The following is a 119432-nucleotide window of genomic DNA, read 5'->3' on the forward strand; positions in this document are numbered from 1 at the left end:
CCCCACAAAATCGCATCTAAAATAATAAATTATTATGATAACTGACAAAAAATTAAAAAGATATCAAAAAAATTAAAAGTATAAATTGATTATTTTCGTTCTTCTTCTTTTTCTTCTTCTCCCATTTCTCCACCTATAGGCCCAAGGTCACCATCATGATTTGTCAATTTTTTTACGATTACCAACTAATAATTGATTAACACAAATTATTTATTTTGTAATCAGTCCGAGTTCCGCTCGATCATATTGGTGCAGATTGTTTTGATTCTATTTACCAGTCTATTCCATTGAACCCATTTTTTTTTAATATTATAATTTAACTAGGTATTAGGTAATTAAGCTATTTATAGTTATTAATTACAAATATAAAAATATTAAACATATTTTATACGAGCGGTTGTAAACAGATTTTTTACAAATAAAAATTATAGATATTTTGTAATCTTTGTTAAATTTATAAGGGCCATGATCTTCTCATATCTAATTATGAATTACCTAATTTCATTTTACATTTCTCACGTGTGGACTCGATCACTGATCAGTATAATAATATTCGTTGAATATTTAAAACGATAAAAATTCTTCAAATGTTTCAATTATTTAGTAGGTACGCAGCGGTTCTAATAAAAGATTAATTTAATTTTACGAACATTTTATTAGGTAAAGGTCTTTTTTATTTTGTTATTATATTAAATAATAAATGGTTACAAATTGTCACTGTCTTAATATAATTATAATAAATAATCTGATACAATTACTACGAATAAACTTTAGCTATGGAATATTTTTAAATTATAAAAGGTGCAACGCATGAAATTATAATTGAAATATAAATGTAAAAATTGTTAATTTATCAATATGATTTACATATTAGGTATATATAATAAAATTATTGTATTATTATAATTTCATAAAATGTAAAATGAAGAACGTTTATATTTAAAAATAATTTTAAAAAACTTACAAAAAAAGAATGGTATGTGGATATGAGTATCCCACAGTACGAGATATTGTAGATTGAATAATTTTCTGAGGATACACATTTTTCAAGTCCGGCTATCCCAGTCCTTTAATTTATTTTCAATTTCAATACCGCTTAAATGCGTGGTTGGTGATTTCGAATACTTTTATTTCGTCATTAATTATATCTTATAAATGTATAAGTATTCGTAGTAGCGGTGTTACATGTTTATCATCAAGGACCCGCGATTTTTCTCCGGTATGGACGTATGGTAATAATTCGCGAATACCTATATCTAATAATTTTTACTATCGTAGAAATGGTAAATAAATAACATAATAAAGTCAATATTTGTTCACCTTATATAACTTTTATTACTGGTTTATGAGTCGTAAAATTATTTCTCTTACTCACTTGATTTACTTTTTAAATAACATTTTACATACATGACGTATGCGTGTGTGTATTTCGCCAAGCATTAATCATCCCTCTTTATTTATTATAACATATTTTTATTAAAATTCAGAGTAAATGTTTGTTAAAGACCATATTTACGAATATTGATACTTAGATCTTATTACTATAATTAAGTAGGGATGAAAACTATATTTTTTCAAAGGAGTACCTTCTGGCTTCTACCTTTTTTGTAATTTGAATGATTAGTTTTTGATTTAGGTATATTAAACTTTGTGTTTTAATATGAATAACTGTCCACAATTACGTGTTTCAAAAATATAGAAGCTATAATAACTACAGCGATGATTTAAAATTTTATTAAATAATATCAATACTACTGATTAAAATTTTATAATTTCTCAAAATTGTCCGAGTGTAATAAATATATACGTATTAGACTAATGCCAGGTTATAAAAAACAATCGATCAATTTAATGGTTCACTATAATTTAATGGACCAATAATAATTCATGGCCACTAAATCATATTTAGAGACATTATTAGCTCACTATTATAGCTTATTGACTCATTAAATATTTAATGATTGTTCGTACAATCTATCATAAATATTATATCTATTTTATATTTTATTTTAAACCAATAAGGACTATTTCTTGTTCAAGTTTCGATTTAGATATATCATGTTTTTCAAAAAAAAAAACGAGTTGTCAGGGGTAGATAAAGCTATTTTATGTTACTGAGAATTAAATTTAAGAGCCCAACATTTTTTTGCTCGCACACTGCATTTATAAAACAAGTGTATAATAGGAGTATATTCTTACTCTTATATTATTTTATTTTTTATGTATACAGTATTATAACGAATTAAATTATCACATAATTTTATAATATTATCATATAATTTAATTTATTTATTACATGTTTTATTTTTGTTGATTTTATTTCAAATTTAATATATTTAAATTAAATTTGACGAACTATAGTATAATATACTATAAAATAAATTATCATTATCATATTTTTAATGTGAATAAATTAAAATTATTTATTTGAATCACTCGTAGGTAGTTGTCAGTGTTGTCACTAAAAAACTAGCATACCATAATATTTTGTTTGAGATTGATGGTTGGATTTATACCTCCCTCCAAGTTATATTGGGCTTAATAATTTCTATTTCAAGAATTGATGACATTAGATACATAATATATTATGTACTTATTGTAAATAGATATCGAATATCATACTTATATCCTATTTATATAGTGTATATGTACCTATAAATATACATATAATATCCTTGAGGAAATGTCAATTGAAGTCGGATGTACAACTAAAATAAATATTATGTTTAGGTCTATATAATTTTAAATTTAATGTATAAATATAATTTTTCCTACTATTTTAACGACCTTTTAATATATATTATTTGTGAGTACCTACTTTATAACGCACAATTATTGCGTAATTAATTTGGTCAATGTGTTTATAATTTACTAATTAGTAATTACTACCGAGTTGGCAAGGTGATCATAGTCAATGAAGAAATTTTCCTGTATTTGTTTACCGAAAAAAAATAATTTTAAGCTAAATACGTACTAATTCGCGAAAATAAAATTGTTTATATTATAATCATAATTAAATCCCATATTTAGTCGATTCATCGACGACCTCCGTGAAGGCTAGAAATAGAATATATGTTCGTTGTTCACATGGTATCATATGTATATGTGTGTGTGTGTGTTTAAGTCGACACATAATTGTTGTATGTACAGATTATACATTTTGCCATTAAAGCAATATTTATGTAAAAAAAAAAATTAAACTAATAAAGGTCGATAAATAAATTATAATATTTTTTATTCGATATTTTACGAGGACGACTTAGTATAAATACTTCGTTTATAAAACATTTGTTCTCATAATAATATAGCGTACATGGCTGTTCGACAATACAATTAAATTTAAGAGTAGGTACGCATAAAATATAATACTTTTAATACTAATCAGCGGCTACCTAACCCAAGGACGGAAAAGTAAAATAACCTAATTAATAGCCTTTATTTAATAAGTACTTGTAAATACATTTGTTAAGTACGAGAATATTTAAGATTATAGTTGATAAATCATTGCTTTTTTTATTATTATTTTTATCGTACATTTGGTGTATAATTTATTTGATTCGTTGAGAATAAAACTTAAACAGTAATGTCAGTAATATGCAATAGTACCTAGCTATACAATTATAAATAATTATTATATAAAAAATTATAACATTGACATTTTGTGGGAGATTCTATATAGAGTTCGGATCAAAGTGATATATTTTTTGGTTTATCTCTTATATAACTATTTTTGTACAAATTATAAAATTTATAATACTTACAATAGTATTCACTTCTATACTACTTATAGGTACTCTAGTGAAATCTCTAGATATCAGATACTCTTAATGACTAAAATTTTTTCCCATTAATAGGAGGTGACCACTATTTAAATAATTCATTTTATAGAAAGTTTGTAGTTTGTTCCCAAAAAACGTTAACTAGTTGGAGGTGTCCGCGAGGAAATATTTCATTGTACCTATATATTATATTAATAGAAAATTGTTAAATAGTGAAATTTGAATATTGTAATGGCAGATAAAAGCACCTATAATAGTTGATTATATATTATTAATTATAATATGGTAGTTTTAAACACTTGAAAATCTTGATTACCTAGCATAATGATTAAATTGATGAAAGTTATTCAACGAAAAGTAAGGAATTATAATATAATAAAATAAATCAAATTCATTATTATCAAGAAAAAAGAGGCATTTAACAATTGTAAATATGGTGTAGCTGTTTGAGACACGAGAAGATTAGGTTTCAAAAAACAATTTAGAATTACATAATATTTGATAAATTAAGAGTATTAAATGTAACTTAAAACAACGAAAATTTCGGGCGAATGTGTTGCACTATAGATTACTAGAAGGTTGTTTGATGGTTAATTTTCATATGTAAATTGCATTATATTTCTACGCTATAATGATTTTATTTAATTGATGATAAAAAATCTAATACAGTAATTATCTATAGTTAATTATGTCCTTGAATTATACTTACTTAATCAGAAGATATATTATAATGATTCATGGACCTACAAGTTTGAACAAAAAAAAAAATCGTCAACAGACCAGTAAAACATTTGCAAGTTTTCGTATAACCTAGTCTTGAACAAAATGATAAGGTACCGTTGTTTGTAATTACACCCATTACATTATTATATTTTGTTAGAGGATCCTTGTATTGTCTGTAGCCATATAATGTTTAAATAATTATGTATTGTATAATTTAAAGAATAATAAAATATAGTTATTAGAATTTTAAAACTTAATTTTATGGTAATAGATTTTCTTAAATATAACTGTAGATAATAAAGCCTTTCAAAACGATAAAAAACTAAACAAGTTGAAGTGTCAAAATCTGTAACCGAAATCGATACCGAAAAAACATAAACCATATCATGGTCTGTGAGCAGCTTCTATTTAATATGAGTTTATTGTCGGTTTTTGAATAGGAATGTACCGAAAAATATTATTAAATAATATTGTTTACATTTTTATAGAAATATTTTTGCAGTTAAGTCAAATTACATAAAACCATAATACTACGAACTTTAATTTAGCACACTTCAATTCCATAAGTTAAGACCAATCGTATTTAATATTTAATGTAGTGTTGTTCGTCGTACCATTTGGTTCGATGGAATTATTTTTTAAAACTTACCCAAATTGGTCGGTACTCAGTAGCTTTTATGATCCCAATAATTAGGCGCGTATATAAGTATATTATCTATACCAGTGAATTGAGTCTGAAAAATATTAACGTGTTAGATAAACGGAGATCGATTATAATATAATTTAATTGTTTGAAAAATAATTACCTATTTTCTATAACTATCCCTCTATATAATTAATGCACGTTTATTATACAGGACTTATGACTTTAAAACTACCTACTACTGAATTATAGTTAGCACCACAATTCACACAAAAATTTCTTGAGACGCTGGTAGTGTTTTTTTCTTTTTAGCCCCTTTTGATTGCTAAGAGTGGTTCACAGATAAATTTAATTTTGGTTCACGAATACTTAGATTTTTGCATTAGGTAGAGTATACTAGAGTATCTTTATACCAACTTCTTTTTCCTGTAAATTGTAAATTAAATGATTTTTTTAAAACTTTTATATATCTAAATCGGAAATCGAATGAGTAGATTTTTAGTTGATTAATTAATTTATGTGCTAAGGATAATATAGATCCACTCTAATAGGATTGAAAGCTATAAGCAATTATAATATTAATCAATTAACATTTTTATAATTTGTAACAGTTGTCCAAGATTATTATAATTAAAATTAAATCCAATTAAATATAATTTTTTTAATATTATTGCAAAACCATTTTTTAAGACTAATGTAGTATTGTCTTTTGAAAATACATTTGAATAAAACAAAAACTACATCTCCAAATTTTTATGTATACATTGATATTTTCAAAAAATTATCTAATAAGCAAATAATACCTATTAAAAAATGCAGTTCTTATTTAATTCTAATTTTTTAACACCACTTAAGTTGCATAAACATGCTCTTACTACTTGTAATCAAGCATATTTAAAAATTCCAAAAAATCTCGGTGGATCACATTGTATTATACAAGTATCATAGTAGTGTTATTAAAAATAACTGGTTTTTTACGTATGTATTATATTATATCGTATATATATTTATATAGTAATTGACTATTACTTGTAACTCGTGTAGTCACTTATCCAATTTAAAGTTTCTACCCACTTCTGCGCCACGCAAGACCTATTCCAGTCCAGATGTCACACCACTCTATGGCCACAGTTACAATCACTATCTATATAGGATGTTTTGACAGTAATTTTATATTATGCGCGTTTTTATAACACAGCTACGGCAGCTCTTTGACTGCGTTTTCACTTAAGTTAGTATTTTGTTTTATTTTCTAATTTACTCGTCACAAAGTCTGTTATATCATTACTTCATGTAATTTTGTCATTAATTACTATTTGGCATAAAATAAATAAACAAAAATATTAGGTATCTAATCTTAATAGATATTGTACCAACTTAAGACAAATAATATAAGTAAGCACTTTTCCGATATAACTGTAGGCTATAGGTAATGGCATAGATATTTTATAATTTTTAAAAATTTTAAGTACACTGCAGTAATTTTGGGTATAAGTATTGTATAATTTACTAGTCTAAAAACCTATTTCTGGACAACTGGACCGATCAAGACCAATAAAACGAAGGCTGCCCTTGTTATTAACATCTGGTTACACCAGTACTCGTCAACTAGGGTCATTTCTTTAAGTCGTTTTTGATAATTTTTTGCCGAGCCGTCATAATGCCAAATAATTTACAACGTGAATTATATAAAACCAAAGAATTTAATGAAAAAAAAAATCAAACGAAAACTAAACCTGAAAACCTCAAAAAAATGCATTGTACAAAAAAAAATCTCGTCATCATACTTATTGGCGGTAAGTTGGTGACCCCAACACCAGTGTTAATAGATATTTTATTTACCTATAAATTATAATACTAATTTAATTACATTTAATGGTATATTTGTATTCGATTCAGTATGTGATTAGTGCGTATACTTCGACTCGTTATGTTAATAGGCATACAAAAAATGATAATAACTAATAATTGTTCACATACAATACAATAACATGTGGCATTACGTAAAAGTATAAATAGTTGATTGTTATATATTATATTATATACAAATATAAAATATTAATACATGTTTATAATTATTTGAATCACAGACGAATTTTAGCTGATTTGGTAAACGAAATAAAGTGGCAATGTGGATAGTGGATACCTATAATATACTATTATCGTGTATCGTTACGGTTAACGCCCATACACTATTATAATAGTTTTACCTTACTATACTAAATATTATAAAAAATATTATGAAGCTATCGTGTACCTAGCGTCGTATCAGAGATATTCTGTCATTCTGACGGTATATTATAGTATGTTATTATTATTATTGAGAATTCGCTTAAAACTATTTATATGTACAATAGTAGGTAATAATAGTGTCGCACTCTAATAGGGATTTTATAAGACTTAGATTTAAATGCAATTTGAAATTTTTCCTGAATGTCCTAAATTATTGCTTTTCAAAGCACTGAACTCGATTCATACATCAAATAAATTACAAATGAATCATTTTGTGTTTTTTTAAATATTGATTATATTTAAAAAACCGTAAACTATCCCACTAAAAAAAATTAAATCTGTGAGATTTATTTTGTTTTGTCATAATTTGTACCAGGCAATAGCGGCGGAAGCTGCACAATGACAAACTAAATACTTGTTACATGCAGACGAATATATTATATTATTATATACTAGATACGAGTATAAAATAACTAATAAGTTAGGCTGTTTTTTGTAAGACTTACATAAATCACGATAATGTTAAAATAACTAATAAGTAACTATGTAAATTTAAATAATAATAAAAAATTAGATTTTTATATGTTATTTAATAGCGAGTTATCCTAAGATAACTAGTTAAATCAGCAATAACAAAAATTATAAAGAATAATATTTTTAGAGGTTTAACATATCAATTTGTTTAAATATTGTTTCAAAACAATTTAATATTAATTTAAATATTTAAATTCAATATATTTTAACATTGAGTATATAATTTTAAATTTTATCGTAAATAATAAGTATTATTTTTTTATTACCTAAAACAAAAAATGTTTAAAATACTTTTATAATATTTTAAATATTCAAAATAGTACTTTTTATAATTAAGTATTCGATTTCTTATTACAAATACTTTTAAAAGGTATTATAATCAAGTATGACTGTTTTAAACTAGGTATTACCTGCAATCGATTATAAAAGAAGAAAACGGTTATAGTTTATAATTTATAATATTATATTAGCTTAACGTGTACCAGGTACAATACTATTTTAGAAAACATAGAAGTGTATGAGCTTAAATTTCTGCTTATTAATGACAAAAATTAGTAATTTAATTTATGGGATTAATCCGTAAATAAGAGAAACGCACAATATTTTATCACTTTTTAAATAATATTATATATTATAACCTCTTTATAATCGTTCCAAATGATATTTTCAACTTCACATATTGAAGTGATTAAAGAACGGTAGTCAGTAGGTATATAAGTACTCCATAAAAAAATGACTCGTTAAGAAAAGTACTTAATTCAATTATAATTATTTATCTTTAAGGAATCATTACTTGATTTTTAAATTAATTACATACTCAATTAATAATACAATAATCAAATTATTTATGAAAATTAATTAATAATAAAAATCAGTTTCCAGATATTACCAATAATACTGTATTAAACGTTTAAACGTGATAATAAAATAGAGATATGGCATGTTTTAGTAAAACTTAGTCTCATATTTTCTTGGCCAGCATAATAAAATAAACCATAGACAATATAATATCAATTAATAACGACATTATTTTATAGTAGGTATACTATCTACATAATAAAAGTAATTACATATGATTAACTGCAATATTGTAATTTTAATACTATAGCCTTATTATAGTATTACACTGCAGTATTTATCAACCATGACCCATTAATATAAGTTAGTATTTTTTATATTTATTTATTAATATCAATCGACATAATATTATATACATATATATATGTATATATTATTAGGTACATACGATTGTAGTAATATCGATTACATGGAATAAAATCTCAGTCAACAATAATAATTATTATGTTTTGTGTAAATAATTCTGCATTGTTGACAATAACAAACATGAAAATGTTTTATCCATCGCCTCTCTTTCTTTTTATCCTTAAATTCTAAAATTTTGGAATTTCTGAATAAACGGAATAATATAAGGACTACTTTTTAAATAATCACAATGCCTTTTTACTTTAAATTGTTGAGCATACGATTCTTTTTTAATGGTTTTAAATCGAAATTCTAACGAATGATTTCTGAGTTGTTAAAATGTTTATACTACTAAGTAATAACTAATAAGGAAATATTTAGTCCTAACTAATTTTTTTAAATATTTAATAATAAATTCATAAAATATATAAATTATAATATTTATTTTTTTTTTTTTTTTGTATAAAACTTTAAGCATAATTATTAAAAATTATAAAAATGCTATAGATTAATTATTTATAAATCCCAACAATTTTTAAATAATCGTTACTAAATTATCATTGTCGTAATGCATGATTCATTTTTATAATTTTATACAATATGTGTACTCGTTAAAATTTTGATTTAGATAGATCGAAAATTTCAAAAAATCTTCAAGTGGTTTAATGAAATATTTAAACCTCCATAAACTAGTAATAGGAATAATATTTTTTAAGGAAATTAAATGATGTAATAACATATTAACTTTATATTTAAGAATTCATGATACTACATTTAAAAGTTTTTAAAGGATTTTAAGGAACTTACTCTATTTACTATATGATTGAATATGAATTGTGATAGCTAGTATACTCGTATTTTTCTTACACTCGGCAGCTGCACAAAATGTTCATTCTATAATATGTAATTTTTTTCAAATATTAAGTTACAGTCAAATAAGCAAAAAATTGCATTTTATAATTGGCAAATTTAATCTCAATAATATTTTTGTAAAGATTATTTATAAGAATCAAAAAATATGCAGTGACACACAAATCCATGCTCTAATTATGATGTTATCGAAAACTGTATTTTAACAATAACCATTAGGAGGTAAGTTATAGTTGTATATATTATAGACATGATGACATTGCCGTATAATGATATAACCAACAATAAATTGTGACATGGCAAAACATGTAAGGGTCGAGTAGCAATAACTGCAGTATTTTTATTAAAATAAATCCTTTTAATGTAATAATATCTATATTATGCTTGTGCAATACTCGATTGTCGACGTTCTGCAAAGATATAAAATATTTACGTCCAAATCGTTAAATCCTTGAGAGTCATCGACCATCGTAAAACATAACATTATTGAAGATCTAAATTGTTGTGACTTACAAGTTTTAATATGTTCCGATACGTAAATGAATGGCTTTTTGGGTATTAATTAATCTTCTTACTGCATTTTAATACCCACGGTTCCTTATTATCAGTTAATAATTTTATAAATATATTGATAGCATAATTGCGCGTCTAATCCCGTTCGCATTTTTCACGACTGAGCTATAATCAAATCGACTGTTAGGAGAGGTCGTTACGAAAAGGAATGTCTTCCGAGTAAAATATTTCATCTAATATTGAGCTGAATTTATTAATAGATTCTAAAATAATAATGATAATAATAATTGTGTATACAAATAATAAATAACTTACATTAATTTATATATATAGGTACATACCTATATGTATTTAGATCAATATTAAAAAAAAAAAAACAACAAAATAATAAATAAAAATATAATGCTGGGCGAGTTAGATTTTATACAAATAAAAAAATAATAATAATAATAATACAATGTAGGTATTATCGAGTTTAACATTTGTGCACATACTGAAATATTGAACCTTTAACATAGTAAAATTTTAATGTTTTAAATTTAAATTTAATAAAAAATAAAAAGAATCATTTGATTGGTTAAAAAAAATGAAGTAAAATACCCGCCAGAGTAGTCTAGGCACACGTAAGGCGTGCGAATTCAGGATTTAAAAATGGTTGTTTAATATCCTAACATACCCCTTGTCTACTCGATCACTAATTGGCTGCATATTACACCGTACGGTAATTTATTCAATAAATAAAATATTTTAAATAGTTATTTCAATTTATTTTATACACACATCGTGTAAATAGGTGTATTTTCGAATGCGGTTCGTTGGTAGTTATTGTAATGCAATAATAATTACAATAATATTATGATTTGTGCACACCTCGTGTACAGAGAAACAATAAAACAATATAATTCTAAACATTCACAATCACAAAAATAATTGAACAAGTATTGACAATACATTATTGTATACTTACATATTACATTAGGGGTTTATATAAGAATGGGGCTCAGTCGTTTTATAAAAATTTACGAGAAGTTTCCGAATAGTTTGTGTGTTGTATAATATTATAATATATAGTCAACGTTTTGACGAGGAATCAACGGAAAACACTCATTCGAGGGCTATATTATAGTTATACATACTAAAATGGCAAAGTTGATGGCTTTTATTGGTCATCATTTACATATAACACTGTACTATACTATATTTAAGGTAATATATCACATTACTTTTTTTCCATTATTCAATCTGTACAAACATAACACATAATATTATTTTAACTTAAATGTACAGTTTTGTGTATGCCTACACCGAACGTATGACAACCATTCGACTTGTTCGGTAAGCACCGTTTTTTTCTGTTCATCAGTCATCATGAACTTTTTACAATGTAACAATGATAATAATAATAATAATAATAATACTAAAATATATCCATCGACTACCGCTATGATGCGGTTTTTACCCAAGTAGCTGGCACCCATTGAGGTTCTCTTTCTAGACTATTTATTTCATTTAATAGTTGGTGATACGCTCTTTCGGTGTCATTATTGATGATGATCATATCGAAGTAATGGCCAAATTTGTCTTCCATTTCTCTTGCCTTCTCTATGATTTCTTTAAGCTCTTCCTCCTATAAATTAATATTGTTTATAACATAATCAACAAACAAATCTAACATAGTTTATTAAATATTATACTACAGCAATACATACTTTGTAAGGTTCGCCGTTCTTTAGCCTCTTTTGACGAAGTTTTTCTAAAGAAGGTGGAGCCACAAACACAACAAAGGGCTTCAAATCAGAACTCCGGAGAATTTTCAATGACTGAGGGTGTAGGTTTAAGACGCATATCTTACTATAGTTAACCACCGACCGGATGGCATCAAGTGATGTACCTGTAAATTTATGATTTTTTTTATTATTAGTATGTATCTTATAAGAATTAGTCTTTTTTTATTTATAATTACCATAATAAGCCTTCTCGTATTCACCGTGTTCAACAAACTTTCTAGACAAAATATCTGATTCAAACTGAACTCTGGTGATAAAATGATAATCTTGACCATCAATTTCACCATCTTTTTTTGCTCGGCTGGTATCTAAAAACATGATATGAAAAATTAAAAAACAATATTTCTATGAAGGAAAACTCTATATAAAACCTATAAAAAATTAATTAGATTATCGTGTGTGTATTTAATAATAAAACTATGATTATATTAACACTTACGAGGAATAGCAGCTGCAAACCTATCTCGGTCTTCCATTAATCTTTGTCTAAGCTCATGTCGACCAATGTTAGGTGGACCAATCAACACAATTGGCCTTTTATGATTTGCCCGTGGATAATACAAAGCTACTTCTTCATAAGTCAGTATCTCTTCGGCTTCATATTCTAAAAGGATAATAATTATGAAGTGTTATAAAAATTTATTTGAATAAACAAGATGTAAATATTCAAAAATATTTTATTATTATTTTTTAAATTTACCATCAGAGTTTGATGAATAAATAGGATAACCTCCATCTTGATACAGTGACTTCTTTTTCCTTTTTTTCAAGTTCTTTTTACCACAAAGAAGCGTATTTTGTTTTTTGGGTTTATCTTTACCATGTTTGTCACCGGTTATAGTTTGTTTTAATGCTTCACGCTGATGTTGAAAAGATTTACTTGGTATAAGACCAGCCAATGTTTGATCTTCTTCGCCCTCTCTGAACGCTTGCCACCAATTAGCGTCTTCTTGAGATATAACATGTAAAATTTCGCCCTTTTGGAAACTGATGCCCAGCTCTCTGCATGGAATGTAACCGTCATCTTCGGGATCATAATCGAAATGAGCTTTCATATGCATCTATAGTGAAATATATGAAGTATTAATAACAATTGATGAATACGTTAAAAAATGTTAACATTATTCGTATTAATATAAAGTACATATTATACCTATTTGTTTTTAATTTATTCAATAATATGATCATTTTTCTATGTCAATAAATGATTTATAATTTATATTATTTTATTAAAACAAAATAATTTTTAATTTATGCATTATAGGTAAAAATTAACAGCATAATATTTAATATATTGTTATATGTATAATTAGCATACCTATATAATAGGTTCTTATGTAACAAGATTAGATAAAATATGTTTTATATATAAATAGTTATAAGGTTAAAATTGATAATTTTATGAAATAGAACTAGAGTTAAAACTTAAAATTAGCTACCCATTTCAAGTGCTAATCAAGATATTTAAATAGTTAATAGATAAAAAAAAACAAAAACTTACAATGAAATTTTCTCTGTTCCCGTTTGTGTTCTGATACGTAACCCGATTAGCACTAGGTACAATCATGAACGTTAGAGGTCCAGTCATCACGGACAGAATATCACAGACATCATTTATGGACTTGCCACGCATTTCTACACCGTTCACCTCCAACACTTCATCACCTTCATGGAGTAGTCCACTTTTTTCGGCAGCGCCACCTCTAACTATTCGGCCGATGATCACCGCATCACCGTCATTTCGAACAGTGGCACCCTGCACAGAATAGTAGTTTTATAAGTTATCATTTGAATGAAAAATAAAAAAAGCTAAAATAACGTACCAATGGTTCGTTGGTTTTTTCGATATTGATAATTGTGATGTTGGGTGGATGTTGGTCCGTGTTGTACATCGATGACTCGGTTGCTGGTAGCGTGACTGTTACCTCCGTAGTAGCCTCGTCGTCTTGTGGCAACACGTCCTGAGCTATAGTATCATGAGCCCAGAGCACGCCTTCGATTTCGTACTGGGACAATAGTTTAGCGAGTTCCGATGCTTCAGGCAGATCGCTATTCTGAATGCTCTCTAAACACTGTTTTATCAATAATAATAATAAAAAAAAAATTAAAAATGACACTCGTTAACACGAAATCGAAATAAAAACAATAACATAGCAATAAAGACTTACGTCTCGGACTAAATTTTGTGCTTCCGGAGTCACCGGCCTCTTGGTCGTGGTGGGAGGCCACAACTGCTGCACCTTGTTGTGCACGGACAGCACGCGGACGAATTCCGGGTTTAACAACAGGCATTGGATCACAGAAACGTCCGGATCTGATTTGTTACCAAGATAGATCCCGTTCTTTTTCAGCTGCAAGTGTATCCTCTGGAGTGCGGCTATCAGTTCGCCATACCCTGTAAAACAACAACGACGACGATGATTAAAACGCAACGAAACGTCTAACGACCGACAAAGCGTGCGACGCGACTGACGTAAAGTTTAAATCTATTATGGTGTTTGTATACACATCGTACACGTATGTGTATGGTGCATATGCCACGCCACCGCACACACACTGTATAGTAACAATAATAATAATAATAATATTGTCGTCACGAGTGTTGGTGACAGGTTGTTATGCACAGGGCGTGCTCGTGGTGGCCGACTGCAAGTACCTATGTAGTGGAATACTATAGAACGACGTGACCTGAATGCCTGACGACATCATAACATCATATAGCATTCCATTACGGTGTTTCCGACCGGAACACAATGAGGATACCTCTCGTAGACCGTAGTTTTCCCCTTCCCGCCAAGGCATAGAAACCTACCTCGTTTTTTTTACTGATGGTATACGACGTATACGAGAATCGCGTCTCGTGCTAAAATGGAGATTATAAGTTCGTCCAGTGACACATCTTGAGAAGATAAAAAGATCTGTGCGAAACAGGATTTTTATAAATATAACTAGTCAACATAGTATTTGGCGCCAGAGCCGTATAAGATGGACGACAAAAAGAGCACTTTTCCGGGGTAGTTTAGTTTTTGTATAAATATAAAAAAAAGTGCATGACAGTGATTTTAAATACAATGGCCTTTGGTCTTTACTTGATAATGGTTGAATATATATACATATTATACGTAAAATTACAGTAATTATATGCAGATGTAGTCTATTTATGATAAGCTGTAAGCACTTAGGTTGTACGCGAATGCATAATACGAGTATACAACTGTAAATGTTTAATAATTAATATTTTCAATACAACGTTCATGTTTATTGGATTAATGTTATGTATAATCGTAATAATGTTATTATTATATAAATATTACATTTATATGTTAAAAATGCTCGAAGTGCTTTTACATATCAATTGCAGTTGCAATTGTCATTTTTTTTATATTATATAGGTAGATAATAGGTATATTACAGTTTAGTTGGTATAATATTATGTTATATCGAAAACTGGTTCAAAATCGCACTAATAAATATTTATTACCTAATAATCGCAGGTACATTTAATTTTCAAGTCGTATTTATTATTTATACTTGAAGTTTTTATCTAAAAGAGTCAGCATCTCTATTGACAGGTGAGGAAAGAGGGGATGAACTAATCTTTTCCCGCGGGTGGCGCCAATACGTAGGTACACTCATCTGTTATTCGCTGTATCTATTCGTCTTATGTAGACACCAGACACACAACAGTTACAAGCTTACAGCTCTATTGAATAAATATTGTTCTACAATCACGTAGAATACGACTTTGCCTCTATAGGTAATTATGTATAGGTACTTTGTACAAAAAACTTTGCGGGATCCTAACCTTTTCGGGTCACAAAACAATTTGGAAGCAAAAACAAAAAATCAAAATCATATCACTCACCCACAACCCTGAATATCGGCTCGTACGGATCCTGTGATTCTTCATCAAAATAATCCACAGCACTGATGGTGGTACGATTGTTATCTTCGTCCTGTTCTGACGAAAACCCGTCATTGACGATTCCCGTTTCCGGTGGTTCGTGTTCAAGCTCTCGAAGTTTTTGTGAACTTCTCAACGACCCATTGAGAAATGCATTTTGTTGAGCGACCCTGTCTTCTTCTTCTTTTCTCTTCCGCAACGCATCCTATGCACATGCAAAACAATCACATCGTTATTACAATGTATTATTATATACTACGTACTATATTATTATTATTATTGATTTTAGTATATTTTCAAAAATATCGGGCTTATTATGGTATACGCGCATAAGTAGATAAGTAGTAGTTACCGAATCCAAAACCATCGCCCTTCGGTGAAGTTGCATCACCGGGGTACGTGAAATCATCAAAGTATAGACCGTCATTTGAATTAAATTTCGAATTACATAATATTATACAGCATCATATTAAATTAGCCACCCGCGTGTCACTCGGACGTGCGTACTAGGTAGTCTGAAGTACGTCAAAAATGTATACATAAATCCTGACGTTATATTATTATTATTATTAGGTATTATTGTTATTATGTTTACGGTCCGGAGGACGACCGGATAAAGCTGCCTGCCGCGCGCGTATTCCACGGCACATCCGATTGGGAGGAGTAATGCACGAGCGCTGCGGCATATACCTCGATAACGATATATTTTAATACTGTGGGTACCTACATGGTTTTTTTTCGTTTGTTTTTGTTTTCTACAATTATTATCGGATGACCACAAAACATATTACATTCGGTACGGAACAACGACAAAATGATTATATTACACGATATCGGCTATAGCCTGTAGTATATAGAAACTTTAGGTCATAATGACTCGAGAAATTATACATAAGTACGAGAGAGGTCATCGTCGTCAAGCAAAAGATATCTGCACGAATTTTCTACGAAAAATAAAAATCCGTTTTCTTATCATCATTACATTAAGCTGGTTTATGCATTATGAGAATATAATAATAATAATAATAATAATATATAGTGTCCGTAACAATTCGTAAGCATTTTATGTGTTTGCATTGCGTTGCACGTATTTTACAATAATACTACACCTTGCACAGAGACAGCCACTCATCGTGTTCTCGGCTTAGAGGTTTATTGATAAATATTATCTTAGTGTATATATTACATTATTATTATTCATGTTTCATATGCTCATAAGTCTTACACCCAGACTCAGTGTTGAGATACAACGATAATATATTCGAGATAAGACGAGATACCTACCTATTTATTTTATTATTATGATATCAAATCGACACTTGAGCGTACGGTATAGGTTGAACCTAAATATTATAATTTCTGCGGTGCTTTATGTTTAAGATTAAATTGGAGAGTGTGTTAGACAAAAATCTCAAAATTTGATTATTATTGAATAAAGCTGCAAATAACTATTTAAAGCTATTATTATTATTACACAATGTATACATTTTCTCAGTTTGTTACCTCACAAAATACGTCACTGCTGTAGATAAGATTAAAATTAATGAAGTATTCTCTTGTTCTGTCGACATTATTATAACTTATAAGCACGAAACAATATGATTCAATCAGGTCGACTCCGAATAGAATAGAAATCATTGTTCTACCGCACACCTACATGGCAATATGTATGAAAAGATTCTACCATTTCTTAAATAGGTATAAGAATATGCTTTAGTATAATATTATGTATACTGTGTTTATAATTTAATACATGCTAACAGTTCGTCCAATTGACTCATAAAATTTGAATCGATTTTGTCGACATAAAAAGTAAATCAAAAAATTTAACAAATCAGATTCGTTATTTTTGAGGTATATACATGATAAATTGTACTTTTCTAAACAAAAAACATAACAGCGAATAAACCAATAAACTATACAGGTTATGAACAAGATATTATATTATACATATATATTTATAGTTTTTTTTTATACACAGGTAAAATTTTAATACAAGATGTTGGTTATTTCTACTCAATGTTAAAATTGAATATATTAGTTTCTATACTCAACTAGACAAATTTTTTAAGTTTCAAAACTGACAACTGACAACTTGTGGTTTTCGCAGGTGAGGTTAATATTTGTTTTCTTTTATATTTTACTACATAGTTCATTATATCTATGTAAAAAATTGTAAATAAAACCATTATGATTATATTAATATTATCAAACAATTTAGATGTAGTCAATCTGGGAAAGAAATTTATTTAATTTTATGTAGGGACAACTATCATTTACCAATTATAGTAATAGCATTGCGAAAACAAATTATACTTCGCATGTATTGTAATAATAATTATTATTATTATCGTATATTTATTGTTCTATATTCAAATTGAATCTCACAGTACCTTCTACATAATTAAATTCGTTACAACTTGCAATAGTGTGTTATGAATCAAGTACCAGTAAAAAGTATAATTGTTTTTCCATACTCTTAGCGCAAAATTTTTAAATACTAATAAATAATATGTTTTTATAATTTCAACAATTATTAAGATAATCTAAGATTCGAGATCGAAGCGAAAAATTTTTTTAAAATCGGAGAATAGTTATTAAAAAAAATGATTTTTTGAGTTGAAAATCGCAGTATTACATGTTTATATACTAACAACAGCTTGTACACAAAATCAATTATTCAGTTTAGGTTTTATCTTTTATGTAGGTAAGCATACAAGATTCGAAAACGTTAAATTAATATCGGGTACGTTAATATAAGTATTAAGTATCCTACTTAATTGATTCAGTTGAATTTATAAGAAAGAAAATGATTAAGTAATGCGTTTTTAACTCGTAAAATGTTTATAATGATATCTATCTGTGAAATAGTGCTGTAAGTATACCTACGTGGCTACGTATTGCTAATTCAAGAGCCAGCCAGATGCCAATTATGATATAGAAATATACGATTAATGAAAATTTGACCACGGGAATGTGAAACTATATATTTTCTTAAAAACATTAATTTTAAATGAAAAATGAAAAATAAAACCATAATTACCAGTCCAATACGAGCCATCGCAGCTAAAGGTAGGCGTAAGCTCTGCGGTGCACGATCGTTTGGACGTACGACAAAACCCGTAATGAGCGAAAGCCCATTAAAATACTAATTTTTTTTTTTATCTCTTCAACAACGCACGTAATCTCGAGTACTAGTGAAATGATATGTGTACGAAAACTACAGTGCGCGTAAACCACATATACGGGCCAATGTTTTGTACACACGTATCATGTTTTTTGTTCTGTATATATAATATTTACTACTATATAAGTATTACTACAGAGATGGGCAATAACATTTAATACACATCAGTTTTAAAAAACATACCACTGCTGACTGTTCCAACAGTAATCACAGTAAAGTGCTATAAAAGAGTTGTGCGTCTATACTACAACACTGCACATTATTCGATTCACTGCAGAAACCATATACTTTGAAAATATAATATTATTTTGCATTTTATAAATGTTTTTTTTTCACTGTCCGGAGTTATGCAATGATGAAACAATATGCGAGACGAGACACCTGTTATGTAACATACCATGATGGACACCTGTAAATGTATCGAAAATTCTCGTGTGAAAAAATATCGGTACGCTTACCTACATATAAGTACAATACATAATAACTGCACCTGTTTGTCAGACATAAGACCCTGTACCTATATAATAACATTTTTTCATTTTATAATAATAAACAATATATACAGAATGATTCATCAAACATGCTCACTGCTCACCCCTCAGTTATAAAGATCCTACGCATTTGTTCCTTTTTTTACTGCAAACCGAGTTATTAAAATGTGTATTGTACTGGAGATAAGTATCCCTTAATAACGGGGAAGTTAAGATTTAAAATTTAAAATAAATATACAGTATACTTATTGTGTTAGATATATTTTAAAATACTATCTAAGATATTTATAAAAAAAAAATTAAAAATTTCGAATCATCATATACTCTCATATCTCATATCTTCCAGGTTCCAACCCTATAATCCTTACTTAGTAACATCTTCAAAATCACAAATTAAAATCTTAATTCAGATACATCAACCTTAAAAAAAAATCACACAACTTCTAATAATAGCATACAATAGAAAAGAGGATCTCATAAGAGAAAAAGAAGTTAGCATATATCACCACTACACGACATTATCCAAATGGTGTGAAAATCTATACATTTTAAAATATATTTCTTAGGCAGGTATGTATAATTAAAAACGCAATTAATCAGAATTTGAATAAATTCATTATTAAGAAAAAAACTAGGTTGACGATGCTTCATGAATCACTCTGTAACATATATTACCGCCCCGCATGTTGTCCCTGCAGCATTTTATTCAACACTCTAAATCGTTTGTGTGATATTATTGCGTATGATTAATGTGTATATAATTAATATTTTATACAGTTCTAAAGAGTGACGTGTATGGTGTATGAGTAAAACGAAAAAAATACATATTATCATTTTCTAAATCGTATTTTTTGCATCACACGAGCACGACGAGAAAAATGTGCGTATGATGCAGTACCACGAATCGACATGGTGAATGAGAGAGAGAAAAAATGTATTTTTTCTCGTAATACTTCGTTTGGAAAGCATCTAATGTTTCACCTGGAATGTTTATTTCTGTGTGAATCGTAAAATACGGCGAGAAAAAAAATATTGAGAATACAGACAAAAACGACAAATAACAAACTAAATATTAAGTAATGTAATGTTTTTCCTACGAAGAAATCTGATCAGTCAAATACTATTATATGTAATACGATGTAAAATATTATATTATACGGAATGATCCATTTGACTACATACTCTTATTGTCGAAGTTAATATTTCAAAATTTTGAAAAAAATTATTTAACACATTAATCTGAAGTAGTTATAGCAAGATTTATTTTTTTTTAATCAATAATATAGCTTACAATAAAAACCACTACGATGATAAAAATTAGTATGTTTTGTAAAAATGTAGTGTTACAATAACACAACAATCGAGTGAGAAAATTAAATTATAACCATAACCATGGTGTAAATGGATCACCCTGTACACGAGTTTACTTGCTATCGTCGTTGAGATCGATTCGATGACGAAGAAGGTTTCCCGAATAGTTTGTGCCATACGAACATTGATACAGACCTGTACCTAAGTAAGTATAGTTCGTTTGCCCGTAAAACGCCATCACAACACAACGTTTCAATGACTCTGCAGCGGCGGGTAAAGAATATTCTGGAACGCCGACCATTATTATTACCGGGGAGCAACCAACCAATATTATACAGTTTATATATACTAGTGCAGATCGCCATCTATTTTCCCACGTTCGAGAAATTCGTGAGACCCGTTTGTCATTGATGTATATATATATATATATATATAGTATTTTCATATAGTTAACTACGTTAAGCATTTTTTTTCGAACTTAAAAGATGATTTTCATTGATCACTACTTCAACCACCGCCGTTATTACGGGAAAACTGAATAATATTAAGTCAGTAAAATAAAATATCACCGCCTCATCGTCATCGGTGATTCGACATCAACCATCTACCGTGTAGATAACTAAAATCGTGGTGTCAGAATGTTTATGAAATAAAAAATTGATAAGTTATATTATAAAACCTGTATTATTACTAAGCATATTATAGAAATATCAAATGATATACTAATAAAGTATTGTATCATCATACTACATATTATAATAATATGAGAAATACAAATATTTTTTATTTTTTTAAACAGTTGCAGCAGCAATCGTAATATTTTCTTCTTCTCAATATTATTTTATGAGTCGCGCATTGTCAAATCGTGTAAGTATTTTTTATTCTAGACTCATAAATACGGTGTTTTATTCAAAACACAATAAATTGTAAGTTTTTTTTAAAAAAAAAAATGAATGTACCCGTATATATTATATTTCTCATGCCTAATCCAGTATTCACGAAGGAATAAACGTTGTATAATAATATAATAACAACAGGTATAGCTTCGCGTTTTTGCCCTTGAATACAATATTTTTTGCACGAAATTTCAACGATTTTCAATGGTATAAAATTCGTCAACATGTGAAATACGGTGATTATTATCATAACGAAAGGACAAAATACTAATATAGTATATATTATAATTATTATAATGTGATTGTTTACGGCGAAGACAAAATATTATTTTAGTGTCATTAGACACATTATTATTCGATGACAAAAAAATAAAAAATATCCATAAATCTTCAGAAAAATTTATAATTGTATATCATTCATATGAGTAATTCGCTATTATGTTTATTTATAAATATATGGATATATAGGTGTTAAAGAATGTTTGCGTCGAATGTGTATAAATATAAAGTATATGTACGCGATCATCAGTGTAGTAGGTATATACACATTACACACACACAATATATATATTATATATATATGTGTGTATATGTGCGTATAGGTATCGTTTATTATATAGCCCCCTACTCACCCCCACCGTTAACGGTTCGGTGTAGATATACGGTGGAATGCGAAGGTCATACGAGAGATACCTGCAGTATACACCGTCGTGCAGGTACTATAATATACACGCTGCACAATGCCAGTAGTTGTATGTAGGTACTGTACCTACGGTGTTCCCGAAAAAAAAACAGTATATTCTAATATTATAATCAATCTGTCCGTGTCATTTGTATCGTTCCGGAACAATTAACCGGCGCGAATTTTACAGGATCACGAGGCATCCCGAGGAGAGGATAATACACTGCGTACGTGAGCTATAATAATGCATAATAATATCATCGTCGTCGGGGTAACTCGAAAAGCCGTATAAAAAACAACAAATAAAATGATGTATGAATTACAAATTTAATAATATTGACAATGGATGGTCGGAAGTAATAACACAAAGCTACAACATACATAATATATGAAACTACGATCTATAAACATAGGAAAATAGAAATCTTAATTCTGATCAAAAATTAATATTTAAATAAATGTAACAGACCATACCAGTATATACCACTCAATTAGACACATTTTCAAATTCAGAAATATTTTTAAATTTTATACAAAAAATTGCACATGTTAGATTTATTTTTTTTTTAATTTTGAATTTCGTCTTAAAAATTTGGGAAGTTTAAAATTATACTCGCAAAAATTTAACTATACGCGATCTATTTTGTTTAACAAGTATCAAAATTTAATTTTTTTTATGCGTGTGTGGGGGGGGGGGGTGAGCCGGAGAGGGTGCATTTTACACTGTTTATTTTTTTAAATCTGTGCTCCATTCTTTGAAAAATTACATGGTAGGCCGTCAAACGCTGGTTTATTATTGTTATATGTTTTTCAATTCATATACCTAACATCCATTTATTTGGTGATATAAAGTATGCCCTATAATTCGCTTTTCTTGATGATAACAACTATCGATAAACGTATTATATACATAATTTTAAACTATGGTTTCATTATTTACTTAACGTTAATACCTTTGTTAGTCATCGCATATTTAAGCTTTATTATAAGTAGTATTGATTTTTCTACATTTTACTTTTTTACACACGAGTATATTAATAGGTAGTTATTAATTTTTAGCTGTTTGTTTGACCTAAATATTAAATTGATTTAAATTGTTATCGAGAATTTAAAATAATAAAGACACTTTTTTGATTTTTAACTATTGGTTAAATACAGAAAATGTATACAGCAGATCCAGATCTAGATGTTATAATAATATTAATACAAAAAATAATATATATGAACAAAACACTATTAGGTATGTAATTTCAATTTAGTGTGAAAAATGTGATGCTAGACATAGAATAATCGGTAAGAAAACAATATTTAGGGCTAGTAGAAACTTTGCCTTCGTCGAGCAGAACTTGAGTTATGATTAATTACTCGTATTATTTAATTATTAATTGATATTAATTTAATACAATTATATTATATACTTGTATTGTATTTTAATAATAATTTGTCCATAATCAAAATATGATCGTTTCACATAGGATCGATACTGTGATCGTGAGAGGGGTAGCCGTGGGAGAGGGTGTCATTCATAGACATAGGGCGTGTGTCTCCGTTAATATATGTCATCGCCTCATGTACGATATATTGTATATTCAAGTGGATCATATTAAAACCCAAGTGGTTATCTCATAAAGTCATAACATTTACCTGGTATTTCTTGATGCTCTCCAACTGTTCTTTAGTGGGCTCAGTGGACGATATGGTAACGATCGTGTTATTGTTGATGCTGGCGTGTTGAAGCTGCTGTTTGATTACGTCGGATCGGGGCGGAGGAGGTGGCGGAACCGGGTGTCTCTCCGGTACCACAGAACCGTTCTAAAAAAATATGTGTGCAATATATTATAATAAGTTTTACGTAAATTAAATTTGATTAAATGTGTATAAGTCATAGTATGATAATATAAAAGAAAAAAATATTATCTATCAAATAAAATTCCAGAAAATAAAATGAAAACACAGAGTCGAGAAAGTGAATTCAGTTGAATACTAATATATATTATATTATAAGCTAATGGTCATTTTAACCTATGGGGTTCAACCTGTAGGAATTGATCTAGAGAAAGGCACGACTTACGAGATACTTTATCGCATCGTTGGCACAACAAACCATAATACAACGTCTTGCATCAAACCTATTACACGGTTACATAATTAATTATTATAATTATTGTTATAAGCAAATAACAAATTCGAAAATCAAAAAAAAATGTTCTCTTGGCGACATTATTAGGTGATACAATTCGAAATACGATATTAGGACTATTAAACCAACGTATTAATCATACCATTTACAAGAACTAACACATGATATTATTACAACTTTTATACACCCTAATATCGTGGTATTATTATGTTACTGAATTAATTTGATGTAACTTTATAATATTAATGTTCATTACGTGATATTCAAGTGAAATAAAATTAACGAAAATTTTATTGTGCTGAGTTTCTTGTTCTTATACAAATAAAATCAATATATAAATACATCAAATGTATACTAATTTTATATGAGAATAAACTATATACTACTAAATCATTAGTGTAATATCTTCAAATAATGTAGCAAGTAAAAAACAGACACAATTTAAACAGATAGGTATCTACAAACTAAACACTAAAATAAAAATACCATCAAGATAGAAATATTTTATGTCCATGACCATAACTTAAGTATCTTATGATGTATTTTTTTTCAGTTCCCAAATACTTGTCTTAAATTTCAAAAAATAATAATATATAAAAGTTAAATCTTCTGTGTTTATGAATTATGTATAGTGCATTACTGTATACCTACATATAAAATGACAGAATATAATCTCAATTTAGTACATTTCAGATTTATTTGTTGTAGTTATGTGTAATGTACAATGTACATACTATGCTACACACTATATTGTATTACACTATCACTGACATAGTTATAGTTATAATAATCTAAAACCATTTAATACTACAATTTATATTAATTATTAATGAATAATAACAAAATTTGATTTAAATAGTGGTAAAAAAAAAAATTATGCACTTATGTATAATGTAAACATATAAATATATTATTATGTTTTCGAATTGATTGAATTTATTAAATATTTAAAACTTTCAGTACCTAGCTCTTTCAACAAAAATTATTGTTCCGGAACGTGATTAAAATACTATAATGAACTATAACAACTTGAAATCACATACTTTGAATTTTTTTAATTACAAAAATATTGCCTAACGAATGAAAAGAAATATTACGTATTATAGTAACCAATAAAGTAATAAGAATATTAATTAAATATTATTATTATTTTTTTTCTTATGAGTACTCCGAAAAAGTCAATTTACACAAAGCTAATTTAAAACATAAAATAATTATGTACATACACTCGAATTTAATAATCAAAATGAACATCAGTTATTAAATTAGACAAATAATTGAAATAACTATAGTACTTCATATGATTATACTACATTCAGTATAGGTGAACTAAAAAATATAAAGAAATTTCTTAATTTACAACTACTATAAATAAAGAGAATAAAGCAAAACACTATTTAAATTATTGTTTAGTATAAGCTCCTAGTATATTGTTTGAATGTCTTAAGTATGAAAAATAAAGTATGAATTAAAGACAATGATTAATAAGCACATTATTTCTTCATAATAATGAAATATTATAGTAAAGAGTAGGGGTTTCTTCAATGATATTGGCCTGTGTTATTTGGAAATTTAAATTATTTTAAATAATAAAAGGTAATAATTTGATATTTAAAATAAAAATAACAATTACATAATACAATATCAAATTTAAACTCATATTATACAATAGGTAGTATAAATTAGGTACTTATTTTATCGAATGTAAAAGACAGTTTTTAGATTTACATTCATTTTCCATGAAAATACGTCATAGTTACTTGTTAATATGTGCACTGTCTGCGTGTGTAAGTTAAATAGAATATTATACCTAAATGCGTTTATTATTAAAAATACTGCGAACTGACAAAAAAAAAAAAGAGAATAGCTTCTAAGAAAAATACAACTGTATTATACAGATGAGAACTAAATGAACTAAATTCCCTTCATTGGCATCATAATTTTAAATAACAATAACTACAATATTATGATTTAAGCAAAAATGTTTGAAAACAATTATTTATCGTTCAAATATTATGTATCATAGATAATAATACTCGTCAAACATGAAACTTTTTTGGGAACTATTTGAGCGATTAAATTCCCTCCTAACCAATCACTGCTTATAGGGTTGATGATTTTCGTATTAGTCCGAGACGTATGAACAGCAGTAAAAATGTGATGTTTTTTTGTTAGGATGCCTTGGCCAACCATTAAATATCAATTTACTGTGACTGCGACGAACGGATAATAAAAATAACTACGAATGATAATACTATACATTAAAAGGAATATATATAGTCGTGAGTAGGAAATATACCTAGTATGTATGTAATTAACAGTGTCTGGTACAAAATGCATTTGCATATTTTATTCGGAAGATAGGAGAAATCCAATCGTAAATTGGTTTCGGAATTAAAATTTGAAAATGTTTAACTTATTTCGACGTACATATTTTACAAGTAATGGCCATTGTAAATTTAACTGTAGGTTTTTATTGAATATTTTAAAACATTAATTATTTTTTAATATCTAAATAGTTCACTAAAAAGATCAAATTTTTTAATAAAAATATGAACAAATATTTTTATTTAATCTTGACGCTATATAACTTAACATAATAAAGCATTCAATTTTTTGGAAATTTTGTTTAAAAATTATCTATTTATAAGTAACAATACATACATTAATGTCTTTATGTTTAAAACTTTACTTTTTCCTGTTTTGTACACTGTTAACGAAAAAAGTTTAAATCACTTTTTTCAGCCCGTATTATTATTGCATATTTCACATTGCAGTAGCTATATTAAACATCATAGTCGATGGCGTGCATATTGCAATTGAATAAAAAAATTATTTTAATTTGGTACTCTAATTTATTATGTTCACTCTATTAATCGCATACTTAAACATTTTAAACGCGTAGATTTCAACGATTTTTGAGCTCAGAATTTATAGTAAATTACAATAATACAATAAGTTAATGTGGTCAGTGTAATGGATACAGGATTAGTCGTGGGCGTCTATTATATAATGTCTCATATAATACCTGTGTTCCAATGTTGCGGTTCGTCCTGGACGGCGGCGGGTACCTCGGCGGTGTCTTGTTGCGGCCGATAAACGAATCCGGAACGTCTACGGCCCTCTCGCTGTGAGGCCCATTGTCCAGCGAACTCATTATGACCGTCATACTATCCTGTAGTTCGCCTGTTAGGTCTTCGACAGCTCTCTTTTTTTCCAGCGTACCGACTTCGCTACCCACGCGAACCAATCCCCCGCCACTTCTACGACGAGACCTGTGAATCAAACACGTATGTTTTAGCTTATAGTATAATACACAAATATGTGCAAGTTAATGAGAACGATTTATTTAAATTCAAAACTAAGTTACAACAGTACATTTCACTCTAAAAATTTAAGGTAAATAGCGAGAAAAGCATAAACTGAATTCAATGGAGTTGGGATTTAAAAAAGTTAATAAATTGTTTTTAATCATAACCGGAGTTACACTTTTAACACACTGGGTAGTAAACTTTCATTTTTTTTTTATCATAACAAAATATTTTCTAAAAAATACATTTTATTTATTCCGTTATAAAATAAAGGAAGTATTATACTATAATGAAATAGACCTAAATTAAGAATATTTATAATTAAAATTTAAAGTCATTATGGATAAGTGATTCAACAAAAAAATTACAATTATATGGACTTATTATATTTATAATCATTTATACTATAAATTGTGTGCGTATGTACATAATATATATATATAATATACGTATACAAACACTCACAAACTTACAAACTTTTCCTCTTTATAATATTAATATAGAAAAATAGTAAAATAACTATTATTATTCTTATATTAAGTTTTTAATAATACATCGTATTATATTATGGCGTAAGAGACGCGTTGCATGATATAATTGTAACATTGAAAAGTGTGATTATAAGATACATTTTTAAAACTACTTTTTTCTTTTGTTTGATATTATTATGCCCAAATTGTACTCAGATACGACACTGCGGCATTGCGTGAAGACCATTAAAATGTCAACGTGGTTAAAACGATAACTGCAGTCAAACTACGTCAATATGCGAACTACATTATAGAAAACCAATGAGAAAATGTTATTGGAATTCGAATGAATTCGATAAAAAATAAATAAGTTGTCGAGAAAATAATAAAACCCTAATTACGAATACGATGACAAGGTTGGAGATAATTCACCGTCTGCTGACATCTACCACAGTTAAGTGCTTACCGATGGGGGCCTCGAACGTTTGCGGTTGTGGACTTATAAAATATAATTTTCTCTTAATAGTAGATATCTACAATATATTATTATAGTTTGAGAAATTTTCGGTTTACTGTACTTCATTGTTTTTTTTTTTTATGTATAATAAATTTTACACTTTATAAAATAAAAGTAATATATGTTTGTTTGTTGTAACGATCCCTTGTTTAACACTAGAAGATATCAGAGGTGATCATGTACAGAAAAAGTGTACGTAAAATGTAACCTTCATAAACAAATTTTTTTAATTGTACGGAATTTTCGTACGTTCTTTATAAAACAGTAGTGGTATAATATGAAGTTGCACTTATAATTAGTAAAATAAAACATTATTAAACTTAATTATTGTTCTGCGGTGTATACACAGTTACTAACGGAAACGTTATATTATGATATTATAAGACATCTATTTAAAATGTGAAAATTGTGGGAAAATCAAAAATAAAGTAAACAGCCTCGGGAATAAAACGGTAAGCGGTAAGAGTTTTTGTTTAAAATATATTAAAACATTAGAAATACAATGTAAGACTTATAACATATTTGGTCATAATATTGTGTTACAGTAAAATACACGTTATTGACATGACGTAAGTATCTTTGTAAGTCACTTGTAATTTTGGTTGCCTATTCACTCGCTGTTCTGGGCGCATGACAAACCAATTATTATTTTAGACAAGGTACCTAATCTTGAAAAAAAAAATACATTTTTCCTTGAACTCGGTAAAAAAAATAATTGGGCGTGTCGGTAAATTTGAAAAAAAATAATAATAATAAACAACAACAGTATACAAGCACAACATGACCAATACTACAGCGACTACGTTATATTTAGGTACGAAAACTCTAGATTTTATCGTTTTAGTTACGCTTATGCATGTGTTTATAATATGCAACGGTAATATATATAATAATAATAACGATGATATATAGGTGGTTTGGCAACGGAGCAAAATGGCTAATGCGCCGCTTAAATCCCTTGTGCAGAAACCATACATGAAATCGAAGGTAATGTATCAATCAATCACTGTATATAAACCAATAACAGGTTACCCAGCTAGTATAGGCTATACCTCGAATATGTACAATACCGTTCGGATTACAATAATGTATCGTATTAACGGTATAATAATAGTAATAATAATAATAATGACAATTATATTAATAATAAAATGTTTTCAATAAGTATGTTACATAAAGTCATAAAGATGAGTTTAATATTGTAATACCGTAGTATTTAATGTCATTCGTTATCGTTATAATATGCCCATTGGATATTTGATCATAGTATAGACAATACGAGTAGGTAGACGATCAACTACATGCCTATATAGATACTTAGCTTTGGGGAAGAAGCAAAATATTCAAAAGTCAAAAGCTCGTACTTCAAATTTCTATGATAAAATTATGTGTTTGAAAAATATTTCTGAGCTCAGTTTTTTCTAAAACTTAATACAATAATAATAAATATTTTCTATATTATAGTTACAACTGTAATTTAGCATTAATAAAATAGGTTAGCTATTATTTACATTGAAAAAAATCGATACTGAAAAGTGATTAAAAACAGCTTAGTAAAGGCTAAATGGATAATTAAATCACTAGGTAAGGTAGAGCATTCATTGAATTCTTACACGAGTTTAGTTTTTTTTTTTGTTTACAGATACATAATAGTATATTATTATACTTTTACTGTGTAGCGTTATAGGGAAAACGAATTCGGCCAGCATAATAAATTAATATAAATGAAAATGTATTAGTTGTTTACGTATGGAATATGAGCATAATGATTAATTTTGGTGTTGTTGTTTCAGACACTAAACTGAAATATTTCTAATAATAAACACGATTTGCATAGAAATGTATGCAATTTCTCAATGATTTTAAATTTAACATAATATGTGTACAAAATATTTATTAATGTATGCTAAATATGTAATAATAAAAATAACTACACAATAAAATATAGGTATTGTTTGTTGTGATGTATATTTATTACACGGACATCGAAATTAATTTTGAATTAAAATTAAAATGTAACCATACAAATGTATTATAAATTATATTTGTAATACCTAATTTTCTGTTACTTCGCTCTCTGTGAATAAGTACATATCGATATGTAGGTAGTATAACATAGTTATGGTACAACCAGTGTCATTACGTGATTAGATCATTACGATTTACGAGTAGGTACTATGAAGTATGAACACAACATTGTTCCTCAACATAATATAGAAACTAAAAGTCATAATTAGGAAGCCACATAACCTCAAGTATTATTAAAGTGTAATCGTAATCGGACGTAAGGGACTTTACTTCTTAATATTGACATTTTACATTAAAAAAACGGGTCAAAAAGTATAAACTATGACTCTACGACAATACGCATGTATGACTTTAGTGACAAATTAGATTATTTTCGTAATAGTGATTAAACTCGATAACCTTATAGGTATTGTTTGGTCACACAATAGTTACGTAATATAGGTACTCATATACATATAAATATACAATATAAGATTAAGAATTTAACGAAAACTTATCAATACTTGACTCATAATATTTAGGGTGGACATTTAATATTATTTAATATTCATAATTTGTTTGATTAAAATATGATATACTTTCCGATAAAAAGATATTTGATACCTGCTTATGTAATATCTACAAATCATCCAAATTCTTGTCAACATATTTGTATTTTGAAAATAATAAACGTACCTACTTATCATAAACTATATTATATTATTGGATTTGAAATAAATTCAAAAAAATTATGTTCCTATAATACATGACGTCAAATGTATTGCTTTAAATATACATTTTCCGGTACTTTGACCCCTTCTTTGTAATTTGCAAGACAATATATGACCGATTTTTGTTGTTGAAGAAGCGAAACAAATTACAGCTTCTACATGCAAAAATGTTCTTTTGTCTGTTTGCGCATGTGATTAGATTAGATATACCTATACGGCTATAACCATTGAGGAGGCTTATAATAAAAATACGAACATGTTAGACTACGTTAACGTTGTATTTATAAGATGCTGTGGTAGGTATCGAAAAATAATCGTCAAAAACGTATAGGTAATATACAACAATAAAATACCGTATTACTAATAATCGTTTAGTTATATCGAACAATTTTTTTTTTTTAAACGTTATTTCGTGTTTGAACAGAAACGAATACCTCTACATATAAGCAGTGCCTAGAATAAAATAGTCCAAAATTATTACAAAATAATTTAACTGCCTACGCCATAATACTAATATAACGACGACGATAATAATATTATACATTAAAACGGTCATGGTTGTGCATCGTATTTATATATCGATTAATAATGAACACATTAGTATTATTATTTAGAGTAATACCATTCGAAACGTTCCGTTCAGCACTGTGCAAAATTATTATTAGCAAATACAGAAGGTCTAAACCTAGATACCGATTGTTAGTAAAGTATGCAGTATACAGTAATGGTATACCTACTATACTATAAAGGTACCGATGTTAAAATACCGACAGCATGACAATACAGTCGGAAACGTTTTTATAGTAATGATAATATTATTTTTTCGCAAACGTCGTACGTCCGTAAAATATAATATCGCGCGAGTACGATTTTCCTCGGGCACACTATACCGAAGACGTAACGACCGGCGCGCGAAGAAATAATACAATAGCTACCGGTAGCTACCTAGGTACAGCGATAAGGACAATATTAAAATAATAATATCATGTTGTCTCGAGTCGAAACCGACAACCGGCGTTATTCATACGACAATATTATTGTAAGATAATTATTGTTTTTATTTATAATATTGGAGATCCACTCACCACGTGTGCCAGTAGTACGGTAATAGCTTCATCGCGGCGAACTACGAATATTGTTTATTAAATATAAAAATTATTTTAAAACCGCGTCTACGATAATATTATCGTTATAGGCCTGGAATCCGACAGGTGGGTGCCGTGCGACGGCGGCAAACGAATCTCGCGAACACTCACTTTTACGACTGGAGACGGGCGCACAGACTGCAACGAGCATAGCGCAGACCGAACGCAAGCGACGCGAACACCGAACTGGCGCGCGCGTCAATTGTTCGTAGGTAATAATAACAGTGTATAATGTATATATATATATGTGTGTGTGTGTGCGTCGGGGAACGCGCACCGCACCGGGAGAGAAACCGGACCGATAGCGGGCGGGGAGACAGAGAAGGGTGGTGGCGGGGGGAGATCGGTACGTCCATTATAATATTATTATTACTATTATTCTTAATTCTACTTCTTACAATATTATTGTGCGTACCTGTGCGGCTCGGTGTTTTCTTCCACCGAACTGCGCCGCCGGGGGGGATAACTGACGTACAGTCCGTGTCTCCGTCCGGTGTACGAGCCGCGCGGTCCGGGTGCGTTTGTTTGTGTTTGTGGGTGGGTGAGTGCGTGTGTGTGTGTGTGTGTGTGTGTGTGTGCGTGTACGCGCGCGTTTTGTTGTACCCAACCCTCCTCGGCACACAATGGGACGTTGGCTCGGTATAATAAATATATAATGGTGGGGCCGAGGTAGGTACCTGCTGCACCGGCTGTACCTGCTGGCTGCAGCACACTGCACATACGACGTAGTGTGCCTACCATGGTTACCTGCCGTGGAATTTTTGACCCTCGGTAGTGACAAGTCACACGCACGAATATAATATTATATATATAATATGGTGGTGGTATATACCATTATACTGCCCGTCGTCGTCTGCACGCCCGAATAAAATCTTATATATTATTATTATTGCTCTCTCTTGTAAGTCGTATAGGTATAGTTGTTGTGTGTGTGCGTGTGTGTGTGTAGAGCTGCTGTGCGTCCCTACCACAACGTTTTACTAATGGCAGTGGTTACATCGCTCGTCGGACAAACTACGCATCGCTTTTCCACCCTTACGTAGTTATTCGTTGTATACGACGACGGTATTATAATAATACACCTTCACTTTCGTAAACGACAACAATAATATTCCTTCCTTTTTGGATTTCATTTATCCGCGTACCTATTGTATAAGTGCATACAGCTGGTAATAATTACCGAACTCGAGATGTATATAATATGTTATATAATACTGCGTTTTAATACTTATACATTTCACAGTCAAAACGATTTGGTATCTTTATAGATTCCTACTATTTTGTGTGTTCAAAAGTATATACGGAAAGCGATTCTGGTCAGCCTCTATTTCATTTAAAATGCGTTAATATTACGTTATACCTATTATTCTATTTTTCTATTAACAATAGTTACGTTAGGTTGAAATAATATTCACCAACATCAAAATACTGAATTTATAGTATACCTACTCATTTGGACTTAACTTAAAATTATGTGAATAGATGGGAGATATGAAAAATAAAAATAATCAAAAATTAGTCAAAATAATTTACAAATCTCATAATATTGATATACTACGTAATGATGACAATTTTCAAGACAGGTGGAAATCCAAAATGATGATCCTTACCTAACCATTTATTCTCAATGTTCATTACACAAGTGTTAACCTCGTACTTTTTTATTATCAAAGTTTTACCATTCAGTGTTCATGTCAATAATTTAGAACTCCAATGACATTACTGTTAGCCACATATTAATATATTATGCAATTAATCTTTATTTTTTTGTATCAATAATATAATAACTAGCTTAATAAAAAAATCATGGTCATATTCAATTGTTGAATTGTTAAAAAAAATGGGAAAGTGTATTTATGCGTCCGTGTTTATCCACGACATCGCCTAGCCAATGTCCTCCCATTGAATCCGTCCCTGGGTTAACCTGGGGTCATATATGTATTTTACTGAGTTACTTTTTATTTTATGGCGGGTTTTTAAACGTTATAAAGCAAGTTGAAAATATCATAATAAGAGGATAATATTACATTTATTGTTTTTATTAATTTAACAGCAAGAATAATCAGATAATTTTAAAGGCTTCTTAAAATCAATCATATAAAGCATCATATGTTTAGTAAAGAATACCATATAATATTATATAATTTATATATAAAAGCACCGAGTAATGAATATTGGAATATTAAGGATTGAACGGGTTTCCTGATATAAAATATTAAATAGTATATTTGTACACGTATAATAAAGTATCAAATAGATTCATAACAACCTACTTATAGGTAACCTAAAGTTTGTTAGAAAAATGAATTTATAAAATTTTTTTCAAAAAACAAGAATATGGTTAGTCAACCAATGAGATTTCTAAATTTATTGATAAAAAAATCTACTAATAGTATACATTACACCAAAGAAACATTTATATTATATTAAACTATATAATGCAAATAATAAATTCTAAACTGTTTATAATACAGTAAAATAAACTTAATGTTTATCAAAGCCTCAGATCGACAACTGAAATCTGTTCGAGGAAAATTAAAAATAAAAATTATACATAGTAATATGGTATATATTATTATTCATTACGTCGTGAAAAGAAATTTAAATACTATACCTACTCGATTTATTATTATTGTATTAAGTTTATATAGTATATATATATATTATATTTAAATAATATTATACATTAAATAAATAATATCTCTAGGGTAAAAATATCAAAACATTTTTTTTACAATATTATGTGTTCTTATAACTATTAAGAACACGTATATTATTATTATGTACCCATCTTCCTACTTATTTTTAGCCACTTCGATCATTAGTATGTATACACAATAAATTTGTTTTATCCAACGCGCGGTTTAGAGAGACATAACATAATATAAGCTAGTATGAAAATATGTAGTCGTTTATATTTTAGTTATCCATGTATACTGTATATACAAACACAAACGCGTACGTATTAATATAATATGTATATGATATAGTTCTGGTTCTATAATCAATAACTGGTTATGTCACGTGTGAGTATGTGTGCGCAGGACAATAATGGAAGGGATAAGGGAAGAGGTGGGTTTATTAATAATTTTCCTCTCCGTTTAGTATGACCGAGTAAAAATTTTCACTAAAAAACTGTCACGGTGTTCATATAATTTATCAACCATGGCGTTTGACTGTACACGAAATATATACTTAGTATTGCAGAACAGATCACTGTCCGGTTTTTGCAGTTAAATCTGTCAAAGTATAAAAACTAAAATGTAATACGACAGTAAATATTCACAAAAAAAAAAAAATCAAATAAATGCAACCTCTGCTACAAATAAATCATGCAGACGTACAGTACATAGCGGAAAGATTTTAAAACGATTATAATGCGAATAATATGTGTAATTACAGCAATTTTAATATAATTTTTTAACAATACGATATTGAAACCAACCAAAAAACATAATTATATTAACATCAACAATAATGCGATATTTGAACCAACTGAAGAACATAACTATACTAACATCTAACAAAACGTAAATTTTGGATGATGGAAAATCCGTAAATCATGCGAATAGATTATGTACAATAGAACTTTGATTAAGTATACCTACTGTTAACTTACAAGGAGTATCAAAGATTTATTTTAATTAACCACAGGACATCATATATTATACGGTGTCGACTCACAGGTTCAAGGTATACACAAAAATCAAAACGTAGTTGGTTAAAAAAACTCCCTTTGTATTGTGCACGTTACCGTGGTAAATTAAAGACAGGTGGACCGTAAAAAAATATAAACAGCCCCCTTCGAAATCCCGTCATTTTGGAAGGGGAAAACCTTAAAGAACTCGTGGTCTCGCATAACTCTTCATTATAATCATTGTCTACGTTACCAGTAAATAGTTGTTTTTCAAACTATAGTGGGCGGAATCATGCACTGCAGTTTTCTCTGTTTATACGAACTATATAATATTCTACGTGTGTGTGATTATTGTATATTTAAAAATAAGGAAACTATAAAATATTAACTACTTGCCTGCTACAGCAAATAATATAGTAGTATGTTTTAAAATAATTACAATAATTAGTCTTCAATCATTTCAACACCACAATACATTGAAACATTAGCAACAATAATTATTAATTTGTTCGTAAAAATTAAATAATTTCAGGATTTCCGATAAAATATATAGCAAGAGTAAGATTTAACAAATATTTTTTTCAAAAATAAAAATCAGTATTGTTCAAAAACGAAGAATTACACTTAACTACATTTTTTCTTATGTATATATATAATTTCGATTCATTTGAAATAACACTATAGCTAGTAATAAATGGCATCGCATCAACCCTATATAGGATGCAATAAAAATATTGTCGAGTAGGTAGCGTATTATATACCGCGTTCAAATTGCGATAAAAAATTATAAGTGGTTTTTTCTTTAAGAGATTGTCACGTTTCACATTTTTTTTTTTTAACGTTTATAGATTAAATATATTGATATATTTGAAATTAATATACTACGTTTGTAATTTATTATTTTAAAAGTACTGACGGCAAAATTAACGATAGTTTCAGATGATTTACACAATAAAATCAATTGTAAGAACGAAAACTGTGTAAAGAAACGATAAAAATGAAATATATTTAGTTACCTTCACTGGAGTCTAGTGTTTTTTTCATTTTTATCAAAGCCAGACAAATGCTTAAAATTTAGATATTATTTAGCTATTACGGCAAACAGTTTTAGTAAAATAATCTACTCGTAATAATTCCACAATAACACTTATTCTCGTTTAATGTGGGTACCTACAACCTACTTCCTACATAATTAGCTCAAACTTGACATTTAATATTTTTTTAATACAGATTTTTTGTTAAATTATGTCGTACATAGTAATACGCTATGGTTTATTAATATTATATTATAGTTGTAGGACGTAGGTATACTCGTATGATCTCAAAATGAATTTCATATCTATAATATGAAGTACATTTGTTATGAATTTCCGATTACTGTACTATACAAATTTTAGAAAGCAATTATTAATTATGCCCAACACTACAAACACACTTTAACACATAATTATTAAAAATACTAACCAGCATAATAATATTTAGCTTTCTATAGTATTCTCGATAAATATAGTATGTCATGGATAGCAATATCTAATATCTATAATACATAAATACATGTTTTTTTATAACACATTTTATATTTTAAGAACTGGACATATGACATATCATGATAAATTTAAGATTTTAAAGGAAAGACGAACGACTAATTGTAGGACGTAAAATGTTAGGAAACATCACTGGGACCAGTAGGACCTAACTTAATAGACTTTTTTTTAACCTTATACAGTTGAATAGATGTATTCAAAATAAAAAAAATGTACCAATAGAATATATTTAATTTAAATGCAAATTATTTATAGTTGAAATCCTCTATACAAAATTAGCAAACGTCTGTAAAAAAAAAATATGACCAATAAGGCGATAAATACTAAATTATCTACACAATACACCATTAATTCAAAATTAAATATTTAAATGCATGTCAAAAAACGTGCATAATAAATACGCTATAAAAAATTAAACAATAAAATGTAGGAATAATTAAATAAATATATAATATCCGTGAAATGGTTACAAATGAAAATTATTTTTCTTGTTAAAATAAGTGCCAAGTATGATAATCATAATGTTGTTATCGGCTTTGATAAATATATTACATATAGTCTACAATTAACAACTAAAATACCAACGTAGTACATACGAGTAGGTACCTATATACATTTTAAAAACGCTGCAGATTTACGATATTAGTATTTTTTTTTAAATATTCAATCAATTATATTTTTAATTGTTATCATATATTACAGCTTACCTTTTTTCAGTTTCGTTGGTCTCGTCGACAGCTTTCAGTCTATTATTACTATCGTTAACATCTTTGCAGATAAGGACCTCAGTAAGACCATTATTGAATGGTGAACTAGGTCTCCTAAATAGTTTGGGATCGGATTGTTCGGCTAATTTATTTCCGTTGTCGGGCAGGCACGAAGAACCGACTCGGCTACTATGTTCTTTATTGTCTAAATAATCGTTGAGTACGGCGGTTGGGTGCAATTGACGCATCAACTAAATAAAAATTAAATTAAATTAAATTATATAAATTGTTTTTCAATAAAATGTAAAGAATTAATAAAATTTTTAAAAAGTCATCCTAAACTCTACAATAATAAATAAAAATAGCTAGTATACAATTATACAAAATAAATAATGACAGCATTTACAATTATTCTAAAAATGAACCTACATAATATAGTGTTATAAAATATAAATTATTAAATTGTGACGCCGAAATAGCTTAGTTCTTTTTAATATATTTATGAATTTATAGCTAATTGTACATAATTATGTTATTCATTTAGAATATATTTTTGTGAATAATAATGAATAATAATGTACTATTTATATTTGCATTTCGCATAATTAAAATCCAATGACGAGTAATGAATATTATTGAAAATTAAAAAAAAGAAATTTTCACTTAAATTCATGTAATTTATAGGTAGGTAAAACTGTCTACGCCCAATCTAAATATCTATTAATGTGTATTCAATATACGTTATACGGTATCAAAACAATTCGTAGTGATTAAACATATATTAAAAACGTTTTAAACACAAGTTATAGAACACCGTACACCAGACATAGCCATGAGATTTTTAAATAATCAAAGGGAACATTTCGGCGCCATATAGTTGAACCTTTTTACAGGTCGGAAACAGAAACGTGTCTAATTAACTGGCTCATAAATCTTGACGGCAGAAAATGGCCCAAATTTGTTTTCATCCAGACCGCATGGTGTGGTATCCGATTTCAAATTGAAGTTTTTGACCTACGCTCATATTTCAATGTCGGAAATTATTTCACATTAAACTAAACCACCCGAATGACCAAATAATACAAATTGAAATAGTGCAGATTCACTTATTCTAAAAATTTAGTTTCTATATACCTACTTTATGCAGTAGGTACCTATAGTCCTACTTAAAATATGAACAGAAAGTAAAACATATTATAATCTCGTCTTGATTCTTTACATTACTGAAGCAATTTTTATCTACCATGTGATTTAGGTATTATTGTTTATTATAAAATACAAATTATTATAATAACGAATAACGAATAAAATGTATATTTAGTTAACGATTTTAAACAACAGAAATATGCTTTGTGTATACTGCATAACTTATTTTTCTTATTTATATTCAAAATGTGTATTATATTATGTTATTTTTGATTGATATTGTTTAGTATACTATAAAAAAATAGACATATTACATTTTATTTAACATCATATATAAAAAATAAAAAAATAAAAATGTCCTTTTGTTCGGTTGACAAAAAAAAAAAAAAATTATTTATCATTTATTTTTAAAAACAGTTACTATAAAGTACTAAAATACTTTATATTAGATTTTACATAATATTTTAAATACATACAAAAAAACAATAAGCTATTAGGTAGTTGGTCTCATGAAAAATCTAACATAAACGTAATATTTAGGTATAGTATTTGCTAACCTTATACAGAAATTTCAGAAAAATAAACTACTATCTATAACCATTATGCATTATTAATTTACGAAAAAGTTATATATTTTTAACAATAGGTAGGATATATATTGGTTTTTTGTTAAAACATTGTTGTAAGAACAATAAACCTTGTATTTGTTAAAATAACTTGAGTTAAGTATTAAATTGGTATTTTAAGTAAATTATGCAGTGAACCGTATAATATTAAATAAGTTTACAGTAAGTATTTATAAGTTTAAACCATGTACATTACAGTATTTTTATAATTTCCTACTTATTTTTCAATTATTTTTATTAAAAAAATTTAAAATAAAATAACGAGTTTAGTTTAATATAAATTTAAAAAAATTCAGATCTAAATCGATTCTTAAATATGTTAATTGTATTAGTCCGCATTATTGGAGACTGAAAGCGTAGCACTTTTCATGAATATATAATAATAATATTTATGCTTTAATTCTTCTAAATTAAGTGAAACAACTTTTTTATTTTTATCTTATTAATGGAAAGTTCTGAAATATTCCGCAACAATTATATATAATACATAATATTATGGTAGAATAATAATTTCTGTGCTCTGTTTATTATTAAAGTTTTCTTAATATTGAAATAATTAATTGTTAATAATATTTTAAGTACGATTTGAACACATTCAAATTTATTACAACACCATATTATTTTCAAATCTACATAGTTTGACGTAATTTAATTAATTATTTTAAGTAAAAGTATAAATTTATGCTCAAGTTTTTTTATTCTTTTACTTTAACTTATGCTACAACGTAGGTATAATGTATAAAATATGAATGTTATATTACAGATTTAATGTAAAAAATCGGGTTTTTCATTTTTATATTAAAATAATTAATTTTTTTTTGTTTTTGAAAGGTACTTAAAAATTGTATGAACTATATTATAATTATTATATTAATTTATGAAAAAAATGATTTCAGTCTTTTTAGTCATTCTGGTCTCTAATTTATTTATTCGGTTTTAAAATGTGGAATAAGACATTTTTTCCATATCTAAATTGTACATATGTACTCAAATAGTAATGATAAGTTTTTTGAATGTAATTAATCTTAATATATAAATACGAAATAATATAATTTAATCACATACTTTTTCAAAATTTACATCATAAGAATTTATTATGAATTTATGAATACAATGTTATACTAAATAAATCATATTTTTGGTGTGTACAACACTAGGAATTATGTTGAGTATAGCACCACATAACATTCATTCATGTACTAAAAATTGCATATACAACCAGGCGTTTAACATTCTAAAGTAAAATAAATAAATATGCAACCATAAAAACTAAAAGGTCTGAAATCATTTTTTTCATAAGTTAATATAATAGTTATATAGTTCATCAAATCATTTAATACCTTTCAAAAAAATATGTTAATATAAAAGTGAAAAACACGCTATTTTACATTAAACCTGTCTCATAACATCTTTATTTTGTACATTACACCTAGTACCTACGTCAATGCATAAGTTAAAGTCAAAGAATGAAACACTCAAGCAGAAATGTATACTTTATAAAATGTATTTCATCGATGTATCTTTAAATAAATATTTTAAAAATATTATAATTTAACTTCAAATAATTTGTAAAATTAATTATATATTGTACCATATAATTTTAATTATAACGTACTGTTATAAAATATACATAAACGTATGTAATATGCATGATTTAAATTTATAAATAACATAAAATATTGTATAATTATAAATGTTGAAATAATAAACATTATAAAATATACCTACGGGCTAAAATAAATAGATATTTATACCATCAACCAAAAATTAAAAAAAAATTAAGATTATTGTATATTATTATTGCACACGTGCAGCACTAATTTTATTTCATTGAAAAATAGTAAGCAACTACCTAAATAAATTTGTATTCATATTTAAACAGAAGTAATTTTATTTATTTTCCTGTCAATTTAAATAGAATACATTATAAATTATTATGTTTTCAAAATTCCTGACTCATCGTAAACACTGGTAAAACACTTTACGTAATAAAAATAAAGTGACTCATAATTATGCAAGAATTTATCTGAATTTAATGGAGAAGATTTCAATATTTAAGTTTTGAGGTTTTGCATTTATGTATTGATATAGCATTAAAAGTACCTAGGTACTTAGGAGATTATTGAATCAATTCGTTTTTGAACAAAATTAATTAATTAAGTCGTTAAAAACTTCGATGTATTATGGTTAAAATAAAGAAAAATATACCTGGTGAGCCAATTTAGTAATGTCAACTGGTGTGATACGTTTACTAGCCGCCAGCCGTTCCAACCGTTCTTTGGCTTCATCTTCAATTCCGATGAAGAAGGCATCATGAACTTGACCTAGATCGGAACCTGCCGAGTCTATGCTGGTGTTAACGACTAAATGATAACAAACAAATAAAAATGATAAAATTTACATTTTTTGTACTCAGCTGTTATATACATTTTAATTAGATTTGATTATTTATTAGTTATTAGTTGGTATTAACTATTATTACTAATTTAAATTTGACTTCCAAACCCCTCTATTTTTATAACTTTACAAGTAAACCGGTTTCTGGTATCAATATCATCGAGAAGAAATTGATACCGGTCATCGTCCCGGAGAAACTTGAGGTTTCCTTGTGACCTACTCTCTAACACATCCTATTTCTTTATGATGATTGTTATTAATAAACAAAAACAAGCATTGCAAAATACCACTCAATTATTGGTCAAAGATCATGACAAGAATTCAAAAATTGATTCTACTTTTAGTGTTTGAACTGGGTATAATATTATAATAATCTAAATACTTAATAAATCTAAAAAATATATATTTATCATTTTAAAATTCAAAAAAAAAAATTGCATAGGTAGCCTATTTTACCAAAATAGTAAATACACAAATACCACTAATAATTTGTAAGACAATAATTATTGTAATTTTTATTATTAGTTAAAATTCATAAGTCAAATAATAATTTATTTCTATTAAAACTTTCTGAATTTTACAGAAATTATGACATTCCAATTTAAAATCAAATATGTAATTTTCATTCAACTTCAACGCATAATAGTTATTACGTTGTTCGTTATGTTAATAGTTATAATTATTATTATTATTAAAAATTATTGACACGTATTACTTTTTACTTCATACATAGTTGTCTTTTTTGAGTTTTAAATTAACTCTAATTTTAAAATTTTAAATGGATAAAAAAAATATTGTATAAATTGTATAATTTTAATCTTATTAATTATATATATAAATTGTAGTAGACGTTAAAAATTGTACAGTAGTATATATTGTTAAATATATTCTATGAAACAGACTTGTAAAAATACTTCCGGTGTTTTTTCAATGTTAATTGTATTGCACAATTGAGGCGTGTGTTAATTTCACAATAGTTAACCATCATACTAAATTGCAATAAGTGAGTAATAATATTACAAAAATCATGAAATATCTACAAAAAAAGAAGATTCTCAAGGGCATGATAAACCTAGTGGCTAGTTTGTTAAATACAGTTCAAATAATAATTTTTTTTCTCATTGTTATACTAATTATACTCCAAAATATATACACTAAATTATGAAGTCCATAGCGTCAGATCTTCCCAGACTAAAACATAATGCTATATTCTGATAATTTATTAATGACAAAGAAAGAATTTATAGTAATCATGAAATACGAATATATCATCATATATTATTTTAAAATACCTCTAATCGTGCGGATCGCACACAGAAATTATACAGATAATAAGAAGTAAATATCTACAAATTTAATATTAACGTGTTATTTTGTTCACGATTTACGGATATTAAACAAGTTAAAAATAATTATTGCGTTCGAATAAAATTGTACTTGCATTATTTTTCAATCATACAACTTTTTGCATACAATCAAAAACCTTACAAATAGCGTGATTTTGTCTAAACACTCTAAATTAAAACTTAGCTTTAATTTTAACCAAAATAGAAATATAATTTAAATTAGAATCTATAGTATATTAGTTTTAAGTTTCAACAATGAAATTATAAGTATAAATTAGATAAAGAAATATAAAAGTAATATAATTTTTTAAAGATTATGATTTATAATCATTAAAATTAAAATAACAATGGTAAAAAGATTTAAACTGTGAGCATTGTATTTAACAATCGTAACAAAATATGCTGAACGTTTATAATATAATTATCTACACGTGATGATATTATATACTTAATATTAGCAAAGTCATATAAACTACTCAATTTTGTTCACTTTCCAATAATAAAAAAACGTGTGTGGAGTAAAAATTAAGGTTAATCGATTTAACAATGCAACTTTTAATTTTTAATTACAATAATTTAATGAATAGTATATTTTAGGTAGTGATTAATTTTAAACAGTGAAGATGTAAGTATAAAATATGTTCATATATTATTTATATCTAAACTTCACATAATAACATGCATAATTAAATAAGTGCATAATATACATTAAAATATGACATCTGGTGCAGATTATAATATTATAATTGCAAATAAAAACATATGAAAGAACGTAATAATAGATTTTAGTACCTACAGGCTTCAATCCACTTATTCGATATAGGTATACCTATATAGTAACGGTTACCAGGTAACCCATTATGTTATCTAATATTATACTTTAAATTTCAAGTGTTAATGCCGAGTTGCCTAAAAATCATTTAGTGTTTAACAAAAAAACAATCAATAATAGAGAGTGAATGATTCTTAAATATATGATTTAATGACGTATAATCGATTCATTAAATTGAATTGAATCATTAAATTAGCAATTTTTTCATTAAATATTATATTTATTATATGTACCATTTTATTTTTTTTTTTTGTATAAAAAATACTTTATAATATCCTCATTGCTCACATTGGTTTTCCTATATAATTATTAATTATACGCATAAAATAATAGATCTTATATATTATTTATAATATGCATTTAATGGATTCTGTTATGTTTAATTATGGTAGATAAAATTTATTTTTCAAAAAATCATAATTTATAAAATTAAATATTTTAAGGCTTTAACCTAATTTATTTAATGTCTACCAAATCCCAAAGAATAGTAAATATGAATTACTTTCAGTTACTAGTTAAGGATTTTTTTTTACGAAAGCTTTTTATCACATAACCTGAATATTGGCGAGTGGATCATAGGCGCAAATAGGGTGGGGCTTGGGGGGGGGGTTAAGCCCTCCTCAATATTTACTCTTATATTGAAATTGAATGTACTTATTAATAATCAAATTGTTTCAAAATATGTTGTTTTCGACTGCTCCCTATGGCTGAAAAAGTGTTCAATATGGTCAATATACTTTTCTTTTTTTTTACATTTTAATTATAGAGTTAATATTTTTATTTGATTTGGAGAGGGTGTGGGGAATTTTTGTTGAATATATTAAAGGGCTTGAGCCCTCGCCAATGTTATTCCCTATTTGCGCCTATGGAGTGGATATGTACATTATTGGGATTATTATACGTAGTATAAGAACTATAAATTATGAAATTGTATAAGGAGATAGAAAAATCATCTAACAGAATAGACAATTTAAACGTAATTATACAATAAATCAAATCTTTAAATTATATGCAATAATTCACTGTTTAAAGTATACACTATTATTATCATTAAACGTTATTATACAGTTGAATTGTTCACAAATAGCCTTGAAACAGAAAATAAACCTTTTGAAAGCTGTGTAGGTGTAATTCCTAAAGCTTATTATAGGTCAATTGACAATTGTAATTTTTCAATGCTCAGTTAGTATATTGGCCTGCGTATATTGATCTAGCTTGAGAATAATCAAATTCAATCGAAATAACTTTTTCTTTAAAGACTAAATTAGGTACAAAAAATGTATATTAAATAACTCAAAAATATTCTGATAAAGGTAAAATAATAAGTATACAGTGTATATTTGTTATAGGTATTTGTATTATAGGTAGCTAGTGATAGATGGACAATAAAATAGAAAAAATTAAGTTATACATTTATACCTAATCTATCAGTAGGTATATAAAATTGCATAGTAAAATGTATAAATTATCAACATTATCGAATAATTTTTTTAGTAAATCAATGAGAATATAGATAAATATTATAAAAAAGTTTTTAATTTAAATTAATGGAAATTAGAAATATAATCTAAAATGTTTATACGTGTTTATTCATTTTAATAAAACTAATCTGAATTATATAGCAAAAAACGTCATCATTCCATATGAATGTGTTAGGTATAATTGTTTTTCGAAGATGTTAAATAAAAATTATTATAAATATTACTACAATAGTTAAAAAATAAAATTGGTGCTAGAGATCATCGCTTAGATGTATTAAAAAAATGAATATATCTACTAATACAATTAATTATTAAATAAATTTGTTAACAATTTATGTATATATGGGTATAGTATAGTACCTACTATAGAGTGAAATTCATAAAATAAACTCAATATGACTGATTTTATAAATAATGGTTATTTCTAGGTATCAAAGTTATTAAAAAAAAAAAAAACAATTTAGGCTTAACTACTACATTAAATATCAATACACAGCTAGGATTTATATTTAAAAAAAATTGCGATATTGAAGAAAACCCATAATTCTTGCTAAACTTTATAAAAAAATCATCTATTATTATTATTATTATTATTATTATTATACATAATATTATAATGTACTAAGAAAAAACTAGTGAATTTTATGTTAAAAAAAAATTGAAAATAACTACAGAGGGTTTTTGTGATTTAAAATGACACGTGTGTGACTGAAAATAGAACTATACGATTTAAAAAAAAAATCGAATACACTACACTGATCTATTTTATTTTTATTGGACGTGTATGGTCATTAAAGTTCTTTGCGCATACCTACTTACGTTTCAAACCATGTTCTTCATACAGGTATGATTTTTACACTCATCTAAACTGCAATCTCACAGAATATTTCTCTCGTATACGCATTCACAATCGTCTCTCACATCGACCACGAGAATTATTGTTTTCGACGACATAAACACACGTCATATTCAACATTTTTAAACGATGCCGGAATCTGTGTATAGAATTTTTTTTTTTATTGTTGATGTAATAAAAACGAACGAATTTATTTAGAGTTTTCAATGTATAATTTGATAAATATATACATATTAATGTATTATATATACAAAATTATTGGTAAACGCGAACTACAAGTCAAGTCAAAGTCGATTTATAAAAATTGTTTCTGTCAAATGAAATGTGTTAAGAAAAAATAAAATCCACACCTAAGATTATTATATATGAGTATATGGCATACGTCACATAACAAAGTTTGTTACACCCACGTTATTAGTACATAATAGTATACTCCATAATAATAATACACGCCTTAATCGGTATATTAAAAGTATACATATAGATGTAAACCACGGGTTGGAGTAGGGTGACCGCCTCCCTCTTTGTAAACATTAAATAGAACTTTCCCTTAGAAATTTTATAAAGTTATCGAAACGTTATAAATACTATACAAAAATAATTTTTAGTTGTTCAATTTTATTCAGAAAAATATAACGTTAAAACAACTTGGTAGTAAACAATCAAGTTAAATGTATAATTTTCGCGCGACCCCCATCCATAAGAATCAAGACAAGTATGATGTCATGTGTAATTAAAAGTTGTCTGTGTACTGTTAGTTATTAATTAACTTAGTTTGATTTTTTTAATTGTATATAATAGTATGTTGCAGGGTGGATTATCTCGAGTATTTAGGAATGTGTTATCTATAAATGTATGAGAATTGTTATCCTATATCAGCTAAACTATAATTATTTGAAAACATTTAGAAAAACTTTTGATTTCGCTTATTTTGAGTATACGCATATTTATAAGAAATGTTCAACAAATTTTAAGAGTACCTCAATGTAATAATTCTTCAAGTATCAAATATCTCACAAATATCTAGATGGCTATAATACAATATATTTGGTAAGTAAGTATCTCGTATCGTATATACCAAGATACTTTTTATATAGACGGTATCTTGTCCAACCCTGCTGGTATATCTACCTATATTGCTGGTATCGAATACACGACGAGGACATATAATAACACAGCTACGACAGCCGTACCAATAGTTGTATACAACTCGTACAGATTGTCTTAGTCGGATAGCGCGGGCTGAATATCGTCGCGACTCGGACGGAGGAGGAAGACGCGTCATGATGGACCGAAAAAACGCGCTTTGCTCGATGTCAAGGGCAACCGGTCGCGCGCGCATACATAATAATATAATATGGCAACATCGCATTACGTGAGCTCTGCCGCCGCGCAGGACTCTGACAATAATAATATATTATATTGTTCCTTGATTCATAATACACACACATACATACACACGGTAGTATATATTGTTCTTTCGTGATTTTGATTTCCAACGCGCAGCATCATCATCATCATCATATATAATATATATGTACAGCTAATACATAAGACTCGTGAATTTTCAAGGTCTCAAAGGGAAGTTTATCCGAAGAAAATGTGAATGGCGTTGATGAGAGGGGTTGGAGGAAGGGGAACCGCTGCTGGCCGACGTCCAAAATAATGGTCGTCTTACAGCAGTATAAGTCGAGAGTTTTTATACGTATCGCGACGGTGCTTCTATAAAGCACCGACACCAATGCCAGTAAAGCTATAATATAATACGACGTCATCACTGTTCGTTAAAATTATAAGTACCTGCTACAACCAAAACTTTTTTTATCTAAATTTTCCGGGGTATAATGTATATTGTAAATAATATGTATGTATCGGTCATGTATATATATATCACATACCCATTGATCTGCTAGATGATGTAGTACGATTGTGTTTTTGAAAATCTTTTACAGATACGAATGTAGCATGGTGTTAAAATTACATTAAATTGCGCCAAAACGACTGTTCAATGTAAACGTACATCACTACAATGTATAAAATACTCATAATGACATGTACCTATTGTATTTATTATACACCTATAAAGGAACACCGGAAATATTAAGTCACAGCAGGGTATGCCTAATCGAAAAAACACCTATATCGTTACAAGCATAATATTATAATATATGACTTTATAATAATATTAGATATAACCATAACAATAATTTCCGCAATATAATATAATACCTATAGCTACATATTATCGTAGGTACACGCAATATTTTATATATATAAAAAAAAAAAACGTTATTTTTAAGAATATTACTTTTGGCATAAATATTACAATTTTTTATACAACAAATATTATAATAACGTTTGCGTAATAACTATTTGATTGGTTTACACTACCTCTTTCTAAAAAAAACGTATATAACAATAATGACAATTCAGAAAAATGTATTATACATAACTACGCATTACTTAACAACACAATTGGAAATATTTCAAAAATTAAAATTAATAACGAGATTTCGAGGAAAACTAAATGTGTTTTATACTCAATACCAAATCAATAACTATTTATGGAAGAACAATTTAAGGAATACAATAATTTAATTTAAAAATAAATATTAATAGAAAGTATTGCAAAATTTAATAATTTATATTATAAAAAATTTCTAAAAATTAATATTTATTAAAACTATATTTATTCAAAAAAACAATTATTTAAACGTTTTCGATTAAATGCTAAACTAATAACATTTATAAATCTAAATTTTTAGAGCTTACATAAAATAAATGTTTAAAATTGAGATCGCAATAAGTATTATACATATTACTCTATACATAATACATACGTATTGCATATTATATAAGTGATGTGGTTGATCTCCCTTAAAAATTGCCCGTATTAACCTATAATATTGATCGAGCATGACTTAATTTTAGTATCAAAATACTCAAGTGAATTTTAATAATCATTTTCATTTAAAGATATATTTAAATTAAAAACAAAGATATAATTAGTACTAATTATAATTAAATTAATATTATAATAATTATTAATAAAAATAATTAATTTAAATAATAAAAACATTTTTTAACTCAAATATCCTCAATAATAATAATAATAAAATAATCGAATTCCTTTCCAAAGGAGAACAGTACAAGAAAAAATAATACACTAACGGATAATTGAGCCTACCGATTTGCTTCAGTCGAAACCATGGAATTTTGTCTTACGTCTATATACAGTTACTGACAACAGTTTATGATAGTCTAGCGTTTCTTTCGAGATAAACAAAATATTAGTTGACAACATGGTACGAATTCACACAATTTTAAAATGTATCCCTCTATTACGCGTTTAATATTACATTTAAATACCGCCACTATAGGCGTCTAATTACTTGCCTTCTAATTATTTAAATAATGCGTGTTCATACATAATAATACATTTTTTTAATCATTTGTTTGCTGAATTAATATGAAAACAATTTAATTTTCTAATAAAATGCATAGGTACAAAATATTTATAGTTCAATGTGCACAATACAATTTATTATATTCAACTATTTATCACTGAACAAGATAAATGCGTTTTGTGTTTACTAAGAAAACGATATCTATCGTTAATAAATACATATCTATAGTTACATTAGTGTTGATATATTGTATCATGAATATTAATTTATGATAGAGCAATAGATAATGTACCCCAATATAAATGTAAACAAAATCTATAAGTCGTATTGAAACTTTTAAAGGTCAAAGGACACCAAGCAAATTGTCAATCTTTTTATTTTTACTTAAATTTTTAAATTTTGTAATACATATTGATAAAAATGATTACATTTTACAAAAACCTACTATAGCTAAGACCTGCATCTACTTATGAAAAAAAAACTGCGTGCTAGTTAAACATGAATAACAATGTTTTTTTTTCCATCTTTCAAAAATATTCTTGAGCACGCCAAGTTCAGAAACTTAATTATATTAGGTATAACGTGTAGATTGCAGATAAGCATAAAAATAACAAACAAATCGATAAAAAATGAAAATGTTAGTTTGAATCTCCCCTGAGAACATAAACACACTATGAATACAAAAAATGTGTGCTAGGAAATGGTACTACTCATTTTTTGTAATCATGAACAGTAGAAGTTTAAAATAACAAGTTAAACTTTCTTGCATGGATTGTCTATCTGATGGAAATAACTTTTTAGCTTTTATACAATTTAATTATCCAAAAATTATAACAATATAGTGAATTCAAAAATTAAATCAATTTTTCATAAATAGTATTTATATTAATTGTAATTTGTGAATTAAAATTTATAACACTAACTAACCAATATTATTTATAATTAAAACAAACTCAAGTAGCTAGGAAAACAATTTATTTTTATGTAACTCATATACAACTATAACTTAAAAGTTAGGAGTTTATATGGTTATATAGTAATTTAAACTTTAAATGTAATAAAATTATCATAACATTTGATTTTTCTGAAAATATTAAAATTTAATTTTGTTTTTAAAAATTGTACACTTCGATACATGAAACAAAAAAAAAATATTTTTATTTTCGCTGACTAAATGTCAATAAAATATATAATATTTAAAATTATTGTAACTACTTATGAAAAATGTAAATATAATATTGTCATCGGACCACTTGTACTTTGAACTAGTACTTAAAATATAATTATAGGTTTAAGATAAAATTTAATTTTTTCACAAATTTCGTTGAAATTGCCTATTTAAAGCCCCTTAAATCTGGTATATTATGTAGTCCACTATAATTGGTATGAATAATATAGAAAACAGAATAGGTATAGACATTTAAATTTAGATGGTCATTTTGATGTACCTAAAATAAAACTTATTAGATTATTAGTTTCATATTATGAAATAAATGATAATAATATAGTATATGATTATTACTTCTTAACAATATGTAACCCGGAAATTAGTTAGAGCTTTAGAGTTTGTTGTCTTAAGTCTTTAATCTATTTTAATCTATTTATTTAGGCCTTTTTTTATACACCTATGATCTTAATTGTTATTTCTATAATATTAGGACAGATTTTGGATCTTTTAAGTAGCAAATGAAACTATATTTATATATGTAATATGTATACAAATATTCTTATGTACGGGTATTCATCGAGTATTTTTTCCTGGGGCAAACTTGTTTTATTCACCACTGTTGACTGTTCGTTTGAGATTCGAGGTTAACAACAGCACCAAAGGCAAACTCGAATGACCGGTTTCACGTATTCATTTCTCTCTTTCATTTTGTACATATATCTGTCAGTACGTATCATATGTATGTATAATATTATATATACATAAATACTATATAGTGATATACAGTATACACATTACATATACCATTTAAAAATATGAAAAAATTACTACTAAACTACTGTAGAACGCTTTAACACCGACCATTGCTCTGAGACCAGAACAATTTTAATGTTTTCATCGTTGAATGTGTACTATATACGTTTATTATATCATAAAATAACTAAATACAAATAGATACATATATATACAGAGCGATTAGTATATTTTGTTAAAACGGTATTCATAAAGTTTATTCATAATTTATTTTTATACCTATTTTATTCAAGTTATAAACCTCCATTTGTGTAAAATAACTTTAAATTTTAAAACGAAAAGAGAGTGAATTATTTATTATATTTTGTTTTAGAAATAAAAAAAAAAATAAACAACTTTGCACGAAAAATAAATAATATAAGGTGATAATAATTAAATATTCAAATTCATAATGATAACAAATTTAAATACAAAAATACCTTCCTTTTGTCATATCATTTTAATTTTAGTGTACATAAGTTAATATACACTAAAATTAATTCTTTATTCTAGTTTTCTTTTATCAATTACTTTATATTAAATTCTAAGAATTCAAGTGAAAAAGCATAAAATTAAAAATTACTTTTAACTAATTAGTAATTACTAGGGCTAGGATTTATATGAAATAAAAAATTGTAAAATATGCACTTTATTTACCAAAATATGCAAAAACAAATTTTTATTATTTCTAGAGTATTATTATTTATCATAATTCAAAATGTATTATTATTACATTAAAACATTAAATATTAGTTTATATTATATTATTCATTAATAAGTTTATATTATGTTGTTTCAATAATTTTCAAATACGAACATCCGGCGATTTGAACGTAAAATAGATTTATACTGACTAAAACTCCTTTCCACATCACACGAGGTTATTGGTGCATATTTAAATAACGTGATTTGTTCTGGAGTTAAATAAATATCGATATCTTAGATAGATAATATTTATACTCTATATTTACAATAATTCGATTGATAAACCAAAAACTATCGATTTTATGAAAAAAACACCAATTAAAATTAACAATAAATTATAAAAATTTGAAAATTTAAGTTAAAAAAAATCAAAATCTCAAAAATCTATAAATATGCCATTATATGCATTGTGTTCAAAATATGCAAAAAAAAATTTGGTTTTATTTAAACGTGAATTAGCCAAATCGTCGTCAAATCTGACAACATTAAATTTGGACTTAAGGAAAAAAACATACAAATGCATATAAATCCTAGCCTTAGTAATTACTATATGGAACATCATTAAATATAATATTTTTTATGTACAATAAATGAAAAGTTGTAGGATTGCGTAATTATATTTTTTAATATTTCAACTTGAAGTAGCATAGGGAAGCTAATAATATGTTCGTCAATTTAATCGTCCTACTTCTGCAAAATATCATCTGTTTGACAATATTATTAAAATATTGTGTACAGCGTATAGTATAGCTATACTACTCGTATATAGTTGTGCACCAGCCGGAAGCCGGATATCCGTATGAACACTCATAATAAATAAGTGTGGGGAGAATCGATGGCATTTCCTTGGCAACCTGCAGGTATAATCAAAACATCCGAAATACACTCCCTCCAAATAACGTTATTAAAAACTGGATATGGACGTCATCAAATACATATAAGATTCTCAGTCACGTGTCGGTAAATTTCCTATCCTATTATTGCGGTCAGTGGTTTACTGACCATTAAATGTTATATATGTATGTCGAAGATTATTGAACTTGAATAACAAACTGTTTAGTTAATTATCATATATAAAAATATAATACTTGGAAATGAATAATTTGTATGTTAACTATTTTATTAGAAGATGTATTTTCAAAATTAAAACTATTTCTTATATATGTCATCATAATAATTATTGATGGATTGTAACAAAATGTCTATAGTGAATAAATAGAAAAGATTATTATTAAGTGATGCATTTTATGCTATAATATTTACATTTCTTACAAGGAGTTTGATTAGTTTGAATATTTTTTATTTTAACTAATCTTTATGTTATACTTCAAAATTAAAATTTATATTTAGAATGTATAAATCGATGTTTTTTTTATCGAACAATTTAATTTTAAGTTTAATCAAACTTTAGTTTTAGTAACTACATATAAGTATAAAACTATCATATGAATCTTTTCAAAGTATTGACGTCATCGAGGCCAAGGCAACATTATTTCACCTTAGTATAGGTACCTACCTTACCAAAGTAAATCTAAATAAATTAACCCGATGTATTCAAATAGATCTTTTGAGCACTAAACTTAGAAAGAATATAAAACCCAATAATAACATAATAGAACCCAAGGTTTTACACTATGCATATATCAATAGAAGTATAAGTTTTGTGGTACCATTGTACTCTTTGTACATAGTATTTAATTTAACCTAACCGACAAGTCAAATTTGAATTATTTTAACATTTTTAAAACTTGATAATAATTAATTAATTTTCTGTTTATAATATTATATTTCAAGGCTCCCCTTTACTTATTAAGAAGGCATATCAGAAAAAAATTGTTTTTTGCTTATAATACATGCAATGTATAGTTAAGACTACTTCAGTATTTCACTCATTGTGATTACATTATTTATTATTAAATATATCATTGACTATTATGATAGTTATAGTAAATAATATTATCTAAATTTTGTTAAAAGTTTTTAATATCGTGATTTTTAAGAAAGTATTTAATAGTTATTTGTTTTTATTTTTAGTTGTGTATAATTAACAATAACTTTCCTAAAAATAAACTATTGAAAATATCTCTTGACAAAACACACATTTATCGTGAATTTTTATAATTGTTATAAAACCTTAGTTTCAACAATGTAATCACAATATGTGGAAGGTTAATTGTTAGAGAAGTTTAGCAATATAATTAAGTGTGTAAGAATTATGGATAAAAGTTAATAGTTTTATTAAAATTTGAAACCATGAAACATACTAACTTAGAATAAATGATAGTCGAGAGACTTTTATTATTATTATAGGTACCTTGTAAGTTTAATTTATTATTAAAAATTCTAAATCATATAAAAGTGCACTATGAGTATCATAATATCAGAAACAGCATTTTTAAGTACAAAAATACATTTCCCTCTTAATTTTTTTTTAATTTTATTAGACATTGCTAATTTTATTTACTTAAATAATAATTACTTTAATTTTTGAATCACATTCAAACCTTCTATAAAAAAAAAAAAAATGTTTTTATTTACCAATAAGTATTATACTATTTTATAAGAACAATTTTTATTTGTATATTGTAAAAAAGGTTAAATAAATCTTTACGATTACGAAATCATTCAGCTTAAAATAATGCTTTTATTATTCATTATTATAAATTAAACAATTTAAAATATGTTTGTCTATATTTTTATATAAAAAAAATGTTTCATATATAGCTTTTTACGTTAAAAAAAAAATCCAGTGGTGTTTTATTAAAGCAGGTTAAACCTTTTTATGTTATCCCTAAGCCAAATTGGTTCTCAAGTGCAGCTCTTTTATTTATATGTACATATTTAATTATTACTTGTGATAACGAAACTAGGGAGTTTTTTAATTACTATGGGTCACATAAGTGAAGTACACTTACGTTTAACATTACACTCAAAATAATATAAATTATGTATCCATGCACTTATAGTACTTACTTTATATATTTATATTAGAAAAGGTAAAGTATAGAATCCTATCCACACAGCCCTAAAAATATTAAATAAAAATTGTTCACAGTCATTGAAAAATACGAAACTCCGACGAAAAAACGCGCACTCCGAAACGTTAGCGGTACGAGTAAAAAACACTGGGTGTAACTAGGTAGACTAACAACACAGACCTGTTATTGGTGTACCTGACGTACCTGTTGTGATCACTCGAGGTCGCTAACCGACTAGAAACGACAGTCGTCGACCACAGACGATGTAGACATTCCCATAAAAACACCACGATAATGATGAGTAGAAGCGAAAGAGTTATTTCATTTTTTACACTTACTCTTAGAGACTTTTACGGAAATTAGAGAATTTTCAATACAAGAGTGAAAGTATATTCAATTGAAGAAGAACTGGACATTCTAGAATGTCAATATCTTCGACGAATATTAGTATTTTTTTTTTTTGTACTGTTGTGAGGAGGGAAAATGCTAAAGAGTTCTTAACTATATATTACCTATAGTCATTAATTGAAAAATCCCGTTGGTATCTAAAGAATTCTTTGATAAAGCTTAGAATTTTTATTATAAAGTGGATGTCTTACAAGAATTCTCAATTTTAAAATAACTATTAGGTACTGGAATAAACTACACGCCTATTCTATGATTTTAAATTATTACATTTCCATTTAGTCGGAAAATTACATAAATACTGTCAACACTGTCAACATTGTCAACTGTGTTGATAAATACATAGTAAGTAGTAATACACAATATGCTACAGCGGTATACATCACAACAAAAATAATAAAGACACTATGTGTAAGCATATTAAGTTTATACAGAATGGACGTCATGTTTTCAGTTTTTTTATATCAACTATAGCGTAAACGCCGTAAACTCTACAAGAATATGGTATAACATAATATAATGCTTTATGCAAGTCTAACCAATCTTGTACAATATATTTAGGCAATTAAATACTTTAGTAAACAAAACGATTGTGTATTTGTGTCCAAAAACTTGGGAGTTGGGGTATAAATTTAATACGCAGTAAGTACAATATATAATATATTATAAGAATTAAAAATAAACATACCTTTTTTAACTCGAGGTTTTAAATTCATGCATATGGTTCTTGTAACAATACACTGTAACAAACAATGTTTTTATATTTCAATACAATTTTAATAATCATTTAAATATTGTACAACGTTTTTAATTTGTTTAATAACTCACCTGATATAGATAAGCTAATAAATCGTTGCGAGTCATTTCTGCAATTTGCTGTCCATTAATTGCGAATATTTCATCACCAGTTTCAAAATCTGCACGGTCAACTTTTGAGCCTTAATCAACCAATTAGTTTTAATTAACATAAATAAATACAACCTGACAATTATACAATATTAATAAAAAAATCATTTTAATTTTTGATTTAAGTAAAATATTTTTTGAATTTATATCAAGTACTGGTGTTTTAGATTCTAAGCAAAAAAATAATTATGATTTAAATATATTTATTTCAGGACGTAATACTAAATATTAATACTAAGTTAATTTTGATATATTTTAATTTTGTAAACTATAGAAAAATAGGATTTATTAAAATTATATAGGTAATTATTATAGATACTAAAAACTTGACAGATTTGTTATAATGCAAAAAAGGTATAATTATTCATTGTTGAAAAAAAAGACAAACCATTCTGATAGCAAGTAACACTCAAAATTGTTTTTAGAATGTTATATATAAATGATGAATTATTGATAATTTAAAACAGTAAATAGTAAATAGTGTTTTTAAAATATTCTACCTAGCATTTTTGAGGTGGCAGAGCAAAAGAAAATGTTCTAAAAGGTTTATAGTATAATATGTCAAACGTATCTCGTTAGATTTTTTTGATTTTATCATAAACTATTGAATCATCGAAAAAATGTGAGTACGATTTCTCTTAGACCTTAGTTTCAAGTTTGTTCATAAAAAAATATTCTTATAAATATAAAGTAGCGTTACTTAATTACCTAGAAGCTTGGCTTTATTATCTTCGGTTTCTTTGAGTATTAGTACGTATCCACTGAGATCCATGGTGATTATTATGATATCAGGACAATATGTGTTAAACACAACCCTGATAATAAAAATGTACTAATAAAATGGAGTTTTTCCTCCTCTTCGTTGTCGCTATCGCTGTCGCTCTCACAATCAGAATCAGAATTCTCAGCCATATTGTTCGTAACTTGAAGCTATTTGGGGCATAGCCTACTGAATTATGACTGAAAAAAAATATTAATTGTTCATTTCCATTTAAGGTATAAATGTTAATTATAAATTAAATTTCAAAGTTTAAAGACGAATCCTTAAACAAATAATGGTTGATGTAACTTAAAATCTAAAACTCACCCACTATATTTTATTGCTATAAATATTAAGTGCAAACTATGTATACAATTGATTTTACAATTTAGTAGCTATTCTTTCAAATTTCGATATAAATTATAAATACAATAAAAACATTTAAAAATAATGTTTTCAAGACTATTGCAGTTTTTAAATAAATATTAATTTATTTCATTACTTGGGTGTATACTGTATAAGTTATTTGTAAATTTAAATCCTTAAAAATTAGCCAAACAAAGGCGATGAACTAATAATAATGAGACTACACACATTACCATAAGGCATATAAATAACAGAATAATATTTAAGGCATATTAAAATAATATTTAAAAATTATAAAAGAGTTATAGTTTCAAATACACAATTCAGAATTTAAATTAATTGTTTTTAATATCTACCTATGTAATTATTGGGAGTTATTTTAATCATAAACAGTATTATCGCCATCGGTTAAATTTACACATAAAATAATTTAGGTAGGTAATTAAATAGTTTATGTTCTTATTTTTTTACGCACTATAATCAATTTTAAACGTACTTATAATAAATTAATAGCATATTATATTTTAAGCATTGCTTAAAGTATTTATAATTGGTATAGGTACTGAATTTTTAAAATATTTATACTTATATAGTTACCTAATCTTAAATACAGTTATTCATGTTATACTTATTAATTATTACTAGGGCTTAAAAGTTGATGCATTTTTTTTTTTTTTTTGGAACTTCATCATGTGATCAGAAATCAGCATGTGAATCTAAATAACTAATTTTTATATTGCATTTTTTGGTGTTTATTACTTTTTATTAATTTTGACATTTTTAGATCATTTCCCCACATTTTTAATAATTTCACACTAGTTTACTTCTTATCGTTTCTTGTCAACCATTATGCCGATAACTTAAAACTTGTAAATTTATAAAATAAATATTTGTACTTTTTTTATTTCATTTTTTGTCTTTTTATGTCATATTTTGAGTAATTTGTAAGCTTTGATAAATTGTTATTGAATTTTATAATAAAATAGAGAAATGTATTTAAAAAAATATATTTTTATTGATTTAAAACAAATATTTGTAATTTTTTTAGGTCATTTTTTAAAGTTTTTAAGGTCATCAACTTCTGAGCCCTAGTTATTACTTACTTGTGGAGTATCCCACATTTAAAATTATTAATATATATGTGTATAAATATGTATTAATTTTGAATTTCAATTTCCAGTATCCCTGAAAATTGTTGAATCATCAGCATTCTATACGATTTATTCAAATTTCAAAAGACTCTTAAACCTCTATACAATATATCTCATTAGGAACTTTTGCATGTTGACATTTAATTTTTATAAACTGTCGACTTTCTGAAAATTACATTTCTAAAGAATATATTTTAACATTACTTTATAGGGATATTAAACTACACCACAATATTATATTATTTATAATATTATAAATTAAAACATACATTCATTAAATTAAGATCCATTTTAAAAATGTTTATCTGTCCAATTAAAATCAATTATAAAATATAATTATTTATCTCAAATAATCTTTTTTAATGATAATTGATAATTAATATAAGCAAAAAATAATTATTTTAAATTACACAAACACTGCTATAGTTGATAAAGAAATCATCAATGGCCTGGTATACAAAAACTTTTAAAATTATTGTATAATATTAAAAACAATACAAGTTTTTGTAGAAAACATAGATTACATTTTGATTAATGGTTTGAAAGGGGCAATTTGTTTAATATACAATAATTACAACTATAATTAAGAGGTACGTGGGAAGTAGTTCCACTAAAATGTGCTAAATATCATCTTGAAGCCCATTCAAAATTCCAAATGAGTAACTATTATACAGTTATATTTCCATTCAACAATTTAAGTTACTTTTTAAAAACAGAAAGAGGTAATAGATACTTGTATTTATACAGATATATGTATAAAATAATTCATACAAATAACATTTCTTTAATAGTCTTAAAATTTTAAATTAACTATCGTAAAATAAATTAAAGTTTATATTAAAATACAAGATAGTTCACCATAAATAATAAGTTTCAATTTTTTTGTTTATTTATTTTTATTTTTTATCATTAATAAAATAATTGAAATAAACGGTTATTTTAAAAACTTTAATTAAATACCTACATAAGCTTGTAATAAATCTAACCTTTAATGTACTTAGTTTACGTTTTAACAATAATTATGTGTATTCATAATTGAGTTGACTGATGTTCAACATCTTTATAGTGTGAGTATATGACCTACCTTAATATAAAAATAAGAAACTTTGTTTCTTTCGTGTTTATGCAAATCTAAAATCCCTATAAATTATTCAAGAATAGAAACAGTACGAGCATCATGGTTTAAGAACAGAAATGTATATACCTATTCCAACTACCCCGGTAAGTTAAGGGTAACAAACCGGCTATACGTAAATCTAAAGTAACGAGTCTGCGCGTCGTCTTTTTTATCATTTAACAGTTTAAGCTCACTATAATATCTATTAGTTTACTCAAATCATTAAATTTAAAAAATAAGAATTGAATAGTTCATAGTAAGTACCTATTATATATTTGATAAATTAGATGTATATATAATGATTGCTATAAGAATGTGAGAATGTGAGATACATAATATATACATATACTTTAAAAGACTTATAAAGTATTTGAACAAATATATTCAAATACGTATTTTTAATATATTTTTTTTTTTTGGATTTTATTTATATTTTTATTTATACTCATGTGATAAATATAAATGCTTAATATCATAACATGAATACGAATAATATTACTTATGAAAATAATCTATTTACTCTACTCAATAGTAAAAATTGTTTTTTGAGTAATTGTATCGCAAAATTAAAAAAAATTATACATATATAACGCATTGTACAAATATAATTTTATAATAATCTATAAATTAAATATGTAGATAACTAAAAAAATAAATTACTTTTTACAACACATCCCATAGAGCCATAGATTATTTTGTTTGTATAAATTAAGTTCCTATATAAAAATTGAATAATTCGTAAAGGGGATGATTAGGAAAATTGAAATAATGGTAGGTATATAGAACATAAAATGTACGAATAATACTCGAATTCGTATTTTGAATTTAAAAATAAAGTATATACTCTACAAGAATCCAGGAATACATGCGTGATGTGTACGTATAATGCATTGTTATAATACTTACTTGACCCGGACAATCCCAGTGCGACGGTCGACAGTTTGTGTTAAATTTTGTCACAATACAATGACGTTATAATATTATTATTATATATCAATAATAATAATAATAATAGTATGTATTACTCTCCGATCTCCGAACGCAATCTCAAAAAACTACCACAACGCTTCGACAAACTACCCTACGACCGTTTTGGTGATAAACTATTATTAACGAGTATTTATAGGAATCGATGTGCCGTGAACGAAAAAAAAAAAAAAAGTCGCGTTATTGTCACATATATTTATATAATATATATTATAATTTTTAATAGTGGTGTTATTAATATTATTATTTTTATTATTTTTTTTCGCCGACGACGTCCGTCCGTCCGTCGTCAGTCCGTACGCTACGGCCCGCGCACTCACCGATACACACACACACCCGCGAGCGCGCGCTACCACGCACACACACACACACTCACACACACACGCGCGGAGATACGGACACGGACACACACGCGAGCGCACACGTACCTCAAAAATATTATCTCCGGAGAGAGGTATTGCCGGGAGAACGACGACGGCGGCGGCGGCGGCGGCGACGACGACTACGAGTCGGCGGCGGCAGCGACGTCGAGCGCCCATATAATAACGGGGCGGCGAGACAGGGCCGGGGCGGCGGTGGAGGTCTCGCGAGGCATTCTCGTTCGGCGGAGTAACGGGCGGCGCGCTGTGCGCGTGCACTGCGCCTCCGAGCCTCTCTGCGTGGCCGGCGGTCCGAGCTCTCGGGGGCGCGCTGCTGCCGTTTATTGATCAGCGGCGGCGGCGGCTGGGCGATCCGCACGCAGCATCCGCGTCGGGGCCGACGCGACGTACATTACGCATTCCCGATTACGGCGGCGGCGGGCCCACCTCAACCCCCCCGCGACGAGGGTGGTTGCGCGGGCGACCGCGTTCCGGTAACCGCGAAAAGCGCGCACGTGGACCGGGCGCTGCACGTTACCATCACGATACGCGGCGGCGTATGTATTATTGTACGTACGAGCGCGCAAGCGCATACGCGTCCACGTCGTCGTCATCGCCGCCGCCGCTACCGGTGCGCGTTTCGAATTCTGTCGTCGTCTTCGGCGACGGACGTAGACGTTTATTATAGGCGTTGGTCGTTCTGGGGGTGTGGGCGATGAGGGGGGCTTACGGGGCTCAGTCCCTATCCAAAACAAATAATATTTTTAAGTCGGTTTTATTGCGATACCGCGTAAAATATATTATTTATCAGTGTTATGACTACCACGCGTGTATACAATTATTTTTGATTTGAGTCAAAATACATTATATTATATATTCAAACGAAATCGACTGAGGTTAATAATATGTATACCTATACTGGAATATTGAGTGATATTTTAAGTCCGACTTTAATCTCAAAACTAAGTATATGTATATATATATATATCTATCAGTATAGGTTAAGTGCCTTTATATATTATTATATACTCGTACTTTTGTTGTTTATACTATTCAACAAACTATATGGGACGGCTATGGGGTAATATATATTGTTAATCATACACAGATCTTGAATTTCTATCGGTTCAAAATTAGAAAACAATTATAGTACCTACTATAAAACTAGGCAAACTGACTTATTGACGTAGCAAATCAAAAAGGCTATATAGCCTATTTGTCTCCTGATAAAATAGTTACCATTTCAATAAAAAAATTAGTATAATTTTAAAGTAATCATTATGTTTTAATAAGGTGGACAAGTGATGAAGGGAATCCTAAGTGGTATTGTCTATTTATATGAACGTTTGTTGTGATAGAATTGTGTACCTGTATAACAATAACTTACGTGAAAACACCGGAAGGTGGTTACCATGTAATATGTATTATAATTTATAGTGGTTACTAGGTATGAAAAATTATGTCCTATCCTAACATTTGTATTCATGTCAACGAGTCCTAGCTGCATGAATAAATACAAGGGTAGGGGAATATCTCTAGATATATTTCTTGTTATTTATTTAAGTTATAAACATTTACATTGTAATTTTTTATTTTTTTAAGGTTGTTTTGCATTTTTAGCAACTTTTTAGGACTTTAATATCCAGTCCTAATTATAAAATAGATAATATATTATGTAGTATGTGCAGTGCACGTATTGTATAAACTTTTTATAAATGAGTTAAGAAGTTAAGATTACTGTCATACGTTTTTCGGGAATATTTCGCCAATCTCTTTTCAAAACTTAAATTGCTTATTATAGTTAATATTTATTAAAAAACCAATATTTATAATCCCTTTGAATTTTTGTTAGATGATTCCATCGATGACTAAAGCCTAAGCCCTAAAGGCTTTATAAAATTTTTATATTCAATTAAGTTTAATTTTAAAGAAATAAAATATCAAAAAATGTTAATAGATTTTGAATTAATTTTATACATAATTATAAAATAAAATAAGTTCAACACTAACATGGGAAGCCACTAAAAAAAACGTATTGAATTATTTTATTGGTGAGTATAGTACTGCATTATAGATATACATATATTGTTAGTAGGTAGTTGGTACCTACGCAAAAAATTAAAACTTTTAGTGCTCGTATCATATTATAGCGCAGCCAACTACAATAAGTTTTATGTACAAGATATTAAAGTATATAACTATGAGTATTTTAAACAGATTATATGAAACAACTGGCTTGTTGTAAACATTCAAGTACTTTTTAAACGGTATACAAAAGTATAATAGAGGGAAAAAAATTGTAATATACGCACCATTGCATCGCCAATATAAGTTTGAAGCTAACAGCAGTAGTACTGCAGCAACAGCAGTAAAATCAGGAAGTGGAAACTAATTAGTATTTAGCAATACAACCAATGTTTGAAAGTAAAAAAAAATGCCACTCAGAACACTGCAGTGACCGGGTGTTGTCCAACGTGTCTCGCTTCAGCTCACCTCGGCGCTCAATATAGTGACGCGTGACGGGAAATAAAATCTAAAAGCATATAATATAGTCGGTCAAAATGTTAAAAATCTAATATCAAAAACTATTATACCATTATACCTACGTAGTACGTACAGGCACGAATATAAAACAAACACGAAGCCCCGACCGTCTTGAGCACTTAAATTTCAATTTTTATAACTTTAAGAGGTTAAGACTCGGATATGAATATCTATCACAAAAAAATCCCAAAACATATTATAACTTGTAAGAACCTATAAGATATCTAGTTATGTATTAAAAATCCATAAATAGTTTATATACTTGAAAATAATAAATATATAAATATAATACTATAATAGTAACTAGTAAGTAGGTAAGTACTTATATACGGCTAAATATTATATTATATTATTATAAATAATATAATTATTAAAATCAATACAAAATGTTACTGCTTTCGTAATAAAATAGTGTAAATTATGATCTTTGTCTTATAATTTCATAAGCACAATGTGTTATATATTAAACGCATAATAGGTAAATCCTAAGTCGTTAGATTTTCAGATTTTCTATTATAAATGACCTATAACAACTATAAGTTGTCCATGTTTATCGATGTATTTACATTAAATAAATCATTTAGATATTTAGTTTGATGATTTAAAAAGAAGTATATATCTACAACATATATTATGCGTATCTATAAATATCAAAATATATAATATATAAAAAATATTGTAAAATATGTACTTACTACCTAGTACTTATATAAAAATTAAATTATTTTATTCAGAATATTTTATTTAAAACAAATTGTTAATGTTGGTTATATTTTATGTGCAAAGATTAATAAATAATATGACACACACAGAAATGATACCTACATTTTATATAAAATATAAGTAGCTTTTTACCTGCTGCCTTGCTACAATGCTACTATACGTAGTAGGTACATACACACAATATACATCAAGTATAATCGCTTGCCCCAAATATGAATATAAATTGAACTTAATGTTTGAACTTTAAAACACGTTGCACGCATATACCATAACGTTATAAATGTTTTAATAATGAAAAATAGTAAATTCGTATAAAATAGTAGGTATATAATAGTAGGTATACTATAAATATGGCGTAACTATCGATTTAATGCTTCATGTATTAAATACATTTCTTTTTAAATTTGAATTTCCAGACATCGATTGTTTAATTATTGTTACACAAATCAGTAATAGAATCATTTCCTTAAATAATTTTGAATTTTGAGATCATTTAATTTGTATAAACAATATATATTAAATTATTATAATAATAATACTTATAAATTTATAATATTAAAAGTGTATATCAAACTATACGCAACAACTATATTGATAAAAAATAATAATATATGAATTATTATAACGTTATCTACATGCGATTTAATTTATATTTATTTAAGTTATATACTCATATAGATATAATTTTAAAATAGGGATAGATTTTTATTAATCAAACCTCAATAGTATTGTAACTTATAGTCTAAAGATAGGTAACATTATATGTATTATAATATGAATAAATATTCTATTAATCACAAGTAGCAAGTATATACAAGGCTACAGCCTACAACCTACATATATATATAGTACCTAATCTAAATACATATAATACTATATATTTTACTACATGTATTTAACTTTAGGGACTTGAATACATATAATTTAAATATATATTGGCCATTTGTGTAAATTAATACCTATATAAAAAGAATACTCATTTTAAACGCACACTTTACAGTTTACAATATAGAGAAATGAACATTTTTTCGATGTCACTTATAGAAAATTAGATTTCTATTATTATAATAAAATTAATATAATGTTTTATTAGATACTCGTTCAGTCACTCCTGGCCAATATAAAACCTAATTAAATACTGTATAGAACCTAATCTTAAATACGAATAGTATAAAATGAGTATTAAAACTGAATTAAGTGCACGAACCACAACGCGAATCCGTTTAATATTTAATGAGGATTGTTATCTGTAGATATAGACCATTAAAAAATGTTAAAAACATTCTATTACAATATATATAGACCTATATATTATGGTCGACATGGTATGATTTATTTACCAAATAAGGGCATTAGAGTCAGTGCCTTTTTAGTACAAAAACTTGCTTCACAAGAAAAATAGATACACCCCATTAAATAATAAAAAATTTATATTTTTTTTTTTTTTTGAAAGATATTTCATCGATTTAAATTCAAAAAATTTTATCTTTAGAAATTATGAAAAGTTATTAAAAAAAAAAAAATACTCAAATTGCTGGGTATTTTTAAATGTTTTTTAAAATTAATTAAAACAATTGAAATACGAGTACTATATAACCTGAAAATAGGTTTTCTTTTTCAAATAAAAACAAATATATATAACTAGGTACTATTATTCTCCGAGGCGTGTTCATTTATAGGTTATCCTGTTAACTCGTTTATAATCGTGGAAATGGTGTGATTTTATTTTTGTTACGACATATAATATAATATATATGATTATATGGCCATACAAGTAACCACGTAACTAGAAAATGCCTAAATATTTTTTCCAAGATAAGTATTTGGCGATGACTGTTGATTGATCAGTACAAAAATAAATTGAAATTCCATAGATAACTAATAATTAGGTTCTATATAATTAATAAATATATAAAATAAATATTTGCGAAATCACCAATTATACTGTTATATATCAACTATCAACAATTTATAATAATTGCATGATATTAATATAATATTTAATAAACGATTCTATTCTAAATATATACAGCAGTTCGTATAGCTCATACTCTATTTTATTTATTTGAGATACGACGTGTTTGTGCTTAGTTACATTGTGTTAAATTACACTGTATATGATATTTTATGACGTCATTATTAAAATATTAACGTTGATTTAGCATAATGTCACGATGTAATGGATATGTTTAAAATATGAATACCTACTAGCAAGAAGCACCATGCACCCAGTCGCCACTAACCTATTGTATAGCTATATTATTTTTTCTCAAGTCTAAAAAAAATTGATAATCCAGAGATAATTGGTAAAAATAATATGTCATTAATACTCATTATATTATCAGTATTCTTAATAATCATCATTATAATTTATATAAATATTTTATTGGTTAACAGATTAGGTAGGTATATAACCTGTATAATAAATAAATAATAAACAAATACTACTGCCTACTAGTTGCAAGTATAATTAATTGTCGTATTATTATACATGTATTAACAATATTTTCACTGACAATAATATACTTATTCACTAACTACTCAAACTATAAGTAACAATTAACTACATGTGATAGGTATAGCTTACGTTTAAATAATTTATAATATTTTAATGTAGCCATTCAAGCCAGATAACCGATAGGTATACCTACGCCGTTATTTTACAGGAGGAAATGTAACCTTTAGTTTAACTAGTTTAAGTATAATACTATTAATACTTTATTATACAATATACTAGGTTCGTTCAAAAAGTATCCAGATTTTATTTTTAATAACTACCAAAATTAAGTTACACATTATTCAAACTATTTTAAAGATATATCCTTAAAAATACATTCTTCCGGCGATATACAGTGGTCTCAACTTTGAGTTCTGTTGTCATATTCACTTTAATTTCCTCTATACATCTTAATATCGCCATTTTATAGACGTTAATTTTAGTTTATCCCTGTCTGATCACCCGTAATTCAATTTTTTTATTTTTTTATGAAATTAGAATCATCAGAACAATATTTTTAAGGTCTCCCAAAATGTGGATTATATTTAAATCCACTACTAACTATCCTTGAAACATTTGAACATTTTGAACTTATATAATACAGTCTATAAACAACTTAATGCTTGATGTACATAATAATTTAAAATATATCGAAAACACCAAACCAAACAAACTCAGTTTAACTGCAGTGTGTAATATTATAATGAGATAAAATAGCGACTTTGGGCTTTGTTTAAAACCAACAGAAGACACGAAGAATATATCAGTCAATAATTTAAACTTTAAAGCGTTTTCGTATCTAGATTAGTCGTAATATTGTAATAACATTTGCCCCGGTATACTTTTTAAACAACCCTCGTAGATTTTTAAACGTTCTATAATTTTTTTATAAACATATTGAACCATTTATATCTTGTTTTTAAATTTGAATAAATAATAAAACTTAGTGGTTACTACGGACTAAAATGGAAGAAAACATCCAACTATAATACTATATGATTCATTTTTAATTCATGATGGTTACCATCTAAAGTTTATAGACAATAATATCTATCGACGATTAGGTTTAAATAATTGTATAATACTACTTATATTAATTGCAAGTACGTATATTACCGATGTAATACCTATTGTAATAACTAATAAGACAAAAAAAAAATCAATCTTTTAAATTTTTTTCAGAAATATATGGCAGTTTATTTTTAAGGTATTGAAGAATATTGATGATTTGATCTTCTAAATTTTAAAATAACAGTTGACTTCAATACCTGGTTAAAATTCAAACGTAGTACGTAGAAAGAGTTTTTTCACATAATATTATGAATAATTTATGGATTGAAGGGAAGAATAAATTGAAAATGAAAACAGTTAAAGCAATGTTGATAGTGAAAACACCTTTTTCGCAAACATGTAGGTACAATATACACAGTTCATTCAGTTCAGTGTTCTATGATTATTTATTAAGAAATCTATATAGTTGTTATTTATTACTAATAAACAATAGTAAAATACTACAATAATAATTACTTATTACTTATTACTTATTAAAAAAAGCATATTCGTCTAACAAATATTGCAATACGACTAATACAAGGTCGAGTACACCATTAAAAATGTGTTAAATTTTTTTTTCATAAATAAAAATGTTATTTCCCACTGTGAAATTTGTATCTTTTACTTAAGATCAGTATACTATAAGAACTTAAGTACATTATACAACTTGAAAAATTATAATTTTTTTATTGATTAATTATTCACTTATTTAATCTTTTGTTATATTAAATTTAAAAATCTCATATTTATAAACATATATAATTTAAAAATATTTATATTATGGCATTATGTATTCCAATTTATTTAAGCACTTCTTGATTAAGGTGAAATAATAACAGATATACAATATATCGTATGTATATGTATATTTATTATTTTTTAACTTTGTCAATTTTATTTGAAATTAATATGAATAAAACTAATTTATTTTATTAAGTATAAGTTAATGTGTTAATAACTTATAAGTTTTACTTAAAAACTTAGTTACTATAACATGTTAAAGTTTTGTATGAAATTAAAATTTACTAATACTTATTACTTATTATATTTTAGAAAACTAATATTAAAATTTACTCACCTCTCTTCGCCGTATAACTCAATGTATTTTTAGGGTTTTTGACTTAACATAGACTTAATGTTATAATTTTTTTTCTGCTCTGATTTTTGATGTTAAAAATCTTGTAACTATAATAAAATAATAATTACATATAAAACGTAAAATAATAATATGATCATATTAATATTCGTATAATGTATTATGCTTTATGTTAAGGCGATTAGGTATAGGCAATGTATAGGCATACAATTTTAATATTACATTTTGACTAAACGCGATAATAATAATAATTAATATGACAAAATGTACAAATTAGGTAACAGCAATTTACCTCAAAACGTTATAACTTATTCGAAATTGACTTTTATAACTACAATTCAATACAATATTATATCGTAATAATGAATTAGGTACCATTTCTACCATTACCTGCCTATTTTTTCGTAGCTTGTATAGGTACGCGTTTCCGATTTCCACCTTCTTTATTCGATTTAGAAGTGCAGAACACTATTCCGTTCATGATTCCGTAGGTTTTGTACCTAAGAATTTAGTGCAATGTTGCCAAATTTACATAGTTACGTAGGTATTTGACTTAGTTGTAACGGTTTACGTACCTACGTTTTTTTACATAAAATTAAGATAAGCAACTAAAGGAAGTTTCAATCAAATGATCTTAGCTAACAAACAGCTTTTGATCATTTAACTAACAAAAATAACGAATTCATCAAAATGACAAAATATAATAAAATATTTGTCAAATATTTGCAACAAGAACTAGTACCATGGTATTAAATTGTATTTTATTTTATGGTACCTACCTAGTTTGTAGTTGGTACTTGGTTAGTAAAAAACTGTTATAGAATTTATACTATTCAACAATTCAATTGACAATTTTTTTTACTTGGACTTTTCAAGTTCATCATTTTTTTTATAACATTATTATTTAGGAAAATTAAACGAATTGACAATAATAAATAATAAATGGCGACATTGCTCAGACAATTGTAAGTAATCGTGTTGTTTTTGGGGTTATTTTGGTAATCCGCTGTTTGATCAAAATTGAACGAAATTCGTTTTTCCATAAAAAAGGATAACAGTGGTAACACCATTGATTATATAAACCACGGTTAGGTTTATGTAATCAATGGTAAAACATACATAATCGTGGTTAACGCACTCATCGACGTCATCTAATTTTGGACGACTTCATGGCTTTATTATGCGTTCAATTAATTTTTCAAAAGGATTACGATTATTAAATGCTAAAATATCCGTATTGACATTTGGTTATACTATACTGTAGTTTAATCATCTTATTGGCTAAATTAGGTATTATAAACATAAACATTTTATAGACATAGGTTAGTTTTTTTGCCATAGGCCTTGTATTCTGAGTATACTAAATAATAAATCTAACAATACTTATGTAGGTACCATTGGTTAAGATAATATATGTAACTACTTATATAGTATAGTTACTTATATTTACATGACCTTAAAATGCATAAGTTATTATAATTTGTAATAAATTTATTTTGATAATCCTAATCACATTTTCAATATATATTTTTTAACAATTCAAAAATGATAAATAATATGTAATACTTGATTCAATTTATTTTAGTAAAATAATAATAATAATGACTATTAAGTATAAAAAAAAAAAATAATTAAATTATTGAAATAGTAATCTTAAAATATTCAGTCTAAGTAGACTAGCATGGTGAAACAGACAAAAAAAAAATATATATATAAATTTAAAAGAAAATATTATAAATATAGGTACAAAGTATATTAATCTTCGCTAATTGTTTTTGCACTAAATGAATACTTTATTTCCAAAGTGAGTCCTGTAAGAGACCACTTCTCTAGTAGTGTAGTTATAATATTTTTATTATTGTTTGAATTAATTAATAGTAAATAGTCAATACAATATAATAATTATATTTAAATTTATTATTTTTTTTGAAAATTATGATTAAATAAAAGTCATACACTTATACATGTAACCATTGATTATACTATGTATAATCAATGATGTAACATAAAAATAAGGCATACTCAATGAATGTTTAATCTGTATAACATATTAAATAAGATAACAACATTTTTTAAACTTATATTATAATATTATTTTGAAGTTGATTTTCCATAAGGTTTATGATGGTCCTTGATGAGCCAAATATGATCTATAACTTCACCATCCTAAGCAAAAATTATTTCATTAAATTATATTATTTTTTTAAATAAATAATATTATTGTATTGAATTTTAAGTACATACTACATTAATATATACATTATACATAAATTATAAATACAATATTTATGTATAAAAAGATCGATAAATTTAGAATAACATTCATACCCTGTCATCAGAAACTTGTTCAGCATACAAATGTGTACTATTATAAATCTTCAAACGACCATAACCATAATCACTATTTCTAATCGCTGACCAATATGGAGGATTTGGGATAAAATTGTCAGTTCTTTCTTGGCAACCCTGAAACAATAAATATTATTTATAAAATATTAATGTAATATTATTATTGTAACATATATAATATTAGTTACTGACAGCAGAACCAGATGTAATGTGAACTGGTGCTCCTGGATTTGTATATGGCTCTAAATAAGAGCCATTATAAACAGTACGGTCATACACAGGCCACATTCTTTCATATGTATGTTCATGGCCCCAAAGACACAAGTCAACTCCATTGTCATAAAATAGGTTTTCTAACCCAAACCTAAGCAATAAATAATGTTTATATTATAAATAAAAAAGTTATATTTTTCTTTATTTAATATAGTAGTATAATACTACTATATAGTATTGAACTTACCAATGGAGTAATGGGAGACCAACTCTAGTAATTGTTTCATGATATGTACAATCATCTTTGTCATCATCTGAACAATACATTGGTCTATGACCATACACAATTATCCATGGTCTCTGTTTACGATTTTCAGGTTTATTTGCTTCCTAAAAAATAAAATATATGATAACATAATATTGAAGTTTTGAATAAATTTAATAATAAAGAATGTAATGAAAATTTACTTTTAGATCATTAACAAGCCACTCGTATTGTAAAACAACAGGTTTAATTCCATAGTAAAGAAAATAGTAAAACTCTGTAGAAATACTAATGAAATGAGCGGGTCCTAAATTAAAACTATACATCATGTTCTCATAGCCACCAGGCATACTAAAACGAGCTTTGTAATTGCTGAAATTGCTAAAAAATAATAAATTATTATAAATAATATTTATTAAAAGATTTAAAAATATTTTTATTATTTTGTTTTAAACTAACTATTTTTGTTCATGATTGCCAGGACAAGTCATGTATGGTACATATGAAGCTATAGGTTCCAACTGACGCATAAATTCATCTCCAACTTTGGCATTCTCCTATTAATGATAGGAATAATAGGATAAATAATAGCTATAAATTATTACTACAAGATTTTACAGTAATTCTTTAACTTTTAACTTATTAAACAAATAAAAATAAATTATAGAATAAAAATAAAAATGTTCAACTATCTAAACTAAACTACCTAATTTATTGATTAATTGAAAAAAAAAGTTTGATACTAAATGCCATGGGATAGTTGAATTAAATATAATATTTTGTTTATTATTTTAGAACTTAAAATACAAAATAGTTTAATAAAAACAATCATTAAAAAAATATTCAAGCATTAATTAAAAAAAAAAAGAGTACAAGAGAGGAATTTTAAATAGTAATTAGTTTAAAGTATTAATGTGAGATATTTTGCAATCATAATAACAAGACGTGTTGTTATATTTATCAACATTTAAAAATTTTAAAAATTAGATAAAATACCATGTAAAAAAAATTTAAGAAAAAAATGTAATTTTTATATTATACTCTACATTGTAATATCAATTGTACATAGTACAAAGTTAAACAAAACAAAAGTAATAAGCACATAGTTATTATGTCATGTAAATGTAATTGTTGGCTAATTATATAGTTGTTGAAACATTCATTCTTAGAAATAAATAATTAGTTTATATAAAAAACAAATTGTTGATAAACCTACTTAAAATGTGTATTGAAATTTGAATACAACTATAAAATTAAAGTTAATTAATTAATAAAAGATTGAATCTATACTCTGTTCAAAATAAGAAATGTAGTTAGCGGTCAACTACTGTGCAAGGGTGTGGTAACTATATACAGTTGGCTTACAGATGGTGGACCTCGGTATGGATAGACAAACGGGTGTTGTCTTACTGGTCACCACCAACTACGTTTCTTATTTCGAGCAGAATATAGCCATGTTTTATTATGTACAGATTAAAAAAAAAAAAAAACCAAAAAAAAATATGACATGAGTCAATATAGTATTTATATAGTTAAACAACCAATCTTTTAATATATATTATATATAAATATTTAATTTTAAATAATAAAATACTGAAGAGTAGTATTTTTAACAATTATGAATGGTCAAACTTACACTATCCATATCATATGCAAAATCACCGATATGAAGTATCATATCATAAAGTCCTCGTTCAGTTTCCTCTTGTAATCTAGGAAGAGATTGTGCATTTACATTACCCAAATCACCAAAAAAAGCTAAGCTTGGTGACCAATTGGTATCACTAGGAACAGTATTAAACCAAAACTGGGGAGACCAACCTTGATTACTTCCACAATAATACACTATAATAATTTAAAATTATGTTAGAATTACTTCTTGTCATAAGAAATTATTTATTTTTCATATATAATTACCATATTTACTAGATGGTTGTAAACCTGTAAGCTTAACACGATGTATATACTGAGTACGATGGAGTTCACCACCATCTACAAATAATGTAGAAAAACCTGTAGCTTTAAGAATTGGTCCGTTAATTCCATATTTTACTACTGATTCGTCTGTATTGTTCCATGTTGTCCATGTAACCACTAACTCAGTTTCAGATTCTAATAAACAAAATTAAGACATGTAAATAATAGTTTCAAATAATCAATGACAAAAATCATTTTGTTTTTATCTAAAATTATATGATCTTATTGATCAGTATAGTATAAACAGTTTTAAATTTTAAATAATAAGGTAAAACAATAATATGTATATATATTTAGATCAAAATATAATTTGATACAAGACAAATAATATATAAATATTTTTTCATATTCATAAAGTTAATAAAATTACATGTACCTACTACAAATTAAAATTTTTAAAATAGTATAATTGTTTTAAAATCTAATCCATTTATATAATACATATTGTTTGAATATCTGAATATAAATTTTTATTTTATTTACTACTTTTAATTCTTCATTATTACTCTTATGATGATTTTTGTTATCTTACAATGTATTGAACCTGTCCAATTGGTAAAAACCACTTTCAACTCACCACCCAATGATAAATGGATTTGTTCTGGTTGATATCTCACAAGAGGATCTGCTGCGCAAAATCCAAAGATTGTTAGAATGACTAAAATTTGACAAGTCTTCATTTTGGTTTTTAAATTACTTTTCAAATAAAACCTGACAAAAATTAAGACGTAATAAGTTTATTGAATAAATATAAATCCATTGTAGAGCTTCTAATAATTATAACTGATGAATTGTATTTTAATATATTCAAAAAAAAAAACTATTCACTTTACACTAAGTTGTGCAATAATAAAACTACCGAGTGAATACCAACTACTATTTGAGAGTTAGATTCATTGATCATTGTCCTCATACGATATAACTTATAAGATTATTATTATTGAACAATGAACAATAATATTTATTATTTATTATGTAAGTAAATAATTGATAATACCCTTTTATTTTTGATAAGCGGTTAAAAAAATATCAAGATTTCATGGTCACATACATGAAGTTAGAACCATTACAATTATCAAACTAATAAACGTAAACTTGAACATACCTTCATACAATTATTTTTGATTTCTTACGAATCATGATTACTATTTATTTGGAGTTGGAAATCTCAACACAATAAAAGTTTTTCGTTAACCGTGCATATATCTAGTCTAAAAAGTTTACTCTGTTTACGATCTATTTTAATTAAAAAATTTTCAGGTATATATTTTAATAGTTTATGGATTAAAAGCTGTTATTTCTTTTATGTTTACTAATTTTTTATTGTGTTTCAGCCATGGCCGCCACAGTTGAACCAATTCCCGATGTGGAGATGACAGATGTGTCAGATTCCCAAGAAAAAAAAGACGCCGCGGTAATCCAAGAAATAAGGGACAACATTCGACAGATTGAGAAAGCTGTTCAAACGAAAGAAGCGCGTTTCATGTTGCGTGTCTTACGATCCTGGTCCGTAACACGGCGCAAGCTCAATGCTGTGGTCTTGTGGTCAGTGATTAATGGTTTCTACACACACTCTGCTTCTGACAAAGAACTGTTATTATCATATGTCACTACACCGGCTGACATTCCAGAAGCAATCAAGATGCGCACAGGTAAAAACGCAACAGGAGCCCTACTACCTGAAATTGATGGTTATATCCGCTTGTTAGTATTAGTACAACTCATTGACAAAGAAGATTACAAAAAAGCAGTAGAATTCTCTGATTTATTGATGGTGAAATTAACTGATAAAAATAGACGTACACTGGATTTGATTACTGCTAAAGCATATTTCTATCATATGAGATGTTATGAATTAACAGATCAATTACACAAAATTAAAGGATTCCTTTACAGTCGCCTGCGAACAGCCACCCTTAAAAAAGATTATGAAGGTCAAGCCGTGCTTATTAATTGCCTTTTGCGTAATTATTTGCACTATAATTTATACGATCAAGCTGATAAGTTGGTTCAAAAATCAGTATTTCCAGAACAAGCTAGTAATAATGAATGTGCTCGTTTCTTATACTACCAAGGTCGTATTAAGGCTGCCCGCCTTGAATATTCTGTAGCACACAAAAATTTGGTTCAAGCTTTGCGTAAAGCGCCACAAAATTCAGCAATTGGCTTCAGACAGACGGTACAAAAGTTGGCTGTCACAGTGGAATTACTGTTGGGAGATATCCCCGAAAGGCATATATTCCGTCAAGCTAGTTTACGCAAGGCATTGGTACCATACTTCAGACTTACCCAGTCAGTTCGTTTAGGAGATTTGACAATGTTTAGTGAAACATTAGAGAACTTTAAGAAAAATTTCCTTAGTGACCACACATATATGTTGATTGTACGTTTACGTCATAATGTTATTAAAACTGCCATTAGAGCTATTGGTGCATCATATTCATGCATTTCAGTTGACTATATTGCTGAAAAGCTTGGGTTAGATTCTCCCAAAGATGCTGAATTCATTATTTCTAAAGCTATTAGAGATGGTGTTATACAAGCAACCATTGATCCTGAACACGGCTATGTGCAAAGCAAAGAACCCGTTGACATATACTGTACACTTGAACCACAGATGGCTTTCCATCAACGTATATCTTTCTGTTTGAATTTGCACAACGAAAGTGTTAAGGCTATGCGTTATCCTCCTAAATCATATGGCAAGGATTTAGAATCTGCTGAGGAACGCCGTGAGCGTGAACAACAAGATTTGGAACTAGCAAAAGAAATGGCAGAAGAAGACGATGATGGATTCCCTTAAATAAAAAGTTAGAACAATGTTTTCTTCAATGATTTTATTATTAATTTTTTTTTTTATCTATATATATACATATTAAAATATATGAAGTAATTCTAACATTAAGGTCTCTTATAAATCATAATTTATATACACTTAAGAGTATATTTATTTCAGTATGTACCAAATTAAAATATACGATTCAATAAAAATTACACTAAACGCAAATATATCTGTTCACCATTTGGCGCGTTTTGACCAGTCTTTAGGATTCCAATGTAAACATTTTGGATCAATTCGAATCTTTCTCTTTTGAAACGATTCAATGTGCGTAGTAATTATATCCTTATTTATAGATATGATATATTGTCCTTTGTAATAGTTAATTAAATTAAGTATTTGTAAGGTGGAAACAACATCTTCTTTTTTAATACTAGTCAGCTCACAAATTTCACTAAAAAAATATAAAATAAAATAATAGATTGGAATGGTTACATACATAATAGAGTATTGCTAAAATATATTAGAATATTACTTACTTGATTGTAATTTGTGGTTTTTCATTGTCTGGTGTCGGTTTCACAGTCAACAGAATGTCTAAAATCGTTTGACTCCAATAACTACGATAAGACAACAAACCTAAATCTGACAAAGGTTTTTCAGGTGTACCAGTTTTACCTTCAAATTTTGATAATTCGTAACCTAAGCAAAAAACAATTGAATTATGTGCCGTTCAATTGAACTTATTAATTAAAACCAATAAACATACTAAATTCAATTAATAATTTCCCATAACCTTTCCTCTGATAAGGTGGTAATGTAAGAATACAAGCAACATTATAGTCTTCTGTAGACTCTTTTTCTTTGGAAAAGTAACCCACAATATGAAATCCTTTCAAGTCATACTCAGTCATTACATAAAATAAGAATGGATCGGTATCATAATATAATGTCTTATGATCCAAAAACAGTTTTGCTAACAAACACAAGTTTTGAGAATATGATTTATTCTTACGGCCATCAATCTCAAAGAACGATATTGATTCTTTTCTATATATTTCTGTGCCAGGTGGATGTCTCAGGTTACATTTTATCTGTTGTACACAAAATATAATAATAGTTAATAGAAATTATAAGAAAAAAAAAATTAATACTCACACTGTGTCGATAAAGTGAAGTTCTACTTTTTTTGAATTTTAAACAAAATTCACAAATAAATATGCACCCCAAATTCACCATTTCCTGTTGGTATAAAATACATTTTATATTATGAAATAATATTTATATAATTATATTATTATAATATGATTTATTATACATCATAGATTCCAAGTAAAGCTATGAATGTATTGGTTTTACATTATTTTGACTTGTGTCTAGTTTTTTCTATAATTTATAATGGAAAAATTAGTATCTTAAAGCAATTAAAAAATCTCAAATTGTTTTTGATATTTCAAATAATTTTATAATTAAAAATTCTTAAAATATTTAATTTTAAAACCAGTAATTTGAATATTTAATAAGTTTTTCTTATAGGTAAATTATATAATATATTGATTTATATATATAATTCATAATAATAATATTAAGTAATTAACAAAACATCATGCTAAAGTTATGGTAAAAATTAGTTCAACCTATCATATTATTATTAATAGATAAATAAATTAACATTTTTATGAGTAAATAAAATATAATATGCTGCAGCCTGCAAGCTATATGCTATCTATGCTGCCTGCCAAGTTATATTTAATGATCGATAAAAAACCAAAAATTATTAAATATCATCAGAAATATAAGCTGATACACAAAGGTTTCTTTACGTAGAATTATTTATTTTAAAACAATAATTTATCAAATTCCACACAACTATTAGTATTCATATCTCTCAATATCAATAACACTAAAAACCTACAATACAACAAAATGACCTGTTTTATTATTATTATTTTTTTTACCTGAGGATATGGAGAAAAATACCATGGGCTTATTTTATTTAAACCAAGTTCAATCATTTCTACATTTTTCATTCGGGTGACAACATCGTCATGTTGCATGACCATTGAACCTGTTTGACGTGGTGTTGGTGTTGGTAAATCTTGAGAGTCCTGTTCAATTTACAAATCATATAACATTCAAACTACACTACATACAAATTTCAACATACTTCATTATCAACAATTTTTCTTTTTCTAGAAATTTTCTTTTGTAAAGCAGCAGATAAAACTGTAGGGTCATTTGTAGGGTTTTGTGTCACAGGTGGTAAACTCAAAGGAGAAGCTGGTCGACTCTGAGACAGTATAGAAACGTTTTCAACTTTAATTTTCGGTGTGCTAGCACCAGTACCAGATGTTCCAGTAGTCATGCCATCTTTTCTGGGATATTGAACTTTACGTGTATCTAATCGTTCTTCTGTTACCCATTCATCTAACCTCTTATTATCTATGAAATTAAATTTATAATTATTTAAATATATTAAATAGTATATTACTTATTTATCTTATATCAAATTTAACTTACAATCAATATAATGGACATAATAATACCGTGTCATTCCCACGTCTTTGATACTTATTATTTCTGCTAGTGCTAAATACATAAAAAAAAAGTATGTTTACTATACAATATTTTATATGACTAAATTTCACCGGTACTGATGTACTTACGCCAGTCGTCACTGCTATGCATTCTCACGGACAGACGACATCCTTCCGTTAACAAATTCTAAAAGAAAAAAATTATACGCGTAAGGATTATGTGTTTGTAAAATTGAATATATACTCACTACTGAATCACATAGAAAATCGGGGTCTTCTTTCATGATGAAAAAGATTTTTTGAAACAATTTCCGTTAAGTAAAAATATTATCGAAACAAATATGAGTTTTTTGTAGAACGAGAAAATCGTTATGCTGTGTATTGTGACCACGGATTAATATATAATATATATATATTAATATATTAATCCGTGATTTTGACTATAATGAATTGAATTTAGGACACGATTTAATCTATCTTTAATCGTACTTTAGGACAAGAAAAAGATTTAGAAAATCACAAAACGTCAAAACGATAACGGTTATGATTGCAAATTACTAAATAGCCGCAAAACGTTAGAGTGTAAATAATACTATCAAAACATTATTATTATAGTGATTACGATTGATACCTGTATTGTTTATTATTGTATTGTTGATGAAAATATAGAACCATGGTACAAAATTACGAACTGCCCGCTGAATGTTATCAATTAAAATATCAGACAAGTGATAATATAAGTAAACAGTAAACACACGTGTTATACTGAATATTCGATTTGAAGTTGAACGATTCGGTAAAATTGTTACAGTTCTTCTGTTTGAGCGCATGACTGTGAGTGGTATTTTCTAAAATATTGAAATTTATATTTTTTTGTTTATTATTACTGTTATTGAATACAATATTAATATCTAGGAGGTAAAGTAGAACATGGAAGAAGATCCGTTTTTAGCGCGGTACACTTACGATTTATCTCCAGAATTAATTACCTGTTTAAACGACAAACCTCCACTCGAAGAAGAAATCGTTTTAGAATGGTCCGAGTTGGGCAAATTAATATTCAAAAAACCAAAATTAACTTTAGTCGAAGACCGTAACGTCAAGCCATTGGAAGAAACTCGACCATTTGCCAAGCTGCCTGATGTACCTGTAGCTGTTGACAGTGTTAAAAAATTGTTTTTGCATAAACAACTTGCATCGAATATTAAAAATGTCAGTAAATTTCAATTAGAACTGTTGTCAATAATTACTAAATACCACGATTTCAGTTATACGGAAAGAAATTTTGATAATGCTGAAGAATTGCGATATTGTTACTGTATACATGCCATTAATCATGTACTTAAGAGTCGAGACATTGTTGTTGAGAATAACGATAAACAAGATGGTGATGATGATGAGTTACGAGATCAGGGTCTTACCAGACCCAAAGTATTAATTTTGGTCCCGTTTAAAGATGCCGCATATCGTATCATAAACATGATGATATCCCTTATGTCTTCCAAAGAAAATTTCAATGTAGTGCACAAAAACAGGTTTGTAGAAGAATTCACTGGTGGTGAATTAACGTTGCCAAGAAAAAATCCTAAACCAGAAGACTTTGAAAAAACATTTGTTGGAAATATTGATGATGCTTTTAGAATTGGCATGGCAGTTACTAAGAGTAGTTTGAAATTGTATGAAAATTTTTACAACTCAGACATAATAATAGCATCACCTCTTGGTTTGCGTATGATTATTGGTGCTGAAGGGGAGTCCTCTAGAGATTACGATTTTCTGTCATCTGTAGAAATGCTGATATTTGATCAGTCTGAAATATTTTTGATGCAAAATTGGGATCACGTGTTGCACATCATGAATCATTTTCACCTGCAGCCAAAGGAAGCACACGGAACAGATTTACAGAGAGTGCGTAACTGGTCTATCAACGGCTTGTCTAAACATTATCGACAAACAATGTTATTTTCATCTTGTAAATTATCTAACTTGATGGCCATATTTAAGAATAGATGTATAAATTATGGTGGTTCAGTCAGTGTAGTGAATCCAATCTTAACTGGTACTATAAGCCATGTCGTTTGTAGTCTAAAACAATTTTACCATAAACTCAATTCAAAGACACCAACTGAATCCATTAAAGAGAGGTTTGACTATTTCATAAACAAAGTTCTTACACAACTTCAAGCCTCAAACGAAAAACACGTGTTAATCTATGTTCCATCATATTTTGATTATGTGTGTATTAGAAATTACTTGAAAACAGAAGATTACAGTTTTGTACAAATCAGTGAGTACACCAAACCAGGCAAAGTAGCTAGAGCCAGGGATTTGTTTTATCATGGCGAATGTCAAATTCTGCTGTATTCTGAGCGCTATCATTTCTATAACAGAACTAAAATTCGTGGTATTGAAAATATTATTTTTTATCAACTACCCACAATTGCCGGATTTTATAGTGAACTTTGTAATTCAATCATAGACAACGACGGCTGTACTCGAAACATTACAGCACTTTATTCTCATTATGATGCATGCGTGTTGACATCAATAGTTGGAACTCAAAGAGCAAAATATATGTTGACTTCAGAGCAAAAAATACATATGTTCCACTCAGGAACTTAATATTTTAGTTAAACCTATGTTTGTTTAAAATTATGATTTTTAATTGTTTTTTAATAAAGAAAGAACTTGTTTTATTTTAAATGATTTGTTATTTACCTCACAATAACTCTTAATTATAATGGAATGCTATAACATAATGTATAATTTTAAAAAGAACTCAATGTGTATCATGAAAATGCATCAATTTTAATTGAGTACTTCTAACTAACAACTTTATTTACACAAAACAAAATATGGATATAGATTTATTCTTCCCGTTGTTCTTCGAGAGATTTGGTTATTTCTTCATATTTCTCAGCCCTATATGCCTTTTTTGCTTCGTCCAATAGCACATTGTGTATAAAATTTCTTTGGTCGGATCGCTGAGGTAGAATTGCAGGGAACGGGTTACCTAAAAATGACACATTTAATAGTTATTACACAATCGATAAATGTAAGCATATAATAGTCATCTAAAGAGTTGGCACCTCTAAGTTCAAGAACAGAACGTGGAAACACAATATCTGGGTATGCTTTTGGTGCCCGGTATAACATTGTGTATGAAGTCTTATAATCATTAAACCGGGGAACCAATACTTTGAACAATTTGTGTATCAACTGTTTTTCTTCTATCCAATAATCGGCCATCTCCATGGTTGGTTTGTGTGTATCTCCATGCCTGATGGCTTCAGATATTAACTACAAGAAATTATAAACAGAAACATAAGTAAGTGAAAACCTCAAGCATAAGTAGGTATAATGGTCTAGTGACTACACTCTAGTCGTGATGTTACGACAGTGAACAGTGGAAAATAATTACTCACTCTTTCTGCATATCCTCTAGTCTCATCAGCCAACGTATAATTCAATTCTAAACGTTCGTATTTGAACAGAGCGTTGACAGTTCTACGTAATTTATTTAATCGACCCTGTGGTCCATCGGGTTGCTTTAGATTTTTGTGGCGAGGATTGACGCGTATTCTGAGTTTGGACATTAATTGCGAAACCTCCGCTTGATTCATCGTGAAACGATTCGATTATGTTCGATTTCTCAAAAATATCTCGTCTAAACCGACTAGACTGAAATAATAATTTAATTTAATTTAATTTTAATGTAACATTGAATTTAACCCGAACACTCGAAAATAAATGCCGAAATGCTATCATTATGCTTACCGACGATAATATAATCACAGTGTGGTATAAAAGATAATACGCAGGCGTCCCATATTTTGTACAATCAAACATTACCGCGTAATATAAAATATACTACACCGCATTCGACCAGTTATAAAAAAAAGGGTAAAATCTTACAAGACCGTGCCGCATTCTACTTCGATTTTACGCCGGTTTATTATGACAAATCTTTAGGAGATTTTTTCGAAGACGTAATACCCAAAACGAAATGTATACATATATAATGCATTAATTATTAAAAGTGTTTTCGAGAACAGCAAGCAACCACTTTTAAGCTACATTCACGACTCGCAGCGGCTGCTCGTTCTAAAGCATTATAAAAGACTAATCTTGATCTCAAAATTATCGAATGATATGTACCTACCTACTATGTATTATAGCAGTAAAAACAAAAAAGTATTTAGAAGTACATACATTATACATTATTAAAATAATAAAATCAATGTTAGTACATACAAATACTACAATTGGTAGGTACCTACCTATAAAGTTGAAACTTAGAAATCATATTTAACATCTAGGTAACATTTTAAATATTCATGATCATGAATTATAATCATAAGGTCTATGATTATAATAAAAAAAAAAATTGTTGCACAGACTATATTTTCATATAGGTACTGCTTATAGTAACAAACAGTACCCAGTTATTTTTCATGTAACGATAATTGATTAATATCAATGAGACTGATCGACGAAGAATGGAAGAAAACTCGAAACACAAACTTCAAACACTAATTTTATAGGTACTTTTAATTTAATCTGTAACAATAAAATAAAACCATAAAACTAATATCTCATTTCAAATTAAATTACATTTTTATACATTGATTATAAAACTTCCATTTTATAGGTATTCTTTACTCTATGATTTTTGTACAAAAAATAATCAAGTACCTATGCATTGAGGTAGCAATTTAAAAAAGGTCAAATGTTTAAGATATGCATCAGTAAATTTTAAATATTTTAAAAATTCGTACCTATTACTAAATGAATCATACTTACATATTACTTAGTTATATTTTCGAAAATTACACATAAAGATGTATCAACTCCGAGAAATCCATAGCCCCAGCCCCAAATTTATTAAGTACACTTGCAGTAAATAATACATTTGATTAATCAATATATAGTCACAGATTTGCGAGTTGGGCGAATGGTTTTTTCCCCCAAAAAATTGCTTATCCTCCCTTGAGAAAATATAAATAGTTTAATAGGAAATTAACAATTTTTAATAATAAAATAAATAAAATGAAAATATTTTCTTTTTTAAACACATGCTTGTAGTGATATATAATTAAGATACTTAACATATTATGTCATATACTCATATAAACATTGTAACTATGGAAAATATAAAAACAGATAATAATCTCTACATATTTTATAAACTAAACATAAAACAATTATTGTTACAAGTATTTTGTTTATTCAAATATTGAAATATGTAATTAAATATACATGCTACATGCATATAGGTACATTTAAATTAAACGTAGGTAGTAGGTACCAATTATTGGCTAGGCTATGTGTTTATTGAAAAATATGTATTCGGAATTCAGATTTTAGACATCATCTATAGACAGAAGCGCCCTAAAATACATTTGATTTCAGGCCTTCGACCTTCAGGGGACACACTTATTAATTTAACTGTTACCTATCTTTGGGCTTTAACAGATTTCTATAGCAATAAGCTAACCTAACTGTCCTAACTTAATCATTGATTAAATACATATACCGAATATTTATAAATTATAAAATACATGTATATATTATATTTATGAATTATAATTTATAATCATTGTTATAATACTGCATGGTTACCTGGCTTATGACTTTTAGAGTTGGTAATTAGTAATTACTATTTATTAATCATTCAACTATTCTTTTTTATAATAACTATCATTTAAATTTAGTTAGGTAGCGACTAGCGGCTAACGAATTAGCGATTTAAATGTTTTATAGGTTTATTATTTATTATTTATTTTATTGTCTAATATATTATTGTTTTAGTATTGTTGGAAAGTCGGTCTAGAAGAATGAAGATGATTCTTAAATATAAACATAGATAGAGCGCTATACATATTTGCTATTTCCCCTTTTAGCATTTTCGTGTTACTTAGAAACCTTATAATCAGTAATCACGGACGTATATATTATTATGTATATTATACCTATGTAGTATGTACGTCCATGCTTATAATATTAAAGCACTATACTATATCTATACTCTTTAGAACCTTCATAATATTATAATTATTGATTTTCCATATTAAATGTTTTGTTGTTTTGATATCAAAACTATAATATTTGTGAATACCTATTACCACAGAACACGAGTGTTCCATAGTGTTCTATACTTCTATGCAGTATTGCAGTATGCTATTACCTAGTGTGATTGTGTGAATTGTAAAGCAAATTCGTTCAAGTTTGTTCTTTGTATTAATATTATTATATTTTGTAAACGTTTGATATTTTCAGTTAGTATCTACTTAAATGACAAAATATTTTTATTCAATTCCAAACTGCAACACTGCCAACAATCAAATTGTTGATACATCACTCTACTGTATTATTGCATATATAAATACATTAGATCATTAGACATATGAGTATGTTATATTAATTATGATTGTTTAAAACCAAATACAATTTAACATTGTTGTGAATTAAATCACTATCAGGTTAAAATAATGAAATATTAAAATTGCAAATCAAATTGTTTTGAATTTACACATCAATAACAACCAATAGATATTATATATCAATATGGACACAATGTACTCAAATATTGACTTTCATTTATTTTCGAATAAACAAAATAAAAGTATTGAGAACCGAGTAAATAAATACTCCACAAATATTATTCTATCGAATTGTACTGATGAAACTGTTAATAGTTTTAATAAGCGTACATTAAAAAAAAATTCAAACTCACAATTTCAGAACACTAATAACAATTTTTGTAGTGTTATTGGTGCTCCTATAATATCTAAGAACACAATTGAAAGTAACAATAATTTAAATAATGATGAAACCAATACTTATAAAAACATTGAAAATGATGAAATTCATACTGCAACAGAAAACAAAAATGTTCATTTGAAAACCACAGATAAAAGGCAAAAAAATATATCATTTTCAAATGAAAAATTATGGGAAATTAATAGGGTTAATCAAATCCTACATAATAAAATTACTAATGGAGTGAAACCTACTTATACGAGGGTAAATCCTTCTATATCATTAGTTAAAGCAACATCAACAATTAATCGAGAGAGAAAAAATAAAGATATTGTTAAGGAGAATGAAGTAAGTTTTTAATTTCAGAAATAATTTTTTGAATTGATAACAATTATTTTATTAACAGTAGTTAGAAGTTTCAACTATTTTACTATTCTTTTTTTTTTAATTCTGATACTAGATCATGACGATCATGTTTACTTTTACTGTTTTAGAATTTCCAGTAGATTATTTATAATCACCAAATAATGATTCCAAATTACATTAGATTTGTTGTTTAAAATATGTATTATATAGTAACGGATAAAAAATAATAAAATTAAAAGATCTAGAAAACAATGCTTAAATATAAAAGAACAAATATTAGTCATATTTTGAAAAATAATTTTGATATAAAATGTTCCAATCTTTTTATTTATTTACACTTTTTAAAATAAATGCTTTTATTTTATTTTAATAAAATATAATATGTAAAGTAAATTTTTACAAATGAAAATTTTGTTTGTAAACCTTTAAACTTTTTCTAACTTTTTTCCATTCTATATCTTTATTTATGTTATTATTGAAGTAAACAAAATTTGGTTAGACATTTGCCAATGTGTGTTAATATGTAATTCTTATCCTGGTGATAATTTTTGTATTATGTAGATATTATACATTTATACATGTCATGTATATAGTTATTTACAAGGAAAAATTATTTTATTTGTAACTGTTACACACAAACTTGTACTATAGGTAATATAATAATTGTCCTAAATACAAATCTATACTAATCTAAATAAAGACCCGTAGTAGTTTAATATATATTTTTCTTTGTTAAGTTATTTTTTTTTATAAATATGTGATTTATTAATTGATGAAGTATGCACTTCTTATATTGTAGGCATTAGCTTAAATGATTAATGATTTACCTAACATACTTTTTGGTTAATTTATATAAATAAAATTATTTTTATCTTAAAAATATAAAAATTCCTATTTTTCCAGATCCTAGCCAAGAAGTTGAGGAATGTAAGGTCAACCATCTTTAAGTAAATTGAAGTTATTAATCCAACACTGGATTTTGTGAACAAGACTAAATTTATATTTACTCATACAAATTATATAATGTGTAAATTAACAATTATACATAGATTGATACTTAAGTTTATTTTATTTCTACTTCAAATTAATATTGTAACATTTGTAACGCAAACTTTCTTTTCTAAATACATATAATTAAATAAAAATATTGTCATTAATAAATTTAATAATATTTAACAATACAATGTAGCTATAATATGATTTAAAATTATTAAACTCAGTTTTCATAAAATTTTAATTTTTGCTACACATAAATAATAGTTTTTTTGAAATACTAAATATTATCCTACTATTTCAGTGTTGTATAAAATTAAGGTTTTATACTTGATAATATTAGAGAATACCAATTATTTAAACATAATTACTACTAAGCAGTGGCAAGTCATTAAAAACAATATTTTCCTTATAGTCATTTCAAAGGAATACAATTTAAAAAGCTAGAAAAATTATGATAAAACCAGAAATTAACTTTTGAAAAGTTGCACATTGCTTATTCATATTTTAATATTTTCATAAAAATTTTACTAAAACTTATTACTGACCTTAGATCATGCACAATATACAATATATTATGATCTAAGCCACTAACTATATTATTATTTAAATATCTTATCATAATATAGTCAGTGAAACAATGTTAAAGCAGGCATGTAGTCAATGTAGCTAAATATGGGTATATATGAAAAATTTTGGTACATGGTAGAATGGCACCTTTAACCTATTAAATAAAATAGAAAATTTACCTCACCAATTCCATTTATAATTTAAATAACAGTATTTGGCCAAATGGCTTTTGCCCATACACCATCTTAGATCATTTAAATACATTGAATCTTATTATGTTCTAACTTAACAGGGAATAGTAAGATTTTGGACAGTGGAATACTTAAAATAACTTATAATAAGTACTTAACGATAATAATTTTAATAAAACAATAATTATGTGGACGCGGTACGTCACATTCCTCCAAAGTGAATGAATCAGTAAAACGACGTTTACTAGTTATTACTTATTAGTTAGTAGTGTTAATAGCTTATTATGTAAACGAATAAAATAATAAAATTTAAGTTTCGTTTATTATAAAATATAAACACGATCCGATCGATCCACTGCGGTAGTACGGTTGGAGGTATTATCATCTTATTTTAATGTTCAGTGTTTTGTGATAACGGTAGGGTCGATAAGGATATTGGAATTCATCTGTTTCGTGATAAGCACGGCTATAGATAGCCTATATTATATAGTATATACTATCTACATAACCCATGACAAATATGACAAAGACAGACAAAAATGGGAAATTGGTACCTACGTTTTTTTATATTATAATCTAGTATGATTACTACGATTGCCGATTGGTATTAACAATAATAACAATCCAAAATACCACAAACATCCTTGTCATTAAATCAATTCGCTACAGTATCGCACTACTGCACTAATGCAATACCGTAGCTGTTGCTGAACGAAGGACATCCGGAGATCTCGCCTCAACAATAGTGCTGAGAACCAAGTACGGAGTTTTTTAAAGTTGGAAATTTCGTCTGGACGAGTGCATGAAGTTGATAAATTTGTTTGTTATGCAATGTCTGTGTCTCTTTGTGTGCTAAGATTCGAACTGACACAAAACGATACTCGACCTGTCGAAGCCCAGCAGCAGCAAACATTAACCAATTGGGGTAGGTACATCTAGTGATGTATAATAGACAGTGATGTTAGGTGGCTGTGTATAATAATAATTATTGTACTGCTCATTCTATCTGCTACATGCTTTGCTATACCTATAGATATTATATTATCTATTCTATTTGTAATTAAACAATGAAGATACATTTAGGTACTATGGTCTAATAACCGACACAATTATGTTATTGGGGTTTGAATTAATAGTGTTTAAATCCCATCCTTTGCAATTGGTGTAAGCATTAATATTTAGTAGGTATAGGTTTAAAGAATATGAATTTGTTGTAGATAAACGTAAAATCATGTCTTGTCGTGGACAACGTAAATCCAGAGAACTAACGGTTGAGACATATGGCCGTGTTGACGGTACAGCACCTGTTGAACCATTAATTGAAGAAAATTCTAAAAAAATAGAATTTCTTAAAAAGCCAGAAGTCAAAGTTACAAATTCTAAAGGATCAAAGAAAAAAAAGAAAAATAAACAAAATAATGGTGAAAACCCATCAAATGCTGCAGAACAGATAAATTTTATTTCAGGAAATCCATTTGTTGAAGTTACCAAAGGTGTCCTACATGTTTATAAAGAAAAGTAAGAACCAAGTGAACCAACACATTAGTAATAGGTACATTTTTTAAATTTTAAACTTAAAATTGCAAGTAGACTGAATAGAATTAAGTAATATTTTATTAATAATACTATATTAAATCATTTATAATCAATGGTATTATACATTGATTTTATTTTTTTTCACAGCAAATTAACACCAGTTGACAATGCAAGTAATCGTAGTCAAATGATATGTATTTTGTCTATTCCTTCAAACATGAATTGCCATGATTTGCTTACTTTCATAGCTGCCTGCCAAGAGAACATTCATCACATACGTATAATCCGTGATGCTGCATCTCTTAACCAATACATGACCCTTATTTCATTCAGAACACAAGTAAACTCAAGTTATTATCTAGTCATAAATAACAATATAAACTGGGTTGTTATAGGAAGCGACAATGGATTTCTTTCATTCGTTCAATGGCATGCCTTTCAATTCGTTGGAACCAGATTGCTGTTGTAATTTGGTTTTCGTATCAAAAGTTGAAGTGATAAAAGAAGATGAACCGGGTTGTAGTGCTCCCCCATCTCAGCATACTGAACTTCCTGTGTGTGCTGTTTGTTTAGAGCGTATGGATGAATCAGTGGATGGTATTTTAACAATTCTTTGTAATCATTCTTTCCACGGAAATTGCTTGACTAAATGGGGAGATACCAGGTAACAAAGCAATAATTTATTTTTGAATTTTAAATTCAAAATCAATTTTATCACATATTATCATTCCAGTTGTCCAGTATGTCGATATGTTCAAACACCCGAAACAATTCCAGACAACCAATGTCAGGAATGTCATTCTTCGGAGTCATTGTGGATATGTTTGATCTGTGGTTATGTTGGATGTGGTCGTTATGTACAAGGGCACGCTTATAAGTAATTATTAGTAATTTCTACTTAACTGTTAACTGATGTATTAATAAAATATATTTATAGTCATTATTTAGAAACATCGCATTGTTATTCTATGAATTTGGGAAATAATCGTGTGTGGGATTATGTTGGTGATAATTTTGTTCATCGTTTGGTCCAAAATAAAGGAGATGGAAAATTAGTTGAAGGAAGATCCCCTGGAAAACTTGATGTACATTTTCATTTTATAATTAATAATTAATCAAGACAATATAATGCTAAAAATATATTTAATTATTGTTGTAGGATACAGATCAAAAAATTGAATCTGTTCAGCTTGAATTTACATACCTTTTGACTACTCAATTAGAATCGCAAAGGAAGTATTTTGAAAATCAAATGAAACTATTTGAAGAAAATACATTTGTTGAAGTAAATATATTTGTATAATTACAGTTTAAATTTAAAATTACTATAATCATAGGTATAAATAATAATAGAGTGACTTCAATGGCTGTCATAACTTAAAAGCCTTTTCATAAATTGTTGTTAAATAAAAAAAAAATACATTTTTAGTTACGAAATTGAAAAATGCAGTTAAAACACTGTGTGATACTTGTAAAAAACAAGTATTAATTAATATAAAATAAATTACTTTTATTCTTGTATTATTAAACTATTAGTTTCTAAACAATTAACTTGATATATTTAATGCATTATTTTGACATGAATTTAAACTTGATTTAATTTTTTATTATCAATTTATAAAGAAATATTAATTTTTATTTGTTATTTTAACAACCAAATCTGTATACTCAGGTTAGGTGCTTTTATTAATTACATAATATGTATATTACAAATTCCACAAAAATATTTTAATATAGTATTATATTATAGCTGATTATCATAATAGGATTTTCAACTTTTGATAAAATGTTTTAGCTACCTAACCAATTTTTTTTTTATTATCACCCACTTCTTTTAAATGACTAAAATATAAATTATGAAACAAAATAACTTAAAATAATTAAATATTTATTAAGTACATAATATAAATGAACATACAATTTAATTTATACAAATCATTAAAATATTTATAGCTATTTTATTGTTTATTACTTTGCCAATAAGCTATGCCAATTTCAGGTAATTTGTGAATCCTAACTACCAACTTTTATTACATTATACGAGTAGATTTATAGGTATATGTTTGTTTCTCAAAACCTTATAGCATAATATTGGTTTGAAATAAATAATTTTTTTTCAACATTTGATAAAATAGGTAATTCTCATTAAACCTGGACATTTGGTATCCAAAAAAAAGGTATAACTGGACACTGAACAGGTATCCTTATGTAAGAAACTAAAAATGACGATACAATTTGACGAAAACTAGCTTAATTTAATTGACTGAATTGGATTAAAATTAGTTGGCTGATACATAGTATGCGACAGACTATACAATAGAAAATCAAAACTATATGCTAAATTTTGTGGTTTAAATATTTAATTGTTAATAAATAAATTTAAGTATTTTAAATACCTTGTTTTAATTAAATTAATTATTTTATAATTTCTTTAGATAAATAATATTAAAGCTAAGGCAAAAGCTGCACTAGAAGAAAATGATAAATTACAGAAATTTATCAGCAGTTCTTCTAAAGATGGTAATATGCTAGAACAGAAAATTGAAGAAAATAAAAAGCTCTTAGAACGTGTAAACACAATTACAAAAGAAAAAAATCTCTTAGAGAAAAAGGTATTTAGAAATTTCAATTAAATAAAAAGGTCTTTCTTTCGTAATTTATTGAATTTTAATAACTATTAACATTATATCAAATATAAGTATTATGATTTAATTTTAATTATTATTGTTGTTATTTAGGTTCATAATTTAACAGTCAAACTAGACCAGACAAAAACTAAGTTAGATGAAGAATGTCAAATTAACTCAGCATTACAGAAAAATCAAAATGAATGGCATTTGAAATTTTCAAATTTGGAAAAAGATTTTAGCAATTACAAAACTACTAAAGACCAAGTAAATATTTTGTTTTTAATTTACTCTTTTTATGTTTAAAAATAAGCACATAGTGGTATGTAATTTAAAAGCTAGTGTTGAGTTTAGATATTAAAAATGAATAGCAAATATATTGTTTAAATCAATTTTTTTAGGAAATTGGTGAATTAAAAGAGCAAGTCCGTGATCTCATGTTTTTCTTAGAAGCTCAAAATACAATCGACAAAAGTGTAGATCGAGAAGATATTGTAAATGGTTCTGTGATAGTAGAACAGCAAAATTCATCAAGTCAAAACAAGACTCCAAAAAACAAAAAACACAGATAAAAAAAATATCAACTTTTATATTTCATTTACCTATAATATATAACATTGTGTAATAGTGTAATCATTTTTTTTTTGTTTGTTTGAAGGAAATACTAAATTCTGTTATTTAAGTGGAATAATTTATTGATGACTATTGAAATTGTAATTTGTACAGATAAAATATTATGATATTCTTTGTTTTTATTTTTGAATACAGCAGTTTAAATAAAAAAAAAATAATATGAGCATGTGCAGATTGTGTGTTGTAATATAGGACTTGACCGATAACCCCTTTAATGATAAACTGTATACAATAAATTATAATCAAGTAGGTATAATATTATTCAAGTGCACCTATGTAATATGTATTACAGTTTGTGATATTATTTTCTATTGCACTATATGGTTATGTGAATGCCACTGCACATTTACGATTGAATAACCGTGTGCAGTAGACCCAGTAGAGACTCGTTAATCGAAACGGAATTGGGAAATAGGGTGGTTTGGATTACCCTATAATTTAATTAATCAAACGATTTTTTTGAAATTTAAATCACTTCTAACTAATATTGTAATTCTAACGCAAGACTTGCTCACGCGAGGGGCCATTATTTTCGATGATAATATGAATTATATTTATTATGATATCCGTAATGTGAAATTACATTTATACTGTACTAAATTAATCATAATATTATATCATTATATAATATTGTGTAGGTAGTTAGTATGACACATTCGACTTACTGACAATATTGATAAACGTAATAGACGCGACGACGCACAAAATCTTAACGACGTTCACGTGCGATGAACTATCGTGAATCGTGATTAATAATCACCGTCCACTGATTATTGTTACGATTATTATTGTACTACAATACGTGAAAATATGTTAATAAATGTGTGTATTATTATGGACGTGTGTCAATTCTTCAAAGAAATTGTTTAAATAACTATACGTTCAAGCCAATTCGGATTAGATATTTGACTCGTGTAGTCGTCCTTACTCAAGTCCCTCATACTGTACAATAACTACAATATTATATTATTACTATATTAATAATTACTATGGGACGTTTAATACTATGTATTGACATAATAATTGGGCCTCTCAGGCCCTCAGACATTGACAATCGTCGAAAACCGTCCTTTTTTTGTAAACGTACCTATTATCGTAACCAATAACCATGTAACAGAAGGGTACGGTTTTTAATAAGTTATATTAAGTTAAGTTGGTAGTTAAAGTAGAAAAATAGAAAAACATCAAACGTCCATGTAATGTACAATAATGTTCGAAACGATCTGGCGCCATTGCGAATCGATTTTATTAGAACGGTCGTATTATTTATCTCGCCAATTTTCTGAGTAAAGTTGGGATAGAGCGGAGTCGGTTACCTACCTATTATAATAGATACCATCTACGAGAATATTAATATTATCGCGAGTTGAAAGATTAATTGTGCAGCGTGATTTTTCGATTGTGACGTCTGCTGAAGCTGAATAATAACAGGTAATAGTTTATACTTTATTAATTATATGAAATACAGTTTTGTTACTATAATAATATGTACTTACTGTTGAAACACACCCACACAGATTATATTCATACAATGTATACACACACATATATTATCTTATCTACGTATAAAAATAAATGTACGTTTGTACATGGGACTTATAGACTTACATATAAGAGTAACACATAACTATAATTGAACCGATTGCTATCAAGTGTCGTGTACTTATATTTCTTAAGCTATTGGATGGAAGTGTTGTATTGAGTAGGTACTATATATTACAATATACCTAGTTAAAACCATATTTTTTGTCTAATTTTGGTCTCAATTAAATTGAAATTGTAAAAATATGTAAAAATAATATTTTCAATATAATTTGTCATGACTTCCAAAGTGTTTATAATATATACACATATGTTTTTGCACTGCAGTGGTGATTTTGTCTTGGGTAGAGAGAGGGTTAGGTTAGAATTATATATTTTATTCTGAGTTCCCTCTTCCAAAATTGCCTTTAAGAACGACTACTATTAATAATCACAAAATAAACACAACATAAAGTTTGCAAAAAAAAAATCATAAAATCTAACTCGTTGGTCGTTAACCGAGAGGTTAAATGTTTTTGTTATAATTAAACAACCTATTAGAAGTATATACATTATACGTGCAACTTGAACAATATTGTACTTTATTATATTATTTATATACATATAGGTAGACGTAGTCATAGTCATTAGGTAATAACATCTATAACTAAAATCCAATTTTCTGGCTGCTTTAGATTACTTGCACCAATGACTTTATCTACCATAATTTCGAATATTCCGGTCAGTGAAAAGTACAACAGTTTATATAGTGTAGGTGTAGGTAGGTAAAATATATAGTTTAAAAATAAATCGTTGATAAGTATATTATAATGAATAAGGCGCTGGTGCAGCCTTAAACGAACAATGTGCGTATAAGGAATATTATAACGATACAGCGTCTGTCTATGGCATGAATCGCAATAGTAGAACCAAATAGACGAATGCGAATACCACGAAACATATCCTGTCGATTACCTTGGCGAGCTTACGTCTCTCGTTCAAGTCAGTCGTCTGCGTGATCGTCTCTTCGGATTCGCAGAGCATGTGACAATCGGCAGGCGAATCCTGCAACGACAAACGCATCGTTGATAATTATATTATTTCATTAATTATCCGGTCATCCCCGGCAGTATAAAATGTCTAAAATTGACGGAGTCGTGCATACATCGTTGCTGGTACGTACGTTTATCTCGATACCCAAGTACACCAGGTAACCGGATTGAAGAAACCAAGTAATTCCATGCGGCAGCGGTTTGCTCACCGTAGACATGCGTTTTAAGGCTATGGATAACACTGCGGTCACGGCGATAAGTGCCAAACTGTAAGTGTAGTAAACGACTGAGGAAAAACGAAATATTGTCGTTTTTAAATGTTTTAAAAATGATTCTTTTCAGTAAATTTGGAGAGAGTACGCACTCAGTGTTCAAAATTTATTTCAGGAAAAATACTTCTGGCATTTACAGTTTTACACACACCAATTTATCATTTTTGGATACTGAGCAGAGCGATGAATGGTATACAATGATGTTTATTATTTTGTTGTGTCAAAAAAAAAACTTTTTACACGGGGAAAAAATGATTAAATCTTTAATATTGAGGGGGAGGGTTCTGGTAGTAAATTGAATCTAGTTCGATTTTTAGCAGTCAAGAGTAAAATATGTCCACTATACTTATCAAAATACCTAGTCGGTTATAGTTGCATAATATAATAATATGTTATCACTTATCATTATATGTACACGATGTTTTAAGATTTTTAAGAAAAGTAGGTCCATCTATTGTATTACTAGTAGTAATAGAAGTAAGTTTTTAAATATCCTTAGAAATTGTGGCGGACAGATCGTCTCGATCTCAGAATCGTTTTTTGTGTAGGATTACTCATATTTAACACATCCATTTTAGTAATCAATCAAAGAAATGACTCAATGACTTGAAATCTATCATACAGTAAAATGTTTTTTATTTTTAAATGAAAACCTTTATTTTTACTGTAAATTTTTGAGTAATGATATATTTTTTTTAATGTTGATGAGTATAAATCAAAGTTCAAATGAGTAGTTTCTATATGTTATTATTAATTTAACTTTATATTTTCAGGATAATAGTCCTTAATAATGTTTTTACATTAATAGAATAGAAAATATATTTTGTAATATTTTGACTAGTACCTACTATTTAGTATTTACTAGTATAATACTCGGACAATTTTTATCAGTAAGATAATGTTCAAGGATTAGTTCAAAGAAGTATAATTCTTAAACCATAATAATTAATAACCTGCGTTTAAACCTATTACCATTAATTACCTACCTTTTTAATTATTTTATAACTCAGAAAACATTTGTTTATAGTGTTTATACACAGATTTACTTTTTATAAACATCAACATTTATAATAAAATAATTTGCTCAATAATTTACAATAAAAAAGGTAGTTCTTGTTTAAAAAAAAATATTGAATCACCATTAAACACTCCTAAAAATATCCATAAATAAAAATTTGAAGAAATACATAGTAATAAGAAAAAATGAGGACGAATAGATGAGCATGTTTAGTAAATCGCTCTGTATATAGGTAATCTATTTAATATAATATAAAATGCATAAAATGCATAATAATCAATATTATTAGTTATAAAAATAACTCATGTTTGAATTATGGGATGTAATATTATTATATTAGAGTAATTTTTTTAAAAATTTTTTTTAATATAACTGATCGTAGTGTATACATACCAATCAATGGAACAGTGGAAGTAACGATTGGCACTTTTGAGTATACGACCATAATGGCTAGAGTGACGAACAGTGCGTCGAATAGGTTCACAAACAATCTACAATAATTGTCAGTGTACGGAAGCCAAAATGTTAGTAAATTAAACGAAATACTGCCTGTAGAACAAAAAAAAAAAAATTACCAACGAAATGTTAATATCTACATTCTACAGTATGCCCAAAAATGAATTTATAAATTTTCCCTAGTACGAGTTATGTACGATTGCATTTGATACTTGTATAGTAAACTTCTTAACTAGGTACTAGGTAGTTATACCGTTGCACATTTTCATGATCACAAATTAATACAGTTAACCTTGGAGCGTTTTTATTATTTTTCATAGGTTTTTCTTATTGCACTGCACAAGAATAATGTAAATCGCGTACCTATTCATTATATTATATAGGTAGGTTTTTGTTAAAAATGGTAGTTTAAATGAGTTAAGTAGATACCTAAGTATTATAGTATAGGACAAATATAAACTCCTATTCGAATAACTTTTTAATTGAAAATCAAAGATAGTGTAATCTTCTACAATAATTTTTTTATCTAGCAAATAAAAACTAATGGTGTAATATCCTTGTTTTATTAATACCTCTCTGTATATCCTACAGCGACATTTTTATGTGATTAGACAAGTTAGAATGTCTCAAAAAGCATGGCCTTTAGTGGAACAATAAAAAAATATTATTATTTATTCAGAGATGGGAAAGTTAACAACTAAAAAAATAAAAATAAATTTTACATTTGGTTAACTTTTAGTTAAAAGTTATTCAAAATTATTATTCTTATTATTAAAAGTTTATATTTTTATCATATAATTATTTTCTTTTATATGTTTGGTTTTTTATGGTATTCATATCTATTTGAATGATTCATGTATTAATATGTTATTATTTAAACTGATATTTAAAAAACTGAATATGGCTGATTTATTGAATTATGTATTTTTTATAATAAGTTTATTTTTATAGCTTTTACTATTTTTTTCAAGTTATTTTTTAATAAAACCTTTTATATGAGTTAATACTATTCTTGTAGAATATAACACTATCTCACGAGGAGACTACCTACTGTTGTAGGAATTTACCATTCACAAAATAAAAGGACTTTTTGTAATGGGAAGTAGCGTAACGTGAAATATTGTTACCTTAGGGCCAATAAAAGTTGGAGGTTTCTAGAAACACAGGCACTCAGTTATTTAACATAATTGTCTATAGTTATGCTAATATTAAAAATATGGGATAACGTCAATAATTTATTGTTTTGCCATTTATAAATTTATTTAAAACAATAACAATGTATACTTAAAAATGAAATTCATGGCCCTTCTTTTAATTAATAATAGTATCTTAGTTTTTTGTGTAATACAAGTACCATGTTTCCTTCTCCCAAATTTGGAAGTACCTGGAGCTAGGCCCTAAGTTAAATACGCCACTGGGTAAAGGGGTCCAGTGGTCTTCTAATTTTGCCAGAATTGGTTTCATGTTTTCACTTAAATAACTCGCAAATTCGCAACATTAAAATACATTCTTATTAAATAATAATAAACATAAATTGCAGGCATGATGTTAAATTACTGAAATAAAGGCATAATATAATCATCAATCAATGACCTTAAATATTTATCGTGATCAAAATATCACATATTATTATATTCAAACGCATAAGTAGATTTTTACATCGTCCAATAAACATACAAGCAGGTATGTAACCTATAGATAAAATGCATTCATTTCTATCTAATTGATTATATTATTATGTTATTATGTATGTAACAATATTAATATTTCAAATGTTTAATATTATAAAATACAATACTCTATAAATAAAAAATAAATAATAATATGTATCTAATAATACCAGAACCAATAAAATCTTTAAAATTCAGTAGTACGTGACAAGTATTTTTGAGGGAGACGGAAGATCTATAGTTGTACAATACAAGGTTAATGATTTGATGATTTTTAATACTACCACCTTGGGTATGTGATTTATACATTTTCTACATTTAACTTCTAAGAATAATTGATCTTATGTCATGTAATATTTTTTGTAAATAAGCACAGGCTATACACAACTATTTTCTCTGTGCTTACTTTTAATAACATATATATCTAAATAAAGATTATAGGTATATATATTTGCGCATGTACTCGTATTATCTATTTACTGAAATCTTATAAATGTAATCGTTCAATGATAGCTCAATATTATTTTTGTGAATGCAAAGTAAAAAATAATAACAATTCAATACAAAATATTACATGTACCTACATATTCATGTATTCAATTTATATCGCGTTAAGTTTTGTTCAGGGTTACATTTACCTAGGTTCAAAAAGAGCATTTGCTCTAGATGGGAAATTTTGAGTGGTAGTAAAATTTAAATTGCCTTAAAAAAATAGTAAAAAAATAATGTTACAATAATTATTGATCGATAATTTGTTTTCTAAACAGCTTTACTATTATAAGAAATTTTTAAAAATAATATACAAATGGAAATCATGACATAAATTATTTTGATAATACATTTTCATGCTCTTTATTAAGTTACATTACTATATTTAATTGTTTGTACCACGATGACATTTACCTACTTTTAATCTGCCTCTGGCCTTGTTTATTTGAAATAATCACTTATTTTACAGTAAGTCAAGTTAAAGTACAAATGTTATTTTTTGTATTTATTCTTTATTGTTGATTGAACTTTTTAATAGCTCTATACTATATATATATAGTATATCTATAGAGTCTATAGAATGCGTAATTATTACAATATTGTTGTAAGTAGTATTCACTGAGTACCAATATGATTATATTATGTTCATTTATATAAATATTATATTATGCATAGGATGCATAGGTTTGTTGAGGGTAGCTTCAGGTGATAAGCTCCCGAGAGTGAATTTTATATCCTTTAAAATATGGTTGATTTACACAATAAAAATCGCAAAGCTTCCGCTTCCCCTCCATAAAAATAAATAAAATTGCATACAAAGATGTATGATAGACTTTATAGTCTTTGCCTCATAATTTTTGATCACACCATGTCTATAGACTTATCACAGTAATCAGTAATATTCAATAAACTTATTTTCTACGAATGGAAATCGAAAACAAGAATTGGGGATAAACTCACATAGCGCGGGGAAATAGATGACTGACTTATAGGGATGGACCTTCCGTCTGACGGTGATGTTGTACTCAACGTCGATGTACTGTTCGTCCGGACAGCAAGGATAGTACCTGGCGTGTCTTTCTTTAGATACGTCAAGGATATCCCATTCTGTATGTGCACTGGCCAATTCCACCTGGAACATATTGTATGGCACCGTGACCGTGATTAAATCTAATTAGAAGCTTATATATATATAATACATGTACTTATATAATTTATTATTTATATCATTACGTAACCTAAAACGTGCTATTAGTTTAAAATGTAATACAGGGGCGCCCAAAGGATTTTTGAAAGCATGTTATTTACAACTTACTAAAATTGTACCATCCAATCTATTTTTACTTAATTTGAATATAAAAATGTTATAACTAATATTAGGTACCTATTGGTATGTATAATTTAAAATTATTTATATTTTAATTAATTGACTGTTTATTTGCACGATTTATTTTATAACATTGAAGTAATTATATTACCAGTAACCGATATATCCGTAATTTTCACATCACGTGCATGCAATTTAACACTTATTGGGTTATGCTAGCTCGTATATTACAGATGAGCTCCGTCATTTTTCTATAATTTAGAATCGAGGATTTTTCATTTGTCCTACAATTGCAGGAGTGTTGATTTTTCATCACGTCGAAAACGCAGTTGAGAGTCTAAAGTTCGTAGTAATGAGAATAAGAAAAATACTGATTTTTTCTATAAATCATCTCTCCTTCCCTCCCATCATCCCTTATTGACAGAGGATACACATGCATGTTGGGCGCCACTGCAGATTGCGATGTATGTAGGTCGAAATATAGTTAAACGGAGATCACCGACTCCTTCATCTTCGTCGATGGTCAGATTCAATTCTCTGCCCAAGTATAACCACGACCCGAGTTTTAAGACTCCGGTCTGCGTGTCGTGAGGCCAATTCGTTGTGTCTGTTTTGCAGTGTATGATGTACTGTACCGGTTCAACCCAAATCACTCCACCGTTTCTGTTAACCACGCTGTTGACGTGCGTCCGATCGTCTTCCATGTTTGCGTCGACGCTGAAAGTTAAGTGATATTCGTTTTGTAAGTTTGTTTGTTTGTTTTTTAATGTTATGTTTTGACATTAGATTTAATATTCTAATATTTAATATACATACTTGTTGAATGCCATGATGTCCGGGTGCCAGATTTCGCGGTGGTCGACTATTATAGATCTCACGTAATCGTATTCACTTGGTTCCCACATTAACCGTTCATCGATCCAGTTCTATACAAAAACTACACATTATTCTTTGTCGAACTTACAAAATTAATATTCGGGAGACTTTTTCACAAGAGATTGAAAAATTTTCATATTACCTATTATTGTAATCTCGGCTAGGCTGGTTATATACACAAAGTGTATATGTATACCAAGTACTAATATTATATATCATAAATTCATAATCATATAAACGATACAGTATATAAATAGTGTACCTACATTCAAATATGAAATTAGATTTAAAATTGTAAAAAATTAATAAAATCAAATCGTGAGTTAAGATGACTAGAATGAGTAAATAAAAATAGAAAATAAAACCATATTTATCAATTAAATATATTTAGCAAAAAAGATATAACAATTTATTTATTTAATAAATCATGCAAGTTGTTAGTCATTATATGTTTACAGGTTTCTTTATCTCTCACAAGTCAGAATTATCACTTTGACATAATAATATGCATATATAGGTACAAATGTACAATATTGAATAAGTACTAATTAATTTTTAAAAAAGACGATAATAACATACTCGTAAAACGACTTACTTAACATTTCTTGTTATAAAAAATAGTTTAATCTTATATTGGATATTATGATTTAGATATTTTTTAATAAAAAAGCACTTACCGCTATGAACCATGTGCTGAGTATCATTTGAGATTTCTCATAATTCTATAAGACATTAAATATGCGTGATTACTAATTACTGAAGGATTAACCACTTAATTTTAAACGCAAAAATAAAAATATAATATTTACCAACTCTGCACTTTTTATCAATATTCTCATATTCACATCTAAAGCGGTAGTTTCATCGTTGGTAGGTTTCACTACTTTGTCATAGTTTTTAAAAATATGTTTTCTCAAGATATACTCTATTGTTGAATTGTGATTTACAATCGGTACTTGAAATTACAAATATAATTTTAATATACCTAATAATATATTTTTTCATGTACAAAATTACTTTTAATATAAAAGAATCAAATAGAAACTACCATTGACGAGAATAATAATAATGCGTATTCTACGTACCTACATTTTTTGATTTAAATATTATACATATTATATGATAATAATTATTATAAAATATGTATCATAACAAGAAAAAATTACTTTTTCATATTTAGTCATTTGAAATTGAATTGCTTTTATTTAAATTCTTAGAGCGATATTATTTTGTTTGTAATATGCGGTATAGGTTGATTAATAGATACATAAAAATAATTTTATAACATTAATAATTTATTACGTAGGGACTTATGGAAGTAGGAGGCTATATTAAATTTAATCTAATTAAAATATAAATATGTTATTAATATTATTATTTTATCATATATTTTAATTATATAGTAAAAAAAAAATAAATAATTTTCTTAATTAATTCAACAATTTGTTTTTAAATTCCGTTATCTGTAAAATCTATAAACTATAATATTGAACTATTGCATCAGTAAAATATCGTACCTACATAATATTATTAAATTTATAAAAGAGCCATAGTCAATGTCTTCAATTTTTATAAAATGAATGCATAACTTCAAGTTATTGATAGAATTGATTTAGATTGACAACATATTTATAATTTTAAATTTTTAAATTGTATAAAATTGAAAATTATGAATACAATTATTATTTTTATGGTATAGTCTGTAAAATAAGTATAGAAAATTAGAAAATATTTCAAATTGATTTTTTTCATTATTGTTATATATATACATTTTACATAAGAATGCACTTTGAGTAAATTTAAATAGTAAACATTTATTTTTCGTAGTATCTATTTATATTGGCTACGTGAAATAATTGTGCTGAACAATATAATAATGTGTTCAAACTTCAAAATTTTGTAGCTATAGGTACTATATATTTAAGATTACAAGGATTGTAAAACAAATATAATTTGCAGTATTGAATTATTTTTTGATTTTAATTTTATGGATATTGCTTACTTTCGCCAAACGTCCATGAGTATGTTGCAGATTGTATAGTTATAAATAAGAATAATACAATATTACGAGTGCCAAACATTGTTAAAAAAACTCAAAAATCATAAGCAAGAAAAATCTATTTTCTATCGAAGTAAAAGCAGTTTGAACGGTTATGAGTGGTGATACGTTGTGTGCCTGTGGAATACTGGACAATTTAGTTATGAACCGTCCGTGATTATATTTTGTCCACTTGAATACAGGATACAACATATTATTCAATTGAATGTGATCAGTTTAACGAAGAATATTGTCCTTGGGATCATATAATATTTTTTACTGAACGTCACTGACTACGCCGCGAAGAGTAATCATATCTAACTAAATACTCATATATTAAATTTTGTACTGGATAATTTTGGAAGTTTGTGTGTTTAAGTACATTATAATATGTTTTATCGAAGAGGTTATGCTAGCATTTTGAGAATTTATTCAAGTTAAAATATTGATTTAACTTTAATCTGTATAGTCGTCTATCTGTTAAAATGAAAAATTCAAAATAAGTATTTATTAATAAAAAAAAAGAAAATAAGAATGTGGTTATTGAAATATAGCGGAATGAAACTTTTAATCGAGGCGTTAGAAAGAATTTACTATTTTATTTAGTGGCTGCGTGATGTTGTATAATCTAATTCATGACTTCATGAGTTAATTTGATTTTTTCAATAAATAGAGGATTTGCTATAGTATTTTTATTTTTATTGTTTAATTTATTACTTGATAATTTTTTAAGTGATGTTTTTTCAATTGTATACATACCATTTTTGGTTTAGAATTTTATTTTGACATTAATAAATAACTTTATTATGATTTAGAAGATATCTTAATAGTCATACGCCGATTGTATAATTGGGCGGTGGTCGTTTGGGCGAAGGTTATAATTTCTACCAAAAAAATAATAGTCTGTTTAGGCGACTATCATTTGTACCGTTTGGGCGAGTGAAATTATTTTTACCTGTGCGAGGTAAAAACCGGGTGACAGATACTCTGATGATATTATTGCAATATTGCTAATCGTTATTAATCACTATTATCGAAAATAGGATTACGATTCATGTACATCAAGTCATTGTAGTATTATTAGAAATTCAAACTGAAAATATGATTAAAATCAATTCCATTTCAAAAAATATCCCTAACGCTCAACGAAAAGAAACTATAAAAAAAAAAAGAGTTTGTGCAAGAAATGTGGAATAAATATGAAAAAGGGAACATTAGCCAATTAGAATACATAAATTGTTTAGGTTTAAAATATAATTAACTATCTACTATCTAGTCTTTAGTGTTTATATACGGCCATATTATTATATAATAAGCTATGAGCGTTATATTTTTTACACATAGATATTAATAAGCGTTAAAGCTATACATTTATTTATTAAATTAGTTTAAGAATCATTGTTACATAAACAATATTAAATAATAAATTTAAATTATATATATATATATATATAATATATATATTATATATATTTATGATATCATAAAATTTCAAAAATTGTATTAGTAAGATTTCTCATACTTGGATTTGTAGATTACAAAAGTATGAGATTTTTAATAATTTAAAACTGTAATATTTCAAAATTTTTTTTTTATGTAATCATAGTGGTCAGCTAATTTCGTGTGTAGTATTGGATTGCTGTTGTGTTTAGTAACGCAATACTCGTACGTCAATTCATACGTCATGAAAATGGTTCTTTTTTAGATTCGTGAATCAACTCCTGATCAACAGAAGGTAGAAAACCACTAACACTATTATGTATCTCATAAGACCGGCCAAATCATAGAAAATCAAGTACCATACGTCAAATTTTCAAGGTAAGTCATACGTTATAAATACAAACGCCTAGAAGCAAATGTGATTATTTAAAATCTAAAACTGGTGACTTGCCCAACCAATAAGCACCGGTTAAAGTCAATCCGAATACTGTTATATAAAAAATAGTTCTCCAATTTAAATTGCGCAGAAGTTTTTTATGGTGTGTACCAATAAAAAATGAACGAGATCTCTGATATTAGCTCCCAAAGGTCTCGCAGATATTTGTTAAGCTGCAACAAAGCTCCTGAAACCAGCTGGTCAACTAAATAGTGGCGAATTCGTGATATAGCATGCAGTGCACCGTTCAATAACGACACCATTCATCAACAGTGAGTCGCTGTCGAATAACCGAGCGTTAGCCTAAATCCCACCATTACTCGCTTATCTATGTCTGTCATCCGGGGTCTACGGAGTAAATAATTAGTTATATCACTTTTACATCGTTTGTTCCGTTGCTATTACTATACATATACGTTGGCGTATACTGTCGATTGTTCCAGCACTACATCTACGTTTGGTATCCATTTGAGATAAAATATCCCATTTATAAACACAAATTAACACCAGTAGCATTCAAAAAGAAAATAACTTAAAAAATAATAAATGTAAAAAACATACGATGAAGATAATATTTCTACTTATAAAAACCACATTATCAGTATGATTCAATTAGTGAAGTCAGTAAGTACAAAATATTTGTAATTTTTTTGTTTTTGTACTATAAACGTGGTAACTAACGACCACACAGAGTTAACTTAAAAACTAACGGGATAGCGGGTCGTTGTAAAAACGTGTCATTTAATATGACATCTAACTCTTAATCTGTAGCTCGTGATGGTTATGTAGTTATACAAGTAATAATTTTAAATATTGATTAGACATTAGTTATAAAATTAGTTTTATTTATCTATATTAAAATTATAAAAATTTACATTTAAATTTAATTTATATTATTGTTGAATTTTTTATTACCTTTTATTGCATATTAACATACAAATAGATAATTCATAGCTATAAAGTAATAACTATACGGGATAAATATATTGGAAATGTCATATGATTTGTTTTGAATATTTTAACCCCTATAAAAATACAGTCATCTTTGTATACGTTTTACTTTCAAGAATATCTTAAAATATATAAATGCGGTTTTTTGGAGGGTGTTACCAGTTAAATTAAATTTTTGCAAAACGCATTAATTACCTAAAATCTTTTTATGTAAGTTTAGAATTATGAAAGTTAAGTTATTAAATACTGTAATGGAATAAATATATTTGAAAAAGAATAACTCAGGTGATAGGTAATAGAATATTCATAGAAAATTCATTGTCTTATGGTCGGGAGAGGAATTAAATGTAAAAAAGTACTGAAGTATATGACTAAGAATTATTTGGTGGTTTTTATTATATACATATTAATTAAATGCTTATTATTATAGTTATGTGTAGCGTATAGTGTACATCGATGTACAATCAGTGCAAAATATAAATTATTTTCAAGTTTTATTGTTTTTAGTTAATACAATCATAATGTGATTTAATTAGAAAATATAATTATTATAATTCTTCTAAAAATAATATTGAATTAGTACGTACGTATGAGTATAACATATATTATCTGGGTAAGTAATACGAGACTACTAGAATAGTTGGAGAAACAGAAATTTGCGAGTAACGAGGATAATTTTTAAAAATGAAATGTTATTGTTATTTAATCCCATCTTACGATTGTATAATAATTAATAATATATAAACGATAAATATGTTTAAATTGATATTTAGAAGCCCATACTCATGCTGCAATGACTTTAAATACACTTAAAAAATATTATTATTTACACCAACTAAAACACAAAGCGTGATAGAAGTATAGCATAAATAATTGAAAATATAACAAAACATATTTTATCAATTATTTTAGCAAATGCTTGTCTTTTGTCAAACTCCACGTATTGTAAATCTATTTCATTGCTTTCGTTTTCAGTTCGATTGTTCGACGACGGTTCCTACAAACATTCAACAAAATTTGTTTGCATTAACATTCGAGTAGTCACAATCTATAATAATGTATAATATATAATATACACATGCATACGCGCGCACACACACACACACACACACACACACACACACACACACACACACACACACACACACACACACACACACACGCACGCACACGTATATTATGTATATAGTTAAACATTATTATGGACTAGACTATGTGTTAAAAGTAATTATTGACAAAATTATTTTACGTTCACCTTCATTGTCAAGAATTCTATTAATCTGGATTGAATGATACTTGAAATTGGTTTCGAAAGTGGTTTCCGTGTTATTACCATATTTTTTATCATCACTGATATTATAGCCGTCGAAACTATTAGTGCGAGACTGTACGTGTAGTATGTAGCTGTAAAAAACAAATAATAGACAAGTTTTACTCTTAGAAAAATCGTAGGTATTTCCATTTTTTAAATTAATTAAAATTATTTTTTGTTCAAATAAGAATGTTAGGTATCATTTACGAACGAAATGTGTCATAATATGATATACGTACTAATTAATGGGACAGTGGATAGTATCAGAGGTATTTTCGAGTATAAAACCTGTAGAATGACGACAACAATTAATGCGTTGAATAGGCTAATTATCAATTTACATCTGTCATCTAGTGAAAGCCAAAACACCAGTAAATTCATCAGAGCTGTACCTGTTTGTAAGAAAAAATAAATAATAACGTAAATCATCAACGACTAGTAAAGGTTAGATTACTTAATTATGAATTATATCATATTTGAGGTAACAAAATTAATATTAAAAGCGATAATATACAATATGCCCGTTATTGTGATAGGATAATATTGTTTATATTGTCAATAATCCATTCAGTAACAATACCAAACTATTATTGTCACAACGAAATTGAAACCGATCGTGAGAAAAAAATATACTTACATGACGCCGGTATGAAAACAATCGAATGATAATGATTAATTTTCCGATTGATGGTGATGTTGTATTCGACATGATTGTATGGTTCGTTCGGGCAGCAGGAATAGATTTTTGTCATTTTCTCACTAGAAACTTGTAATATTTGCCATTCCGAGTGAGGACTAATGACTTCGATCTAAAAAAACAAAAAAAAAAATAAACTAGAATTTTTTGTTTTGTTTTTGTGCAGAAGTCGCCAAGCGGCCGCCCGGGTTTCTATTCAGAAAATAATTATCGCGCCAAAGACCTCGTGTGCAGTGTCTGTCAGATTTATCACGTTCGTGCTGTGCACCCACGATCCGATTTTCAAAACTCCGGTTTGCGTATCGAACGGCCAATAGGTCATGTCGGCTTGGCAGTGTATCCTGAACTTTACGGGTTGTACCCACATTACTTCTCCGGTGCTTCTCACCATACTCAGTGGATATCTGTCTTCTATAGTGTTGTAGTCTATGCTAGAATTATGTAAATTAAAAATTACGGTTTTATCCCACCGCCGTGTAGATGAGTATTGGTTATTGATGGCTGATGGGTATATTGTATTTTATGATTTTATGCACATATTTATGTAAAATGGGTATGGATAATAATTATAAAAGTTGCGATTGGCTCGATAAACTTTTGTAAGTACCTAGTATCTACACATTTTTTACTTTTTCACTTTTATGTGTCATTTCATTATTTATCGTTTATCATCGTGTAGTTCTGGAACCAACAAATGAGGCATTTGTATAAAACGTTAGAACAAAAAAATGTAAAATATATTTTTTTCACAAGAATTCATAATTTTATTATTTTTAAAATTCATCACTAACGAAATTTATCCCTCGTCTAAAAATTGCACATGCACATTTAAATTATTGTTACCTAGTGATGTTAAACCTGACTCTCGACTTTTAATGAACACTTGCGGACATACTTATTATAGGCCATTATGTCCGGATGCCAAATTTCGTGGTGTTCGACTGTTATGTAATTGATTTTATCATAATCGGTTGGGTTCCATGTCAGTCGTTCGTCATTCCACACCTGCAAAATAGCAGTGTGAATTACTTTAGGTACACCAATAGCAAGTATTACATATTTAAGTTTTGGGATGACAAACATAATATAATTTTGCCTTTAGAGCAATGGCTTTATAAAATAATGTTATAATACAAATTAAACGTATATACTACATACGAAAGATGTAGATATATATACTTACCATTTTTAACCAGGCGTAAATTATCATATGAGAATTTTCATAACTCTGTTAAATTCAACCAAAAACATGACTGTATTAGTTAGGTAAAGTTTTGCAAGTTTCAATTATATACACTATAATATGAACTTAACCAATTCCACGCTGTTGAATACAGTGTTAACTTTCATATGAACGAGTTTCTTATTTGTAGCCGGCACCACTACTTTGTCGTAATTTTTCAACAGTTGTTTTCTCAACTCATGTCCAGCTGTAATGTTTTCATCTGGTAGCTTTGAATTGTCTGTTGATAATTATTGCATTAATAATGTAAGTATAGTATGCGCAAAAAGTTCAAAATATTATCGTAATTTTAAAGTCGCACTATGTATACTACAACTACAATAATATTTTATTACCCCGTAGTCCGTACAGATATTATTCAAGCTATAAAAAATAGGCCAGTGAGTATAATAAATTCAATTTTTGGTGTTCGATTGAACTTAGGGATCGTAGTGTTAAATCTCTTAAAAACATTTTAATCACGATATGCATGATAATTACCATTTACATATATTATTATCTTATTAAAGATATTAGTTATTAAAACATCTAATGATAATCTATTGTGGTGGATTAAATACAGTTCCGATTTCGCCGAACAAATGAAATAAAGTAATTTAAAATAAAAATAATTCCAATGTAATATTATTATTTCACAATGACATTTTTCCGGCGGATGAGGTATAAGACTGCGCCATCGAAATCGTGGATTCAATAGATAACAAGTATCGTTTTGAAAGTATTAAAAACTTTCATTTTCGTCAAGTATTAGGTATGAGTAATGACACGTTCCACGGACTCAGCCATAGAACCGGATTGAATATTTGTAAGAATGTGTCACTAAGCCTCAGCTAATTGGCCATACGTAACAAGATCACATCACTCCGGTAGATATAATTCACCGGGCACTTGGTATATTTTCTTAGTTTTCCATTCATCTATAACATAGCACAATATTATAATGACTGGTTTGTTGGTTTACTTACTTGTGTCGCCGGCTGCATAGTATGCGGCTAAAGTTAGCAGGAACAATCCCAACCATAGATGGTCTGTCATGTTCGATGATGATTTTGATACTCGAAACCGCAAGAGAAATATTCGGTGGACCGTAGCCGACGGTGTTGAGACTGCCAATGATCTCGAAATGGCGAAGTGTTCAGTTTCATAAGAATTTAACAATAGACGTGTTATCTATAAATCTAAATTATCAAACAGGATATGATCATATTATATTATATTGTACCTAAACAAATAAAATGTGGGTTTCAATTAAACCCAATCGTCGTTTAAGTTTGTGTACGCATTCGTCGATTTTATTAGATATATAAATGTGCAGCGTATCGTTGAGTCTTATATTTATAGTATATGATTCATCTGTTGTACACAAAATAATATATCTGCACCAGTGGAGCTAAACAATGTCTTCTATAACATGATAAAGTATGTAGTAATATTTCATTTTTCTCGTTCAACGATAGGTATATGTAGTACAAACAATTTGTATTCAACTTCATAATTGAAATATTATTCTTTGAAATTGTATAGAGCATTTTTTATTGTATATTTGTATATTTAATTTGAGATAAAAATCACGTATAACGCGTTAAAAAATATTTTTAGAAATCTTTTTTTCACACTAAAAATAAACAAACTATAAATTAAAAATTTATAACGATATTGAGTTTTTAGAAGTTCATGCTGCAAAGTCAATAACTATAAGCTAATAACTATTATTTAAAATGAAATAAAAAACAAAATTATCAACTTAAAATTATTAACCTCCACTTCAGGCAAAATAATGCAAATTCAACATCGCCTCATATATATTTTTTGTTTAACAGTATTTGAATATTCATAGGATTGATCCGCTGACCTTAATTCTTTTTAAGAATTGTATGTATTTAGAGAAGATTTTGAAAAATGTATATGTTACTGGAAAAGATAAAATGTTGTCAATGTTAACAATGACTAGTCAATAACGATTAACGATAATTCCCGATTTAGTAAGAAATTAACGTCAATAACTAGTCATTTATTGATGAAAATTCCTAATAAAAGAAGGTATTGATGATAGCATTAAAAATCAAGTAAAAAATAGAATAAAATATTATAATACTTATTATTTATTTAGGATAAATCATAATCTTAAACTAAAAATATTATACCTATTTTTGTTTATTTTAATTGATAGTAAGTTTGCGTTGTCAATTTTTATGCTTATTTCATTAAAATCCATTTTTAAACAGATTATTAAACACAATTATTACACTTCTATTCACTATTTCAGTGCGCAAACAGTACTGTGCAGTCACTTGTGAGATGTTTACATAACGATACCAGTAAGTTATATTGTACGATCATTTTTCATTTGTCAATTTTATTATAAATTCCAACTACTTGTTACAAGCAATAAAAACGATAACATAAAATCGGGTTTACCATAATATTATTATAGGTTAGGAACCTATGTTTATAATCAGATCGATCACAGATAAAGTGGTGTTGACATTTGTTTTGATTCGGATTTATAAAATCACCTAATACAATACAGAAATGTTGATAAAACTATGAAATATTCAACATTTCCTATCCTTTCCAGTCATTGTCGACAATGATTAGAATATCACGACAATTCCTGAATTATCATCTTTTCCGGTAACATAATATACATTCCAAATTCCAATATGACTTAATTGTTTTCGTCATTTCCTTGTATGCTCTGTAACACCAGTCGAATAAAATTGTGCAAGCACTTCATTATCGACAGTTATAGAACGCCTGAACGTAGAACGTAGATTTTATTATAACTGCCCCTCAATCCGTTTATAATAATAATAGAATTTTGTAACAATATTATTATCTTTCAACCACGCTGAAGGACACGTTATTTTGTTGGAGACAAATGTCAAATATATCTTACTATTATGGGTTATGGCATTCGTTTTAAAAACATAAGCACAAACAAAAATATGCGTTAGGTTAATACACGTACGTGTTGAGAGTTTCGAATTTCACCGTAATGCTTTATGACGTTCTATTTCGACCAGTGCTAGTCGAGGGACTATGCCCCGGACTTCGTGTATCACATGTTTATGGTTTGAAGCAATTTATTTCAGAGTGTTCTATACATACCACAATGTTGGTTCATATAATAATATAATTTTTAATTCAATTAATATTCACAGTTAAAATGTGTTCTGCCGTTAACAATATACGTGAATCATAACATTCTGCAGTAGCATATCCAAGATTTTGGTGAGGTGGGAGCAGAGGCAGAGGCGGGTTTATAACTATTTGTGTGGGGGAGGATTGATTAGTATCTACTATTATATACGTGTGGTATGCTGATGTGGGCATATAACATGTTAGACTTTTGCAGCAACCTTCGTACGAATTATAATTTTAATACATGATGTAGGTATGTAAAATGTTCACAGAAAACTAAAAGCATTTTTATATTTTCCAGATATATCCGGGAAAGAGGAGTTGCATCCCCCTCAGTGACTGATGTACATATCTACTGAACGCGAAGTGGCAAATACTTAAAACGATGCTGTTTCGTTGCCAAAAACTAAAGTCAGTGTACCACGCATAGCTTATTGCAGTTTGCGAACGATACTATATTGTTTCTTCTTAACCTTGTCATAGTACCCATATAAGAATCTATCGAGTCCAGTGGTGAGACTTAACAATAGGTTAAGTACCTAACTTAAAATAATAATTATTTTACTCGATTGTTGAGCTCCCAGCTATGCGGCTAGCGATTGCTTATAAATTGCTTTTATAAATTTTGTGAGCAATAATTTTTGTCAAACTTGTTGATAAAAACAGCGAAACTATAGAAAATATGAATTTTTAAAATTTTAAAATTTAATTTGTAAAAACACGCAAAATACATTTTTATATAATATATTGTATATATGCACGATAAAGTATTTCTTTCATCATATTGATCATCATAAACTGATTAAAGTTTTTTTTATTCCTTTTCCAAAGTTGTTTTCTTATAATATCGAAAAAATGTTGATTAAAATAAATATTTGATAACTTAATTAACTAATTTATATTTAAAATTAAATCATAATAGTATAAATATAGCTGATTTAATCATGTTACTTGAGGAGAATTTCTTTTTGAGTTGTTAAATGTAATTCATTAATACAGATATTATAATATTGTATATTAATACATCAAAATCACATTTTATTTAAATTATACAATTGACTTTTAACGATTAGTAATCAAATATAGTAATTTGTTTAATTCTAAAAACTTTGATGTTTTAATTTGTTATAATTAACCTCTTTTCTGTGCATAAAACTAAAAAATACATAAATCAGTATTTTATAAACTATCTGGAACTTATTACGTCAGTATGTAGCATCATTATAATTATGTTTTTTTTGTGTTTTCATTGTTCAGTTTGAGACTTTTCGAGTAATACAAATTTTAAATTTTAAATTTGTTTTTGCCGTTTCTGGTATCGAATTTAATTTAGTTAGTATGTATTTGGAGGTTCAACAATTTGAAATATTAACAAATACCAGTTTTTATTAAAAATCGATTTAGTTATTCTAAAAGTCGGAATGTTTGAATAATTAATAATAAGAGATTCCTCAAGCAATCTTATACTAATTAGAATGATCGAAATTACATACTTGTAGAAATAATTATTTTATTAAAAGTTCGATAAAGATATTTACACAATGATATACATGAATATTATAAGTATTTATACTTGAAATTACTTCTTTACATCTCTGAATGTCACTAAATCGTAAGTGATGGTAAACATGAATCATATACAATATATATATACGTATAAGTATAAAGTATTCACTTATTGTTCGAGGACTTAATGTTTTAAAATTATAAAATAATCATTACATTTTGAGGAACATACTGTATACATTATATTGTTGATTAGCCATTTCATATGGTGTATCGATTTATTATCTTTTATTAGATGTTTTTTACATTTTTATTTATTAAATGCTACAGTTTTAAAATACAACAAAGGTGGAGCTGTAGTATGGTATAAAATCAAAGTTATTATAACTATAAAGTATGAACATTGATTTATTGTTTGAGTCTCAATTTTTATGTAATATCATAAATATATTTCGAACTTTATTGTAAAGCTTTTAAGTTATAACTCATGATTAAGAAAAGGGTGTGGTAGTTTTATTTTGTTTATAAGTCTGAATAATAATATTTATTTTAAAATAATTATAAAATAAATTCATTTCTTAGCACAACCGGTTATTAAATTATAATAATAAATTAATTATCGTAATATTGTATACTAGTGTTACTATTAAGTACTATTAAAATAGCTCAAAAGTAGTAACCGTTAATAATATAATAGTCAATGTACAATCATAATAATTATCTAATATATTCACAATCAACCAAAGTTCATAGAAAGAATACGTGAAGTGACCCTGAATAACTGTGAAAGAAATGTCGAGCAAAATATATAATTTATATCCTAATGTTGTGTTCATAGTTTATTTATAAATATTTAGTGATTTTCAATCAAGATTAATTTTATTGAGATAAAATAGTACGTATATATTATTCAGAATTTAATTGAATACTAATAATATTGAATCGATTTTTCTTAAACTCGGTTACAATTCGTATAATATAACAAATAGTAGCGTGTATAATATATACTGTATCTATATATTATATACATCCGATTTTCTGTGGCGCGAATCTGTAGTAGAAAAAAAAAACTATATGCATAAAAATATGCGTTTTATTTTAATGTATTAACTAATGTGCAAAATAATAAGGTCATTATAGTGTATAGAAATGTATGAATTATCGTGTTTTACTGCTATCGTGTGGACCCGACTCAACAAGATGTGTGATCGGCTATTAGATCTATTACCAGTTTGTTATGTATTATACATAATATTATAATTTAATAGGTTACCTACGGGTAATCTATTTAATGTAAAACACCAGTTATTTCAAAACTGTTTTTGTATATCTTCGAAAAAAAATTTAGATAACTTTAATAAGTCGTTAAAAACAACAATATATATTATTGAATATTATGTACAGAAAACCAAAAATATTTAGTGAACATTTTAAGTATATCTCTGATTATTCGTTTTTGAGTTACACAAAAAAAAAAAAAAATAATAATAAAAGAGTACTGTCGAATAATGTTTTTCCTAGTTGTTTTTGTTTTTTTCCAGTTATTTTGTAGCGCAATGAGAATTTTTAATTTGAACTAAAGTAACAACTAACCATAATTTTCTACCAGCAAAGACTTCCAAATTTGAAAATTGAAGCATTTTTATTGCTCCACATGGTGATGACAGAGAAAAAAATAGTTTATATCATTTTAATGGTAGTAATTCCACTAGTATGTTTCTACAGTTTGTTTCATCTTTCATTTTGCTTAATTTCTAAATCTATCAATTGTTCTTATTGTTCTATTATTTTGTAACAGAAAGAATAGTAATTTAAAAAATCAATATAGTAAAATCGAGGTATTCATTACTCAACTCAGAATCTAAAATCGAAATTGGGACAAGTATTGTATGAATTATAAGTAGATATTTAAGGTTATGAGCAGATTGAATTATACCAGCTTAGGTACCGTATAAAACGTCCACTACATCATCCAATCATCTAAACTTTAAAATATTCTTACAACGAATTATTTTTCTTATTTAAAATTGATTTTTTATTAAATTTTTACATAAATACTCTAAATAATATTCTAATAATTTGGAATATGCATAAAAATAATAACAATAAAAAATAATAAAAATGTTATTTTTTTCTAAAAATGCTGTTTTAGAATGACTTATAATTAACAGTCTTTGAAATAATGAGTGTCTTGTGTTTGTGTTAAATAGATCACACTCATTATAGTTTTATGATATAAATTAAATTCCTAGGTATATTGGCGCTATGTACCTATTATAATGAAATAATAACTACATTTTTTTTTAAAAACATGAACAATACAATTACATTTTAAAGCGTTTTATAATAAAACAATATTTCATTAAATTTATTTTTTGTTTAGATTGGCTCACTTAAATCTGACCATCTGCCATCCACTGATTACAGCTAATAAATATATTATAAATGTACTTTAAAAAAAAAAATGTAGTTTATAATAATTAATTATTGAAACTCATTAATAAATCGATTGTGCATAAATTAAATTTCTAAACATTATTACGTAATATTATATTAGGTATAGTTATGGATACCTTATCGTGTCTACACGTTTTGTATATTCTATTTGAACTTAGGTACTGGTCCATAGTGATATATACACTGTGATACACATTTAATTGAAATGTACACATAATTTGTGATGACGATCAATGAGCAATCAACTAGGTAGGTAACTAATTATGGTGTATACCTAATTACAACATAAGTGTTCATAATTATTTGTATTCAAATCTATGATGTCTTTGAAAATATTAAATAAACTAATTAATATGACATTAGAACCTTATAATTTATAATGTTTTATAACTATTGAACATGATAGATAGAATATGTTATTTTAATATAAGAACGAATTTAGTAAAAATATAAATGCTGCTGTGTGTTAATTAGTTTAAATGTTACAACAGTGTCAGGCGTGGATCTATAATACACTGGAATAAGAAGGGGGCGGTGTATATTTTTTTTAGAAAAAATAAAATTATTATTGTAATATATTATGATATTATAAATAAGATTTGATAAACATATTCACGATTTTATTTATATTTTAAATAAATAGGTTTTAAGACTTATGAACTATTTATCATACATATAAAGAAATCTATACCATATAACATTTATAAGGGCTAAGGCGGTGATCCAAAGCCCCTTAGCCCAACTTAACTTCTCTTGGATCCATACCAAAGCTCATCTAACTATTACAAAGATCGTAAACTAAAGCCGTTTTTACAAATAAAATCATCACAGCGTAGGCCACTTGCAATGGTTACCTACTCGATCTTGTATAATTTTAAAATCAAATTTGTATTTTATAAGGGATTTTAGTTGATTTTAAATGTAACTTATTTCGTGATTTTGTTACAAGCTATTGAAACTGTAATTTTAATTTAAAGCTACCATCACAAGCATTATTATGCGTTAGGTCAACTACACGAAGATTAAACATAATACGCTAGTGTTTATTGATAAATTTATCATTTAGT

At 27.1% G+C, this 119432-nt stretch overlaps 10 protein-coding genes and 1 long non-coding RNA gene across 14 annotated transcripts; 4 read left to right on the top strand and 7 right to left on the bottom strand.

Moving 5' to 3' along the window:
- Positions 1-10971: 10971 nt before the first annotated feature.
- On the bottom strand, positions 10972-62873 carry LOC114123927 (protein PALS1). Of its 3 annotated transcripts, XM_027987067.2 has the most exons (17): positions 62310-62873; positions 58718-58969; positions 57932-58041; positions 57792-57843; positions 42945-43099; positions 38965-39215; positions 27924-28170; positions 24400-24567; positions 16150-16393; positions 14453-14679; positions 14108-14356; positions 13786-14040; positions 12985-13345; positions 12724-12888; positions 12461-12592; positions 12207-12388; positions 10972-12124 (listed from the first exon to the last, which is right to left on the bottom strand). In XM_027987067.2, the coding sequence occupies exons 2-17, from the start codon at positions 58779-58781 to the stop codon at positions 11939-11941; spliced, it is 3048 nt and encodes a 1015-aa protein (XP_027842868.2). In that variant the 5' UTR covers positions 58782-58969; positions 62310-62873; the 3' UTR covers positions 10972-11938. The 3 variants fall into 3 exon arrangements, with proteins under 3 accessions (XP_027842868.2, XP_050060398.1, XP_050060399.1); XM_050204441.1 differs by lacking the exons at positions 57792-57843; positions 57932-58041; positions 58718-58969; positions 62310-62873 and adding an exon at positions 56694-56867; XM_050204442.1 differs by lacking the exons at positions 38965-39215; positions 42945-43099; positions 57792-57843; ... (1 more) ...; positions 58718-58969; positions 62310-62873 and adding an exon at positions 33017-33268.
- Positions 62874-65067: 2194 nt separating this feature from the next.
- Positions 65068-71253, bottom strand: LOC126551353 (uncharacterized). 2 transcript variants are annotated; one of them, XR_007605244.1, is made up of 4 exons: positions 71053-71253; positions 70645-70751; positions 65356-65463; positions 65068-65282 (listed from the first exon to the last, which is right to left on the bottom strand). It is a non-coding gene; the product is annotated as an uncharacterized LOC126551353 (long non-coding RNA). The 2 variants fall into 2 exon arrangements; XR_007605243.1 differs by having other exon boundaries at positions 65352-65463.
- Positions 71254-72362: 1109 nt separating this feature from the next.
- On the bottom strand, positions 72363-76386 carry LOC114123919 (acid phosphatase type 7). Its single transcript, XM_027987059.2, has 9 exons — positions 76044-76386; positions 75407-75601; positions 75126-75334; positions 73949-74046; positions 73693-73870; positions 73472-73614; positions 73204-73375; positions 72991-73128; positions 72363-72828 (listed from the first exon to the last, which is right to left on the bottom strand). The coding sequence occupies exons 1-9, from the start codon at positions 76144-76146 to the stop codon at positions 72754-72756; spliced, it is 1311 nt and encodes a 436-aa protein (XP_027842860.2). The 5' UTR covers positions 76147-76386; the 3' UTR covers positions 72363-72753.
- A 180-nt stretch (positions 76387-76566) lies between these two features.
- LOC114123929 (probable 26S proteasome non-ATPase regulatory subunit 3) lies at positions 76567-78475 on the top strand. Its single transcript, XM_027987068.2, has 2 exons — positions 76567-76726; positions 76801-78475. Exon 2 carries the CDS (start codon positions 76803-76805, stop codon positions 78267-78269), a length of 1467 nt encoding a protein of 488 aa, XP_027842869.2. The 5' UTR covers positions 76567-76726; positions 76801-76802; the 3' UTR covers positions 78270-78475.
- Positions 78476-78482: 7 nt separating this feature from the next.
- LOC114123914 (histone acetyltransferase Tip60) lies at positions 78483-81295 on the bottom strand. The gene is made up of 9 exons (XM_027987054.2): positions 81031-81295; positions 80912-80969; positions 80766-80834; positions 80413-80687; positions 80204-80353; positions 79404-79487; positions 79015-79339; positions 78785-78947; positions 78483-78699 (listed from the first exon to the last, which is right to left on the bottom strand). The coding sequence occupies exons 1-9, from the start codon at positions 81064-81066 to the stop codon at positions 78483-78485; spliced, it is 1377 nt and encodes a 458-aa protein (XP_027842855.2). The 5' UTR covers positions 81067-81295.
- A 216-nt stretch (positions 81296-81511) lies between these two features.
- LOC114123915 (U3 small nucleolar RNA-associated protein 25 homolog) lies at positions 81512-83485 on the top strand. Its single transcript, XM_050203423.1, has 2 exons — positions 81512-81616; positions 81698-83485. Exon 2 carries the CDS (start codon positions 81713-81715, stop codon positions 83402-83404), a length of 1692 nt encoding a protein of 563 aa, XP_050059380.1. The 5' UTR covers positions 81512-81616; positions 81698-81712; the 3' UTR covers positions 83405-83485.
- An 84-nt stretch (positions 83486-83569) lies between these two features.
- On the bottom strand, positions 83570-84546 carry LOC114123916 (39S ribosomal protein L17, mitochondrial). The gene is made up of 3 exons (XM_027987056.2): positions 84208-84546; positions 83872-84082; positions 83570-83795 (listed from the first exon to the last, which is right to left on the bottom strand). Exons 1-3 carry the CDS (start codon positions 84403-84405, stop codon positions 83650-83652), a joined length of 555 nt encoding a protein of 184 aa, XP_027842857.2. The 5' UTR covers positions 84406-84546; the 3' UTR covers positions 83570-83649.
- Positions 84547-85894: 1348 nt separating this feature from the next.
- On the top strand, positions 85895-89147 carry LOC114123918 (uncharacterized protein DDB_G0288805-like). Its single transcript, XM_027987058.2, has 2 exons — positions 85895-87892; positions 88814-89147. The coding sequence occupies exons 1-2, from the start codon at positions 87350-87352 to the stop codon at positions 88859-88861; spliced, it is 591 nt and encodes a 196-aa protein (XP_027842859.2). The 5' UTR covers positions 85895-87349; the 3' UTR covers positions 88862-89147.
- A 1024-nt stretch (positions 89148-90171) lies between these two features.
- Positions 90172-94626, top strand: LOC114123924 (BRCA1-associated protein). Its single transcript, XM_027987064.2, has 10 exons — positions 90172-90589; positions 90882-91182; positions 91348-91540; positions 91596-91864; positions 91934-92077; positions 92138-92285; positions 92360-92485; positions 93636-93812; positions 93939-94094; positions 94229-94626. The coding sequence occupies exons 1-10, from the start codon at positions 90496-90498 to the stop codon at positions 94397-94399; spliced, it is 1779 nt and encodes a 592-aa protein (XP_027842865.1). The 5' UTR covers positions 90172-90495; the 3' UTR covers positions 94400-94626.
- Positions 94627-96566: 1940 nt separating this feature from the next.
- Positions 96567-105350, bottom strand: LOC114123922 (acetylcholine receptor subunit alpha-like). The gene is made up of 9 exons (XM_027987061.2): positions 105144-105350; positions 103951-104096; positions 103819-103863; positions 103082-103191; positions 102769-102982; positions 101899-102070; positions 98717-98872; positions 97165-97319; positions 96567-97046 (listed from the first exon to the last, which is right to left on the bottom strand). Exons 1-9 carry the CDS (start codon positions 105220-105222, stop codon positions 96885-96887), a joined length of 1239 nt encoding a protein of 412 aa, XP_027842862.2. The 5' UTR covers positions 105223-105350; the 3' UTR covers positions 96567-96884.
- Positions 105351-108483: 3133 nt separating this feature from the next.
- LOC114123923 (acetylcholine receptor subunit alpha-like 1) lies at positions 108484-112425 on the bottom strand. The gene is made up of 9 exons (XM_027987062.2): positions 112224-112425; positions 111330-111478; positions 111199-111243; positions 110911-111020; positions 110239-110446; positions 109956-110127; positions 109558-109710; positions 109262-109410; positions 108484-109003 (listed from the first exon to the last, which is right to left on the bottom strand). Exons 1-9 carry the CDS (start codon positions 112291-112293, stop codon positions 108842-108844), a joined length of 1218 nt encoding a protein of 405 aa, XP_027842863.1. The 5' UTR covers positions 112294-112425; the 3' UTR covers positions 108484-108841.
- Between the last annotated feature and the right edge of the window lie 7007 nt (positions 112426-119432).

The sequence above is a fragment of the Aphis gossypii genome, chromosome 3 (assembly GCF_020184175.1).
Source record: "Aphis gossypii isolate Hap1 chromosome 3, ASM2018417v2, whole genome shotgun sequence".
Taxonomy (NCBI): Eukaryota; Metazoa; Arthropoda; class Insecta; order Hemiptera; family Aphididae; genus Aphis; species Aphis gossypii.

What these genes read in the sequence shown, in the direction of transcription:
- LOC114123927 (XM_027987067.2), bottom strand. Translation starts at nt 58,781, where the DNA reads ATGGATCTCAGTGGATACGTACTAATACTCAAAGAAACCGAAGATAAT. An exon ending in ACCGCAACATTGGAACACAG is followed by an intron (nt 24,568 to 27,923) that starts GTATTATATGAG and finishes ATATTTTTTTAG; the next exon opens with AACGGTTCTGTGGTACCGGA. An exon ending in GTTTGCAGCTGCTATTCCTC is followed by an intron (nt 12,593 to 12,723) that starts GTAAGTGTTAAT and finishes TCATGTTTTTAG; the next exon opens with ATACCAGCCGAGCAAAAAAA.
- LOC114123919 (XM_027987059.2), bottom strand. Translation starts at nt 76,146, where the DNA reads ATGAAGACTTGTCAAATTTTAGTCATTCTAACAATCTTTGGATTTTGC. An exon ending in ACAACCATCTAGTAAATATG is followed by an intron (nt 75,335 to 75,406) that starts GTAATTATATAT and finishes AAATTATTATAG; the next exon opens with TGTATTATTGTGGAAGTAAT. An exon ending in ACATTACATCTGGTTCTGCT is followed by an intron (nt 73,129 to 73,203) that starts GTCAGTAACTAA and finishes TTATTGTTTCAG; the next exon opens with GGTTGCCAAGAAAGAACTGA.
- LOC114123929 (XM_027987068.2), top strand. Translation starts at nt 76,803, where the DNA reads ATGGCCGCCACAGTTGAACCAATTCCCGATGTGGAGATGACAGATGTG.
- LOC114123914 (XM_027987054.2), bottom strand. Translation starts at nt 81,066, where the DNA reads ATGAAAGAAGACCCCGATTTTCTATGTGATTCAGTA. An exon ending in ATTTTTCTCCATATCCTCAG is followed by an intron (nt 79,488 to 80,203) that starts GTAAAAAAAATA and finishes TTATACCAACAG; the next exon opens with GAAATGGTGAATTTGGGGTG. An exon ending in GAAATTATTAATTGAATTTA is followed by an intron (nt 78,948 to 79,014) that starts GTATGTTTATTG and finishes TTTTTTGCTTAG; the next exon opens with GTTACGAATTATCAAAATTT.
- LOC114123915 (XM_050203423.1), top strand. Translation starts at nt 81,713, where the DNA reads ATGGAAGAAGATCCGTTTTTAGCGCGGTACACTTACGATTTATCTCCA.
- LOC114123916 (XM_027987056.2), bottom strand. Translation starts at nt 84,405, where the DNA reads ATGAATCAAGCGGAGGTTTCGCAATTAATGTCCAAACTCAGAATACGC. An exon ending in CTAGAGGATATGCAGAAAGA is followed by an intron (nt 84,083 to 84,207) that starts GTGAGTAATTAT and finishes AATTTCTTGTAG; the next exon opens with TTAATATCTGAAGCCATCAG. An exon ending in TTCTGTTCTTGAACTTAGAG is followed by an intron (nt 83,796 to 83,871) that starts GTGCCAACTCTT and finishes TGTCATTTTTAG; the next exon opens with GTAACCCGTTCCCTGCAATT.
- LOC114123918 (XM_027987058.2), top strand. Translation starts at nt 87,350, where the DNA reads ATGGACACAATGTACTCAAATATTGACTTTCATTTATTTTCGAATAAA. An exon ending in ATATTGTTAAGGAGAATGAA is followed by an intron (nt 87,893 to 88,813) that starts GTAAGTTTTTAA and finishes CTATTTTTCCAG; the next exon opens with ATCCTAGCCAAGAAGTTGAG.
- LOC114123924 (XM_027987064.2), top strand. Translation starts at nt 90,496, where the DNA reads ATGTCTGTGTCTCTTTGTGTGCTAAGATTCGAACTGACACAAAACGAT. An exon ending in CTACATGTTTATAAAGAAAA is followed by an intron (nt 91,183 to 91,347) that starts GTAAGAACCAAG and finishes TTTTTTTCACAG; the next exon opens with CAAATTAACACCAGTTGACA. An exon ending in TTATTTCATTCAGAACACAA is followed by an intron (nt 91,541 to 91,595) that starts GTAAACTCAAGT and finishes GGGTTGTTATAG; the next exon opens with GAAGCGACAATGGATTTCTT.
- LOC114123922 (XM_027987061.2), bottom strand. Translation starts at nt 105,222, where the DNA reads ATGTTTGGCACTCGTAATATTGTATTATTCTTATTTATAACTATACAA. An exon ending in TCAGCACATGGTTCATAGCG is followed by an intron (nt 103,192 to 103,818) that starts GTAAGTGCTTTT and finishes GTTTTTGTATAG; the next exon opens with AACTGGATCGATGAACGGTT. An exon ending in TTCCACTGTTCCATTGATTG is followed by an intron (nt 97,320 to 98,716) that starts GTATGTATACAC and finishes GTTTTTCCTCAG; the next exon opens with TCGTTTACTACACTTACAGT.
- LOC114123923 (XM_027987062.2), bottom strand. Translation starts at nt 112,293, where the DNA reads ATGACAGACCATCTATGGTTGGGATTGTTCCTGCTAACTTTAGCCGCA. An exon ending in TATTCAACAGCGTGGAATTG is followed by an intron (nt 111,244 to 111,329) that starts GTTAAGTTCATA and finishes TGAATTTAACAG; the next exon opens with AGTTATGAAAATTCTCATAT. An exon ending in TGTTTTCATACCGGCGTCAT is followed by an intron (nt 109,711 to 109,955) that starts GTAAGTATATTT and finishes TCTTACAAACAG; the next exon opens with GTACAGCTCTGATGAATTTA.